The sequence below is a fragment of the Leucopleurus acutus genome, assembly GCF_964270905.1.
Source record: "Leucopleurus acutus genome assembly, chromosome: 20".
NCBI classification, from domain to species: domain Eukaryota; kingdom Metazoa; phylum Chordata; class Mammalia; order Artiodactyla; family Delphinidae; genus Leucopleurus; species Leucopleurus acutus.
The window spans coordinates 43,691,784-43,804,172 of NC_139162.1; the positions used below are offsets into that span (position 1 = coordinate 43,691,784).

At 51.7% G+C, this 112,389-nt stretch overlaps 11 protein-coding genes across 18 annotated transcripts; 8 read left to right on the plus strand and 3 right to left on the minus strand.

Annotated features, from left to right (window-relative positions):
- Window positions 1–2,126: 2,126 nt before the first annotated feature.
- On the plus strand, window positions 2,127–4,454 carry ETV2 (ETS variant transcription factor 2; the record flags this gene model as incomplete). Of its 2 annotated transcripts, XM_082862314.1 has the most annotated exons (6): window positions 2,127–2,196; window positions 2,291–2,404; window positions 2,675–2,734; window positions 2,991–3,449; window positions 3,895–4,007; window positions 4,254–4,454. In XM_082862314.1, 6 exons carry the CDS (start codon window positions 2,127–2,129, stop codon window positions 4,452–4,454), a joined length of 1,017 nt encoding a protein of 338 aa, XP_082718440.1. The 2 variants fall into 2 exon arrangements, with proteins under 2 accessions (XP_082718440.1, XP_082718441.1); XM_082862315.1 differs by lacking the exons at window positions 2,675–2,734; window positions 2,991–3,449 and having other exon boundaries at window positions 2,291–2,368.
- A 1,998-nt stretch (window positions 4,455–6,452) lies between these two features.
- On the plus strand, window positions 6,453–15,122 carry COX6B1 (cytochrome c oxidase subunit 6B1). The gene is made up of 4 exons (XM_082863592.1): window positions 6,453–6,582; window positions 8,350–8,466; window positions 9,640–9,740; window positions 14,379–15,122. The coding sequence occupies exons 2-4, from the start codon at window positions 8,361–8,363 to the stop codon at window positions 14,430–14,432; spliced, it is 261 nt and encodes an 86-aa protein (XP_082719718.1). The 5' UTR covers window positions 6,453–6,582; window positions 8,350–8,360; the 3' UTR covers window positions 14,433–15,122.
- A 13,032-nt stretch (window positions 15,123–28,154) lies between these two features.
- Window positions 28,155–37,228, plus strand: UPK1A (uroplakin 1A; the record flags this gene model as incomplete). The annotated part of the gene is made up of 8 exons (XM_082862445.1): window positions 28,155–28,198; window positions 28,610–28,701; window positions 30,213–30,413; window positions 33,498–33,572; window positions 33,706–33,813; window positions 35,525–35,704; window positions 37,021–37,104; window positions 37,184–37,228. The coding sequence occupies exons 2-8, from the start codon at window positions 28,618–28,620 to the stop codon at window positions 37,226–37,228; spliced, it is 777 nt and encodes a 258-aa protein (XP_082718571.1). The 5' UTR covers window positions 28,155–28,198; window positions 28,610–28,617.
- Window positions 37,229–61,115: 23,887 nt separating this feature from the next.
- On the plus strand, window positions 61,116–63,491 carry ZBTB32 (zinc finger and BTB domain containing 32; the record flags this gene model as incomplete). 3 transcript variants are annotated; one of them, XM_082862832.1, is made up of 5 exons in its annotated part: window positions 61,116–62,213; window positions 62,470–62,543; window positions 62,660–62,728; window positions 62,852–63,016; window positions 63,202–63,491. In XM_082862832.1, the coding sequence occupies 5 exons, from the start codon at window positions 61,327–61,329 to the stop codon at window positions 63,489–63,491; spliced, it is 1,485 nt and encodes a 494-aa protein (XP_082718958.1). The 3 variants fall into 3 exon arrangements, with proteins under 3 accessions (XP_082718958.1, XP_082718959.1, XP_082718960.1); XM_082862833.1 differs by having other exon boundaries at window positions 61,327–62,213; window positions 62,407–62,543; XM_082862834.1 differs by lacking the exon at window positions 62,660–62,728 and having other exon boundaries at window positions 61,327–62,213.
- Window positions 63,492–64,755: 1,264 nt separating this feature from the next.
- Window positions 64,756–85,001, plus strand: KMT2B (lysine methyltransferase 2B; the record flags this gene model as incomplete). The annotated part of the gene is made up of 37 exons (XM_082862926.1): window positions 64,756–65,124; window positions 66,357–66,429; window positions 66,667–68,687; window positions 68,922–69,035; window positions 69,130–69,280; window positions 69,565–69,844; window positions 70,006–70,061; window positions 70,292–70,570; window positions 70,871–70,965; window positions 71,246–71,344; window positions 71,486–71,599; window positions 71,721–71,867; window positions 71,967–72,062; window positions 72,534–72,651; window positions 73,147–73,260; window positions 73,433–73,617; window positions 73,692–73,781; window positions 73,867–73,971; window positions 74,105–74,178; window positions 74,782–74,897; window positions 74,993–75,084; window positions 75,165–75,302; window positions 76,038–76,196; window positions 76,441–76,561; window positions 76,639–76,717; window positions 76,819–76,979; window positions 78,049–78,276; window positions 78,360–79,656; window positions 79,743–79,832; window positions 79,910–80,019; window positions 82,969–83,106; window positions 83,191–83,265; window positions 83,370–83,547; window positions 83,852–83,959; window positions 84,077–84,160; window positions 84,278–84,407; window positions 84,498–85,001. The coding sequence occupies 37 exons, from the start codon at window positions 64,756–64,758 to the stop codon at window positions 84,771–84,773; spliced, it is 8,160 nt and encodes a 2,719-aa protein (XP_082719052.1). The 3' UTR covers window positions 84,774–85,001.
- Window positions 85,002–85,505: 504 nt separating this feature from the next.
- On the minus strand, window positions 85,506–87,774 carry IGFLR1 (IGF like family receptor 1; the record flags this gene model as incomplete). The annotated part of the gene is given in 6 exon segments (XM_082862241.1): window positions 85,506–85,558; window positions 85,561–85,830; window positions 85,915–86,308; window positions 86,609–86,791; window positions 87,276–87,346; window positions 87,349–87,774. Coding segments are annotated over 6 exon segments (1,080 nt in total). The 5' UTR covers window positions 87,458–87,774.
- A 550-nt stretch (window positions 87,775–88,324) lies between these two features.
- U2AF1L4 (U2 small nuclear RNA auxiliary factor 1 like 4) lies at window positions 88,325–90,439 on the minus strand. Of its 3 annotated transcripts, XM_082862244.1 has the most exons (9): window positions 90,356–90,417; window positions 90,124–90,211; window positions 89,935–89,985; window positions 89,662–89,728; window positions 89,529–89,578; window positions 89,356–89,454; window positions 89,049–89,182; window positions 88,843–88,938; window positions 88,325–88,488 (listed from the first exon to the last, which is right to left on the minus strand). In XM_082862244.1, exons 1-9 carry the CDS (start codon window positions 90,397–90,399, stop codon window positions 88,404–88,406), a joined length of 714 nt encoding a protein of 237 aa, XP_082718370.1. In that variant the 5' UTR covers window positions 90,400–90,417; the 3' UTR covers window positions 88,325–88,403. The 3 variants fall into 3 exon arrangements, with proteins under 3 accessions (XP_082718370.1, XP_082718368.1, XP_082718369.1); XM_082862242.1 differs by lacking the exon at window positions 89,935–89,985 and having other exon boundaries at window positions 90,356–90,439; XM_082862243.1 differs by lacking the exons at window positions 88,843–88,938; window positions 89,935–89,985.
- Window positions 90,440–90,620: 181 nt separating this feature from the next.
- PSENEN (presenilin enhancer, gamma-secretase subunit) lies at window positions 90,621–91,940 on the plus strand. Of its 2 annotated transcripts, none has more exons than XM_082862317.1 (4): window positions 90,621–90,695; window positions 90,867–90,984; window positions 91,388–91,492; window positions 91,679–91,940. In XM_082862317.1, the coding sequence occupies exons 2-4, from the start codon at window positions 90,924–90,926 to the stop codon at window positions 91,816–91,818; spliced, it is 306 nt and encodes a 101-aa protein (XP_082718443.1). In that variant the 5' UTR covers window positions 90,621–90,695; window positions 90,867–90,923; the 3' UTR covers window positions 91,819–91,940. The 2 variants fall into 2 exon arrangements, with proteins under 2 accessions (XP_082718443.1, XP_082718442.1); XM_082862316.1 differs by having other exon boundaries at window positions 90,629–90,695; window positions 90,829–90,984.
- A 1,575-nt stretch (window positions 91,941–93,515) lies between these two features.
- Window positions 93,516–98,373, plus strand: LIN37 (lin-37 DREAM MuvB core complex component). 2 transcript variants are annotated; one of them, XM_082862446.1, is made up of 9 exons: window positions 93,516–93,682; window positions 96,210–96,285; window positions 96,447–96,497; window positions 96,816–96,845; window positions 96,927–97,012; window positions 97,095–97,261; window positions 97,863–98,003; window positions 98,092–98,165; window positions 98,252–98,373. In XM_082862446.1, exons 1-9 carry the CDS (start codon window positions 93,649–93,651, stop codon window positions 98,331–98,333), a joined length of 741 nt encoding a protein of 246 aa, XP_082718572.1. In that variant the 5' UTR covers window positions 93,516–93,648; the 3' UTR covers window positions 98,334–98,373. The 2 variants fall into 2 exon arrangements, with proteins under 2 accessions (XP_082718572.1, XP_082718573.1); XM_082862447.1 differs by lacking the exons at window positions 96,447–96,497; window positions 96,816–96,845.
- Window positions 98,374–99,160: 787 nt separating this feature from the next.
- On the minus strand, window positions 99,161–101,005 carry HSPB6 (heat shock protein family B (small) member 6). The gene is made up of 3 exons (XM_082862554.1): window positions 100,780–101,005; window positions 99,671–99,793; window positions 99,161–99,559 (listed from the first exon to the last, which is right to left on the minus strand). The coding sequence occupies exons 1-3, from the start codon at window positions 100,975–100,977 to the stop codon at window positions 99,386–99,388; spliced, it is 495 nt and encodes a 164-aa protein (XP_082718680.1). The 5' UTR covers window positions 100,978–101,005; the 3' UTR covers window positions 99,161–99,385.
- A 2,601-nt stretch (window positions 101,006–103,606) lies between these two features.
- On the plus strand, window positions 103,607–111,846 carry PROSER3 (proline and serine rich 3; the record flags this gene model as incomplete). Its single annotated transcript, XM_082861886.1, has 9 exons — window positions 103,607–103,662; window positions 104,640–104,767; window positions 104,875–104,975; window positions 105,636–105,718; window positions 105,818–105,960; window positions 110,123–110,298; window positions 110,438–111,368; window positions 111,468–111,549; window positions 111,705–111,846. 9 exons carry the CDS (start codon window positions 103,607–103,609, stop codon window positions 111,844–111,846), a joined length of 1,842 nt encoding a protein of 613 aa, XP_082718012.1.
- Between the last annotated feature and the right edge of the window lie 543 nt (window positions 111,847–112,389).

The window sequence follows — 112,389 nt, forward strand, 5'->3', positions numbered from 1 at the left end:
TCCCACAAGCTGTGAGGTGTGGCAAAAAAAAAAAAAAAGTTACTGCAGTCAGGCCTGGTACAACAGAGACCCAGGGCCAGGGACGTCAACCCAGGGCAGAGAGACATGGAGAGACAGATACATACAGACAGGAGAGAGGCCAGCTTCAGGGAGAGGAGGCTCCAGGCCTGGTGGGGCACAGCAGGTGGAGACTCCTTTCAGACCCCTGGGTTAGATGGATGGAGGGACTGGTGATGCCCAAGGGCTCTGTGGTTCAACCAGTGCTGGGTCCAATCCCAGGAGCCCCAGGACCACCCACTGTGTGACCTAGTAAGTTGCTCTTCCTGTTGAGGCCCAGTTTCCCTCGTGTAACAATGAAGGGCAGTGCCCACACCCCCCACTCCTCCCACCTCCAGAATGGCAAGTGGTTAGTGATTGAACTGGGTGAATATTGGAAATGGCCCATATTAAAGAGGTTATTTTTGTTTTTGTTTTTGTTTTTGTGGTACGCGGGCCTCTCACTGTTGTGGCCTCTCCCGTTGCGGAGCACAGGCTCCGGACTTGCAGGCTCAGTGGCCATGGCTCACAGGCCTAGCCGCTCCGCGGCATGCGGGATCTTCCCGGTCCAGGGCACGAACCCGTGTCCCCTGCATCGGCAGGAGGACTCTCAACCACTGCGCCACCAGGGAAGCCCTAAAGAGGTTATTTTTAATGGTAAATATTTACTTATCAATATTGCAGGATGGGTACAAGCACAGGCTCTGAAGCCAAGCTACCAGGGTTTAGGGTTGCCAGATTTAGGAAATAAAAATACAGGGCACCTAGTTAAATTTGAACTTAAGACAAACAACAAATAATTTTTTAGTATAAGTGTGTCCCAAATATTGCACATGTGCATGTACATGTCTCAAGTATACATGGTTTGTTTTTTTGCTGAATCATTGGAAACAAGTTACAGACACAACACTTCACCCCTAAATATCTCAGTGTTCCTTATAGAGATAGCTTTCATATCATAATACCATCATCACATCTAAGAAAATGACTAATTCTATATCTCATATTCAGTTCATATTCAAATTTCCCCATTTGTCCTGAACTGTTATTAGCAGGGAAGGGCATGGATTCTGGAGATGAAGAAAAGTGGAAGGAATTCCTCCTCAATTTCCCCTTTCATAAAATCGGGATAAAACTAGTACCTACCTGGTAAGCGGATTAAACAAAGGCCCAGGGCACAGCCGGTGGCATGTAATGAGCCCCCAATAAATGTTAGCTATTATTATCACTGTTGTTATTGTTCATACTGTTGTTGCTACTGTCCTCGGAAGCAGCCCCAGGACTTCCCCTCAAAGCCCTCAGAAGGGGAGAAGTGGGCCTGGTGGAGGATCCCAGGTCAACCTACCCCCACAGGCCCCCTGTGGATTGTGACGTCTGCCCACCAGGGGTCTGGCCGGAAATCCCCCTTCCTGTTGCAGATAAGCCTGGCGCAGCCCAGCTGACCCCAGGCTCTTCTCCCCCACCACCTCCCGTGTCACAGGATCAAGTCCCCAAGCCCCCCCCCACGCCCCAGTCACCCCGGAAACACCCCTCCTCACCCGGGTCTCGCCCAGCCCGCTGTTTCCCAAGCTCCTGTTCAAGTCCAAGCCACCCCTGCGGCAGGACAGCCAAAGCTACCGTGGAGGCGGATGGCCATCTCTGGGGGCAGAGGGGAGTGGGGCAGGGGTGACACAGCTCGGCCCCGCCTCAGCCCCTGCAACTCGACCCCCGCTGCGACCCCCAGCTCTGACGTCTTGGAAAATTCCCTCCTGCCCAGGCCCCCGGGGGGAGGGGGTGCATGGTATGAAATGGGGCTGAGACCCCCGGCTGAGGGCAGAGGGACGTGCCAGAGGTGAGCTGTGAACTGGGGACTGGAAGTCTGGGTGTCTGGGGGCCTGGATTCCTGAGTCTGGGTGTCTGGGGGCCCTTAACTCCTGGTCTGAGAGAAAAGGACACTGGAGGCCAACAATCCAGGGTCCTGGGGAAGGAGGGAGCAGAGGCGTGGACTCCTCTGTCTGAGTGAAGCAAGGGATGGGGCTCAGACTCCAGGGTCCCTAAGCTCACCCTGGGCCCTTTTTTTTTCTGACCCAGAATATTCACAGCGAGCAGCCATGGATTTGTGGAACTGGGATGAAGCATCAGCACAGGAAGTGCCCCTGGGGAGCAGGCTGTCAGGTCTGGGTAGGCTGCTGGGGCTGAGACAATGTGTGTGGGGAGGGTGCTCAGGTGGGTGCCTCCACTGACCCTGACGGGGCTCTAACCTTCTTGCCTGCAGAAGGAGCTGAACTCGACTTCTATTTCCCTGAACTGGCACTCCAAGGGGACACGCTGACAGCGGAGACAGGTTGGAAAAGTGTCTGTGGGCTGGGACCCCTGAGCGCTGGGGAAGGTGAGACGCTGGCTTCTAAGTCTAAGGGAGGAAGGGGGCGTGCCTGGACTCCTGGGGTTGAGCGGGGAGAGGGGTGTGGGCTTGAACTCCAGAGGTTGAAGGAGGAGGGGCCCAGACAGCCTCCTGAGTCCCAGGTCTGAGAGAGTAGGGGCCGGGGGTAATAACTCTCAGTCCCTGACAAATAAAGACCACTGGGTTGAGTGGCTGAGGGGAGTCTCTAGTCATTGTGCACACCATCCCCTAAACTCTGCTACGTCCTATCCCTCTCAGGGCTCCCACAGCCAGACTGGGGCTCCGCATTACCGTACCCAGAAGCTCCATGGAGGGCGGGTGAGTGTGTGCGGAGAGGTGGGGGGAGGAGGGGACTGGGGTCCTCCAGTGTGACTAGAGGTTTAGACTCCCCGATCTTTGAGGGGGAACGGGGATAGGACGGGGGACGCCTGTGCCCTTAAGGTGGCATGACCGAGATCCTGGAGCGTGGGGCCCCAGGCGCCAGGGCTGCGAGCTTCGACCCCTAGAACCCCCGAGGGGGCCAGGGATCGGGACACCTGGGCTCCTCTCACTTGGGGTCCGTTCGTCCTCACAGAACCCGCCCCTCAGGCTCTTCCGTGGTCGGGAGACTGGACAGACTTGCCGTGTACCGGCTCGGTCCCTTGGAGCCGCGTCTCCCAGGCCCTGGGTCCCGCCCTCTGGGCTGGCTCTGAAGGGGCAGCCGCCCAGAACTGCGCCACCTCCGCGGAAAGTGCCAACTCGTGGTCGGGCGCCCAGGTCGCCGCCAGCTCCACCAGCTGGGACTATTCTGTTGGCCCGGACGGCGCCACCTATTGGGGCAAGAGCCTCGGCGGGGAGCCGCCCGCCGACTCTACCATTTCGTGGGGCGGGCCTGCGGGATCGGACTATACCATCTCCTGGGACTCGGGGCTGCATACGGACTGCACCACCTCTTCGAAGGAGTACCAGACTTCAGATCTCACCACTTCTTCCGAACCGAGCCAGCAGTCGGACCGCGCAACCTTGGCTTGTTACCCCAAAGCTAACCACCGAGGTGAGGTCCGAGACACTTTGTCCCAAGGGAGCGAAGCCGGAGTCTAGTGAGGCGGGGCCTAGGCGCCAAGGGGGCGGGACCGGGAAACTGGCGGGGCTCAAGAGAGGAGGGGGCGGTGGCCCTCCTGTTGGGTCCCCAGGGAGGAGAGGACTAAGACACGGGTAGTCTTCCCGAGAGCAAGAGAGGAGGACCTAGGCTCCTGCATTAGGCAAGAGGAAAGAGATGAGGAGGTGGATCCCTGGGTCTCCAAGATGGGGCAGCCAAACTCCTAAATCTCCAAGATGGGGGCCCCGATGCCTGGGTCCCCAAGGCCAACTCTTAGGTCCCTTAGACGGAGGAATCCGGACTCGGTCCCCGAGGAGGAGGGGATCCGGATTCCTGGGTCATCGAAGCGACATGATCTGGGGCCAGGAAACCTGAGTATTCACTTGCCTCCACCCCGCAGGTCCCATTCAGCTGTGGCAGTTCCTCCTGGAGCTACTCCACGACGGGGCGCGTAGCAGCTGCATCCGCTGGACGGGCAATAGCCGCGAGTTCCAACTCTGCGACCCCAAAGAGGTGGGGCAGCCTCCCAGACCCGCTTAGTCCCGCCTGGGTCTCCCTGTGTTCAGTTTAGCCCCACAGGCACTTCGCCTAGTGGTAGGCCCCGCCCTCAGCCTCGCCCTCAACTCCGCCCCGCTCCGCCGGGCCTAACCCCTACGCTGACAGACCAGAACCCCAACCCCGCCCCACCCATCTATTGTCAAGCCCCTCCCACTCCCCACCTCTCCCGCCCCCTCAGACTAAGCCCGGCCTCCGCCCTAGGTGGCGCGGCTGTGGGGCGAGCGCAAGAGGAAGCCCGGCATGAATTACGAGAAGCTGAGCCGAGGTCTGCGCTACTACTACCGCCGCGACATCGTGCGCAAGAGCGGGGGGCGCAAGTACACGTACCGCTTCGGGGGCCGCGTGCCTGGCCTAGTCTATCCCGACTGCGTGGAGAGCGGACAGGGAGCAACGACTCAATAAAAATACACGGTCAAGCATCGTTGTGCGTGCTGTTTGCATCCTTCCCACTGATACTAACTACGTCTGCTAGGGAGCCTGTGTGCACCAGCACACCCACATCGCCTCCACAGCCCCGTGTGATCCCGAAACACACCGGGGGACCTACCGTGTGCTCACTGTGTCGTGGGACACGCAGAGGAATCAGACAGTCCCCACTGGGCCTGCCTACCGTGTGCCTGCCCTGTACTGGGACTTGCACAAGAATCAGACCCAATCACTAACTTTCGAGTTTATTTACTGTCCCCACCTTGAAGAGAGGACTCAGACTCCAAAAAGCGCTTACTGTGTGACCTCCCAGTGCTAGGAACCATCAAGGAATTAGACCTAGTGCTTATGCCCCAAAACCATCTACTCTGTTTCCCCACTCCAAGCTGGGGGCCATAGAATTCAGACCCCAAGGAGAGCCTACCCTGTTCTAGGAACTACCGAGCCTCTGAAGAGAGCCTACTGAGTGGTCCCCTTATGGGCCATGCTGGGAACTCAGCAGTGACCAAGACAACCCTGGACCTTGCCCATAGGAAGCTCACAGTGCAGTGGGGAGACAGACCCATCACCAGCCAGGGACAGCCCAGAGTGGTCAGGGCTGGGATGGGGAAACTCTAGGGGGTAGAGGGGGACCAAAAAGAGGGATCTGCCCTAGCCTGAGGTGGGGGCAGGGGGGTGGTCAGGGAAAATTTCCTGGAGAAGAGAATAGCTGATTTGAAAAGTCGGGTAGGCAAAGAATGTCCCAGTCAGAGAAATAGAGTAATCGAAGGCCTGGAGGTAGATCTCACAGCACTGTTCAATGAACTAAAATATCAGCATGGCTGGAGAGGGGACCACGGCTCAGTTCACAAAGCTCCAGTTGGAACTGCCTATGTGGGCCATGGTAAGGGGCCTGGACTTTGTCCTGAGGGCACAGGGGAGCCAGGGAGGGGGTTAAGCAGGGAAGGGCTTTGGGAAGATCTCATTGAAGGGGGTGGATGCAGGCATGTAAACAGGCAGTTCCACAAATAATTACAACGCTGATGAACACAGAATGCATAAGAGGCCCCCAACCCAGTTAGGCCTGGACACTGCACCCAGCACAGTATGTGAGAAGCTTTGGAGGCCAGGCTGAGGGGAGGGGCAAAAGCAGGTCTCTTTCACAGCTTCCTCTTCCAGTCCCCGGAAGCCCCCTTTATTCACACAAGAAATTCACTCATTCCACAAATATTTATAGAGTACCTATACTATGTGCCAGAAACTGTTTTAAGTGCTAGAGAAACAGTGGTGAATGAGACAAAACTTGCTCCTTTATGATGCTTCTATTATATATTGAGGGAGACAAAAAAAGATAAACAATAAAAGGAAGGATACAGTATGTCAGAAGATAAGTGCTTTGGGGAAATAAAGTAGGGAAGAAACTAACAAGACAGCAATGTTAAATATTTGGACTGAGAAGGACTCATTGATAAGGTGACATTTTAACAAAGACCTGCAGGACATGATGGAGGGAGCCAACTGCAAGAAGAGCATTCCAGGCCAAGGGGACAGCAAGTGCAAAGGCCCTTACGGGGAAGCCAGCCTGCACGTTTATGGAACTGCTAAGGAGGCCAGTATGCCTGGAACCGCAGCAGTTAAGAGAAGGAGATAAGAGTATAAAAGGGGGCCAAACCGTGTAGGTCATTTGCAAGGATTTTGTCAGGGTAAGCATTCAATAAATAATTCTTGCACGAATAAGAGCATTTCCGCTAGGATATTTTTCCCATGCCCACTCTCCAACCAGCCCCAAGACCCAGACTCCTTTCTCCTGGTAAAGACAGAGAGGTGACCATGCTGCGCCCACAGCTTGCACAGCCATAGCTCCGTGCGGTTCCAAGTGACACGCAAGCTTACGATTGGGCCGGGATTGAGGATGAACAGGCATTCAGCCCAATAGGAAGGTTGGACTTCGCTCGCATGGGCGTGGCCTGAACCGCTCCAGGGACGACGCTCTAGCCGTGCGGAAGGCCGCCCAGTGCGCTGCCTCGTCCCGCTTCCGGCCGGTCTTCGTTCCGCTTCCGGTCCGACGCTGGCGTCATTGCTAAGGGTCACATTGAGCTTCTAGGGGCTTCGGGAGCATCTTTAGGTGAGTGTGGGGGCTTCGGGGGCCCTGGAACCCCAGCCTGGGGAACTGTGGAGCACGACCCTTGCTTCCTGGAGAACGAGATAAGGTTTCCGGCCGGCGGCGGCCGACCTCCAGGAGCCCTGGGGTCCTGTTCAGTTAGTAATCGTAGCTGACGGTTATTTAGTTCTTCGATGCCAGGAACATTCCAAGCGATTTATATTGCTTCATGTAATCCTTCCTCCAGCCCTATGAGATAGGGCCTGCGATTATCCCTTTTTGACTGGCAGGCAACTGAGGATCAGATATTATGCAGTTTAGCCAGCGACCAGGACTGCAGTGCTCTTAGTCACCAGGCCGCAGGCGTCCCTCCCCTCACGACCCCCGACCCCCCAGGCTTGCCTAGGCCGTAGCCTGGCTTCCTGGTGTCTGGCCCCTCCTCTCCCTTGGACGTTGGAGGGGCTGCAGCGTCATCCGCAGTCCACCCTCCCTCCCGAAAGCGGGTGGAGATCGCTTCCAAAACAACTCTTCCGACCGCGTCTGTGTCCCAGCGGCTGGTGTTCACATCACCCCGCTCCCGGAAAGACTCTCCTCCGGTGCCCCAGATCCTTACCGCTACCCTGGGTCGCTTGAATTTATTACTGGTCTGCTTACCTCTGTGTAATCCCACGACTCCTCGAATAATCTGATAGAGGCAGTTTCTCTCGGATTCCCTGATGAAAACAGTGTGTCACCACATAAGAGAGATTACAGCACAGGTTTTTAACCCTGGGTCCACAGAATCTGTAGAATTCAAGGGGTGCTAGTACTTGAATGGGGGGAAATTTACATCTGTATTTCTGCTAGTTTCTAATTAAAATGTAGCATTTCCTTCAGTTAAGAATGGAGGCAATAGCCCTAGTAGTATTGGCATCATCTGTGACTTTGTCAGCAATCAAAATCCTAGGTCATCTTACAGACCATTATGGTTGCAGATTTCACAACATATCATTTTCAGGCATGATTATTTTGAAATTGTGGTAGTTAATAAATCCTCAGCTACAAGTAACTGGTTTTCTTTGTGATCCTATGCAATTTTTAAATGCATTCTTAAGTTTTTATTTATTTATTTTCTTTTTGGCTGTGTCGGGTCTTAGTTGCGGCACACGGGATCTTCGTTGAGGTGCGCAGGCTTCTCTCTAGTTGTGGCGTGCTGGCTTAGTTGCCCCAGGGGCAGGTGGGATCTTAGTTCCCCGACCAGGGATCGAACCCGCGTCCCCTGCATTGGAAGGCGGATTCTTAACCACTGGACCACCAGGGAAGTCCCCTTTAAATGCATTTAAACATATTCTGAGAAAGGGCTTATTAGACCCCTGAGGAGTTCATGGTGTCAGTAGACATTAAGAACCTCTGCAGTGTAGGTTAAGTTAGTGATAGAGTGCAGCTCCACCACATGTGTGCTGAATGACCTTGGGAAGTCGCTTAAACACCCTGTCTCTTGTCTGTGAAGCAGTAATAGTAATAGTTTCTGCCTTTTAGAGTGACTGTAGGAATAAAGCTTCCTTGCTTATAGTAAGCACTCAGTGAATGTCAGCTGCCGTTATGTTGGGACAAATAAAGCTTGATGGACCAAGGAGTTGACTCCCCCAGACACCCTGCTGTGACTTCCACCCTTAATGTGTTCTTGCCCTGCCTTCGCCTCTGTGTGTACTGAGCGGGAGGGGCGTTGGCTTGTGGCTCACCGGGCCTGGGTGGACTGACAGCCCCTTGCCAGCCCCAGAACCCCTGCCAGCACCCATTCTCTGCCTCCAGGAGTCAGCACTATGGCAGAGGACATCAAGACCAAAATCAAGAACTACCAGACTGCTCCTTTTGACAGCCGCTTCCCCAACCAGAACCAGACGAGGAACTGCTGGCAGAACTACCTGGGTGAGCAGGACATGGGGGGGCAGGGGGCGCGGGGCGCAGTGTTGACCTTCCCTTGGTCGCACACCTCAAGTCGCTTGCCTCTTGGCTCCTCGCAGGGGACCTATGCATCCCAAGCCTCTTCTCTTTTATTCTAATCATCTGACCTCACAGGGCCTGTGCCCCTCATCACCACCTGTGCTTAAGATCTGGCCCAGGGTCACAAACTTTGGTTCCCACAGTGATTTTTTTTTCCCCCAAGGTGTGTGTGTGTGTGTATTTATGGAATGTGACATATGTACAGGAAGTACATAAAACATAATGTACAGCTAAATGAATAATTCTAAAGTGCATCCCCCATGTAACTATAATCTGGATAGAAAACTAGATACTGCCAGCCCTCTGGGCTCCCATGCCTACTGCACGCCCTGTCTTGAAAACAACACTCTACTCTCCCCAGAAGAGATGTAACCCCACAGACTTAGGGCAGTCACACTTTGGTTTTATCACCGCTGTGAGGTTTGCCTCTTTGTGATCTTTATAAATACTGTATGTGTTATCTTATGTTTGGATGTCTTCATTCAACAGTTTTGAAGATTCATCCATGCTGTGGCATGTGTTTTGCTCATTTTTATTGCTGTACAGTTTTCCACATTTTATTCATGGACACTTGCATGGTTTCCAGTTTGGGGCTCTTATGAATGGTGCTGCTATAAACATGCTTATAAATGTAATTTGATGTCCATGTGAATGCTTTTCTCTCTAGGGAGTGTGCCCAGGAGTGTAATACTTGGAGTAATTTTTGAATTAACTTCCTACTATTAAAAACCAGATTATCCCCCTCCTGTCTTCCTCTCCAGGATGCCAGCATCTTAGCATCGAGACCACTGTCCCCTTCCCCTGTCCTGGTTCTGGACTTCCATAATCCCCACACACACCTCTCAGGTTGCCTTATCTTTCCTGACCCCAGAATTTTCAAGTAGAACTGTCGTTCTTTAGGGGTTGCAAAATCAGCTTAGCGAGGTGTGTCTAGCCCTTATGAGTACTACACTTGTAAGGGTATGCTTTCTTTGTGAAACTTGGGAGTAGGGGGGATTTGTGTAACTGGTTGTGAAGTAAAAACGATTTCTGTGAATTTTGATCAAAAATGTGTTCCAGCCCTTGGTCTGGGCTGACCCTGATCCCCATTCTTCACAGACTTCCACCGCTGTGAGAAGGCAATGACTGCTAAAGGGGGTGACGTCTCCGTGTGTGAATGGTACCGGCGTGTGTACAAGTCCCTCTGCCCCATATCCTGGGTATGTGCCTCCTCCTGGGGCCCTTGGGGTGCTGGGGTGGGGGTGGGGTCCTAGCAGAGGGGCATGTGATGACTTCATGGGAGCTCATCTGTGAGAGGCAAAGGGAGGACAAGGCATCACACTGGGCATGGATGTGGCCTTTTCTTTTTCCGAGAATCACCTCCCTTTCCTCCTTGCGCCGGTTCTCTCAACCAGCCAGGCTCTCAGCCAAGGCAAGCAGATCTGTCTCACCCAGACACTCTACAAGTAAATGCCCTGTCCCTGTGGAGTTCACCATCTTTTGGAATCCTGTCCTTTTTTCATATGAGCATTTCCAAATATACATAAAAGTAGAATAATTCAGTGACGCCCCAAATATACCCATCACCCAAACTGAATAGTTTCAAGATTTCTCCACATTTCCTCCATTTCCTTTTCTTTTTCCTCTTTCCTTTGCTGAAGTATTTTGAAGCAAATCCCAGACATGTCATTTCACCCCTACCTACTTCCGCATGCATTTCTAAAAAACAGGGATGCAATAAGGCAGTCCTTTTAGGCCTGATCTGACCAGACCTGTTGTTACTATTTAATTTTCTGCCATACCCTCTTTTTTTAAATAAAATATTACTTTATTGCATCAAGTCAAAGACCCCATCGACTACAAGAAACACTGAGAGATGTTCAAATCTTTTTTTTTTAATGCCATAAATGGATGTAACAAGCATGCTATTTTCAGAGATGTTAAAATGAAAAAAATCATGTCTTAAAATCAAAATATGTTATTATTACAAAACTAATAGTGCTCATTTAAAAAAATAAAACAGTACAGTACAGTACAGAGCAGTACAGTAGAATGAAAAGCAGACGTCAACTTTCGCTCCCCAGTCCCCCTCCCCTGAGGTAACTACTGTTAACCGATTCATCTTTCTCTATATACATTTATCATACATAAGCCTGTGGAACTTTCTGTGTATGCATGGGTCATACTATATAGTCTGTTCTGTGACTTGCTTTGACTTATCAGTCTGTCTTGAGCCTTTTTTATGACAATGCGTATAGATCTACCTCATTCATTTTTGTTTTTTTCTTTTCTTTTTTAAAATTTATTGGCTGTGCTGCACAGCATGTGAGATCTTAGTTCCCCAACCAAGGATCGAACCTGTGCTCCCTGCAGTGGAAGCGCAGAGTCTCAACCACTGGACCGCCAGGGAAGTCCTTACCTTACAAATGCTTTATTTAACTGGTTCCCTTTGATGGAGATTGTGTTCTAGTTTGGATGTACATCTTTGGGGCTTGTTTCTTGAGAACAGATTGCCTTAATGCACTCTTCCTCAGCTTGCTTGGTTTGCCTCCCACCTCTGTGGCCACACTCTCAAGTGTCTGAGTACCTTCTCCCCTCCCAGGATTTCTCCTTGTCCCTGAGTGATCTTGGGTGCCATGACATCATGATCCCATAATATCCGCCATCCAGCCTCAGGGCCTGCATTAGGTGAGTGCTGGACAGGGTGCTAGGAAACATGCTTCCAGTCCCGGTGCTGCCCCACACCCCAGCCTTTGGGACCTGGGCCTGCCCTTACCTGGGGAGCGTTAGATTCTGTGGCTCCTCCCCTCGGGTGCCTGCTGTCACTGCCTTCTGAGGGCTGGATGTGAACACACCCTTTATACCCAGCAGCCCTGGCTTCTTTATTCCAGAAATTTGGTGAAGTAAAAATAAGTGTTTTGTTATTGCTATTGTTCGTTTTTGTTTTTTTATAAGCAATATAACCACTTCACAGAGACTTAAGAAATAGAGGAAGGGGCAAAAAATTGTTTCTCATCCTCCTGACCTGGCTGATAATACTGTAACATCTTCCAGGTGTTTCCTGTGTATTTTTAAAAATTAGTCTCTAATCCCAGTATGTGTATTTGGGGAGGAGTGGGGCTGGGAGTCCAGCACTTATCCTATATGAGCATTTAAAACATTTTTTCCAATCATCTTTTCTTTTTCTTTCTTTTTTTTTTTTCCCACATCGCGAGGCTTTCAGGATCTCAGTTCCCTGACCAGGGATTGAACCCGGGCCACAGCAGTGAAAGCTCTGAATCCTAACCCCTAGGCCACCAAGGAACTCCCTTTTATTTTCCCATTTTAAAAAATCTTTAGTTTCTTCATAAAAAATACAGTAAATCTTCAAAGTGAAACTTTTATAATGTAAAAAGTGAAAAACTCCTAATCACCCCCTTCTGAGTCCAAAGTTAACTTCCCTTAGAAATTTGGTATAAATCTTCCACTTCCTTTTCTGTGTGCTAATGTGTGAGTAGGTGTTGGTGTATGTTTATATACTTTTTTCTTTTTAATTTATTTTATTTTATTTATTTATCTTTGGCTGCGTTGGGTCTTCGTTGCTGCACGTGGGCTTTCTCTAGTTGCAGCGAGCAGGGGCAACTTCGTTGTGATGCACGGGCTTCTCATTGCGGTGGTTTCCCTTGTTGCGGAGCATGGGCTCTAGGCACACAGACTCAGTAGTTGTGGCTCACGGGCTCTAGAGCACAGGCTCAGTAGGTGTGGCGCATGGGCTTAGTTGCTCCGCGGCATGTGGGATCTTCCCGGACCAGGGATCAAACCCATGTCCCCTGCATTGGCAGGCGGATTCTTAACCACTGCGCCACCAGGGAAGTCCCTATGTACTTTTAAAATATAGATATGGATCATACTGTAGATACTGTTTATCCTTGGCTTTTTTACTTGCATTGTTTACCTATTTTCATGTCAGTACAACCTGCTCAATTATTGGGTAGCCATTGTCTTTAATAGTTAAAAAATAGTCCCTTCCCCTTTAGCTGGACTCAGTCTTTTTTCACTATCTTAAATGATACTGCAGTGTACAATTCCACTGCCGGAAATGTTTTGCCTTCTATTTGAATGGTTTCCTTGGTTTCCTTTCCATGAAGTGGGATTATTGGACAAAGACTAATTTGCCAGAGGATCAGACCAGCCTGATCCTTAACTTAAAAGGGATGGGGAGTGGAAGATAGTACTAAGTGTTGGTGGTTCTATAGATTGGTCCAATCACTTTTTTTAAAATTTATTTATTATTTATTTTTGGTTGCATTGGGTCTTTGTTGCTGTGCGTGGGCTTTCTCTAGTTGCGGCAAGCGGGGGCTACTCTTCGTTGCAGCACGTGGGCTTCTCATTGTGGTGGCTTCTCTTATTGTGGAGCATGGGCTCTAGGTGCACGGGCTTCAGTAGTTGTGGCATGTGGGCTCAGTAGTTGTGGCTGGCGCACTCCAGAGCGCAGGCTCAGTAGTTGTGGCACACGGGCTTTGCTGCTCCGCAGCATGTGGGATCTTCCTGGACCAGGGCTCGAACCTGTATCCCCTGCATTGGCAGGCAGGTTCTTAACCACTGTGCCACCAGGGAAGCCCAGGTCCAATCACTGTTAAGGTCAATCCTGAGACAGGATCTTTCAAAATGAAAAAAATCATACTCTAGATGTGGCAGTTTCACATCTACACATCCTATAAAAATGTTTGTGTACAAGGACAACCATTGCAGAGTTGTTTGTAATGGAGAACGTTCAGAAACAGGTTATATATGATGGTATATTCATCTTGATCTATGTGACAGAATACAGAAAGAGCTCTAAGACTCATGGAAAAAGCAAGTTGCAGGACAATCTGTATAGTATGGGGGAAAAAGGTCTGTATAGTATGGCCCAATTTAAGTAAAGAGTATTTGTGATGTGTGGTGTATGTGTGTAAATAAAATAGGCACTTGCTATGGGCCGGCTACTTTGTAAGTGCTTTATATCATATAAGGGCAAACATGCTTAAAAAAAAAAAAAAGATAGGTACTATTATCAGTATCCGCATTTTACAAAATTGGAAACTGAGGCCCTGAAAGGTTCAGTAATTTGCATGAGGAAATTACAGCTAGGAAGCGATGGAGCAGGGATTCAGTTTGTCTTCCTTATCCATGCATTTATCCATTGCCTCTAATGTATAGCATGTAAATGTGAATGTGTGTGTATATATATAAATAAATGTGCTCTGGCTGCCTGTAAGAGGGTCCACAAGTTGCAGAGTGTTACTTCGGGAGAGTGTTAACAGTTCGATATGGGCCTGTCCATCGTTTTGTATATGTACGCATACATCTGTGAGCAATAGTAGGATCGCACTCTGTAGCCGGTTTGGACCTTTTTGCACTTGATTGTGCATTTGATCGTTAGAGATGCATTCCTGCTGGAGCATAGATAGCCTCATTTTTATTCACAGCTGCCCAGTATTCCTTCTTTCTTCTGTTCTGACAGACATCATTGAGGGTTGACTGGGGTTCCTGAAGCAGGGCCTGGTCACACTTTTGAAGGTCTTTACACACATCTCCCCACAGACAGCTCTGCAGTGAGTCTGCCTGTTATTATTCCTCCACCACCACCCCACCCCTCGCCCCACCCCTTGTTCTCTCAGTGGGTCAGTTCATGTCAGCTCATTCAGGACAGTGATTCTTGTCCTTCTGGGTCACTACTGGTTCCCCGGCTCCTGGAACAGTTGCCAGTACTGGCACATAGTAGGTCCTGGGGTTACTTGTTGACTGAACAGGTAGGCAAAGTGGGGAAGACAAAGAAGTTCACCCATCTGGTTTCCCTGTGGAGGAAGGGAGTAACACTGGCTGTCTTTCCACAGGTGTCAGCCTGGGACGACCGCCGGGCAGAAGGCACGTTTCCTGGGAAGATCTGAACTGGCTCCGCCCCACCTTCTCTGTCCTCCGTCCTTCTCCCCAGGGTGGTGAAGGGGGACCTGGGTACATAGTGATCCCCACCCTGGGGTCCTGAATCATGGCTTAACTAATAATAAATACTCGTTGGAAGAGTGTAAGGCTGTGTATATGTAAAAGAGCTGGATGATGGGGCCAGAAGCTGGGGCGGAATTAGTACCTTGACCAGTAAGAGAGACTGAATTCAGGGTGGTTTTTTGTTTTCTTTTTTTAAATTTTTCTTTTCATAAACTTTGACCACCTCTTCTTTACCAGACAGTAGAGTGAGTGATTATACAAAATAGCCTCATGTTCCTGTATGTGCTAAAATTTATCTGTATGTTCTCCTTTATTATCTGTATAATTTTTAAAAACATGTTTTGAACCACATGAAAATAGTATAATAAAAACTCCTATGTACTCATCACCTAGCTTCAACAATTATCAACAAGTGAACACCCCTCTCCCTCTAGGTTATTTTATTTTATTTTATTTTTACTTATTTATTTACTTGGCCACGCCACATGGCTTGTGGGATCTTAGTTCCCCAACCAGGGATTGAACCCGAGCCCTTGGCAGTGAAAGTGCTGAGTCCTAACCACTGGACCACCAAGGAATTACCCCTCTAGGTAATTTTAAAGCAAATACTGGAGATCATATTTTATCCAGAAATAAGTAAGTATATGTATCTCTTCAAGATACAGGTTTACTTTTAAACATAATCATATAATTACATCTAAAAGTTAATACGTTCTTAATATCATCTAATAAGCAGTCTTCTGTGCAATGTGTAATTTCTCCGTATTTTCTAGGCCTCCTCTTAATCATGTTGATCATGGTGACAATTGGAAGTCATTTAAGTAGGCCAAGTTAAGAAATGTTCTTTCTTGATGTCCCCAAAGGAATTGCCACACAATAACAGTACAAAATATCATCCACCGCAAACTTGTCAACAGGGAACTCCTGACACAGTGTGACCAGCTAGAGTACCATGTTGTGGCCAATTTGGTGTTTCCTCAAGACCACTCAGATGGTTGTGTAACAAACTTATCTGAAGTATGTTCAAAAGAGCAGAGAGATGATTCTTGTATTGAGGGGAAATGGCCCTAGGGAGGGCTCTTCTGAAATGGCCGCCCATGAGGAGGGGCGCTGTAAAAAGGAGCCTAGGGCATGCTTAGGGGCTTTGAGGGACCGTAGAAGCTTCTGGCATGTGTCAGGAATAGGAAAGAAACATGGTGAAAATTTCAAATGAAACAGGAAGTCCAGTGAAAAGATATAGGACTTCCTTTGACCCCTGTCACCCAGTCCTGCCCAGAGGCTGCCACCATTAGCAGTTACAGAGATAGCCTGTACATCTAGAAGCATTTATCTTGTCTATTTGATTTGATAAGGATTTGATATGGTTCTCCCATTTCCTCTTTGCTCTCCCACTGCTCGTTTGCTCATGCAGTTCCTCCCACACTGACCTCCTCATTGCGACAGGAACCCTGTGAGCCAATGAGAAGGTCAACGCACCGGGCTCGCTCCAGCCTCAAGGCCTGTGCAGCTGGTGCTTGCTCTGTCTGCGAGGCTTAGCCACACAGCTCACTCCCTCCTTCGTTCAGCTCTTCCCCAAATACAACTTAGTGCGCCCTTCCCTGGCCACTCGACCTACCAATTCGACTCCACACACACACTTTGCAGCCCTCACCCCTTTGGTTTCTTAAGTATTTACACTAATATTCCTGTATTTTATTTATTCATCCTTGATAATTGTCCCCCCACCACTAGAATGTAATTTCTGTGAGGACAGGGATTTAAAAAAATATATATATATGTATGTGTGTGTGTGTGTGTGTGTGTATATATATATATATATATATATACACACATATATATTCCCTCTTTTATCATTTTATTATGAAAATTTTCAAGCATACAGAAAAAATGGACAAATAGTACAATAATTGCCCTTATACCCACCACCTAGTTTTAACAGTTGTTACTATTATGTCATATCTACTTTGTATATGTGTACATGTAATTTTTTCCTGAATCATTTAAAAGTGCTTTCCAAACATGCTGACAACTTCACTCATAAGTACTTAAGCATGTATCTTTCAAAAATGCCATGTTTCTTCACTACAGTTGTCACTCCTAAGAAAAACTAACACGAATTGCCTAACATCTCATATTCATATTTCTCAAATCATACCCCAAAATCTTTTTTCTGTTGTTTTTTTTTTAATTTAGTTTATTATTTATTTATTTATTTTTGGCTGTGTTGGGTCTTCGTTGCTGCACGCAGGCTTTCTCTAGTTACAGTGAGCGGGGACTACTCTTCATTGTGGTGCGCAGGCTTCTCATTGCAGTGGCTTCTCTTGTTGCGGAGCATGGGCTCTAGGCGCGTGGGCTTCAGTAGTTGTGGGTCGCGGGCCCTAGAGTGCAGGCTCAGTAGTTGTGGTGCAGGGGCTTAGTCGCTCTGTGACATGTGGGATCTTCCCAGACCAGGGATCAAACCCTTGTCCCCTGCATTGGCAGGTGGATTCTTAACCACTGCGCCACCAGGGAAGTCCTGTTGTTTATTTTTTATACCAGGATCCAATCAAGGTTCACCTTCTGCATTTGATCTCTAGGTCTAGTAGTTTTTCAGTTCTAGAATAGCCCCACCCCCACCCCACCCACTCTTGTAAGAGTGGAATTTTTTAAGAGGCCAGGCCAGCTGTCTTGTAAAATGTTCTCCATTCTGGATCTGTCCGATTGTTTCCTCATGGTGTCATTTAGCTTCTTCCACCCTCTGTAGTTCTTATAAACTGGGAGTTGGCTCTGAAGGCTTGATTAGATGCAGATTAAGTATTTTTTGCAAGAATCCTTCCTGTGTGTATCTTCCTTATTGCTTCCCATCAGGAGGTACCAGATGCCAGGTTGCCCCAGAGGAGGGGCCACTAGCCGTGTCCTCTGGAAATATCTGGCAGATGACCTGTGGGATGATACTATGGGGAATGGTTCCACCACGACAACCTTGCACATCTCCACATGAGCCACATAAGCAGTACTTAGTTGTGGTCTGACCCGAACCACAACAGAACTCCTGGTGATTCCTCCTGAAACAAAAGGAGATAAGCAGTCTTGCAAAGAGCTGCCGTGAGGCATTTTCTCACCCGCCTCCTCTTGCAGAGACTGCTTCAACACCATTTCTCACCCAGCTCCCTTGTTTCAGTTGATTATAGGACTTTCCACCTCACTCCTCCTTAGGGTATAGCTGCAGGCTGTAAAACTACTCTGAAGCTACCCCACTGGACACCTTACCTGCCTTATCACAGATCTTCCAGCAACTCAATAAGCCATGTATGATTATGACCTCTATTTTGTAAGTGAGGAAACTGGGGCTTCTATTCCCCTGCCAGTCCATGTGACTGTGGGTTTCCCTTTAGTGTATCTGTATAGGAGAGGGTTCAGTGCAGAAAACAGAAACCTTTCAAGGCATATTAAGTAGAAAGGGATTTAACAGGAGAAATTTGGTACAATAAATCCATGTGATGATATGAATTTGGATATAGTATACCCTCATCATGTTCAACTCAGCATAACCCCACAAAGAACATACCTCAACATAATAAAGGCCATATATGGCAAGCCCATAGTTAACGTCATACTGAATGATGAAAGGTTGAAAGCTTTTCCTCTAAGATCAGAAACAAGACAAGGGTGCTCACTCTCACCACTCCTATTAACATAGTACTGAAAGTCCCAGCCAAAGCAATTATGCAAGAAAAAGAAATAAAAGTCATTCAAATCAGAAAGGAAGAAGTAAAATTGTCTCCGTTTGAACGTGATATGATCTTGTATGTAGAAAATCCTAAAGACTCCACCAAAAAAGTGTTAGAACTGATAAACAAATTCAGTAAAGTTGCTAACTTCAAATCACGTATACTATCCTTGTACACCCCCATTTTATATTTTTGATGTCACAGTTAACATCTCTATATTGTGTGTCCATTAACAAATTATTTTAGCTATTGTTAATTTTGATACTTTTGTCCTTTAATCTTCATATTAGAGTTAAGTGATTAACACACCACTATATTAGAGTATTTGAATTTGACTATATACTTACCTTTACCATTGTGTTTTATATTTTCATCTTTTTATGTTGCTAGTTAGCATCCTTTCATTTCAGCTTGTAGAACTCCTTTCAGCATTTCTTGTAAGGAAGTTCTAGTGATGACAAATTCCCTCACCTTTTGTTTGTTTGAAAAGTCTTTATCTCTCCTTCATTTCTAAAGGACAACTTTTCCAGGTAAGTATTCTTGGTTGGCAGTTTTCTCTTTCAGCACTTTGAATATATTATCTTACTCTCCCCTGACCTGTAAGGTTTCTGCTGAGAAATCCACTGATAGCCTTATGAGAGTTTCTTTGTAGGTAAGGATATTTTTTCTTGCTGCTTTTAACATCCTGCCTTTGTTTTTCATTTTAGACAGTTTTATTGTGTCTGGGAGACGTTGTGTGTGTGTGTTTTAGTTGAAATTTTTGGGGAGGGACGTCCCTGGTGGCGCAGTGATTAAGAATCTGCCTGCCAATGCAGGGGACACAGGTTCGATCCCTGGTCCTGGAAAATCCCACGTGCCGCGGAGCAACCAAGCCCGTGCACCACAACTACTGAAGCCCGCGTGCCTAGAGCCCGTGCTCTGCAACAAGAGAAGCCACCGCAATGAGAAGCCCGCGCACTGCAACGAAGAGTAGCCCCCACTCGCCGCAACTAGAGAAAGCCGAGCACAGCAACGAAGACCCAACGCAGCCAAAAAGATTAAAAAAATAAACTGTACTGGAATAAAGTATTTTTTAAAAATTGGGGGGAAGCTTATGAGATTAATGAATTTGAATGTCCAAATTGCTCTTCAGATTTGCGAAGTTCTCAGGCATTTTTTCTTTTAAAAAGCTTTCTCCCCCTTTCTCTGTCCCTTCTCCTTCTGGGACTCCAGGAATGCATAATTTATTTCTCTTAATGGTATCCGATAGTTCACACAGGCTTTCTTCACTCATTTTCATTCATTTTTCTTCGTTCTGTCTGGAAATTTCAATTGAACTTTCTTCTACTTCACAGATTCTTTCTTCTACTTGATCAAAGCTATGTTGATGCTTTCTACTCCATTTTTCAGTTTATTCATTGTAGTCTTCAGCTCCAGAACTGTTTGGTTCTCTTTTATAATTTCTGTGTCTCTGTTAAACTTCTCATTTTCTGTATTGTTTTCTTGATTTCATTGAATTGTCTTTTCTTGTAGCTCAAGAAAAGCTTCCCTAAAACAATTATTTAAAATTCCACATCAGGAACACCACAGATCTCCATTTCACTGGGGTTGGTTACTGGAAAATTATTGTGTTCCTTTGGTGGTGTCATGTTTCCTTGATTTTTCATGTTCCTTGAAGTCTTGCATTGCTTCCTTTGCTTTTGAAGAATTGGTCACCTCCTTCAGTCTTACTGACTGGCTTCAGATGAGCAATACCTTCCATCAGCCCTGGTAGGGATTCTGAGGCTTTCTCAGGACTTTTCTATGGATACCCCTGCTCCATCATTTCTTGTTCCCGCTTGAGGGGGAATTCTTAAGACTGTATGCCTTCTATCAACGCTGCAAAGCCAGACTGAAAGCTGACAACCTCCTGTTTGCTTTCCCTAGGACTGTGCTGAATGCCCAAGTTCATGTGCTTTCTCCTAATCCCCCAGAGATGGCTGACTTTCTGCATGCGCTCAGTAGCCATCTGCAGAGGCTCACTCTCACAGCCCTCAAGAGTGTGCACAGGGAGCTGGTCGTGAGGTGGGAATGTGTGTGGATGAGGCACGCAGAGCACTGGAGGTGCTGTGGGCCAGCTGTGGGGGAACCACAGGCGAGGCACCCCCAGTGGCTCATGCGCAGTCTTCCTACTGTCTGTGATGTGGTTACTAGGATCCGAGTCCCTTTGATGCTTTCTGAGAGCCCTGGCTGCTCTTCTCCCTGCCACTCCCTGCTCCACCACCCGCCCCCAGTTATGCAAAACTCAGTATTCCTCTTCAGAGCATCGAACCTTGGATTTTTTATTTCCCCCAGCAGTGTGCTGGATACCCAGACTTCTCATCTGTGAGTGATTTTCAAAATCACTTTTGGGGGACGATGGTAGAAAAACTCCTATTTCACCATTTTGATAACATCACTCACTCTCTCAACTTTTACAAAGGTACAAAAATATGCAGGAAAAATCAGTCATTTCCCCACCTTCTCCTCTAGCCACAACGAGGTGACTGCCATCACTGGAAGCTTATGAGATTAAGATAGTTTATGCATTTGCAAACAGATCCTCCCTCCTATCTGCCTACCCAACATAGTAGCCTCCTGTTCCTGGTGTTCTGAACCTTGCTTTTCTCCATTAATAATAGTGTCTGGAAATCATTCCTTGTCAATCTGATATTCTTGAACTTTTTCAAATTGTACAAGTAATGCATGAATATGTTTTCTTCATTTTTCTTTTTCTTTTCTTTCTTTTTTTTTGACCACACCATGTGGCTTGTGAGATCTTAGTTCCCCGACCAGGGATTAAACCCAGACCCTTGGCAGTGAAAGCGAGGAGTCCTAACCACTGGACTGCCAGGGAATTCCCTGAATACGTTTTCTTGGCTTAAAAAAAAGGAAAATATTCCAGCAGAATCAGTATCACCCAGAGAGGCCATATGGTGTAGTGTAGTGGTTAAGGGGGTAGGCACTAGAGCTAGGCTGTCTCAGTTCAAATGCAGGCTCTACCACTTACTAGCTCTGAGGCCTTGGGCAAATTACTTGACCTCTCTGTGTCACGGTTTCCTCATCTGTAAAATGAAGTTAATGACACTTTCCTCGTTGGGCTGTTGTGCAGATTAAATGGGATGCTGTGTGTAAAGTGCCGAGAACAGTGCCTGATACTATATGTGAAGTGCTTAGAGCAGTGCCCTGTGTGTTGAAAATGCTCTCTAGATATGATTTGCTCCTGGTACATTGGTCTCCTTTCTGGGCTGTGGACACATCAAGGAATTTTTCCTTCTCACTGTCTTTGTGTGTGTGTGTGTGTGTGTGTGTGTGTGTGTAGGACACTTAACATGAGATCTACTCTCTTAACAGTTGGTTTTTTTTTTAGCTGCGCCACACGGCTTACGGGATCTTAGTGCCCCAACCAGGGATTGAACCCAGGACCTCCGCAGTGAAAGCGTTGAGTCCTAACCACTGGACCACCAGGGAATTACCTTAACAGATTATTTATTTATTTTTTTAAAATAAATTTATTTTATTTATTTATTTTGGCTGCATTAGGTCTTTGTTGCTGCGCATGGGCTTCCTCTAGTTTTGGTGAGCGGGGGCTACTCTTCGTTGCAGTGTGCGGGCTTCTCATTGCGGTGGCTTCTCTTGTTGGGGAGCATGAGCTCTAGGCACACGAGCTTCAGTAGTTGTGGCACGCAGGCTCAGTAGTTGTGGCTCACAGGCTCTAGAGCGCAAGCTCAGTCACTGTGGCTCACGGGCTTAGTTGCTCCACAGCATGTGGGATCTTTCTGGACCAGGACTTGAACCCATGTCCCTTGCATTGGCAGGCGGATTCTTAACTACTGTGCCACCAGGGAAGCCCCCCCTTAACAGATTTTTAAGTGTACAGTATAGTATGGTTAACTGTAAGCACAATGTTGTACAGCAGACCTTTAGAATTTATTGATCTTACATAAGTGAAATTTTATACCCATTGATTAGTAATTCCCCCATTTTCCTCCCCTCCCAGCCCCTGGCAACCACCATTCTACTTTCTGCTTTAATGAGTTTGACTATTTTTGTCACCTCTTATAAGTGGAATTATGCACTATTTGTTCTTCTGTGGCTGGCTTATTTCACTTAGCACCATGTCCTACAGGTTCATCCATGTTGTCGTCTATTGCAGGATTTCCTACTTCTCGAAGGCTGAACAATATTCCCTTGTATGTATATGTCACGCTCCCTCTGTCAGGAATGTTCTTTCCTGCCTTTTGTTTAACTGCCAGCCTCAGTCTCCTCCTCCAACGTCCCTTCCTCCAGGAAGCCTTCCTGTACGCCCTGGGCTGGCTCAGGCACTTCCTCTGGGCTCACACATTCCCCTTTGTTTTCCCCATGGTGGCCCTGACCCTTATGCCTGTGCTTCCTCCCTCAATGCCTTGGTCACTTCAGCATCCCCCTGACCATGCTGAGTTGTCACTCTCTGGTGAGTGTCTGTCCCCCCCATTCTTCCGTGAGCTTGTGATGACAGGGACAGAGCCAGCCTGATCGCCACTGTGTTCCCAGCATCGCACCCCACAGGGCTGGGCATGAGAAAATTCAGTATGTGCATCAGACCCTTAATGCTTAGTTCAGGCCTGATCACATACTTGGTGCTCAGTAAATCTGAGAAAGAAATAAGGCCTTTTGACTGTCCCACCCTAGTGCTTTCCTCCTTGCTTCACCACTTCACACCACGTCCTAGTCTCCCCGACTTCTCTCTCTCCCTCTCCCTCTCCCTCCCTTCCTCTCTTCTCCTCCAGCCACACATCACACTGGCCCCACCCAGCTCTGAAGCGTCCCTTTCTTGGGCGTGATGCCCACCTCTCACACCCCTACCCGTGAATTTCAGGCCCTCCCTTGTTCAGCTGACCCAAAGGAGCACCTGGGATTTCAGCCTTTCTCTATTACCTTGGCACCCAAACTTCAGGTTTCAGAGCGTTGCCAAGTCTGCACACCTCTGGGCTGCCACTGACGGCACTTTTCTATATCCTCTCTGATAAAATGAATTCATTTGGAAAGGAAACAACCTATGACATATTCTTGCAAAAAACTGGATGAAGTAGAGCCACATATGTGATGGATAAATCTAAAAAGCATAGTGTTGCGGTGGAAAAACTCAATTGCATGTACCGTAGGATACAATTTACGTAAAGTTTACCAAAAAATCTAAAACTATTCTATACATTGTCAATGACTATATGCATATATATTAAAAATATGAACGCGTGCATAGGAGTAGAAACCCAAAATGCTAACAGACATACGAAAAGATGCTCAAAACCATCAGTAATAAAACAAGAGAGAATTGAAATAACAGCAGGTGCCACTTTACACTGAATTACTCTTGTCAAAAACTAGAAAGCTGAGTAATATCAAGGGTGGGTGTTGAGGAAAGGATACAAGAACCCCCGTGAACTGTTGGTTGGAGTGTGGAACGGGACGGCCTTTGTGGAAAGCAAACTGCCACATACATATCCAGGACCCAGCAATTCTGCTCCCTAAGAAAGAGACACACAAGTCTCTACCGGGCCAAGCATGAGGGGGTTCATTGCAGCATTATTACCAGTGGGAGTAGTGTGGTGAGGGAGTTGGAAGTAGCCTGACTGCCCTCTCTGGGGAGGAGACAGTAAACTGTGGAGGATGCACACCAGAAGGGCCCCAAGCAACTCTCAGACGCCATGGACTCAGTGTGCCCGGAGTCACATGGACGGACCTTAATAAAACTGTGGTGCTCAGCAAGAAAAGTAAGAATAGGATGAGCTATTTAACACAATCATGGGTATGTCAATTAGAAAAGACATGAGCAGGAAATACTGGGATCCCTTTTGCAAGAACCCACTCAACCAAAAAAGATATATATGAGAATATTAGAATGTTTGCCAGTGGGGGGAGGGGCACCGAAAGAGACTAGGATATGGAGATATGAGGAAATACATTAAATTTAAATCAAGAGGGCTTCCCTGGTGGCGCAGTGGTTGAGAATCCGCCTGCCAGTGCAGGGGACACAGGTTCCAGCCCTGCTCCAGGTAGACTCCACATGCCGCGGAGCAACTAAGCCCGCGAGCCACAACTACTGAAGCCCGCGCACCTGGAGCCCGTGCTCCGCAACAAGAGAAGCCACCGCAATGAGAAACCTGCGCACCGCAACAAAGAGTAGCCCCCGCTCGCCGCAACTAGAGAAAAGCCCGCGTGCAGCAACAAAGACCCAATGCAGCCAAAAATAAAATTAATTAATTTTAAAAAAAAACATTCACTTAAAAATTTAAATCAAGAAGTATCTTGTGGGGGATAATGAACTATAAACTGAGGGTGTGGGATTAACGCAATCCAGGACACCTGTGATCTGAAAAGGAAGACAAGGGAAGGGTGTGGAGGAGGATGAGTCCCAGATTTATTTATCTATCTATCTATCTATCTATCTATCTATTTTTGGCTGTGTTGGGTCTTCATTGCTGTGCGCGTGCTTTCTCTAGTTGCGGCGAGCTGGGGCTACTCTTCATTGCACTGCGCGGCCTTCTCGTTGCGGTGGCTTCTCTTGTTGCGGAGCACAGGCTCTAGGCGCGCAGGCTTCAGTAGTTGTGGCACACGGGCTCAGCAGTTGTGGCTCACGGGCTCTAGGGCACAGGCTCAGTAGTTGTGGCACACAGGCTTAGTTGCTCCGTGGCATGTGGGATCTTCCCAGACCAGGGGATCAAACCGATGTCCCCTGCATTGGCAGGAGGATTCTTAACCACCTCTCCACCAGGGAAGTCCGAGTCCCAAATTTAGTAGTGAAGTTGTCTCTGGGGCGGGATCAGGTGGCTTCAAATGCCGTCTGCAATGTATGCACCTTAAGAAAACGATCTGCTGTGAATACAGAAAATACTTAGATTTGACAAAGCTGGGATGTAAGGATGTAGGTGTAGGTTACATTATCCCTACGTTTTCTTGTATAGTTGAAATTTTTTTTTTTTTTTTTTTTTTTTGCGGTACGCGGGCCTCTCACTGTTGTGGCCTCTCCCATTGCAGAGCACAGGCTCCGGATGCGCAGGCTCAGCGGCCATGGCTCACGGGCCCAGCCACTCCGCAGCATGTGGGATCTTCCCGGACCGGGGCACGAACCTGTGTCCCCTGCATTGGCAGGCGGACTCTCAACCACTGTGCCACCAGGGAAGGCCAGTTGAAATATTTTATAATTAAGAAGTTTGAGAAAACTTTCCTTTCACCACTGCCCATGGAAAACAAAACATCTTAAGAATAAATACAATGAAAATATGTTACTATTAAATTCTAGTGAGACACTGAGGCCTGTTGAAACCTGCTCTAAGCAAGAAAGGGGAGATGTTTAGGACACAGTAGCATGAAATTACTGAGCCTTTCTCCATGGCACCTTCAACTGGTTAGAAATGGCTCATCTTCTCGTCATATGAATTTTGTATCATTTCATGCCATTTCATCTCATGTCCATGGAATGCCTAAAATTATCTCATGTGCCCTCTTTCGAAAACACCACTTTTAACACATTGAATATGTTTCTTTTGAAAGGATCTACCCTCTTTAGAATAAGGCATTGGAATAAAAAAAAATACAGAAAAGTGCACTTATCGTGAGTGTACCGCTTGATGAATTTTCACAATCTGAATACCCCTGTGTAACCAGCGTCCAAATCAAGAAAGAGAAGCCCCCTTCCTGTCCCCCCGCCTAGTCACATGTTCCCAAGGGTAACCACTCCCTGACTTTTATCATTCTAGATTGGTTTTGCCTGTTCTAGAACTTCCTATCTAGAGTCATACAGTGGTAGTCTTTTGAGTGGCTTTTTTTTCATTTAGCGTAATGCTTTTGAGATTCATCCCAGTGGTTGCGTGTATCCATAGTTCGTTCCCTTTTGTTGCTGAATAGTATCCATTATATGCAGGTACCATCATGGACTTATCCATCCTCCTGTTAAGGGACACTTGGGTGGTTTCCAGTGTGGGGCTGCTATGAATACACTCACAGCCTTTGGTAGACGGAAGTAGGGGAATTTCCAGGGACAAATGGCCGGATCATAGCATAGGCATATGTCATCTTTAGGAGATCTTGGCGTTGTGATTTTTATCATCAACCTTCTGAGCATCTGAGTAATTAGCACTTCAAATTTTATTGTTTTGAAGACTAGCTTATATAAAAGTAAGAAAGAATAGTGAAAATTCAAGTTTGACATCAAAACACACTGGGTTCTTGTTTCAGAACAAAATGAATCCCTTTTACAACAGGTGACATATGCCTCCATTGATGAAAATGTTTTGCTTTTATCAGACATTTTATATAACTTCCAATTGCTTATAGTTATCAACTATTTGAAAATAAAAATATTTCATATTATTAGCATGGTCCTATTATTTTGCAAGTTACTTTAGCTAAAACTTATAAAATGTATTTGACAGGTTATATACATTATTAGAAAAACTATTTTAAATGTATAGTGGATTGACTAAAAATCAAATTATCCATTTTAATCGGAAAACATCTCATGAGTCTTATTACCAAGCCAGTATCTTGACGATTGAATTTTAAGTTCCATTTGTTTGCCCATTTCTCACTGGGGAAAGCCAAAGCACAGAGAGAAAACCAAGCAAATGCCCTAGCTCTCCGGGTTGAAAAGTTCTGGGGAAGGCCGGACCCAAGTCACCCTTTTCGCCTGCAGGATCAGCCTTTTGCCACTAGGGGGCTGCTCCGGAGCACTGCTGGTGAGGCGCGGCTGCCCACTGCACACCAGGCCCGAAGACACCCTTTGCAGATATCCCCGCCCTCAGTTCCCACCGCCGCCCAGGAAAGTGGTCTGATGGTACCCATTCTGAAGATGGGCAAATGCACACGCCAGGTCGCGCGGCACAGAGTAGGTGGAACTGGGATTTGAACCGAGGTCTCTTCGATCCTGCAAACTGAAGACATTTCCACCCACGGCTCCACCTCGCTGTGACCCTGCTTTGTCCGCGCGTGTGTGGTGATGGTGGGGGGGCCTCCCACCAAGCCCATTCAGGGTGCCCCTCCCTTTTGCTTGCACACTCCTCTCCCCGCTTGCTCGTTGAACACTCATCTCAAAATCCCGTCACACACGCATCTCCTTCCATCCATCCCGTCAGCGCAGAGACCGAGCACCAGCATCCCGATCATCCCTCCCACTTGCCTCGTCTCCTCCCACCTCTCTGCCTCATCCAGCTGCCCTTGCCTGCCTGGGTCCCTGCCTAGACCTCCCCTTGGGCTCCCAGCCTTGGAGAGGTGGAGCCACCCGCAGAGGATGCAATTCTGGGATTGCGGACACGCGTGTGGGTTTTTTGTTTGTTGGGTATTTTTTTAATTATTCATTTATTTATTTATTTATCTGTGGCTGTTTTGTTCCCGGGCTTCCTTTCTTCTAGTTCTGGGGTGGGGGGGGGCTACTCTTCCTTGCGGTGCGCCGGCTTCTCATGGCGGTGGTTTCTCTTGTTGCGGAGCATGAGCTCTAGGCGCATGGGCTTCAGTAGTTGTGGCTCGCAGGCTCAGTAGTTGTGGCACACGGGCTTAGTTGCTCCACGGCATGTGGGATCTTCCTGGACCAGGGCTCGAACTCGTGTGCCCTGCCTTGGCAGGTGGATTCACTGGGCCACCAGGAAAGTCCCCTCACGTGTGGGTTTGACTTGGATCTCTCCCTCCTCCCAGGAAGGCCCTAGTCCTGAGGAGAGACATCAGGTGGTGCACTCGCCCTCTCCGCCCCGCCCCCCTCCACCACCATGACAGACTGGGAACCAGAGGCCCCTGCAGTTCACCTTGCTCACGTGGCCAGATATTAGCAAAATCTGGAATTTCAGGTCTGTAAATCACTTGAGGGAGGGGTCTCATAAAACTATTCTCCCACACTGATCTGCCAGCTTGACCTCTTGTCCTCTCCTCCAGACACCCTCCCCCCTTCCAGGAAACTGGCCCAAGGAGGGGCCTGGGCATATATAGGGAGGCACTGTGGGAGGGCCTGGCCAGAGAGGCTTCAGGTGTAGAAGGTGAGGACGGGGCTCTGGGGGTCTGAATGGGCAGGGGGAGCTGGGGAGGTCTGAGGCTAGGGGTGGGGGGCAGCCCTGAGCTCTGGCCAGTGACTGCCCCACCCAAGGCTTCATTTCTTCTTTTTTATTTGGCCAAGCCACTCAGCTTGTGGGATCTTGGTTCCCCATCCAGGGATTGAACCCATGTCCCCTGCAGTGGGAGCGTGGACTCCTAACCACTGGACCAACCAGGGAACTCCCTCCTCCTCTGTAAAATGGCCCACTGCTGGGGTTGTGGGAAGCTGGGCGCACTTGGTACTGGCTTGGGCCCATCAGAGAGCTGGCAGCAGCCCCTGGCAGCTGGGGTGTGGAATGGGGCAGTGGGTCCTCTCCCGGCCCCTGCCTGGCCTCATCCCGGCTCGTGTGTCCCAGGCAAGACTATGGCTTCTGCAGCAGCAGCAACAGCAGAGAAGGGGTCTCCAGTTGTGGTGGGTCTGCTGGTCGTGGGAAACATCATTATTCTGGTGAGACATTCCCTGGGGCTGGGAGCCCAGTGGGCGGGTGAAGAGGAGGGGGGCGGTCCTGAGCCTGGGAGTGGGACAGCTGAGGGCTCAGGACTCACCTAATGGCCAGTGTTGCCTGGCTCTCAAGTCAGAAAAGCCCCGATTCGAGTCCCAGCTCTGCCTCTCCCCAGCTGTGTGACCTTGAGTAAGCGACTTGACTTCTCTGTGCCTGTTTCCCCATTTATAAATTATGTCCACACTGTGGGCATTGTTGTGTGGATTAATCCATGTATGGCCCTCAGCTCAAAAAAGGTGCTTGACCAGTGCCAGCTATCATCATTAACATGATTATGGACGTAAGGTGCCCGACTGGTGCACAGGAGTCCAATAGTAATGTATAATAACAATGTCTTTTAATTACATGATACCTGTACATGGCTCTGGAGCCAGACAGCCTGGGTTCAAATCCCAGCTCTGTCACTTTCTATTGTGGGACTTGGGGCCAGTGATGTAACCTCTCTGGGCCTCAGTGTTCTCATCTGTAAGATGGAGATAAAATAGGAATGCTGAGAGGATAAAATGAGTTATTGGATTTGTGCTTAGGCCAGAATTTGGCACACGTGGTTGCTCTCTGTGTTGGCCATAACAGCAGTAGTGCAGGAGAGCTGGTAACAACGATGATTATCATAAAGAAAGCCGTTTCCAGGACCAATGCACACAGTAAATACTCTATGAGAGTTAGTTTGATTGTTGGCAAGGTATCCACTGAGCCGTCTTCCTCTCTCCTTGTTCCCCATCCCAACAGGTAACCAGATTTTTATTTTCTCCAATATTTCTTTAAGCAAATACAAGCAAATAGGAACCTATATACCTATTTTCTCCCCTTTCTTGCCCCAAACGTAGCTCATTCCACACCCTGCTCCGTGCCTCCCATTTCCTCCTGTGCACATTCTCTGTCCACATGAGTCCTCAGACAGCCTCCCTGTCCTTTTCCACAACCGCCCAGCCCTCCATTGTGTGGCATCCTGGCTCCTTTACCCACGGTGCTGCAGGGAATAACCTTGTGGGTGTGTGATTTTCCTGCCTGGGCAGGTGTATCTGGAGGATTGACTCCTGCAAGTGGAATTGCTGGATCAAAGCGTTGATGCTTTTGTAATAGTTCTGGCCACGGCCAGGCTCCCCTCATCAGGGAATAGCAACACTCTTCAGGGGAGGCGGGCTAACCTAGCATCTCCTCGGTACCAGTCATGAGCGCCAGGCTTTGCATGTAGCGTCTCTTTGTATCCTTGAAGCCACTGGCAGCTGGGGTGCGGGTGGGGGCGGAGATCTGGCTGGGTCCTCCCTTCCCTCATGGCCTCCTGCCCACCTTCATCCCTGCTCATGGAAGGTGACATCTCTGCCACTCTTACTATGTGCCCACTTTACCAAGAGGGCAGTAGAGGCTCAGAATGGGGAAGGCCCTTCTCACGGAGACTCATGGAACCGGGGCTGCTGCCCCTGTGCAGGCCTTGCTAACCGGCTGCCCTGTCCAGCTGTCAGGCCTGGCCCTGTTTGCTGAAACGGTATGGGTGACCGCCGACCAGTACCGCGTGTACCCACTGATGGGCGTCTCGGGCAAGGATGACGTCTTCGCTGGTGCCTGGATCGCCATCTTCTGCGGCTTCTCCTTCTTCGTGGTGGCCAGCTTTGGTGTGGGCGCAGTGCTTTCCCGCCACCGGTCCATGATGCTCACGGTGAGGCCCCAGGAGGAAGGGATGGGGACGGCTGGGCACAAAAGTCATCCTCACAGAGTCGTAATAACAACCACACCGCAGCCACTAGTGTGTGTTCCGCATGGTGCCACGCTTGGGCCTCGTGGCAATCAGGTCAGTTAATCTGCCCATAACCTAACAACCTAGGCTCAGCTGTTACCCCCATTTTGCAAAGAAAACTGGGGCACAGGGGAGGCAGGGAAGGCAGCTCTGCCTGGGAGGATGGCTCTTAAGTAACAGGACTGGGATTTGAACCTCAGCTGGTTGGTCTCCAGGGTCCGTGCTCGGGAGCTCTGTTGATGACAATGACAATAATAATAGCACAGCAACCATTTAATGAGCGCTCACTGCATTCTACGTGCTTTACATAGATTAGTTCATTTGCTCCTCACAACCCACCGTGAGGTACCATCATCACCTTCATCATCATCATCATCTTCATGGCCCATTTGACAGAGTTGAAACTGAGGCTCAGAGAAGGGAATCCACTTATCCAGGGTGGCACAGCAAGTGAGTGACAGAGCCAGGATTTAAACCTGAGCACTTCAGTGCTTGAGCCTAGGCTCCTAATCTCTGCCCACAGCAATAACCCACACTCCCCAAGTACCTCTCACGTTCTGACACTAGGCTAAGCAGTTTAGAAAATGAGCTCCTTCAATCCTCCCAGAATCCGTCTGAAGTTAGTGCTTCTCTGCCCATTTACCAGATGGGGAAACTGAGGTTCAAAGAGGCCCACAGCCCAGATGATAGGGAGACCAGGGATTCCAATCCTGGCCCCACTGACACAGAGCCAACGCTGGGTTTTCCCCAGCTGAGGGCTTTTTGGATTCCTGGGAGCAGCTACTTATCCAATCCACAAATGTTTATACAGCAAGAACCATGTGCCAAACCCTGCGCTGGGCGCTAGGCTATTTTGTGAGCAAACCATAAAAGCCCTTGCTGTGGGGGAGGATACTCTCATGGGGGAGACAGTGACCAGGCAAGGGAGAGCTGGAGCTGGGGATGGGAAAGGGAAGATCTTGCAGGCAGAGAAAGTGAAGACCCGGGGCGGGGGCTGGTGGGGGGGGTGCGGGGGATTGGTAAGGGAGTGAGCCGCATGAGTATCTGCAGAAAGAGCATTCCAGGTGGAGGGAACAGCAAGAGCAAAGGCTCTGAAGCCAGAGGGGACAGGAGTTCAGTGTGGCTGGAGCCAAGTGGGGGTGAGTGAGTGAGTGAGAGGAACTGAGGACGGACAGGGGAGGAGAACAGCAGCGGGGCGGGGTGGGGGGGGGAGGTTTGCTGGCCTTGAGGGGAGAGAGGGGAGAGAGCGGAGGTGGGCCTATCAGGTGGACCTGCAGGCCTTGGTAAAGGCTTTGGCTTCTCTATGAGTAACGTGGAGCCATGGAAAGGCTCTTTTCCTTTCCTTTTCTTCTTCTTTTTTTCTTTCTTTCCTGCATCTGGTTCTCTGGCAGAACAATTTAACCAAAGTCCTAAAAGTTCACCCAACTAGTAAAAGAAAAAAGGTCTGTGTCTGTCTCTCCTATTAGTTTGTCACTAACTAAGACACAGATTTTTTTTTAATTGTTATGGGAAATTTCAAACAGACTAGAGTGAATGGCACGATGCACCCTGTGTACCTATCACCTGGTTTCCACAATATCACCCGCACATCGTCCCCTCTACCCCTACCCTCTGCCTGCCCACATTTTTCTTTCCTGGGGTATTTTGAAGCACATTCCAGACACCAAGTCACTTCCCTGTGAATACCTGCGTGCACATTTCTCTGAGTGATAAGGACATGGTTTTAAAGCAGCCAGGCATGCGTGGCCACATCATCTCGTCTGGGCAGTGGAGCTGGCACACCCACACCCCACGCCCTGTTGCTTTAAGGGGGAGGGGAGGGGACAGCTGAGGATCAGAAAAATAATTTTCCTCAAACACCAGTTAAAGAGCTTTTTCAGGTTTGGGGTTTTTTGTTTTGTTTTGCTTTCCCCAATCACCGTACTGCGGGCACATGGTGCAAAATTCACCCCAGTCCCTTCCTATCTATCTTCCAATACCCAATCTGTGTTCAGATGTCCCTGGTTGTCTCAGGAATGTCTTTATTTTTTTCTTTTCTACAGTAGGCATTCATTTTACTGCATCCACGCCAACAGTTAACAGTTAAGGGAATACCTTACATATTTTTGTTGATTGCATTGTCCTGTAACATTTTATTTTTAAAAATTTCGAATATACAGAAAAGGTAAAGACTTGCACGGTGAACACCTGTATATCCCCCACGTAGATGTTTCCATTCACATTGTCCTATACTTTTTTTTTTTAACATCTTTATTGGAGTATAACTGCTTTACAATGTTGTGTTCGTTTCTGCTTTATAACAAAGTGAATCAGCTATACGTATACATATATCCCCATATCTCCTCCCTCTTGCGTCTCCCTCCCACCCTCCCTATCCCACCCCTCTAGGTGGTCACAAAGCAACAGCTGATCTCCCTGGGCTATGCGGCTGCTTCCCACTAGCTATCTATTTTACATTTGGTAGTATTTATAAGTCCATGCCACTCTCTCACTTTGTCCCAGCTTACCCTTACCCCTCCCCGTGTCCTCAAGTCCATTCTCTAGTAGGTCTGCATCTTTATTCCCATCTTGCCCCTAGGTTCTTCATGACCTTTTTTTTTTTTTTTAGATTCCATATATATGCGTTAGCATACGGTATTTGTTTTTCTCTTTCTGACTTACTTCACTCTGTATGACAGTCTCTAGGTCCATCCACCTCACTACAAATAACTCAGTTTCGTTCCTTTTTATGGCTGAGTAATATTCCATTGTATATATGTGCCACATCTTCCTTATCCATGTCCTATACTTTTTAAAAAATTGTGTTTCTGGGAATTCCCTGGCGGTCCAGTGGTGAGGACTCGGTGCTTTTGCCACCAGGACCAGGTTCCATCCCTGGTCGGGGCATGGCCAAAAAAAAAAAAAAAAATTGCATTCCCATCAGGGATCCATCCCTTGAGGGGTGTGACTTCACAGGCTTTGCCCTGCCAGGGCTGTCCCTGTGACCCTCCCTCCGTCTCTGCGCAGTACCTGGTGCTCATGCTCACCGTCTACATCTTTGAGTGCGCCTCCTGCATCACGTCCTACACCCACCGAGACTACGTGAGTCGGGGGGAGGACAGGGGAGGGGCATGACTTCCAGGGGGAGTTTGGTGAGGGTCTTGGGCCGGCAGTGGAGGTCGATCTCTCTCCCCACCCAGCCCCGCTGGACCCTGTTCTTCCCGGCCCACTGCAGATGGTGTCCAGCCCATCCCTGATCACCAAGCAGATGCTGACCTTCTACAGTGCAGACTCAGACCAGGGCCGGGAACTCACCCGCCTCTGGGATCGCATCATGATTGAGGTGGGCGAGGGTAGGCAGGATGGGTGGGGAGGGCTGGAAGAGCTGAGACTCTGACCAGGTCTCCCATTATGGCCCCCACTAGGGCTCCCATTATGCCCACCGGTAGATGATATCCACTCCTGTGGTTCTTATGAGGGAGAGGCTCTGGTCCTTGCCATTTTCGGGATGAAAACAGGCCCAAAAGAGGGAAAATCACTTGCCCAGGGTCATATGGTTGGTAAGGGGCAGAGCTGGGATCCAAACCTAGATCCAGAGCCCCTGCTCTTAACCATTGCACATGCTGCCTTTTCTTTTTTTTTTTTTTTTTTGGCTGCGTTGGGTCTTCACTGCTGTGCGTGGGCTTTCTCTAGTTGCAGCGAACAGGGGTTACTCTTGGTTGAGGTGCGCGGGCTTCTCATTGCGGTGGCTTCTCTTGTTGAGGACCATGGGCTCTAGGCACGCGAACTTCAGTAGTTCCGGCACGCAGGCTCAGTAGTTGTGGCGCACGGGCTTAGTTGCTCCGCGGCATGTGGGATCTTCCCAGACCAGGGCTCAAACCCATGTCCCCTGCATTGGCAGGAGGATTCTTAACCACTGGGCCACCAGGGAAGTCCACACCTGCTGTCTTAGTAGTAACAATAGTAATAATAATAACAGATGGTGGTCCAGTGGTTACGACTCCATGCTTCCACCACAGGGGACACGGGTTTGATCCCTAGCTGGGAAACTAAGATCTGCATATCGGCGAGGGAGCTGCCAAAAAAAAAGAAGAAGAAGAAGAAGAAGAATTGTTCAATTAAAAAAATAACAACAGGGCTTCCCTGGTGGCGCAGTGGTTGAGAATCCGCCTGCCGATGCAGGGGACACGGGTTCATGCCCCGGTCCGGGAGGATCCCACATGCCGCGGAGCGGCTGGGCCCGTGAGCCATGGCCGCTGAGCCTGCGCATCCGGAGCCTGTGCTCCGCAACGGGAGAGGCCACAGCAGTGGGAGGCCCGCGTACCGCAAAACAAACAAAAAAACATTAAAGAGCACTATCTTTTGTTTAGCGCCATTCAAAGCACTTTCAAGCTTATTTAAGCCTTACAACCAGTCCATAAAGAAGATCAGCTCTTTAGAGGTGAGGAAACCAAGGCAGGAAGCTGAGGGTTTGCACGAGGTCACGCAGCTGGTAGGTCACAGAACCAAAAGGACTCAAACCCAGGCTGCCAACTTCCAGAAGCCACATTCTTAATTAAACTCAACAAGATACGGCAGCACAAGAGGAGAATATTGAGGACCCAAGGGAAATTGAGGTTCCCGTTTGGTTCGTCATGCAGCTAGCCTGGACTGAGACCCAGGTTTGAAGGAGCCTATGTTTTCATCATTTGAGAGTCACAAATTAAACACCCATGGGGGTCAGGAGAAGCTAGAAATCTGCCTTTTGGTGTCATTTACCTCAGGTTTTGTTGACAGCTAATTAAAAAAATTTTTTTTTCCAATGAATTTTTTTTTCAAAACTATTTAAAATAAATCACGAGTGTGGGTTTGAGCCAAATCCCCCATCAGCCTCGGGGTGCTGGGACCAGTATCTTCTGCTCCTTTGCCCACACACAGACACTGCTGCCCCTCTTCGAGGAGGCCCAGGATGTGGGGAAGTGCAGGCCAACCTTATCCTTCCTCGCTGTGTGACCTCAGGGGAGCGGCTGTCCTCTCTGAGCCAGAGTCCTCCTGACCCCTGCCTCTCTCTCCAGCAAGAGTGCTGTGGCACGTCAGGTCCCATGGATTGGGTGAACTTCACATCAGCCTTCCGGGCCACCACCCCAGAGGTGGTGTTCCCCTGGCCCCCGCTGTGCTGTCGACGGACTGGCAACTTCATCCCCCTCAGTGAAGAAGGCTGCCGCCTGGGCCACTTGGACTACCTGTTCACCAAGGTGTGTCTCCTCCCCCCTGCTGTGTCTGTCGGTCTCTCTGGCCCTCTCTGGTTCTTCTTTTTCCCTCCCTGTCTGTCTGTCTGCTCCTCCCTCCCATCTGGCTTTCTCCTTCTCTCCCCTCCCTCTGACTCTCTCAACTCTCCATCTGTCCCTCCCTCCCTCTGCAAGTCAGCAGGATGAACCCCGTTTCCGGTTTGATCTGATCCAGACCTGGCGGCGCCCGAAACTTTTCTCGGGTTGTCTGGGGATAAAAGCAACAATAACAGTATCAGCAGCACAACACCAATAACAACCAACATTTATTGAGCTGATACTTTGTACCAGGCCTCCTTGTAGGTGCTTTCAGTTTTTACCTTATTTAATTCTCACCACAGCCTTATGAGGTAAAGATTATAATTACCTCACTTTACAGATGATGAGCCTCACTAGTGACGGATGGAGTTGGGATGTGATTTCAGGCAGTCAGGCCCCAACCAGGTGCTTTAACTCCTGCAAAGGGAGTGCAGAGGCAGAGAGAGAAACCAGAGGAGGAGAACCGGTCCCCTTCGCTGCCTGGGGGCGCTTCACCGTCATGCCTTAGATCAGGTGTCACGGAGAGGGGAGCCTGTATGCAAACCATCACCGCCACCAGGGTCGGACAGCCCTTCCTTGAACCCTGGCTCTCTGCAGAGCGCTTACATGCATCATCTCACAGCATCACCACGACTGCTTTCGGAGGGCAGTGCTGTCAAAGATCGCCATTTCACAGATAGCAAAACTGAGACTCAGAGGGTCAGAATCCTAGCTAGGCCCCATAGCCAACAAGCGGCAGAGCCGGCCCCCAGCTCCATCCCGCCTGACTCCAGGGCACACACCCGGAACCTTTGTTCTTGGCTGCTTCCAAGTTGGGCCAAGCAGGGGTCTACATGAAGGCGACAGGTGTGGGGCTCTGGGCCCACTCAGCCTTACCTCCAGATGAGGAGGTGTCAGAACTGGACTGATCCTAAAGGCGTATTTCAAACCCTTGGAACTTGGGGGCAGCATGGAAAGCCAGCCCAAAACAAAATCACCCTCAGACTGTCATAGGCACCATCGGGGCAGCACCTGCTTGTGCAGGGCCTGGGTTAACATCACATCCCTGGCTCCCTGAAACCGCCCTGGGAGGGAGACACTGCCGTGATCCCCAGGGTGAGAAACCCACTTCCTCATGGTCCCACAGGTAAGAAAACCAAGGCTCGAGGCAGGAAGTGACTTTCCCAAGGGCACCCAGTGACTCTTGCTTTCAGCAGCCAGCCTCCCCAGGCATTTTTTCAGACCCCCATGTTCCCCCTGCCCAGGGCTGCTTCGAACACATTGGCCACGCCATCGACAGCTACACGTGGGGCATCTCATGGTTTGGGTTCGCCATCCTGATGTGGACGGTGAGAAGCGGGAGCCTGTGGGCTGGGTGGGATGCGGCTGTGAGGCTGGGGCGCCCCTCACCTGCCTCCTCCCCTCCAGCTTCCTGTGATGCTGATGGCCATGCGTTTCTACAGCACGTTGTGAGGAAGAGAAGGGAAGCCCACGTGCACACTCAGCTCCCCTGCCCCTGCTCCCTCCAGCTGCGACGCCGCCCCACCTCTCCCTTCCCTACCTCCTCCACCCTTCCCTCCCTCCACTTCAAAGTTTTTTTTTTGTTTTTTTTTTTTTGCGGTACTCGGGCCTCTCACTGTTGTGGCCTCTCCCGTTGCGGAGCACAGGCTCCGGAGGCGCGCAGGCTCAGCGGCCATGGCTCACGGGCCCAGCCACTCCGCGGCATGTGGGATCTTCCCGGACCGGGGCATGAACCCGTGTCCCCTGCATCGGCAGGCGGACTCTCAACCGCTGCGCCACCAGGCCCCTCCAAAGATGTTTTACCAGGTTTCTGAGCCCTGCTGGGAGTTGGGGTGCCCTGAAACCCCTGGACATGTGTGCACGGACCCTTAGACCTTAACCCCATCTCACTTGGCTGATTCCTGGCCCATCTTTCAGTGTCAACTTGAAGTCCTGTCCTGGAGGGGGGGACCCTTCCCTGATCTTACCACCCCACTCGCGGATGCCTCTCTAGTAGCTCCCTGAGCTCCTTCTTCATGCTGGATGTCGTCACCATCACTGAATAGTTTGTGATTGTCTATTTAAGCTCTGGTAGACTGGGACTGCCATGAGGGGAGGGACAAGTTCTGTTATGGTTACTTTAATATCCCCAGTATTGCCCGGCACAGGGCTGAGCATGGATATTCAATAAATACTGCTTGAATGAGTTAATTTGTTTTCTTCGGAGGCCGAGGCGAATGAACCAGAACTCTTCCAATGGAAGTGGCAGAAACCCAGCTGGCACTGACTGAAACACAAAATAGAAAGTATTGGCTCACGTAACTGAGTCAGTAAGGCTAGCTTCAGGCATGTCTGGATCCAGGGGTTCAGTCTAGGTCTCCAGGAAACCTGCTTCATTCTCAGGCAGGATTTCTCTGGCGACACCAGACTTACATCTTTATAGCTAGGCCACAGAGCAGCGAGAAAGGGCCTCTTTCCCAATAACCTTTGCCAAGGTCAGGGATTAAATCTCACTGACTTGGTGTAGGTTCTAGACCCACTCTTTGGTTGGGGAAGGTCAGGCTCTGTGGATTAACATTCCTGCTAAGGATGCATCCAGGGGTGGTGTTAGGAAAGGGCGTTGTTTACCAAAGGAAAATCAGAGTGCAGGGATGCTGGGCCAGTACAGGTGACAGACATCCTCCTACTAGGGACTAAAGCTTCCAGAAGGTTCTCTAAGGGGTGCCTGAGAGCAAACAGTTTAAGAATCTCATCACTGCTGTTTTGTCCTCTCTGAAGCAGGCTCATGCTCTGGCCACTTTACAGCAATTAGGCCCTGTGAGGAGTTTGTCTTCCTTCCCCATCAAATGAGGTTTCTCAGGGTCCTCGTTTACTGGTCTGCAGATGGTCTGCAAATGCTGAATTCAGATGTCAGCTTTTGAAAATATACTTTAAAAAAAATCTGGGGCTTCCCTGGTGGCGCAATGGTTGAGAGTCCGCCTGCCGATGCAGGGGACACGGGTTCGTGCCCCGGTCCGGGAAGATCCCACATGCCGCGGAGTGGCTGGGCCCGTGAGCCATGGCCGCTGAGCCTGCGCGTCCGGAGCCTGTGCTCCGCAACGGGAGAGGCCACAGCAGTGAGAGGCCCGCGTACCGCAAAAAAAAAAAAAAAAATCTGTATTGGTCAAATCTATTAGGGTGAAAAATTGGAAACAACCTAACCTCCATCAGCAGGGGGTGGGATGTACAACTCATGTTATATCCTTGGACTGGAATTCTCTGTGGCTGTTAAAGAGAAGATAGATCTATGTGAACTGATATAAAAAGATATCATAATGGTATAAAGAATTAGAAAGTTCATTACAGTAACCTAAATGAACCTCAGTAGGGGACTGCTTAAATTAGCTGTGCTATGTCTATTCTCTAGAATACCACACACAGCAGTAAAAAATAATGTTTTAACATGACAAAAATCTCCAAGAAATGCAAGTAGAAACACTTACAAACCACATACGGTACTTTTATCCCTGTAGTTACATATGAAGGGTAGGTCTTGTCTTTTAAAATAAATGGGTCAAGGTTTTTAAAATAATTTTTAGAAGAATTAGGGAAAATACTTTTAAAAATCAAAAATCATTGATAACTCTTCCACTTAAAAGATTATAAAAATTTACAAATGGAAGTGTCCCATGTTCCGCTCCCCAGGAAACTCCCCCCCAAATCTGTAGATAACTGCTATTAATACATGATAAATGTCCTTTTTGGCTTTTCAAAAGTTTATATCGACATATCTATATATACTTATATGAGCACACACATGCACACACACTTAATAGAATAATGCTTCAAATATTGCTTTGCAACTTGTTTCCTCCACTTAACTGTATATTTTGGGCATCTTTCCATGTCAGTATATATGAATTCACCTCTTTTTATTTTTTTTTGACTGTTGCAGTGTATTCCAGAGTATAGCTGTGTCATCGATCATCATGCTCTGTTGTAAGTAGATAAGGCAAGGAGCAGAATAAGCATAAGTGATTTCATTTTTATAAAAATTCTATATACATATATATATGGTACGGGATAGAGGGCCCAGAGGAGGAATTTTCACACCATATATATCTTTATAATGTTTGAAAAAGATGTTCGTAAAGATAATCTATTACTTTTCAAAAACAAAAACTAGTAAAGGGGTTTCTAAGATACTAAACAATGTACAGCTTTGCTTTTCAAGCCAGAATTTTTTTAAATGCCGTGTAGTTGTTACACATACCATATTTTAACACACAAGAGTCCCTCCAGGTTAACTGGCCTAACAGGCTTTTCTGCAGGCCCTGGAATGAAACTTCTCCCCCATCCCTGAGCACATATTTGACCACGTTGTAAACATGTCAAGGAAAGGGGGGATTTCATTCCAATCTGCTTTTAAATTCAGGTGTGCCCTCAGGAGCAAGTTCACAGTGACCCAGCCCGTGACTTAGATTCTCTGAGAAAGGCAGAGAGGCAGTACTGGGTTCTCACCACACCTCCACCACACTCTGAGCCTCCATGTGCCCCTCTATAAAATGGGGTTCTAGCAGTCCCTACCGCATAGCTTAGGGTCCAATACATTCTAAGAGCTCCGGAACCCATAGACCTCTTTACTATGAATCAAGAATTTTCTAAATTCCGTGCCATCAGAACCAAATGCAGAAATAAACTGCCGGTAAGGCTGCTACTGTGTCTGGTAAGCCCCAGTTTCAAAGGTTTGGGGCTCCACCGTCTCGATGTACCGTAGCCAGCTCATCGAAGTGACTCACATATCTGTGCTTTCAAAAGTCAAATCATACCTGAAAATGCTTGGTGCTTTCGCTGAGATGTTCAACCCATGGGCTCAGCATATGTTAGCGTTAATATAACGCTTTTTGCCTGAGGGTCCTTCAAGAACGTTTGTGGAGTTAGTGGAGATTGATATGCCTAAAATCAAATCTTTCCTTAAACGTCACACTGCAAAAGAATATTTAATGTCGTGGGAGAATACCTTTTTTCACTGTTAAGTGAAAAAAGAAGATTACAAAAAGGCATGCCAAGTATGATTGCTTTTCTGATAAAAATTCAAGTATGTTTGTGTTTGTGTTAAAGTTGTAAAACACAGTCTCCCAAAGGTTAGCCCTGGTTATCAAGGAAGAAGAGACACTTGAGGGGGATTTTTATTTCATTCCTTGGGCATTTTGGTATTTTCCAAATATTCTATGATGACTCTTGCTTTTGCCCTCCAATAAAAATAAATATTAAGAGAGCTCCTTTCTACTTACTAGACGGGATGCTGCCTAATGCATGACTTGTTGAATAAAACCAATTAGATCTTCAGATTTACTCAGCTGATTTTTCTTAACACTCCTACTCAGAGCTAGTTCTGATCATACAACCACAGCCTCCTGAAGACAGATACTCCTCTCTAGCCATCAATCTCACATTGGCTATTGCAATTTAACAATGGAGCTCAAACTTGCCTGGTGGAATGGGATGTGATCCAATTTCCAATAGACAGTTCCTGAAGCAGAAGAAGTGGGTGTCCCTCTGTAGGCCTTTCTGTTTCAAGTAAGATCCACAGAAGTGACTGGCAAAGGAAACTTAAAGGCAGCTCACCACTGAGCAACTTCAGAGAGACCAGAGCTGGGAAAACCAGACACCTGCCCCGTCCCATCTCCAGCGCCCACTGCAGACGACTACAAACAAGCTGCTCTTGATTTTTCACTTCTGGTAGTAACTGTATAAATAAAAGAGATGAATACTAGAGAGATGGATGGATGAACGGGTAATGATTGATAATCTTTTTAAAGAAGAAAAAAAATAAATATTAATAAAAACTTCACTGTAGGACATGAGATGTGTACTGAGAAAAGAATTACCTTGCTAAACATTTTCAGACTTTACCTGAGCTGTTAAAACAGGTCAGGCCTTGCTTGTCAGATGCTGGGGTCTTGGAGTCAAGCTGGCCTCTGGGCAGCAGGTACGGGGCCTCCGCCTCTGTCCCACATCTGCCACTCCCTTCTCTGGCTTCATCTGGCCACATATTTGCTCAGCTGGAATGGCAGCGGTGCGGCCTGGCCAAGGCAGGCCTCGGCTGGCAGGACGGGTTTGTCTGCCCTGGCCTTTTCACCCAGAGGCCCACTCCTGTGGGTGAGAGAGGAGCAAAGAGATGAGCGCCAGGTGAGTGAGGCTCCCAGGACCACCCAAGAGAGAGGCAGCCATTCGATGGCTGTTCCTACTGCACCTCTAAAGGACCATGTCTGTCCAGAGCTGGATCCGGCCTCTAACCCTCCGTGGCTCCCCAGTGCCCTCAGCACAAAGTCCAGCTGCTCAGCCTGGCACTGAGGGGCCCTGTGGCCTGTCTCCTTGCTACTTCCCCAAGCCTATCTCTCCCTCCTGTCCCCCCTTTTATTTTTTTTAATTTTGGCCGTGCCGCACAGCTTGCGGGATCTTAGTTCCCCGAGCAGGGATCAAACCTGTGCCCCCTGCAGTGGAAGTGCAGAGTCCTAGCTGCTGGACCACCAGGGAATTCCACCCTCCTGTCCCATTGAACCAACCTCTCTTTCACCACTGGAGATCATAGAATGGAAAGAATAAACTCATGTATATTATAGCAATCAAGCAGGCACACACCTCTGACTACATACACTGTTGCTTACACTCCTTCCATGAGAGCAAGTTGACTTCTTCACTGAAATGTAAAACCCACACCCCTTTGACCCAACCGATTCCACCTCTGGGAATCTATCCTGCATATACACTCCCGAGAGTGTGCAAAGACCCATGTACAAGGGTAACAGAAAAGCAATAACTGAGAAACAGCCTGAATCACATCAGAAGAGAACTAGTTATACAATTCATTTTCTCACACCATAGAATACTCTGCAGCTAAGTTTCAAGGGAGCTACATTTATATTTGCTGATATGAAATCATCTCCAAGATAGATTGTTCACTGAGAAAAATGCAACGTGCAAAACTGAATGTATGCGAGAGTGAAGTAAGTCAGAAAGAGAAAAACAAATATCATATATTAACACATATACGTGGAACCTAGAAACATGGTACAGCTGAACCAGTTTGCAGGGCAGAAATAGAGACACAGATGTAGAGAACAAACGTATGGACACCAAGGGGGAAAGTGGCCGGGGGGATGGTGGGATGAATTGGGAGATTGGGATTGACATAGATACACTAATATGTATAGATATTATATAATTATAATTATGTAATTATAATATGTAATAGATAACTAATTGACGTATATACACTAATATGTATAGATATTATGTAATTATAATTATGTAATTATAATATGTAATAGATAACTAATAAGAACCTGCTGTATTAAAAAATAAATAAAATTTAAAAATTAAACAAAGAAAAAACTGAATGTATGCTAAATGCAATGTGATATCCTATGTTGGATCCTGAAAAGACAAGACATTAGTGGAAAAACTAGTGCAATCCAAATAATGTCTGGAGTTTAGTTAATAGTCCTGTACTAGTGTGAATTTCTTGGTTTCGAAAAACATATTATGGCTATGCCTCTGAATTCCATGTATCATTTAGCACAAGGTTAGGTCTTGTGAGTAGAGGGCGCTGGAGGGACACGGCAGAAGTTAGGGGTTCTTTCCAGATTCCGGTTCTTCCTTGTTGTTCCAACGGAGCTGTGACCAGCAGGTGGCTGGGGTTCTTCTCCACACTTTCCTAAGCCACCTTCATTAACCCAGCTAGGGACGCACCCCTTAACCCAAGTAAGAAACCTATTGAAAACAGGAAATAGAATCCTGATTTCTCACTGTCTTTTCAGATGGTCTTCAAATGGAAATAGAAAGATGAAAAACAGAGAAAATGGTCTTTTTGAAGAACCACTTCTAGGGCTGCTGGAAAAAATGATCAAAAGATCCTGGCATTTGATCCCTGGCACTAAAATTCATCTCATAAAAATGTATTCAGAAAATTGAGGGAACAGGTCTAGGAACTGAAGGGATTTTTCAGGTTTCAAGATGTATACCCAGAGCCAAAGCAAATATATTTGTTGCCTAGAAACCGCTCTAGCCCAGGGTATACTGGTTAATTTTGTTAACATGCCAAAACACAGTGACTTAAAATAATGATTAATTTTTAGCTGCTGATTCTGTGGGACCATTTGGGCTGAGCTCAGTCAGCCAGGCAGCTCTTCAGTTTTTCTCACCTGGGCGTACGCATGCAGCTGCAGTCAGCTATGGGGTGGCTGGGGGCTTGTTGGTCTAGGGTAGCCTCCCTCACATGTGTGGCTGGCTGGAAGTTGGTGTAGGTAGCTGGGGTGAGGGCTCTGACTGGGCCATGTGTCTAAAGAAGGCCAGCGCAAGCACATTCACATGGTGGTGCTTGCAGGGTTCCCAACAGCAGCAAGAAAAGACAAGTCCCAAGGTGCGTAAGCAATTTTCAATGTTCTGCTTTTGCCACATGTGCTATTATCGTATTGGGTGAAGCAAGTCAGTGGTTAAGGCCAGACTGAGTATGGGAGGTGTGCAGAAGGGAGGAGAATTATGGAGGCTATTTTAACAATCTAACCAGGATGATGAAAAGGTGCCAGCAGTCCCCAGCAGAAGTATCAAATGCCTTTATTTGAGAGTATCCCACAGTTGTGATCTCCTCAAACAGCTTACAGTTCCCAGAAGGAAGCTAGATAGGAAATAGTTAATGCCAACAGTAGCCTGGACCTTGAGCTGTTCCTCCAGTAATCAAAGAGTTGTCCTGTGAATAAGTGCTTTTTCCAAATTTCAGATATCACAGAAGTTTGAGACAATGTTTTGACTTAATTCATGTTTCAAAACCCAAGCAGGAGATCTATTAAAGACATCAAGTTTCCCTTAGATAGCTCTCAGGTGGCCACCTCAGATGCCATGGGCACTGGAATGGAAATAAATAAAATATAAAAGGTAAAAAGCTGTGAATTCCCTGGCAGTCCAGTGGTTAGGACTCCACACTCTCACTGGCAAGGGCCTGGGTTCAATCCCTGGTTGGGGGACTAAGATCCCACAAGCCATGCAGTGTGGCCAAAAAAAAAAAAAAAAAAAAAAAAGGTAAAAAGCCAAGAAAGTGGTCTTTCTGGAGTTCCACTTAGGTACTGTTGGACACATAATTAAAATAAGGTCCCTAGGCACTTCCCTGTGGCACAGTGGTTGAGAATCCGCCTGTCAATGCAGGGGACACGGGTTCGATCCCTGGTCCAGGAAGATCCCACATGCCGTGGAACAACTAAGCCAGTGCGCCACAACTACTGATCCTGTGCTCTAGAGCCCACGAGCCACAATTACAGAGCCCACATGCCACCACTACTGAAGCCCGCGCATCTAGAGCCTGCGCTCAGCAACAAGAGAAGCCACCGCAATGAGAAGCCGGCACACCGCGGTGAAGAGTAGCCCCTGCTCGCCGCAACTAGAGAGAAGCCCACACACAGCAATGAAGACCCAACGTAGCCATAAATAAATAAAATTTAAAAAGCAAAAAAGAAGAAGAAGGTCCCTAGTAGTCAAGTACCTCTTGTTGTATCTAAGATCAAATTGCCAAGGATGTCTCATCTCACCACTCCTTTTCAACATCATACTGGAAGTCCTAGCTAATGGAATAAGACAAGAAAAAGAAATAAAATGTACACAGATTGAGAAGGAAGAAATAAAACTGTCTTTGTTTGCAGATGACATAATTGTCTATGTAAAAAATCTAAAAGAATTGACAAAAAACCTCCTGGAACTAATAAGCAATTATAGCAAAGTTGCAGGATACAAAGTTAATATACGGAAGATCAACTTGCTAGTGCAAGCATTACATCTATTGATCACATCCCTGCCTGATGGCAACTGAGATACCACCAGGACTTACAGAGGATTGGTCTAGAAGTAACAGGTGCGATCACTGACATTTTTTGGAGATTTGCAATCATGAGCACAAGTGCTGTTCCTTATTAGACTTTCCTGACCTTCCTCAAGAAAGAGATTATCAATCAAATCAAAATAGATGAGTTTATTGTACATTTCCATGCCAAAGTACCAAATCTTTTATTCAGCAAAGGCAAATTTTCTGATCAGGGAGGAATGAGGTTAACAGACACCGTGAGCCACATCATATGCTTTTTACTTAATGATCAAGATATTTCATGGGTAAAAGCCCTATTTTGATCGTAGATACTTGTATTTCGAATGTTTACCATACTAATCCTCAAGCCGAGTATGTGCTAAAACCCCAGTCAATTTTAATCTTCTAAAAACATTCTCTTAAAATGCAGGCACGTCTCAGAGATATTGCAGGTTCAGTTCCAGACCACCACAATAAAATGAATATTGCAATAAAGCATGTCACCAGAATTTTTTGGTTTCCCAGTGTATATAAAAGTTATATTTACACTATACTGTCCTCTATTAAGCATACAATAGCATTATGTATAAAAATACAATATATATATCTTAATTTAAAAATACATTATTGCTAAAAAACGCTAACCATCACTTGAGCCTTCCGCGAGTTGTAATCTTTTTGCTGATGGGAGGGTGTTGCCTTGATGTTGACGGCTGCTGACTGATCAAAGTGGTAGTTGCTGAAGGTTGGAGTGACTGCGGCAATTTATTAAAATAAGACAATGAAATTTGCTGCATCAGTTGACTCTTCCTTTCACGAAGAATTTCTCTGTAGCAGGCAATGCTGTTTAATAGCATTTTACCTACAGTAAAACTTTCAAAATTGGAGCCAATCCTCTCAAACCTTGCTGCTGCTTTATCAACTAAGTTTATGTAATATTCTAAATCTTGGTCATTTCAACTATCTTCAGAGCATCTTCACCAGGAGCAGATTCCATCTCAAGAAACACTTTATTTGCTCATCCATAAGAAGCAACTCCTCATCCGTGAAAAGGTTATCATGACGTTGCTGCAGTTCAGTCACATTTTCAGGCTGCACTTCTAATTCTAGATCTCTTGCTATTTCCACCACATCTGCAGTTACTTCCTCCAATGAAGTCTTGAAACCCTCACAGTCATCCATAAGCGTTGGAATCAACTTCTTCCAAACTCCTGTTAATGTTGATATTTTGACCTCGTCCCATGAATCACAATGTTCTTAATGGCATCTAGAACAGCAAATCCTTTCCAGAGGGTTTTCAGTTTACTTTGCCCAGAGCTATCAGAAGAATCACTATCTATGGAAGCATAGCCTTACAGAATGTAGTTCTTAAATAAGAAGACTTGAAAATTGAAATGTTACTTGGTCCATGGGCTGCAGAATGGATGTTGTGTTAACAGTCATAAAAACAACATTAATCTCACTGTACATCTCCATCAGAGCTCTTGGATGACCAGGTGCATTGTCAAAGAGCAGTAATATTTTGAAGAGAATGGTTTTTTTTTTGAAAGAGTAGGTCTCAACAGTGGGCTTAAAATATTCAGCAAACCATGTAAACAGATGTGCTGTCATCCAGCACATCGGTTTACAGCATCCATTTATAGAGCACAGGCTGAGTAGACTTAACAAAATTGTTAAGGGACCTCGTATTTTCAGAATGGTGAATGAGCACTGACTTCAACTTAAAGTCACCAGCTGCATTTGCTCCTAACAAGAGAGTCAGCCTGTCCTCTGAAGCTTTGAAGCCGGACATTGACTTCTCCTCTCTAGCTATGAAAGTCCTAGGTGGCATCTTCTTCTAACAGAAGGCTGTTTCATTTGCATTGAAAATCTCTTGTTTAGTGTAGCCACCTTCATGAATGACCTTAGCTGGATCTTCTGGATAACTTGCTGCAGCTTTTCCATCAGCACTTGCTGCTTCACCTCACACTTTTATGTTATAGAGAGGGCTTCACAAACTTCACAAACCGATCTCTGCTAGCTTTAAACTTTTTTTGCTGCAGCTTCCTCACCTCTCTCAGCCTTCACGGAATTGAAGAGAGTTAGGGATTTGCTCTGGACTAGGCTTTGGCTGAAGGGAATGTTGTGGCCGGTTTGATCTTCTGTCCAGACCACTAAAACTTTCTCCATATCAACAATAAGGCTGTTTCACTTTCTCATCATTCATGTGTTCACTGGAGTAGCCCTTTTAATTTCCTTCAAGAACTTTTCCTTTGCAGTGACAGCATGGCTATTTGGCACAAGAGGCCTAGTCTTTCTCACTAAGCTTCATGATTTCCAGCTTTTGATTTAAAATGACAGACATGTAATTCTTTCTTTATTTTGGCCACGCAGCATGGCCTGTGGGATCTTAGTTCCCCCGCCAGGGATTGAACCTGGGCCCTCGGCAGTGAGAGTGCAGAATCCTAACCACTGGACCACCAGGGATTTCCCATGTGATTTTTTTCACTTGAACATTTAGAGGCCATTGTAGGGTTATTAATTGGCCTAATTTCAATATTGTTGTGTTTCAAGAAATAGGGAGGCCCTAGGAAAGGGAGAGAGAAGGGGGAATGGCTGATTAGTGGAGAAATTACACCAGTAATCCCACAACATTTATTGATTAAGTTTGCTATCTTATACGGGTGCGGTTTTTGGTGCCCCAAAACAATTACAATAGTAACATCAAATATCACTGATCACAAATCACCATAAAATATAACAATGAAAAAGTTTGAAATATTGCAAGAATTACCAAAATATGCCACAGAAATATGAAGTGAACAAATGCTGTTGGAAAGATGGCACTGATAGACTTGCTCAACGTAGGGTTGCCACAAACCTTTGATTTGTAAAAAATGCAGTATCTGCGAAGCACAATAAAGCAAAGCACAATAAAACAAGGTATTCCTGTACTGTTAATGCTACTGATTGGTGCTAAAAATTTTTTTTTAAGCATTTCACAAAATGTGTCATTTAAAAAGCGTGCATTATCACTAGATAAAACCAACTATGTGTGTACCTTTCCTCCCTAATAAAGTGTGTTTCTATATTTCCCCCTCTCAAGAGATTTTTGTCCCAATTGCTTTCATTGTCAAGTAGAATGTGTTCAAGGAGAAAAATATTTAAAAGAAAAAGACTGAGGGAGTACTGATGAAATAAGAAAGGCAGAATGTTGATAGCTCTTGCATCTGGGTGATAATTATTGTACATAGAGGTCCATCAAACCAGTCTCTGTTAAAAAAAAAAAAAAAGACACTTCCTTCTGTGATTCTGCATGGTTCTTAGGAGAATGCCAGCACTCCTGGCAAGGCCAGGCCTTGCCAACTACACCAGGTCTCCCTCTCCCCTGCTTCCCCTGTACCTCCTTGCTCTGCTCTGAGACATTGGATTCTGGGCCATGTTTCCTCTCACCCCAGAGCTCTGGAACCTACTTTCCTACTGCCTGGAAGCCTCTCCTCGCTCCCTAGTCTGGTTAGCGAGTACTCATTTTTCAGACCTGAGTACAAGCATCACTTCCTCCAGGAAGTCTTTCTTGAAAACACTGGCCAGATGAGAGTTTTACTTTCTTAATCTATCTTGTGGTTTTCCTTCGGAGCATTTAGCACAATTTTAATTTTACTTGTAATTAATAACAATAGCCAACATTTAATGAGCACGTACTCAGTGCCAGGGGCTGTCCTAAGGACTTCAAGGGTATCTGCTCATTTGATTCTCTCAAGGCACAAAAAGTGGAAGAAACTTGCTGAACGTCACATGGTCGGTAAATGACAGAGGCAGGACCCAAACCGTCAGTGTGATTCCAGAGCTGACATCTTAACCACTCTGCTCTGCTCTCTCCACATGTTGTTAATAATATGCAGCTCCCCTACCAGGCTGTTTAATCCCTCAGTGGTAGATATTTAGTGTTATAGACTGAATTGTCAATAAGTCCAAATTCCCCAGATTCATGTGTTGAAGACTTACCCTCAATGTAACTGTATTTGAAAACAGGGCCTTTAAGGAGGGAATTAAGTTAAATGAGGTCCTAAGAGCATGAAGCTAATCCAATAGGACTGATAAATAAGTTTGTATTGTTTAAGGACTGATGTCCTTCTGTCTTAGTCTGTTTGGGCTGCTGTAACAGAATACCAAAGACTGGGTAGATTATAAATAACAGAAATTTATTGCTCACAGTTCTGGAAGCTGGGAAGTCCGAGATCAAGGCACTGGCAGGTTTGGTATCTGGTGAGGGCCCGCTTTCTGGTTTAGAGATGGCTGTCTTCTCACTGTAAAATCACATGGGGCGAGGAAGCTCTCTCTGAAGCCTTTTAGAAGGGCACTAATCCCATTCCTAAGTGCTCCACCCTTAAGACCTAATTACCTCCCAAAGGCCCTATCTCCAAATATCCTCACATTGAGGATGAGGTTTCAACCTACGAATCTGGTGTAGTTGGGGGTGTGGGAGGGGGCGGCACAAACATTCAGTTTACGGTACCTTATCAGAAAAGGAAGAGACACCAGTAGTGTGCATGCACAGGAGAAAGGCCATATGAGGACACAGTGAGAAGGCAGCTACCTGCAAGCCAAGGAAAAAGGTCTCAGGAGAAATGAACCCAGCTGGCACCTTGATTTTGAACTTCCAGCCTCCAGAACTGTGAGAAATAAGTTTGGATCGTTGAAGCCACCCAGCCTTTGGTATTTTGTTACAGAAGCCCTAGCAGACTAATACATTCGGTCTCTTCTTGTTTGCCATTATACGTTTTGGACTAAGCACCATGCCTAGCACATAGTAGGTCCTCCAAAAATATACACTTAGGGGTCACCACCTTCTCTGAAAAGTCTTCCCTCACCCTTCTCCCTCCCCCAGCCCTGGCTTAAGTGCCCCTTCTGGGCTTTAGTTGCTACACTTACCACTTGGTTTTGGAAGGATATGTTTTAAGGTCTAATTCCTTTCTATAAGGTTAAATCTTTTAATCTAAAGATTTTGAAGGGGCTAAGTCTTCCCTGGGCTTGGCACAGATGGCATATGCTCTCAGAGTTTAATAAATATTTGAGTGAATGTAAGTCTTCTGACCCCTACACATGAGCCCCGGTTCAAGACGACCTGAGTTCTAAGCAACATCTCTAAATCCCTGTGCTTGGACACTGAGCCTCAAAAGTAATCATGGCGGACTTCCCTAGTGGTGCAGTGGTTAAGAATCCACCTGCCAGAGCAGGGGACACGGGTTCGAGCCCTGGCCTGGGAAGATCCCACATGCAGTGGAGCAACTAAGCCCGTGCGCCACAACTACTGAGCCTGCACTCTAGAGCCCGCGAGCCACAACTATGAGCCCTTGTGCCACAACTACTGAAGCTCACACGCCTAGAGCCCATGCTCCACAACAAGAGAAGCTACCGCAATGAGAAGCCCGAGCACCACAACAAAGAGTAGCCCCCGCTTCGCCACAACTAGAGAAAGCCCGCGCGCAGCAACGAAGACCCAATGTAGCCAAATAGAAATTAATTAATTAATTAAGTATTTAAAAAAAGTAATCATGGCTTTGGGTTTCTTCAGAAATCAAAGCTTGGGTAAAGTCCATTATGCTCTGAAAAGTACAGCGTCGTTTTAATGCCTGTTATGAGCACATGTGCAGTTGGGCTGAGCTCCTGAGTCTTAGTCATCTGCCTGGTTCCAGCTGGACTTCTTGCTGTACCTCAGACATACTAAGTTCACTCCTGTCTCAAGGCCTTTGCTCTTGCTACCTCTTCTGGGAACACACTTCCCCCAGACTTTCCCAGTGCAAATATCCAGCCTTAATTTTCAGTACCTACAGCAGAGTCAAGGCAAGTGATGTTGATTGCAAGGAAACAACTCAGTTTCAGAACACTGGAGAAGAGAAGAGATGCCACTGTTCTATTAGTTCATTTAAAATCCTCTTAACAGGGGCTTCCCTGGTGGCGCAGTGGTTGGGAGTCCGCCTGCCGATGTAGGGGACACGGGTTCGTGCCCCGGTCTGGGAAGATCCCACATGCCGCGGAGCAGCTGGGCCCGTGAGCCATGGCCGCTGAGCCTGCACATCCGGAGCCTGTGCTCCACAAAGGGAGAGGCCACAGCAGTGGGAGGCCCGCGTACCGCAAAAAAAAAAAATAATAATAAATAAAATAAAATCCTCTTGACAGTCCTGAGAGGTATTTATTATCATTATCCCCACATTACAGATGAGGAAATTGAGGCCAAGAGAGGTTAAGTAACCGGCCAAAGGTCTCACAACTAGCAAGAAGCAAGGCCAGGACATGAATCCAGGCAGACTGGATCCAGTGTCCAGCTTCTTAACCACAAGGCTTCTCAACATATATTAAAGTGTAGTTAACATAGGGCCTGGCATGGGGTAGTTGTTCCATAAGCCATAGTTATTTCTCTACTCCTCTCAGACAGCTTACTCTTCAAATCTTACAGTCCAACCTCCAGAATGAAACCAACAACCATTCTGACTCCATCCTACCAGAACCCAGGGTCCCTCACTCCATCTTCTCATGCTTGTACACACTGGGTAGTAGCTGGAATTGAGGGCTCTCGAAGTTCTAATCCAGGCTCCACCATTCACTAGCTCTGTAAACATAGAAATGTTACATCCCGCCCTGGGTCTCAGTTTCCTCACCTGTAAATTGGGGACAATAACAACCCCTATATCCTAGAATTATTATAAGGATTCAGTGAGATGATACATGCAGAATGTTTTCCACCTAGCCTGGCTCATAAAAAGTGTACAAAAAATTGTAGCAATTATGATTAAGGCTTCTCAATGAGAAGCTCCCGAAGGCTCTGAGGCTGTGAAAAACTCTCCCAACCACCTTTAGGGCCAAAATTGGGACCAGATGACCTCATTGCTTGCAGACAAGGCTGGCTGGGTATGAGGACTTCTCACCTGACCCAACAACACAGGATCTACCAGACACATACTTCCTGGAGGTAATGTGGTTCAGGGAGTGATCTCTTGGGTCTGATAGACCTGGGTCTGAATTCCAGCTTGGATTTCTCCTCAGCGCCTCAGTTTCTTCGTTTGTCAAATGGGAAGGGAGCAGTGTGAGGAGTGATTAAGAATGTGGGGTGTGGATTCAGCATATTAGGTATGATTCATTCTACTCCTTGCTCAGCCATGGACCAGCTATGTGAGCTGAGTGTCTTCACCTCCATGAGCCTCTGTTGTCTGTTCTAATGAGTGTTGTCATCATTCCTCTTCCTAGAGTGGCTACGAGGATTCCCCAGGACCATGTGTGCCCACACTCTGGACACTGTAGCTGTTAGGATGACAGGCGTTGTATATCAGTGGTTAGGAGCTTAGGCTCTGGAGTCAAACTGCAACAGGCCCAATTCAAATTCCAGCTCTGACAATTACTCCTGGTGAGATCTTAGGGAAATCAGGTTCTTCTGTCAGCCTCAATATACTCATCTGTGAAGTGAGAAAAATAACAGTAAACATCTGATACAGCTTATGAGGATTCAGTCAGAGGATGCATGTAAAACACTTAAAACTGGCCTGGTTCGGTGTCAGTGGCCAAAAAGTGGCAAAGATATTATGATGCTAATTTTTAAAATATCTTTTTCTAGAATGCAAATGCATTTGCCCCAGAGTTGGAGGAGTTGAAAATATATGCTGAGTGCTGAGCCTTCAGGATGGGATTCAAGTCTAAAAGAAGAAAAACAAACAAGCAAAAAAACTCATTTATATGATGAAGTAAACCAAGGTCATGTGACCACATCAGACCCCATTCCACATCTATATAAGATCAATCCTACTTAATTGTAGTGTAGCTCGGATGTTGGACTCTCACCAGAACAATGTCGGAGTCCCAGCAATGCCCATACTCACTGTGGAACCTGAGACAAGTGACTTCACCTCTGACCCTCAGCGTTTAACCCGGCTAGTAATGGACTCCCTCACAGAGCTATTTAGAAGGATTCAGTGAGATGATGCACAAAGCGTAGTACATGGAAAGGGCTGTTGTTACTACTACAGCGCCCGTCTTTCCCCTGCTATTTGAAGGGTTATCTCCCTCGTGCCAGGCGCTCGCCTTAGGTGGTCTCGGTTCCCACTGTCCTAAGCTCCTCTAGTCGAGTCACGCCCTCCTCAGCGGGGCCCCTTCCAGCTCCTCCCCCCACCCCACTCTCCATCCCCATTTCCCCACTAGCCGTGGGGAAGGAGACGCCAGACAACAGTCGCCAGAACCCCGAAGCTGAACAGAAGCAAAGGGACAGAATTCTAACCGCCGCCCGAAACCATTGGGCTGGGCTCCCTCCTCCAGGTCCCCTGATCAATCAAAGGCGAAGAAGCAAGCCTCGGGACCAATCAGAAGTGGAAGCGGTGGAGCAATGCCCGCCTCCTTAAAGCGCCCTCGCGCCTGATTGGATGTGTCCAGGCTAAGCCACTTAGGAGTGGGGCCAGCTGATCGACGGTGCAGTGGCAGCGGGGCCGGGGGAAGAAGGGAGGCAGTCGGCCAGCCACAGATTGGTACGGTGTGTCAGCACCAAAGCCCTGCCTAGTCAGAAAGCCCGCTGGCCGGGTTCTAACCCCGGGCCAGTTAATGGTGGGGCAGCGTAATGGGTCATTCTCTTTACGGTGTGGTGGGGGCTGGTACATGAAGTACGCAGTTAATCCTGACTCAGCAGACAGCTGGGGCGTCATCGTGTATTTGAAGCGCGAGCATCTAGGCCAATGAGGGGGGTCAAGGCACTGCCCTCTCTTGTGTCTTCTCTGTCCCCGCATACTTCCGGGTGAGGCAGGGTGCGTTCTGCAGCCAATTAATGGTGGTGCAAGGCAAGAGGCGGGAAAGGGGAGCTGCCCACTGGCACTCAAAGCCTGATGGCCTCCTATCCAATCCCAGTCACTTCTCCACCGATTGTAAGGGGTTGAGAGAAAGGTGAAAGGGTTTGCAACGAGGACTACACAGGATGGAAAGATAGAAACAAGAAAGCAGTGGTATCCCTGAGCACTTTCAGAGGGAGCCTCCAAAGCTATGCAGGTGAAGGAGGTTCAGGCCCCAGTCTCTTCATAAAGAGGGGGGGACAGAGCAATCTGCGCAGCCAGAAAGCATTGAGGACCGGCTGGTGGATGAGCTCTCAGCCTTAGAGGCCTGAAGCCTAAGTCCGCGGACCAATCAGATTTAAGGCCCTGTCCCTCCACAGCGCCAGCCAGGTAGGCGCGAGCTCGGCTCCGCAGCCAATCAGCGGAGGTCGCGAGGCAGAGTTGGGGACCCGGGGGCCGGGAGGGGGAGGGGCAGGGGGTGGTGCGGAGTGGAGCTGTCCTAGGTGCCTCCCAGGCTGTTGTGATCCCTCAGCCGGCGGGAGCCAGGAAAGAGGGTGTGGCCAGCACTGCGGCCAATCAGCGTCTGCCTCGGGATCCAGGGCGACCAGCGAGCTGTGCACGCGGCCCGGCCTCGAGCTCCGAGCCTCGCGCCGCTCCACTTTCTAACGGCTACTCGGGCTTGTGCCGCCCGGAGTGTATGTGAGGCGGAGTGAGGAGAGGAACAGGGCCTGAGTCGGTGAGTGCCATGGATTTTCTTTCTTTTCTTCGGGCTTGGGCCTGGCCCAGGCAAAGCTGAGGTATGGGGGCTTGAGTGGTCGCCCTGAGGATGAGGATCGGGAAGTGGGGGTGAGGGCGTTAGGCTTTGGGGACTCCCTCTGCCCTGGAGAGGCTGGAAGTGGGGCCTCCTGGGCACCGTTGGGCCCGGCTGGGCAGAGACCAGGCCGGCATGTCCCCGGGCCCTGAGACAGCCTGATTTGGAAGTGTGTTGTGGGGCAGGTGGAGGCCTTGGAGCTCTGTGTGGGGTCATTGGCCATGAGGTATGGCCTCTGACCTATGAGAGGTTGTCCGGGGTCTCTGGACTGAGACTGGATCTGGTGACTGGAGAGGTCTGTGACTCTCCAGAGGTTCTTGGGAGTCTTTGACCAAGAAATGAAACTAGTGAGAACTTGAGAGGTTTTCTGGAGTCTTTGGATCCAGCCTGGGCTGAGAGTGAGTGTTGATGAAGTCGAAAGCCCAATGGGAAGTTGTCAAGAGTCATTGCATCCTGGCTGTGATGGGAACATGTGGCTGCAAGACTTTTGGGGGACTCTAGCTTCTGGGTTGGGGTGCTTGTGTAAGATTTTCCAGGACTGGGTCCAGGCTGGACAACGTGGCCAGGAGATTAGGGCCGTGGTCTTCTGGAGGTTCCGGGGTGGGGAGGGTGTCTCTGAATCCCAGCAGGTTGTTTGCCCTCCATGAAGTATTATTGTTTTGCGGTGGCTCTAGATAGAACCAGGATTGAGTCGTGTCTTGGGCCTTTTAGTCCCTGTTCCCATTCTTCCGCAACCTGTTTCTGGTCATTCCCAGAAGACATCAGGTTCTAAGCATGGGGCAGCTGCTTGGAGAAGATGGACGTTGTACTGGAGCATAGGAGGTGTGTGAGATATCCTGCTCTTTAGGAAATCACCCAGGTTGTCTTTACTGAAGATCTTTTTATACTCATGAGGCAGGATGTTGATATCTAATTTCATTCCGCTGTTCAAGCTCTACCTGGTACTAAAGCTTTCAGGGTACTTTCATGTACACCCAGAGTTCTTAAACCAAGGGTGGAGGTGCATGGGGGGAGTCTATGAGTGGATTACAGGGTCTATGAGCTCCTGGAAATAATGCAAAAAACTGTATGTGTGTTGGCGGGGGGGCGGTAAAAGCAGCCACAAGGATGGGGAGTGAAGCCTGTGCAAGGGTGAGTTTCAGAGCAGTCTGTGACTCTCTTGTCATTCATATGCAAAATGGTATGAGAATCTACAATTTTCTGATGTAAAGAGTTGATTCCACGACTTACAACTTTAAAAAGCATAGTGACCCCCTGAGAGGTTAAGAACCACTACAATAAAGCAGGCTCCCATATTATTTATGGGGCTTAGGCAAGACTAGAAATGGAGATTTCCCCTCTTATCCCCACATCTGGTGTTGGCGCATACTTCAAGGTGTCTCACATACTAGCCTGCATGTCCAAGTTCCGTCTACGTGCCCCTCCCACCCAATCGGCCACACAGTTACATCAATCACATAGCCCACTCGGAAGAGTATAGACCTGGGTCTGAGGCCAATGTAAACCCAGGAAGTGGGCTATTTGGGCCAGGAGGTCCAGGGTTCCGAGTTCCCAGAGCATGGTCTAGAATTGGGGGGCACAGGTTCCAGGGGGGTACTTCCTAGATACCCTTGGACTCCTCAGCCCATGGGGAGGGACACAACTAGAGGTCAGAGTGGGGCCCTCTGTCTGGATTTGAGGCAATATGGATATTCAATACTGGTCTTGAAAATAGTCCCTATGAGGAAGTTGAGGGTCTCAGAAGAGTTAACCCCGTTAGTGCTGAAGAAAAAGGCAGTCCACTGTGAGGATGCAGTGGAACCTAAGTTGTTTTTACTTCTCATCTGGTTGTTTTGCCATTTAATCCACAAAAGGTGTGCTGTGATAGGGTCTCTGTGACCTAGATTCAGCTCACCTGCCTATTATTATATCCAGATCTTGGGCTATGTAGAACATAGATTTAAGGGAAGAAAGAAACTCATTCATTCTGTGGTGTCTCTCCTCTGGTATGTGTTGGATGTACTTAACTAAAAAGATTTATGTAAGGTTTGGATAATTGGTTTTAATCTATATAAAATGATGCAGGGAGTTTAACCACCTTAATTTGCCGAAAGTGATGTGTTCCTGGGAAGAGTGGAAAGTTCATAGAACTTTTCTGAATTGAATCTTATTTAACCTGGCTTTTGGAGGTACTCAATACCTCAATACGTGAGACCACGGGAGAATATTTTCATAAAACAAATAATCATCCCTCTAATTGGCATATTCTGATGGTTTAGTTTTAATTATAATATTTGAAGAGACTCTATACTTGTATTGCTGTGTTGACATTTTTACAGCAAGCTGGGTTGTGCCTGAAGGTCAAGTCTATCAGTAAGAATAAAAGATATCAGATTTCAAACTTTATTTAGTAATATGAATATTAGAAAGGACTGAGAGGCAAAAATCATACCTCCTTTTCCCACATTCTTTTCTTCCAATTATATCCTACCTAACCTCTCCCACCTACGGTACCCTCTCCCAGGATGCAGGCTTGTGTCCTCATGACCTGTGGTTTCCTGGCTCCACCCCAGAGAGACAACTGCAGGAGATCCCTACTGAGTCAGCCTGGGAAGTGGAAGGTGGGCAAGGTTTCTGAGGCTGGGGAGGAGAGTCCTTTCAAGAGGAGAAACACAAGACTTCCCTGGTGGTCCAGTGGTTAGGACTCCGGGCTTCCAATGCAGGGGGCACGGGTTCGATCCCTGGTCAGGGAAGTTTTGCATGCCATGCAGCCAAAAAGAGAGAGAGAGAGAGAGAGAGAGAGAAAGAGTCAGCAGTGTCCCTACCTTTCCAAGTCAAAGTGCTATTTGCTTCTGCTTCTGCTATCACTGCTCAGTGCAAGGTGGTTTGGACTGTGCAGTCAAGAATGTCAAGAATGTAGGAAGGAAGAAGGGCTGCGGTGTAGAGGGCCCTAGAGATACCTCTAAGGAGGCAGTCTCTAAAGGGATATCCTTAGAAGGGGGTAGACACCAAGTGGGAGGAAAGATGGGGTTTCCCAATCTTGGGGGCTTTTGTTCACTGAATGGAGAGTCCCCTTGCCCCTTGCCCTCACTTTTAGGTTTCCTGAGAGCCCGTTGGCACTCCCTGTCAACTGCATAAGAGGATGCTGCCCTTTGAGCACAGCCTCCAACTCTTTTGAACATCAGTGGGCAACCACCGGTAGGGGAGCCGAGTCATGGGCACATGATGTAGGCCTGGGAGGTGAGGGGACTCTACTCCACTGGGTGATGATGTAATCTTCCAGACCCCTATACCTACACTTGGGGTTTCTCCTTCATGGCTTTCCTCACTTATCCCATATCCTCAGGGAGTGTGTATTTCTGTATTGGTGGAAGGATGTTTCCCTCTGTATACCTACATGTCAGGGATTGGTGCATTTCTGTGTCCAAATCAAGCGTCTTTTATATGGGTATCTAATGAGTCCCTGGGTGTGGTGGTGTGAGGAGTTAGAAAGCTCAGAAATGGAAAATATTTAACGACCAGAGTAGCAAATGAATACAGCTTGCCCATTTGCATTTTCCCTTTCACTCTGACTCATCTTCCCCTCTCCCCACACTATTATTGCCCCTCCACTAGCCCCACCCATTGGCACACCCTGTCTGATCTAGGAGGGATTAACATCCGTTTGCACCCAAGCTAGAATGAGAGATAGAGGGAAGGCATATTAGGTCTGGAGAGAGAGTAGAAGGATGGTCTGAACATTCGGGGGTCCTGGAGCCAAAAGGTGAAACAGGAGTTTTAGAGACATAATATTTGAGTCTAGGAGGGGACCAGAATCTAAGAGAGAAGCCGAGGGGGAACCAGACTGTGTCTTGTCACCAGAGCAGCCCACCAGTGCCTGACTCGTTAACCTTCCAGTTATTTATTAGGCACATATCATAAGCGATTTAGCAGCACTTGTTCTGTGAATGAAAATTCTATCACAGGACGAGGAATAATGAAATAGTAAGAAACAGAGAAAGAAATTTGAGTCTCTCAGAGCTCATCTTTTCCCCAGGTTAAGGAGTGCTAAAGTGTGAAAAGAGGGGAAATCTCTGAGGAACTTCACCCCCTGGGCAGGAAGTCAAAGAAACCTCGGAGTCCTGATTTCAGAGAAATGTCATTTGTCATCAACCCAAGAAAAGGAGTTTTTCTCTTCGAAGACCACCACAGGCCCTTCCTGGGGTTGCCCCCATCAGAGCCTGATGGGAGGATCTGAGTCACTCACACACCCAGTCCCCAGTGATGTCCCAGATGACAGGGGTCATTCCCACAGAGCAGTTGAGGCTTCCTAGTACCAAGTCAGAGAGAGGGAGGAGGAGGCATGCTTTTGGCCCTCCTTCACTCTCTCCTTAGAATGCAGATGTTTCAGTCCTTTTTACTTCTGAGGTAGTAGAAAGAGCTTCCAGCTGCTAGAGATCTACTGACACCTCTAAGAAACAGAACTAATAGTATTTGAATGATGCTATGTACCGAGAAACCACTTTCACATACATCATGTCATTTCATCTTCACCCCACCTCCAAATGAGGTAAGCAGAGGTTATCCCTATTTCATGGATGAGTTAACTGAGGCTCAGAGAGGTGACTTGCCCAAGGTGACTCAACTAGTAAATGGCAGAGATGAGACTCAAACGCAGGTCTGATTATCCCAAAGTTCTTATTGCTTTAGATACACTTCTTTGACTAGGGGTTCACAAATGAAATGAGACAGGAGGTTAGGAGGCAGAATGCCAGGGCTCTGGAGGGGAGAGTGGTCTCTCCTGGAGGAGTGAAGCACAGCCAGGGGTATAAAACCACACCCCTTGGAGGACTGTGGCAGACTGATACTTGGGACACCCAATGGATGACTGTGAGGTCAGGGGCGGGGCTAGCTCCAGGGTGGGGGTGCCCAGGAGCCCCAACAGCAGTTCAGAGCATGCGGTGTCCAGGAGGAAGCTACAACCGGTGAGTGGCTGCTTCTCCCCAGCTGAGACTTTCCTCCCACTACACCCCTCTTTCTGTCCACTTCCTGCCAGCCTGTAGCCCTCTCCGTGAAGTGTCCAACTAGTAATCCCCCCTCCTATGGGGTCCGTACTCATGGAGAGCCCACACCTAGGAATATGCCTGCTGGGCACTGCAACACTTAGGTGCGTCTCTTTATATCTGGGTTCCCAGTTTTCTTAAAAGCCAATGTGGTGGTTTTGATGTGTGATAAATTTCTGCCTTGTTCGGTTCTGTCCTTCTGTTCTTCACTTTTGGCTTATGAAAAACAAAATTGAACCGTCTCCTTATCCTAATCTTGAGAGGAAATAGCCTCTCCCTCTATAGTTCCCATTTCCCTTTCTCTGGCTTCCTCAAGGGTCAAAGCCTTCTCCAAAGTCTCTCCATCTTCAGATGAGGAGCCTTCTCTCCTGTGGCTTCTGACCTGCTCTCTTATCTCACTGCATGGGAGCCTTTGGTCTCTTCCAGTTCCTTCTCTGAGGATGGGTTCTAGAAGTTTCGTCCTCAGGGAGATGATTGATTGATGCCTTAGAGCCTGCCCTCCTGCAGTTACGACCCCTGTCTTGCTGCCCTTTCTTCCTCTCGGGACCCTCAGCTCCACATGATGGGCTTGCAGGGGGAGGACACACTAGCTTTCTAACCTCACCCATGAAGCTGTGTCTTGCTCCATCCCTAACTTCCAGGGCTGCCTGGGTTTTGTGGTGATCTTCTTGTCTGGAATGAGGAGAGCCTGACCTACTCCGAGGTCTTTCCCTGCAGAGGAGCTTGGAGAAGCAGAAGTATCAGTGTTTGCTATCCTTTAAGTCAGACATTGCCAACTGGCAGGACCCATCTATACTAGCCTTAAATCCACTACTTGAGATAGTTCTTAGCTGTCTGGTCCTTGCTCTTTAAGTCCTGAATTTGGTCTAATTTCCATTCTCCCACCACCCCACCTCCACCCCTGGCCCCTGCTATGATTCTAGATAAGCTCAGGTCCTCTCTCGGGTCAGGTTATCTGTTCCATTCAGGACAGAGAGCTCTGATTCAGAACCAGCAATTCACTCTTTCTCCCCTCACCTCCACAGGCTTGAGAATATGCTGTTCCTGCCTCCCCTTTTCACCATGGACCCCACAGTGTGGCCCTTCTCTCAGAACCTCTGAGATTGGTACCCAGGCAAGGCACAATGCCCACGTCCCCAACAAGACTGCCTAGTCCCTATGGTTCTGATCGGCTGGTACGGCTAGCAGCCAGGCTCCGGCCAGCACTATGTGATACCCTGATCACAGTGGGGAGCCAGGAGTTCCCTGCCCACAGCCTGGTGCTGGCAGGTGTGAGCCAGCAACTGGGTCGCAGGGGTCGCTGGGCTCTGGTGAAAGGCATCAGCCCTTCCACCTTTGCCCAACTTCTGCACTTTGTTTATGGGGAGAGCCTAGAGCTGCAACCTGGGGAACTGGGGCCCCTTGAGGAGGCAGCCAGAGAGTTAGGGGTGCAGTCCCTGGAAGAGGCATGCATGAGGGCTCGAAGAGATACGGCCAGAGAAGAGCTGGGTCCAGGGCTGAAGGAACAACAGGAGGAGCCAGAGAAACCCACAAGGGATTCTATGAGAGGAGTGCGGGGCTTTGGAGAGAAGCAGAGACCACAGAAGTTTGTTAGAGCTGGTGGGAAAGAACAGGAGACGTTGCACAGGCACAGGCCACCAAGAGAGAGCCCTGAGATGGCAGAGGCAACTCTGGAGGAGCAAGGGGAGCAGATGAGACCAGAGGAGAAACTCAACCAATCCCCTGTTGGCCGCGGAGGAGTAGATGGGAAGCAAGAAGTGATCATGTGGGTGAGGGACAGTCCAGGGGGCTCTGAGGAAAGTCTGCGGGAGTTCCCTGGCCCCCTTCCCCCACCAGGTTCCCTCCAAACCGGCATCACCCCTAGGCCCTGGTGGGCTGAGGCCCCTTGGTTGGGGGAGGGCCAGCCTGCCCTGTGGAGCATCCTGCTGTTGCCGCCCAGATATGGCACTCCCTTCTCCCATAGCACCCCCATGACTGCAGCCCAGCAGGAGGTCTGGCCTCGGGACCAGAGGTGAGTTGAAGGGCCTATGGAAGACCTCCGGCTGGGAGGGAGTGGCTTAGGAGAGGCAGCAGTGAAGGGTGGAAGGGCACCACATCTCTTATCTCTACTATACATTTCCTGAGCTGGGGAAAGGACAAGAAGCTCCCACCACAGGGAAACCCAAAGCCCAGCCCCTGAGGACTCATGACACCTCCCTCTCCAGAAAGGAATTGGCCAGGATCCCAGGTGTAGCCGAAGCTGTAACTCTTCCCCATCCCACTCCCAGGATCCCACTGTCCCTGAGCCTCCACAAAGGCCTCTGGAGCCAGAACCAGTTGGCCTACTGCAGCCCCACCCCAGGTAAGCCCCTCATTGCCCTGCATGCACCCTGTAACATGTTCTCTCAGCTGGGGCTGAGGCTGGGGCTCCAGGAGTCCAGCCTGAGCAGAGCCCCTACTTCACTCTGCTCCCTTCAGGTTCCCTCCCCCAGGGCCCCACACAGCTCAGCCCTGGGGAGATGGAAGAGTCTGATCAGAGGCACACAGGTGAGTAGGGTGAGGGCACTTTTGCCTCAGCCCCACTGTAGCCCCTGATGTCTTGCCTGAGTGTTCCAGTGATCCGGCTCTGGGGTTCCCAGCCCTGCCCTCCTTTGCCTTTTGTCGCCACAGGTGAACTTGCAACCTGTGTGGGTCATGTGGGCACAGCAAGCCACCCATCTCACCAACACCCTCCCCCACCCCCTCCTGCTCGGTCTCGGCCCTATTCTTGTTCTGTCTGTGGAAAGAGGTTTTCACTCAAACATCAGATGGAGACGCACTACCGTGTCCACACAGGTATGGGCACCCTGCCCTGTGTGAATTGTCTACCTCCTTCCAAACTCCAGTGGGCCCGCTCCTAAGTCCCTCTCTGAGTGTCTGGCTCCCCCACAACGACCTTGCCCAATTGCCCCAATCTACCCCAGGCCAGCCTTCGCTCCTTTCCTCTTTCCTTCATGGGTCTTCCCCTCCACCTGCCCTAGGAGAGAAGCCCTTCTCCTGTAGCCTCTGTCCCCAGCGCTCCCGGGACTTCTCAGCCATGACCAAGCACCTGCGGACGCATGGGGCCGCACCCTACCGCTGCCCTCTGTGCCAGGCCGGCTGCCCCAGCCTGGCTTCCATGCAGACGCACATGCGCGGCCACTCGCCCAGCCAGCTCCCGCCGGGATGGACCATTCGCTCCACCTTCCTCTACTCCTCCTCCTCCTCCTCCTCCTCGAGGCCATCTCGGGCCTCGACCTCTCCCTGTAGGCCCCCTTCCTCAACCACCTGACAGGGTGTCAGTAGCTTCTTTGGCTTCAGCCAAGCGTACAGAATGAAAGATGGGCCGGCGGGCCTGCTAGGCTTCTGACCTCGCACCGCGGCTACGGCCGCCTAGCAAACTCTGCTCCAAGAAGCGTCGCAGCAAGGGCGCCAAAAGCCCTCTCCCAGATGACCGCGGGCCACAGAAACCTGGGCCAGAGAGCCCGTGTGGGGTGAGGGCAGTGAAGTGTGCACGAGTGAAGGCTAACTGTGCGGGGACTGGCGGTTCATCACCAAAATAAAGAGTTTCCTGTGCCCTCCTCTCGGGACCAGAAAGCCGAGTCCGGACTTCAGCCTGCGGGCGGGGGACAGCCTTGCCCCTAGTCCTGTAGCGGCCCCTGGTGGTTCATCGCGGCGGCCACCTCCTCCGTCTCCCGGGGCTCCCTCTCCTCCCCCAGAGGCAGAGGGCCGCGAGGACTCGGCGTCCAGGCCGACTTAGCAGCAAGCCCTGTGTGGGGAGGCTGTCAGAACCCAAGTTACCGTCCCTTCCACAGCAAGCAACTGCGCGCGGAGTCTGAGTCTGGGCCTCCAGCCGGGGGCTCGAGAGGAACGCGTGCTCCGCCCTGCTTTCGGCCACCCTCCTCCTTTCCTAGCACAAGAGCCGAAAGGCCGCAGGCTCTCCAGCATCCTCCCTCCAGGCTGTACGAAACGGCTGCCGGGTTTAGCTGAACTGAGACTAATCTTTTGCCGCCGCCCCTTACCCAGCCCACGCCTCCTGCAGTACCGAACTTCATTTTCCAGTGTCTCTGGTGTTCCCAGGGTCCGAGGCCCACCGCACTCTGGGAGTGGTAGTTCACACGGGCCGCTGGCCTCGACAAGAACAATGGGAGGAGTCTGGGTCAAGAACCACATCTCCCGGTGGCCCCGGAGATCGCTTTCTGGGTCGGGTCAGGACCCCATGGTCCCAGCTCTCGCGGCCCTAGCTCGCCAGGAAGGAGCGAGGCGCTCGAACTACATTTCCCAGAGGGCCCTGCGCCTCATCCTCTCCCGCCGCGACGCGGGAGTCTATGCTCTTCAGATGCGGTCTAAGGGTGACGGCCGGCAGGTCTCGGACTCCCGCTCCCGTGGTGCCCCGCGCGCGGCCGGCCCAGCCCCCGGCTCCCGGCGACCCCGCGGCGGCGCTGGTGGTTGTCGTGAGCCGCCGCCGCCCCGCCCCTCCTCTGCTCCCCTCCCCCCCGGCCCTGCTTACGGGCCGCCCCTCCCCCCGCCTCCCCGGCCCCTCTCACGGTGCCAAGATGGCGGCAGCGGCGGGCGGCGGCAGTTGCCCCGGGCCTGGCTCCGCGCGGGGCCGCTTCCCGGGCCGGCCGCGGGGCTCTGGCGGGGGCGGGGGCCGCGGCGGACGGGGCAGCGGGGCCGAAAGAGTGCGGGTAGCTCTGCGGCGCGGCGGCGGCGCGGCGGGGCCGGGCGGAGCCGAGCCCGGGGAGGACACGGCCCTGCTCCGTTTGCTGGGGCTCCGCCGGGGCCTGCGCCGGCTCCGCCGCCTGTGGGCCGGCCCGCGCATTCAGCGGGGTCGGGGCCGGGGCCGGGGCCGGGGCTGGGGCTGGGGCCCGAGCCGGGACTGCCTGCTGGAGGAGGAGAGCAGTGACGGGGAGTCCGACGATGAGGTGAGGCAGTCGGAGGCGTCCCCATCGCCGGGCGGGGCGGAGGTGGGGGGCTTCCAGGGGTCTGGGTGGCCCCGAGGAGTGGCGTGGGGAAGCGTGGTCCTCAAGGCCTCCTGAGGAGGGAAAGGGCCCTGGAAATAGGCATGGGAGGAGGTAGGCTGCACGGGAGCTGTCGGAGGAAGAGGCCTCTGAAAGTGGATAGAGAAGCCCGGGCTGCAGCTGGGCACTTGGGCCCGAGGCAGGTCCTGCTGAAGTGTCTTGGGCTGATCCTTCTTGGTAGTTGGCAAATCCAGGGCAGGAGAGGTTTGGGCTAGGAGGCTGTGGGGACTGCACGCCCAACCGGTGGTTGACAGCAGCAGCGTGGCTCGAGTGGACCCAGGCTAGGGCTCTCTGGGCTCTTACCTGCAGGCTGCCCCGCCCGGCCGCATAACCTCCGGCACATCCCTGATTTCACCAGCGCCCCAATTCTTTTTCTGACTTAAAGTGGAGAGAGGGTAAAATGGTGGAGGTCTTCCTCTTGGGGGCACAGGTTGAAGAGAAATGGAATGCAGGATGAGACTGGGCGCTCTAGCAGGTCTGAGTTCAATTCAGGATTTATCACCAGTCTCTCAGAAAAGGCAGGAAAGTGTGCGTTTTATTACTTAGGACAGTTTGTAGCCACCTCAGGACTCAGGGCAGATTATAATATGATAAACCGCTTGATACACACACACACACACACACACACACACACACACACACACACACACACACACACACACACACACACACACACACACACACCCTGCTTGGGTGCGCACACACACACACACACACACACACACCCTGCTTGGGTGCCCCAATTCCCATTTTCACTGAGGAAGAAACTACAGCCCGAGAGGGTATAAGCAGAGGTTCCACTTTTTTCTCAGTTGGAGAATGAGGGAATCTGAGGGTAGTGCCTACTGCCTGATCTGAGGCGACCCTCTTCTGTTCCCTTTGAACCAGTGAACCACTGATGGCTGTGCTGGTGTGGTCTGGAACGGGGTGCAGGTTCAAAATACCCTCTGCCTCCGTCCCTAGGAGGAGACCGTCTTTTCTTTTCCTCTTGCTTTCCAGTCTTTTTAGTTCTTTTGTAAATAGGGATACGTTAAGGGGGAAGCTGGGGATATTCCTCGGAACCTGAGTCTCACATGAAACGAGGGCTTTGGCACTGACTGCTGTTTCTCCCCTCCACCCCTGGTCCCCTAAATCAGGAGTTTCAGGGTTTTCATTCAGATGAAGATGTGGCCCCCAGTTCCCTGCGCTCTGCGCTCCGATCCCAGCGAGGTGAGTGATGGGGAAACTCTACCTCTATAGCTTTACAAGAATGTTATTCTTGCTTTTCGTGTCAGCTCTTCCCTGTTCAACTAGAGTCTTCATCAGTTACCAAGTGTGTTCTGTGTTCAAAGCTCAAGCTAGGCTGGGCTGTCGGGGAAACAGACAAGACTTAGTCCCTGCCCTCCTGGAGTCCCTCAGTCTGCAGGGCTACCTTGACCCATCTCCCCACACCTATTCTCCTTTTAGGTCGAGCCCCCCGAGGTCGGGGCCGCAAGCATAAGACGACCCCCCTTCCGCCTCCTCGCCTAGCAGATGTGGCTCCTACCCCCCCAAAGACTCCTGCCCGGAAACGGGGTGAGGAGGGCACAGAACGGATGGTGCAGGCACTGACTGAACTTCTCCGGCGGGCCCAGGCACCCCCAGCCCCCCGGAGCCGGGCATGTGAGTCCTCCACCCCCCGTCGGTCTCGGGGGCGGCCCCCAGGACGGTCAGCAGGCCCCTGCAGGAAGAAGCAACAAGCAGTAGTGGTGGCAGAAGCAGCTGTGACAATCCCCAAACCTGAGCCCCCACCTCCTGTTGTTCCAGTAAAACACCGAACTGGCAGCTGGAAGTGCAAGGAGGGGCCCGGCCCAGGACCTGGGACCCCCAAGCGTGGAGGACAGTCTGGGCGAGGAGGCCGTGGAGGCAGGGGCCGAGGCCGAGGCGGGCTCCCCCTCGTGATCAAGTTTGTTTCAAAGGCCAAAAAAGTGAAGATGGGACAATTGTCCTTGGGACTTGAATCAGGTCAGGGTCAAGATCAACATGAAGAAAGCTGGCAGGATGCCACTCAAGGAAGAGTTGGGTCTGGACAGGGAGAGGGCCCCTGCTGGAGGAAGGAGCAGAAGCTGGAGGAGGACGGAGAGGAGGAGAAAGAAGCGAAAGACAAGGAGGAGGAGGAAGAGAAGGAAGAGCGAGCTGTAGCCGAGGAAGAGATGGTGCCGGCTGAGGAAAAGGAAGAGGCGAAGCTGCCGTCACCACCCCTGACTCCTCCAGCCCCTCCACCTCCTCCTTCCCTCCCACCCCGCTCAACATCTCCTCCATCCCCACTTTGCCCTCCACCACCCCCAGTGTCTCCTCCGCCCCCACCATCCCCTCCACCGCCTCCTGCCCCAGAGGAGCAGGCAGAATCCCCTCCTCCTGTGGTCCCAGCCACATGCTCCAGGAAGCGGGGCCGGCCTCCCCTGACTCCCAGCCAGCGGGCAGAGCGGGAAGCTGCTCGGGCAGGGCCAGAGGGCACCTCTCCTCCCACTCCAGTCCCCACCACCACCACAGGAGGCCCTCTGGAAGACAGCCCCACTGTGGCCCCCAAAAGTACCACCTTTCTGAAGAACATCCGGCAGTTTATCATGCCCGTGGTGAGTGCCCGCTCTTCCCGTGTCATCAAGACGCCCCGGCGATTTATGGATGAAGACCCGCCCAAACCCTCAAAGGTGGAGGTCTCACCTACTCTACGGCCTCCTGTTGCCACCTCCCCACTCGCACCACAGGAACCAGCGCCAGCCCCGTCTCCACCGCGTGCCCCAACTCCTCCACCTACCCCAGCCCCACTCCCTGAGAAGAGACGGTCCATCCTAAGGGAACCCACATTTCGCTGGACCTCACTGACCCGGGAACTGCCCCCTCCTCCCCCTGCTCCTCCACCGGCCCCACCCCCGCTTCCTGCACCCGTCACTCCGTCCCGGAGGCCCCTGCTCCTTCGGGCCCCTCAGTTTACCCCAAGCGAAGCCCACCTGAAGATCTACGAATCGGTGCTTACTACTCCTCCTCTTGGGGCCCCTGAAGCCCCTGAGCCAGAGCCGCCTCCCGCCGATGACTCTCCAGCTGAGCCTGAGCCGCGGGCAGTGGGCCGCACGAACCACCTCAGCTTGCCTCGATTTGCCCCTGTGGTCGCCACTCCTGTTAAGGCCGAGGTGCCGCCTCCTGGGGCTCCAGCTCCAAGCAGTGGGCAGCAGCCTCAGGCTCAGCTGCAGCAGCCCGTACAGGCCTTGCACACCCAGCTGCTGCCTCCAGCGCTACCACCACAGCAGTCACAACTACAGCCGCAGTTACAGCTGCAGCCGCCGCCACCGCAGCAGCCGCCACCACTGGAAAAGGCCCGGACTGCAGGCCTGGGTTCCTTACCGCTGTCTGGTGTGGAGGAGAAAATGTTCAGCCTCCTCAAGAGAGCCAAGGTGCAGCTAATCAAGATCGACCAGCAGCAGCAGCAGAAGGTGGCATCTTTGATGCCGGTGAGCGTGGTACTTGGGCCATGCCCCTGCACCCAGCCTCAATTCTCTGCAACCCCTGAACCTCGTTCCCTCCCTAGACACCCTCCAGCATTGCAGGGAACCTTCAGAGCCAGTCCTTCCCCTGTCCCCCAGCTTCCTGTGTTCCTTCCCTGGCCCCATCCCTCCCCAGTGCTAGTCTCCTGGCCCCATTTTTTCTCGCTCTCTAGCCTCTGACCCTGTTTATTCCCCCACCAGTCAAGCCCTGGAGGGCAGATGGAGGAAGTCGTGGGGGCTGTCAAGCAGATCCCAGACAGAGGTTCTGTCAGGTCTGAAGATGAATCGATGGAAACTAAGAGAGAGAGACCGTCGGTATGGAGTGGGAAGAAGGCCCTCTGAAGAAGGCTGGTTGCGGGGCCACAAGGGGCAGTGCTCCACATATGTTCCTGCTTTCTCCTCCCCCCAGGGCCCCGAGTCCCCTGTGCAAGGCCCCCGCATCAAACATGTCTGCCGTCACGCTGCTGTGGCCCTTGGTCAGGCCCGGGCCATGGTACCCGAAGATGTCCCCCGCCTCAGTGCTCTCCCTCTCCGGGATCGGCAGGACCTCGCCACGGAGGGTAGGGGCGGGCATGTTGGGAAATTTGACAGCTGTGTCAAGTTTGGGGGCAAGTGAAGGCATCAGGAACCTGGGAGAATGGCAGCTGAGTCGGGTGCTTGGGGCCAGGTGGCAAGTGGGTTGGAGTGCTAGGTCTTAGAGCAGATTTGGGAGCACCTGGAATGGGAGCACTGTGGGAAAGTGGGGACCAGAAGGCCAGTTGTATGGAATCTAGGGGAGGTTAGGGAAATGAGGTAGAACTCCTGGTGGCTTTGTGGCTCCATCCCGGCCTCTCCACTGCACTAGATACGTCGTCAGCATCTGAGACTGAGAGTGTCCCATCTCGGTCCCGGCGGGGAAAGGTGGAGCCAACAGGGCCTGGGGGAGACTCAGAGCCTGCGGGGTCTGGAGGGACCCTGGCACATGCACCCCGGCGCTCACTGCCCTCCCATCATGGCAAGAAGATGCGGATGGCACGGTGTGGACACTGTCGGGGCTGCCTGCGTGTGCAGGACTGTGGGTCCTGTGTCAACTGCCTGGACAAGCCCAAGTTTGGGGGCCCCAACACCAAGAAGCAGTGCTGTGTGTGAGTAGCTGGGGTGCAGCCTCCATTCCCACCCGTGGTGGTCAGTTACCCAGGCCTCCTGCCCCAGCAGAGCAGTGGGATTGGCATCCTTGTGGAGAGCTTCCTCTCTTCCCCCAGACCACCAGTCCCCTACCCTGGTGACGTGCTGCTCCCCTCCCCAGATACCGGAAGTGTGACAAGATAGAGGCTCGCAAGATGGAACGGCTGGCCAAAAAAGGTAACGAGGTTTGAGGAGCATTTCTTTACACAATCTTACTGAGATTCGTGGTACGGAGGAAACCATGTCTTCTTTGCTCTCCTCCCCATACCTTTGCAGTCCACCACCTTTCTTTTCTTTTCCATCGTGTGCTTGTTCGCTTCTGCCCCACTTTTTTCTGGCTTTTCTCCATCCCAGTGTCCCATGTCCCTGGCTGAGCTCAGATCCTACTAAGTCCCCTGTTCCCACAGGCCGGACGATAGTGAAGACGCTGTTGCCCTGGGATTCCGATGAATCTCCTGAGGCCTCCCCTGGTCCTCCAGGCCCACGCCGGGGGGCGGGAGCTGGGGGGCCCCGGGAGGAGGTGGTGGCCCCCCCGGGGCCCGAGGAGCAGGACTCCCTCCTACTGCAGCGCAAGTCAGCCCGGCGCTGCGTCAAACAGCGACCCTCCTATGATATCTTCGAGGACTCGGATGACTCAGAGCCCGGGGGTCCCCCTGCTCCTCGGCGTCGGACCCCCCGAGAGAATGGTGCGAATTGTTTGTTGCTTCCTCTGTCAGTCAGTCCTGTGTCTTTTGTGTGGAAGCGTCAGGACTCCCAGACCCAGGGCTTTGTCAGTCTCAGTGTAGAGAAGGGGGGTGGTTTTAGTGGACAGGGAGGACGGGTGCAGGAGGTTTTCAGTAGCCTGCTGAACAAGGCCCAAGTCATCCTAGTGGACCTTGTCTAGTTAAAGAAGGCCCTGGGGATCCAGGTAACAATTGGGGGTTGTAGAGGAGGGGGAATGGGGCAGAGAGGAGGGGGAAACCTCACCGCTCATGTGTCCTGCCTAGAGCTGCCAGTACCAGAACCAGAGGAGCAGAGTCGGCCCCGCAAACCCACCCTGCAGCCTGTGTTGCAGCTCAAGGCCCGAAGGCGCCTGGACAAGGTCAGCATAACCCCACACCAAGAACCCCGAGTCCTGTGGAAGGCATGGCTCCATCCCAAGGAGCTTCCTGGCAAGTCAGGGTAACAGGCTCACCTGAGTGCCGTGGTGTGTCCACGCCAGAGGACAGGTCCTGAGGGGGTGAAGCAGGCCTATCCTTCTGGAAGGCCAAGTAGGATCTGGGCAAAAGGCAGGGTTGGGAAGGCTGGAGGAGAGGGCGGTGAGGAGAAAAGTTGGTAAAGGGTGGGGCTGGCAGCACTCTGAGCACCACCATCTTCCCTAGGACGCTTTGGCCCCTGGCCCTTTTGTCTCTTTTCCCAATGGCTGGACTGGAAAACAAAAGTCCCCTGATGGCGTGCACCGGGTTCGTGTGGATTTTAAGGTACGGCATGGAGCAGGGGAGGGTGGTGGGGACTACGGTGGGAAGAAACTTGTTAATCATGAGTGAGAAACCAGGGCTTTAAGGTTGGGTCTGGCTTGTGTTCCTGGCTGCTCTCTGACCCCTTGTCTTCTCCTCCCTCAGGAGGATTGTGATCTGGAGAACGTGTGGCTGATGGGCGGCCTGAGCGTACTCACCTCCGTGCCAGGGGGACCACCGATGGTGTGCTTGCTGTGTGCCAGCAAAGGCCTGCATGAGGTTGGACCCCTGCCTTCTTTCACAGCCCCCCAAGTCTGGTTTCTTGGGCCCTCTCCACAGGGTCACGTTCCCTGGCCTTCTGGCCTCACACTCTGCCTGTCGTTCCGTCTCCCCACCCCAGCTGGTGTTCTGCCAAGTCTGCTGTGACCCTTTCCACCCATTCTGCCTGGAGGAGGCCGAGCGGCCCCTGCCCCAACATCATGACGCTTGGTGCTGCCGCCGCTGCAAGTTCTGCCATGTCTGCGGGCGCAAAGGCCGGGGATCCAAGGTTCGGGCACGAGGGCCATGGCAGTGGAGGCATGAAAGAGAAGGGGTATCCCTGTGCCAGTAGGTTCTGCCATTGCTGTCTTTCTTCAACATCCAACAGCACCTCCTGGAGTGCGAGCGCTGCCGCCATGCTTACCACCCAGCCTGCCTGGGGCCCAGCTACCCAACCCGGGCCACACGCAAACGGCGCCACTGGGTGAGAGATGAGGCCCCCACCCCTTACTTTGGAGTTCTGATTAATGCCACACACCACCCCCAGATATGCTCTAGGCGAGGGTTCTCAGGAGGCGGGGAAGGGTGGAGGTCCTTCTGAGAGTTTGATAAACATCACACGTCCTTTTCAAGAATTTCACGTAGACAAGATTTATGTGGAGAATTTGTATGTAATGGTTTTATGGGCTCATGCATTCCACGGCCCCCAGCTCACAGCCCCCTCCTGCTCTAGCCTAATCTCTTCCGTCTCACTCTACCGATCTCCCCACTTCATTTCTCTCCTGCCCTGCTTCTTTCCTTCTCCCTTCCTCCTCCTCTTCGCCTCTCCTGCACACTTTTTCTCCTCTTACCCATCCTTCCTCATCTGTCTCCTGCCTCCTCTTTGCCCATCCCCGCTTCGCACTGCTCCAGCCCGGTGTCTGGCTTTCCCCCTAATGTCGCCCTGCCCTCCCAGATCTGCTCAGCCTGCGTGCGCTGTAAGAGCTGTGGGGCGACTCCAGGCAAGAACTGGGACGTCGAGTGGTCGGGAGATTACAGCCTCTGCCCCAGGTGCACCCAGCTCTATGAGAAAGGTGGGGACCTGGCAGGGGACCGGGGCCCCGGGGGCCACCGGGGAGTGGGCCAGGTTCCTAGACAAGCAGTTGGAACAGATACTCTTCTCTAGTGGCTTTCTACTCTCTTCTAACTATGGAGCCTTTCCTTCCACTCAGAGTACTCTCCCACTGAGGGCAATGGGAGTGGAGGGCGTGGAGCCCACCCTTGTGGTGGTCCCTGAGATGCCTCCTGGAACCTCAAGTCTCCACTGAGCTCTTTGAAGACCTGGGCTTCCTCATTTACTCAGGCAGCATGTTTAGCAAAGCTCTTTACTTTGTGAGGCCTTGGGGCTGCAGAGTTAGAAAAACAGCCTATCCTCAGCCAGCTTTTGGGGAATGGTAGGGACCCAAGTGGGGCATGATAGAGGCAGCTCCTGCAGCAGTCAAGGGATGGCTGGCCTCTGGACAGGGGCTCTGAGGGGCAGCCAGTGGCACCAGCCCCTCTGACTTGTCTCTTCTTCCCTCTCGCTCCAGGAAACTACTGCCCGATCTGCACACGCTGCTATGAAGACAACGACTACGAGAGCAAGATGATGCAGTGCGCCCAGTGTGACCACTGGGTGCACGCGAAGTGTGAGGGGCTCTCAGGTGAGTGGGTGGATTACCTGGGGGGTGGCCTCAGTCCTTAGGGGATCCCTGTTCTACCCTTCACCACAGGCCCTCAGGGGACAGGGCTGAATGTTCTTGGTGATCTGGGGGCTGCTGAAAGCCCTCACATCTCCCTAAACCATTTTTTCCTTTCCTGCCCTGGCTGTTCTAGATGAAGACTATGAGATCCTTTCGGGGCTGCCAGACTCGGTGCTGTACACCTGTGGGCCATGTGCTGGGGCCACGCACCCCCGCTGGCGAGAGGCCCTGAGTGGGGCCCTGCAGGGGGGCCTGCGCCAGGTGCTCCAGGGCCTGCTGAGCTCCAAGGTGGCAGGCCCACTGCTGCTGTGCACCCAGGTCTGGGGGCCCAGGTGGCAGGACGGGGTGGGCCTAGGCCCAGCACGAGCCCTGCTGACTTCCCCTCTTTGCAGTGTGGGCAGGATGGAAAGCAACTGCACCCAGGGCCCTGTGATCTGCACGCTGTGAGCCAGCGCTTTGAGGATGGCCACTACAAGTCCGTGGTGAGTGGGACACTGAGAGCAACAGGTGGGTGCCAGGAGGAGAGGATTGGGGTCGAGGCTCGAGTCCTGACAAACCCCCTTACAGCACAGCTTCATGGAGGATGTGGTGGGCATCCTGATGAGGCACTCGGAAGAAGGAGAGACGCCGGAGCGCCGGGCTGGAGGCCAGACGAAGGGGCTCCTACTGAAGGTGAGCTCTTTGGGGGGTGCCTGGAGGGTAGCTAGTATGGTAGTGGGGAGGAGAGAGTGGGTCCTTTAGACCCTGCCCCGGCCAGCTCTCCTGAGGAAGCCAGTTCTTCTCATCCTGTTAACCTGCTCCCCAGCTGCTAGAGTCTGCGTTCGGCTGGTTCGACGCCCACGACCCCAAGTACTGGCGACGGAGTACCCGGCTGCCCAAGTGAGCGAGGCTGGGTAGCAGGAGGGGAACCAGGGAGTGAGGGCAAAGGCAAGGGCACCTAGGAATCCAGGGGCAAGCTGGACTGAGAATAGACGAGGAACAGGGTTAGGGTCTGGAGGGTGGTGGAACCAGCATGAGAGTCCCCAGTGGTTCTAGACGAGCAGAGACTCAGATTGTGTAGTTAACTCGTACTTCGGTTCTACTTTATGCAAGGCAGTGTTGGGGACAGCAGTGGGCGAGCCATGTTTGGGAGGTTGGGCAGGCACTGATGACCCAGACAGTCAGGGCACTGATGGGGAGACCCAGGGGCTGTGGGAGCCCAGAGGAGGCGCCTGCCTAGGAGCCTAGGGCCTGAGGCTTTCCGGAGAGATGACATCCAAGCTGAGAAGTGCAGGAAAAGTATTCCAGGCATGAGGGACAGTGTTTCGTGGGCCAAAGGTGGCATGAGAGGGCCTGGCTTGTTTGGGAGACTGAGAGAAATTCCACGTAGAGAGAGGACAGAGGGTGTCATGGCATGTTCAGGCTGATACTGTGGGTGGGCCCCAGTGCATCCCCCACCCCCTGTTAAGAGACGTGTCAGAGGCTGACCCTGCCTGTCCACAGCGGAGTCCTCCCCAATGCCGTGTTGCCCCCTTCCCTGGACCATGTCTACGCTCAGTGGAGGCAGCAGGAACCAGAGACCCCAGAATCAGGGCAGCCTCCAGGGGATCCCTCAACAGGTACTGGGAAATTGGGGCTGGAAGCCAGATCCCCTGGTTGGTGGGCCAGGCTCCAGGTCCTCATTCTTGGACCTTCCTTCCCACACCCCTTCCAGCTTTCCAAGGCAAGGATTCAGCTGCTTTCTCACACCTGGAGGACCCCCGTCAGTGTGCGCTGTGCCTCAAATATGGGGATGCAGACTCTAAGGTGAGGGCTACTGCATGAAGCCCAGGCTGTGGGGTCTGGTCTCTGGGTCCTCCCCTCCTGCCACCCTCCTCTGTCCCCAGGAGGCAGGGCGGCTTCTGTACATCGGGCAGAATGAGTGGACACACGTCAACTGTGCCATCTGGTCAGCCGAAGTGTTCGAAGAAAATGACGGCTCCCTCAAGAACGTGCACGCTGCTGTGGCTCGAGGGAGGCAGATGGTGAGGGCACGGGCCTGGAGAGGTGGGCAGTCCTCGGGGCTCTCCTCCACTCGGAGACAGCTCTTGTTTAGTCTCTGCCACAGCTTGTCCTTCCACTGCTGGTCCTAGTACCTTTCTTGGTTGTCCCAGCACTGTGGTGCTGCAGTGACAGCAGCTCTTTTCCTGTTTGTGCTCTCTGGCCATAATATGGGCCTGAAGCCTGGGAGACTAAAAGTTAGTCTGTTGAATCTTGTTGATTAAACCTGTGCTGGATGCTTTCCATACAGTGTGGCATTTAGCTCTTATTACATCCCTATGAGGTGAGATGTAGCCTGAGTTAGAATCCCCCTTACCAGTTTCGAACCTGAGTCAGTTACTGTAGAACGTCTCCAGCTCACCCTCAGAAAGATGATAGAGAGACGTACTACGGAGGGCAGATGTGAAGATTAAATGAAATAATACAGGTTCCATGCTAGAACAGCATGAGGAAGATGGTAAGGTAAATGCCACTCTCAGCCTTAGCTCTTGTTATTCTTCTTCCTATTGCAATTCTGTATCAAACAGTCTGAAACAGTTTTGATGTGTACCTGGCCCTGGATGCAGCTAGGGGAGAGGTAATGTTTGGTGAGTGCCTTTGCTTGGTGAGGTGCTGGGCTAGGCAGGGGCCCAAGCAGAGTCTCAAGGACAACGATGCTGAGTGTCAGACTCTGGCTCGGGTCACTGGCTTCCCCCTTTAGCAGCCCCTTCCCCCCACAGCGCTGTGAGCTCTGCCTGAAGCCTGGAGCCACGGTGGGCTGCTGCCTTTCCTCCTGCCTCAGCAACTTCCACTTCATGTGTGCCCGGGCCAGCTACTGCATCTTCCAGGATGACAAGAAAGTTTTCTGCCAGAAACACACAGACCTGCTGGATGGCAAGGTGGGCCCGCACCCTGGGGGAGACAGCTCCCCACTGCACTCTCTTCCTCTTCCACTCAGGGAACTCCGTAGCCCCTCAGGCCTGGCCCCAGCTGCCTCTCAGTGTCTCTTCCTTGTTCCCTTACCCTCTGCCCCCAGTCCTTTAGTCAAGCCCCTGACTGACCAGTCTCTGCCTCCAGAGCCTTCCCTCACATCCCCCTCACCTGCCACCAATCCAGCAACCCCATTTGCCACCCCCCTCCCAGGAGATCGTGACCCCTGACGGTTTTGATGTTCTCCGCCGAGTCTATGTGGACTTTGAGGGTATCAACTTCAAGCGAAAGTTCTTGACGGGGCTTGAACCTGATGCCATCAATGTGCTCATTGGTAAGCAGCTTGCTCTCTACCCTGATCTTCCTGACCCTGCCTGGGCCCACCCTCCTGATCTCTCCTCTGCACCATAGGCTCCATCCGAATCGACTCCTTGGGCACTCTCTCTGACCTCTCAGACTGCGAGGGACGGCTCTTCCCCATTGGCTACCAGTGAGCAGCCCAAGGGACATTGGTGGGGCTGGAGGTCTCCAGGACTGGATCTTGTTTCCTAAGTTGTCCTGACCCTCTTGTCCCACACGCCCACCCGTCAGGTGCTCCCGTCTGTACTGGAGCACAGTAGATGCTCGGCGGCGCTGCTGGTATCGGTGTCGAATTCTGGAGTATCGGCCATGGGGGCCGAGGGAAGAGCCGGTTCACCTGGAGGCGGCAGAGGAGAACCAGACCATTGTGCACAGCCCCGCCCCTTCCTCAGGTACAGCCTTGGAACTCCTTCATTTTCTTCCCTGAGTGCTGCCCTCCCCAAACAGTTACCCACCAACCCTATTCTCCTTGTGCCCTAAGGAAACCCCAGGATGCTTGCCATTGTGCCACTTGCTGTAATGGCGGTAGTTTGAGATGACTTAATGGCTGCGCAGAGTGTGCGGGGGCTGTGCTCAGCGTCTCCCAGGAGAGAGTGCCATGCTACCTGCTTGTGCACAAATGCAGGGAGCATTTATGGCCACCTGACTTGGCGCTGCATGCTCATGTGATGCTCCCCGCAGCCCTTAGAGAAAGGTGTAAGCTCCTCTGTACAGCTCAAAGAGGGCAGTAGCTCTCCACAGTGACCTAGTGGTAGAGCCAGGATTCAAACCTAAATCTGCTCATTTCCCAAACTGGCACCTTCCCATCTGTGCTAGCATTGAGGGATGTAGCTGAGCGCTGGATGGCACAAAGCAAAGAACGGGCTTGGAGATAGGTAGAGGGAGAGGTCCTCGTGGGCCGAATGGGAGGAGGAGGAGATTTGGATTACGCTTGTGGGTGAGGTGTTTGTTCTGGGTTGGAGCATGACACAGGGTAGAGAGGGGAGGAGGGTACAGCCATCCTGGCTGGAAACAAGGAAGTGTTGGGAGGAGGCAGCAGAGATCAGCTTGCACAGATTGGGTGGAGCCAGGTAATGGGGAGCCGCAAGCACCAGGACGGAGTGGATGCATTTGATGTGGCAGGGATGTGCAGAGCAGGTAGGACTGGCCGTGCTGGAGAGAGGGCAGTGCCCTGTGTGGGGCCTGAATCAGAGAGCAGTAGGCAGCCAGGAAGTGGGGAGATGGCAAAGGATGGGTGAGGAGGGGTCACAAAGGAACTCGGACCCAGGTGTGTATGGAGGTTTTGCAGAAGCCACAGAGGGGTTTGGGACCTGGGTGATGACTGGGAACCCATGCACCTTGTCCCCAGCTCAGGTGCCAGGCAGAGAAGGTGCGGTTGGTTCAGAAGAACAAAGGGTATGTGAGGGGAGGCTTTCACAAAGAGCCCCTGCCACCCATGATGCCATTCTTTTGCCTCTTCAGAGCCCCCAGATCATGTGGACCCCCCACCAGATACAGGTGCCCTTATCCCTAGAGCTCCTGAGCACCACTCACCCGTTGAGAACCAAGACCCCCCACTTCGGCCGGATCCAAGCAGCGCCCCACCTCCAGCCCCCCGCTCCTTCTCGGGGGCTCGAATCAAAGTGCCCAACTACTCACCATCCCGGAGGCCCTTGGGGGGTGTCTCCTTTGGACCCCTGCCCTCCCCTGGTGAGTACCTGGGAGTGTCTGGGAGAGGGGTGGGGCAGGGTGAGGCAGGAGCTCCTGGCTGACCCTGACCCTTCTCCCTACAGGAAGCCCATCTTCTCTGACCCACCACATCCCTACGGTGGGAGACCCGGACTTCCCAGCTCCCCCAAGACGCTCCCGTCGTCCCAGCCCCCTGGCTTCCAGGCTGCCACCATCACGGCGAGCCTCTCCCCCTCTCAGAACCTCTCCTCAGCTCAGGGTGCCCCCTCCTACCTCAGTCGTTAGAGCCCTCACACCTACCTCAGGGGAGCTGGCTCCCCCTGGCCGGGCCCCATCTCCTCCACCACCCCCTGAAGACCTGGGCCCAGACTTTGAGGACATGGAGGTGGTGTCAGGACTGAGTGCTGCTGACCTGGACTTTGCGGCCAGCCTGCTGGGGACTGAGCCCTTCCAGGAAGAGATTGTGGCTGCAGGGGCGGTGGGGAGCAGCCACGGGGGCCCAGGGGACAGCTCGGAGGAGGAGGCCAGCCCCACCCCCCACTACGTCCACTTCCCTGTGACTGTGGTGTCTGGCCCTGCCCTGGCCCCTGGAGCCCTCCCTGGAGCCCCCCGCATTGAACAGCTGGACGGAGTGGATGATGGTACCGACAGTGAGGCCGAGGCAGTCCAGCAGCCTCGGGGCCAGGGGACTCCACCTTCAGGGCCAGGAGCAGGCCGGGCTGGGGTCATCGGGGCTGCAGGGGACAGGGCTCGACCTCCCGAGGACTTGCCGTCAGAAATTGTGGATTTCGTGTTGAAGAACTTAGGGGGGCCTGGGGAGGGGGGTGCTGGGCCTAGAGAGGAGCCACTCCCCCCAGCACCTCCCTTGGCCAATGGCAGCCAGCCCCCTCAGGGCCTGCCCCCTAGCCCAGCTGACCCCACCCGGACGTTTGCCTGGCTCCCTGGGGCCCCAGGGGTCCGGGTATTGAGCCTGGGCCCTGCCCCCGAGCCCCCCAAACCTGCCACATCCAAGATCATCCTGGTCAACAAGCTGGGGCAGGTGTTCGTAAAGATGGCAGGGGAGGGTGAACCTGTCTCACCCCCAGTGAAGCAACCACCTCTGCCCCCTCCCATCCCCCCCACGGCCCCTGCTTCCTGGACTCTGCCCCCAGGACCCCTGCTGGGTGTGTTGCCAGTAGTAGGGGTGGTCCGCCCTGCCCCTCCCCCACCCCCACCTCCACTGACGCTGGTGTTGAGCAGTGGGCCCCCCAGCCCACCCCGCCAGGCCATCCGTGTCAAAAGGGTGTCCACCTTCTCTGGCCGTTCCCCACCAGCACCTCCCCCAAGCAAAACTCCCCGGCTGGAGGAAGATGGAGAGTCCTCGGAGGACCCCCAGCAGGGTCCAGGGCTTTGTGGCAGCGGGTGAGTGAGCGTGCCCAGGCTGCGGAGTGGGAGAAGGGTGGGCAGGAGAAGGCAGCTCAGCCTTCTCACCGTCCACTCCGCACCAGGTTTAGCCGAGTGAGGATGAAAACGCCCACTGTGCGTGGAGTTCTCGACCTGGATGAACCTGGGGAGCCCACCTGGGGGGAAAGCCCGAGGTGAGTGGCCAGCCTCCTTTCCCTGGAGGCTCTGGAACCTCTGCCGCTTCCTCCTTCTGACAGGTCTCTCCTCACAGGCCCCTCCAGGACCGGTCCCCTCTGCTGCCACTTCCAGAAGGTGGTCCTCCCCGGGCCCCCGATGGTCCCTCTGACCTGCTGCTTGAGTCCCAGTGGCACCACTACTCAGGTAGGGGCCAGCCTTTTCCTCTCACTGCGTCCTTCCTGGCGCTTGTCTCAGCTGAGTAACTCACAGATACAGAACTGGTCCACTTAAAAAAAACACACACAACGCACTGGGTGTTGCACATTGCACACCTACCTGGGTACGAGCCTGGGCTGGATGTTAGAGTTACAGAGACACCCTTGGGAGCTTATGGCCTGTGTCAGAAACAAACACATGCCTGTTCAGTGTGCCCAAGAGCCCAAGGAAGGGCTTCAGGAGCTAGTGCACCAGGGTCAGAGGTTAGGTACCTAGTAAAGCCAGAGATGAAGTTCTGGGGATCATCCACAGAGGATGGAGCCCACCTAGGACCCAGAGGAAAGACAAGAACAGTGGGAAGGAGATCAGAGGAGGGTGGTGTCCCAGAGGCTTAGGGAAGGGAGTGGTCAGCAGTCCCAACTGCCACAGAGAACACCAGGCATGTGGGGTCTAGGGTTGGTGTAGTGTCTGGACAGATGGCACAGGGTAGGGAGGATGTTGTGTCAGAGTCCAGAACCGAAGACAGTGTTTGCCGAGGAAGCCAGAACAGCAGCCGGGCACCTTGCCAAAAAGCTCAGTTAAGAGTCTGGGGTGGGGGTTGGGGGTTGGGGGGAGCAGCTCAGAGGGGTTTGGTGTGAGGGCTGTGACAGCAAAAGCAAGGATGAGGGTGAAGGGGACTCGTGGATGGAAAAGGAGGTGGGAGGAGACATAGTGGTCAGGTTTGCATAAGAGACCCCTGAGGTGGAGGGAAGGACATGAGGAAGGTGTACAGGCATACCTCGTTTTATTGCCCTTTGCTTTGTCACGTTTTTTACAAATGGAAGGTTTTTGGAAACCCTGCATGGAGCAAGTCTATCAGCGTCATGTTTCCAGCAGTATTTGCTCACTTTGTGTCTCTGTGTCACACTTTGGTAATTTTCTTAATACTTCAAACTGTTTCATTATTTGTTACGGCGATCTGTGATCAGTGATCTTTGCTGTTACTCTCGCAAAAAGATTACAACTCCCTGAAGGCTCACGATGTTTAGCATTTTTTTAGCAGTAAAGTATTTTTTAATTAAGGTATGTACATTGTTTTTTTAGACATAATGCTGTTGCACATTTACTAGACTATAGTATAGTATAAACATAACTTGTATATGCACTGGGAAACTAAAAGATTTGTGCGACTCACTTTATTGCAATATTCGCTCTGTTGCCGTGGTCTGGAATTGAACCTGCAGTGTCTCCGAGTTATGCCTGTACTTGCAGAGATACGAGACATCAGTATGCAGGATGGGGGCACGTGGAGCAGTTCTGGCTGATGGACTCAGTGAAGCTGGAAGGGCAGTGCTCTGTTGGTCATGGAGGGCAGTGGGAGAGGGAGTAGGCTACAGCCAAGTAAGCTGATAATTGAGCAGACTGAGGCTCGGAATTCCTTGTGGCCCCAAGTCCTGTCCTGATGTGTGGATTTTCTCATTATGTAGAGCTAAGCTGCTGAGTATGGAAATGGAATGAAGTAGACTGAGACTGTTTTACTGAAAGGCTACTTACAGGGGTCGGAGATGGCATGAGGATATGGCAGTGACCATGACAGACAGGTCCCTGCCCATAGGGACCAGACCACATTTTGCTAGAGGAAACAGATGCATAATTAACAAGCGCATTGTAGCTTAGGATGAGCACCATGAGAAAGAAGAAAGTGAGGGTGTGCCCAGGCGAGGCCTCTGTGGTTGTGCTCAGGGAACAGAATGGAAGTGAGGATGGGGAAAGGTGGCAGAAGTCAGAGGTGGACCCTAGGGCATTGCGAGGCCCAAGGATGATGTGGGACACACAGCAAGAGTTAGGTTTAGAGTCTTGCTTAGGGCTGGAAGGGCATATAGGCAGGTTGGCCCAGAGCAGTTCTGTGGGGAGAAAGTGTGGCCATGTGACTCCTGCCCCTCCTAAAGTATGCTCCACTCAAACGTATGCCCCCCACCCCACTCAACCCAGGTACAATGGTCAGGCCTCAGTCCACATCCTGCTTGAGCCAGTAGCAGCATTTGGTGTGCTGATCCCTCCCTCCTTGAAGCATTTCCTTTCCTGGCTTCCAGCACCCCAGCCCTCTCCTCACCTCTGGCTGTGCCTCCTCACTGCCCCAGCCTGTCAGCTTTGGTGTGTCCCAGGCTCTGGCCTTGACTTCTCTAATCTCCACTCACTCCCGAGTGCTCTTGTCTAACTTCCTGACTCTAAACCCCATCTCTAATTCTGATAGCCCCCAAATCACTAGCCAGGCTCTTATATCCTGCTGCCTGTTCGCCATCTCCACAAGCAAGATGAAAGGGGAGGTTTTCTAAGAGGAATCTCAGGCTCAACATGTTCCAAACTGAGTTCTTGACCTTGACCCCAAACTCGTTTCTCCCTCACCTTCACCATCTCACTCAGTGACCATTTTATCCTTCCAGTTGTTCAGGATCCACACCTCAAGAATTGTCCTTGACCCCCCTTTTCTCTCACATCCACCTCACCTGTGTCAGCTAGTCCTATCTGTTCTAGCTTTAAAATTCTTAGCCCCTGAGAAATCCATCATAGTGTACGTATACTTGATTCTGTGAGTATGGGCCTTTATAATAATATATTGGTAATCTTTACAGCAACGTGGTACACATAAGAAAAATACATGTGCAAAATATAGTAGTTCTCCAGTATTTTAAATTTTGTGTGAGATGCAGAAAAATGAGGAATAGATTGGCATTTACGGTAGACTGAGTTTGAGTGAGCCGTAAGCATGTCCTGCAGTAAAGAGACTGTAGGCCCTTTAGAAAAACTAATGTCCATTCTATAGGGTTCACTGGGCAAATATTGCAGGAGGAAGGCCCTCAGACCCAGCAACTGTGCTTATACGCGGGCAGGAAGGAAGGGCAGAGGGGAACCGGGAGGGGTGATCCTCACCAACTCTGATCTGCTCCTTGGGACCAGGTGAGGCTTCAAGCTCTGAGGAAGAGCCTCCATCCCCAGAGGACAAAGAGAACCAGGCCCCTAAACGGGCTGGCCCACACCTGCGTTTCGAGATCAGCAGTGAGGATGGGTTCAGCGTGGAGGCCGAGAGCTTGGAGGGTGAGTTTGGGAGTAGCTTTGACAGGGAGGGAAGGTGTCCCGTAGAACACCATCCTGACAGCTCTGGCCCTGCCCTCTCCCCAGGGGCATGGAGAATTCTGATTGAGAAGGTGCAAGAGGCCCGAGGGCATGCCCGGCTCAGACATCTCTCCTTTAGTGGTAACTGAGGGGTTTCACAGGGTTGCTGGGGGCCGGGATGACTCCCTGTTGGCAGGATGGGCCTCCGACGTGACTTACGTGTCCTCACTTTTGACTCTCCCCAGGAATGAGTGGGGCAAGGCTCCTGGGCATCCACCACGATGCTGTCATCTTCCTGGCAGAGCAACTGCCCGGAGCTCAGCGCTGCCAGCACTATAAATTCCGCTACCACCAGCAGGGAGAGGGCCAGGAGGAGCCACCCCTGAATCCCCATGGGGCAGCCCGCGCTGAGGTCTATCTCCGGTGAGAGGTCTGGGGTGTGATACCTGAGTCGGGGTAGCCCTGTAGGAGTTCTCAAGGGTGGGAATTAAGTCTTTACAGATTAGAAACTGAGGTCTGAGGAGAAGATACTAGGCCACTCCAGAAGTTATTCCTAGAGTTCACATCAGAAGAATGAACCTCATCTGTTCCCCGTTTGTTGTGTCTTCAGTAGTAGCAGTATTGCTCCTACCCTACCAGCAGCAGGCCCAGGCCAAAGAATATATGGGTAGCATCTTCTTGAAAGAATGGCTATGAACCTCCTTCCTTTCCTCCCTCCCACCTGCAGGAAGTGCACCTTTGACATGTTCAACTTCCTGGCCTCCCAGCACCGGGTGCTCCCTGAGGGAGCCACCTGTGACGAGGAAGAGGATGAGGTGCAGCTCAGGTCAACCAGGTATGGAGGGCAGGCCAGGGTACTGGGGATGGTCTGGAAAGGTCCAAAAGAGGGTGATCGGGGCAAGAGAGGTCATTCCTGGGTACCAACCTGTGTGGCGCTGCCGTCCCCCACCAGACGCGCCACCAGTCTGGAGCTGCCTATGGCCATGCGCTTTCGCCACCTCAAGAAGACATCCAAAGAGGCTGTGGGTGTCTACAGGTCAGTGGGGTTGGGGGGGGATGCCCCTTGGGTGGATGGACAGGTGCCCTAGTGTGGGACTACCTTGGTTCTGTCCCCCTGCCCCCTGACCTCCCCCTTGCCCATGCAACCCTGCAGATCTGCCATCCACGGGCGGGGCCTGTTCTGTAAACGCAACATCGATGCTGGCGAGATGGTCATTGAGTACTCTGGTATTGTCATTCGCTCTGTGCTGACTGACAAGCGGGAGAAGTTCTATGATGGGAAGGTAGGCTCTGCCAGGCCATGGGAATGAGACGGGTGAAACAGTGTGGTCCACGGGAACAGAGCCCCTGACTGCCCCACCCTATCCCTGTAGGGCATTGGGTGCTACATGTTCCGCATGGATGACTTTGATGTGGTGGATGCCACCATGCATGGCAATGCCGCCCGCTTCATCAACCACTCGTGTGAGCCCAATTGCTTCTCTCGAGTCATCCACGTGGAGGGCCAGAAGCACATCGTCATCTTTGCCCTGCGCCGCATCCTGCGTGGTGAGGAGCTCACCTATGACTACAAGTTTCCCATTGAGGATGCCAGCAACAAGCTGCCCTGCAACTGTGGCGCCAAGCGCTGCCGTCGGTTCCTTAACTGAAGCTGTGGCTGCCTGCCACGCCCCCCGCTGCCATCTTGCCCCTCGTCCCTCCCAGAGCATCTCACCCCACCCTCGTGTTCAGGGTGGATGTGGGCATGCAGGTGGCAAGGGCCCTGCCTCCACCCCTCCAGCCCACCCAGCAATCGCCCCCTTCTTTCCCTGGGGGCCCAGGATGTAGATATTGTACAAAAGTTTCTAAATCCCTTCTTTTCTATGCACTTTTTTATTTAAGAGGGTGGGATCCCAGGTGGGAACCCCCCACAATAAAGTCTGTCAATGTTTGGAATGGTGGTCTTCCATTTGTATGGTGCTGGGGGCAGGTAGGAGCTTCTGTTCCTCTGCGCCCCACACTCATCCTGAGCCAGGGGAGGCGAGAGGGCATCGCTCAGAATTAGAAGTAAACTGTGGGGGTCTGTTAAGGCTCAGAGCATAAATGTAACACCTATTCCAAGTTAGAACTCAGATGGGTCCCTATAGATGAACCCTCCCAAGGGTAGCAGGGCCATTTCTCAGAGGGGACCCTGGTTGCCCAGAGGTAACCCACATCTGGTCTTGTGTGTGTGGTGGGATTGGCCCATTCCCTGAATGGGGAGGGGAGTGAGAGGATGTCTGCTGGGTTTTGGCCCAATTAAGACTATTTTAAGAGGACCCGTGATGAGGCCCAGAGACAGCAGGCACTTACTTCAACGGAAACTTTATTTTTATTGGGTACTAGGCTGGGCAGGCCCCAGCTCAGCCAAGCTTGGACAGCACCTGCAGTGCATCTGCCCGCCCTCTCTGGGCAGGTGTGCGCCAATCTGGCCCAGAGAGGCAGAGGGCTCCCTTGCCACCACCATCTCCATCAGGGCCCACCGAGGCCAGCGACTGGGCTGCAGGGAGTAGGCGGAAGTGGACCAGGCAGCAGGCAGTCCATATTTTGCAGCCAGGTGTCGAGTGCTGCCACAGGCTCTCCCCCAACCTGGCCCAGGCTCAGGATCCAGCAGCACGATCAGCTCCTCCAGCACTTCCAGCTCATCCAGGAGGCGAGACAGCGGCTGTGATTCCAGACTTGGCAGCTCTGGGAGACAAAGGGAGGGGTGAAGGGGAGGAAGCGCAAGCTTCCAGCCCACCTCCCCCCCTCCTTGGTGTATCCTCAACTAACCCCTGCCTAGGAGTGGAGGCAGAGGGACCTCCTTCCCTGAGTCCCCTGCCTCTGAAGCCTCCAGGGAGCCTGGAGGGGACAAGTGCAAGGAGAATAGGGTGTGGGTGTTGAGGTCGTTGCAAACCAAGCCAGGATAGGGGTGTTGGACAGCTTTCCCCTGGTGGTGGCGACGGCGGTGCCTTTGCAGGGCGAGCAGGAGAATTTCTGCTGAGGTCATGAGCAGAACCAGCACCAGGGACAGGTCAAAACTCCAACTCGGCCAGGCCTGCTGAGGGACTTTGTGCTCAGATGTCCACAGGAGACTGGAAATCGCCGGTAAGCTGGGCTCCTGGGAACTAAGGACGCTCAGCTTTCCACGTGTCAGGGGGCAGGGCTCCTTGTTAGGGACCGGCTTCTGGAAATAAAGTGGGAAGCAATGCCCTACTCCTGCCTCCTCAGCACAAAACTTCCCATCCTTAAATCCCTCAATGGGACCACATCTCCGCCTGATCCTGCCCTCCCACCCCCCCACCCCGACTCCTTTAACCCCTGATACCATCAATACTGTGCCCCCATCCCTGTCCTCTTCAGTTAGGTTACACCCTCCCTTCCCTTGATACAGACGCCACCCATCCGACCCCAAGCCACGCTCCCCGCCCCCGCCCCACTCTGGCGGGCTGCACCTTGCCCAGGCTCTCCGGAGCCCAACCAGCACCTGTCTGCCGCGCCTCCGGGTCCCGCCGCGGCTCCCCAAGGAAGTGGGGGCCGTTGCTCCGCCGCCACAAGGGCTACATAGCTCCTCGCTGTTGGGGTTGCACTGCCCAGGAGGACACTCTTTGAAGGGGTGCGTTACGTGATTGCCCGCATCATCGGGCCCGCAGTTTTCCGAAAATTCAGTCTGGTGGGACACAGCGTCTCACGTGCAACCGCCAAACCTGCCTCCTCTGCGCTAGCTACGTGCTTTCCCCTTTGTCCTATCCCAGCAGTCCCCGCCCCTTGCACTGTACTCACCCAACCTATCAGCGGACGTGCCCATCTCTCTATCCCCCCCCCTCACCGCCCCCCCGCACACTAGCCCTGCCAGTCTCCCAACCTTCTCTACATAGGCCCCGCCCCTTTCATTCCCCCGCCCGCCTCTTCCTCGCCTCTCGGTTCCCGCCTGTCTAACCGGCCACACCCCTTAACCATGACCGTCTTAACTCACACTGTCCCTTTCTTCGCAGGCTCAGCCCCCCATCCCCACTTTGTCTACGTACGGCCCACCGCCCCCACCCCGAAGCAAGCCTCACGGGCCATACCCCACAGACCTCGCCCCTTCCCCCTTCCCTATCACCCCTTAACTCCGCCTGAACATATGCAAACGCCCAGTCCCGGCTCCTTACCCGAGCAGGGGGCGGCCCGAAGCGCTGCAAGCAGCTGCCACAGCACAGGTCCTCAGGGTTCCGGTACTCCGGCTGCAGTGCTGAGAGGCCTTCCTCGGCGCCGCCTGGGCCAGGAGCAGCACGGCAGTCAGGAGGAGGCATAGGGGCCCCATCCTGGCGGAGCCTGCCTTCTGGGGGGCCATGACCACAGGACTTCCTGCCACAGCACCTCTGCCGCACTTGCCAGGAAACCGGGGCAGAAGAAGGAAGCAGTGGATGTGGGGGCATAGGATCCCCAGTCCCCTTTGGAAGCCAGGAATCTACTCTCCAGCCCCAGACCAGCTCCTGGCCCGTTATCAGAGCAGCCACAAGGCCTCAAGATGGCTACAGCGAGGACTCTGGAGCCGGACTGCGTGGATTTATATCCCATCTCTGCCATCTTCTTGCCCTCTCTTTTCCCATCTGTAAAATGGTATAATAGTACCTGTCTTAGAAGGTTATTGTGGAGAAGTAAAACCATTACTGGAAGTAAAGCATTTAGAACACCTGGCACCTGGCACAGTGTAAGCTTAAGTATTAGGTACTACCTATTCCCATCTCAGGGCAGTGGGCATGGAGGACCCAGCCATCACCCACTGGAGACTCCCACCCAACTCCCAGCAATCTTACCTTAGCTCCTAACCCCAATCTCCTCCAGACTGGGAATCCTCTGACCTGCCACAACCAAGCATCTCCCCCTTGAGAATCCTCTGATGGACGTGCTGAAGTTTCAGCACAAAGGCAGCCCCACCCAACCAGTCCCACTTGGGGGTTTCTAGGACCCTGGGCATGCTGCTTTCCCACCTGTTGTTGGAAGTTTCTTGGCTGAGGTTGTGGCCAGAGCCCAGCCCTACTTCCCCTTTTCATCAGCAGATGTGGGGGTGGAAGGAAACCAGCCCACAGCCAGGCTCAAGCTAACAACGAAGCTCTAAACCCTCAATATAGAACTTTATTAGGGGCGGGGCGATAGAAGGTCCCTGTGTTGAAGGTATTACATCATGGAGACCCGGAGCATGGAAAAGATGGCACTAGGGAGTTAAGGGGGCTTTGAGGAGGGGTCCTGGCCAGGAACATATATGCCTGCCAGGGGTGGAGGGCAAGGTCAGCATCTCAGAAATGGCCATGCCGGTGGTCTGGGGACCGTCGTCGATTTCTTTCTCGGGGACGGTGGACGGTATGGGACCTTGGGGGTGACCTGGGGACAGGAGAGAGGAGGATCAGAGCCATGGGGATGGTGTGCAGATCCCCCAGTTCTGCCTCTGCTCTGGGATAAGGCATGGCACTTGATGAAGTAAGTAGAGTTCCTGGGGGTGGCCTCAGGATAGGTGCACAGGGGCTGACCTCAGGATTAGAGATCCAGGATGGACTTGGGTTTGGGGTTCAGGCTGGTTTGGGGGTTGGGACTTAGGTGCTCGTCTTCAGATGGGGCTCAGGGCTAGTTTTAGGGCACAAAAGGCTTGAGACACTTATTGGGGCACAGGATCAGATTCATTTCAGGATACAGGGGCCTTGGGATACGAGAAGTCTTGGCAGGCTGGTCCTGAGGTACCTGCGCCTGGGTCCCCGCCCATAGAGCTGCCGCCGGAGGTTGCGGGAGATAGGTCGCAGGTGCATGAAGTTGCAGAAACCACCCCGGGTACATTCCCTGGGTAAAGCATGGATGGACGGATGAGGCCATTGTCACTGACAGCCCCCTCAACTCATACACAGAAGTCTGGGACTCCAAGTGCCCATCCCACCCCTGCACTACCATACCCCATCTCATACTGCCGACAGCACGACTCCCGGAAGTCAGTGACGGGAGACAGCTCGGCATGCACAGCCTGCCCGTTGAACCAGCGGTTATTGAGTTCAGCGACTGCCCGCTCTGCATCCTCCTCGCGCCGAAACTGAGGGAAAGTCGGTCAGGGTCAGCAATCAAACTCAGAAATCAGGGGATTAGCTAGCAGCTCAGGGTCTGGACTGGATTTAGTGAAGGACCTCAAGCTGTGAGGCTTCAGCGGTGGCCGTTAGGCATTGAAATGCCTCCACCTCTAGGCTCTAATGGGGAGACAGCAGGCACCTTGACATAAACATTGCCCACGAGGTGATCCCCCAGGTTGTCGCACACATTCATCTCTTCAATCTCCCCGTACTTCTCCTGCAGTTCCGTGAACACTTCCTGTGGAAGACCACGAGGAACTCAGCTGCGCTGCTGGCCCACAGGAAACTGAACCCACCCCTGCCAACCCTCACCTCGAAGAAGTTATCATAGTGTTCTTGCACCTCCACGTCGCTCACGTGACCTGGTGGAGGGGGCCAAGGTGGAATCAGGGCGTGGCCTGCTGGGAGCTGTCCGCCCTGCCCCCAAGACAGGTCCCTCACTCACAGTGCGATCCGTCTGCGGTTTGGGCGGTGTTCTGTGGATTCCGGTACAGGTTGAGCAGCACTATGGTCTGAACAGAATTTAAAGGGGGCGGGGCCTGAGCTCAGAAGGCGGGACTATATGCAGAGGGATTGGGTATGAAGGTTGGGGGTGAGACCTTGCACCAGAGAAAAAGCATAAGCATCTTGAGTGCAACAGCAACGCCTGTCCCTCAGAAAACCAGAAGAGGGGATACCTAGCAGTGAGGGACAGCCCAGGGGTGTGGTCTTTACGTACGGGGGCGTGGCCAAGTTCCTGGGAGAAGGGCCTGAAGGTTGGGAGAGGAACCTGCAGAGCTCCGACAAGAAAAACGCCGGGCGGTAGGGTGGGCCCTAGAAATCCGGAAAAGGCGGGACCTCGTGATGGTGGACAACAGAAAGGGAATGGACAGGAAGTTAACCCCCCAGGCTCCGTGCCGGGTCTCACCTGGCTGAAAGTCGGTTTGTTGTGAAGCCGGGAGCACCGGTCCCCGTGCCGGCAGGCCCCGATCTTAAAGTAAAAAGAGCAGTTAACCCTGGAAGAGGTGCAGAGACAGAGGTGAACCGAGGGCCGGGGAGCCGGACACCCCAGAAACACCGCCCCACGCCGCCCAGCCACCAGGGAACCAAGTGCCTCGTCCTCGGGCTCCCGAGGGGCCACTCCCTGCGCCCGTTCTCACTTGTCCTTCTCAGTCCCGAATATCGAAGCTAAATATTCGGCCATTTTTACCCGAACCCTCCAACTATGTCTGCTATTACGTCACTTCCGTTGCTTAAGGGCATTGGGAAATGTAGTTCTTCGCGGCCTCCGGACACTCAGAAACTCCCTAGTGCGCTTGCGTGACGGAGGCTCTCACCCTCCCCGCGGACTCACCCACTGGAGTTTCCTGAAAGCGCATGCGTGCAGCGTTGCCTGACCAAAAAGACTACAAGGTCCAGAGACGCTTGCGGCATCTCGCGCAAAAGTCCGTAGTTGAAAGTGGCAAAGGGGTCCAAACAGGAGGAAGTAAGACTCCACTGGTGAGTTAGGGGTCGTCTCCGTACCCCAATAAACATAAAGAGCGTCTCAACCCAGTCAGCTTGCTGGTGGGGGCGGGGGTACCCTTCTTTCAGAAAACCCACCCTTCAATTTCTCTCCCTTTTGTCGTAATAGGGGCGTGGTTGCTTGTGATCCTTGCATCTGTCACTTAGGGTCAGGGCTTGGGTCTTGCCCTGAAGACCCTCGGAAGACCCGGCCCCAGCGCAACTATGAACTTGGAGCGGGTGTCCAACGAGGAGAAGTTGAACCTGTGCCGGAAGTACTACCTGGGTAAGGGCTGATATCTTAGGGTCCCCGGAGAAGAGAGGGGACGGGACTAGAGCGCCTGGGGGCCTGGATTCTTGGGTCTAGAGGATGAAGTGGCTGGGGACGCCGACTCTTGGGTCCCAAGAGAGGAAGGGCCTGGGTCCTGAGGAAGGAGGAGACTGGGGCCTCAATTTCTGGGTCCCAAGAGAGGAGGGGAGTTGGGGGCCTGGTCTCCTGGTCCTGCCGAAAAGATGGTTGAGGACTCAGATTCCTGGATCCCGGGGAGGAGTCAGGATTCTTGAATCCCTGATAGCAGAGATCTCCATTTGAATTTGGGTATGGGAGAGGACCTTCCAAATTGGTCAGCTACGTGGGTGTTGGGAGGATCCTCATTGCCTTAAGTCCCAGTTTATTTTCTTCTCTTTAGGTGGGTTTGCTTTCCTGCCTTTTCTCTGGTTGGTCAACATCTTCTGGTTCTTCCGAGAGGCCTTCCTTGTCCCGGCATACACAGAACAGAGCCAAATCAAAGGCTGTGAGTCCAGGGCACAGATGAAGGGAGGCCATCGGGTGTGGGGAGGGGGTCTCTGGGAGCCTTGGTGGGAAGGGACAATGGAGGTTCCAGAATTCTGGGACTCTGTGGAAGAGAAGAGAGGGCCGGTCTCGGGGAGACCAGAGAGCAGGTGGTGGCCAACCTTTCCCCTCCTGTTCCCTCTTACAGATGTCTGGCGCTCAGCTGTGGGCTTCCTCTTCTGGGTGATTGTACTCACCACTTGGATCACTATCTTCCAGATCTACCGGCCACGTTGGGGCGCCCTTGGGGACTACCTCTCCTTCACCATACCCCTGGGTACCCCCTGACAACTTCTGCACAGGCCTGAGGACCAGGATGGGCTCCTCTTCTCCAAGCCCACTCTCAAGCCCCTAAGACTTGTTCCTATCTCCTGTGTTCTCTGCTGACATCCCCTAATAAAGGACCCTAATTCTCAATATTGACTTCCTGGGATCTTTTGGAGGTTGAAACTTAAAATGATTATTAATATTCAGAAACATTTATTGATTGCTTACTTTGTGCTAGGCTTAGTGCTTCATACATGATGCGCATTAGTTCACTGTATACTACTCATAACCCTTCAAAAATAGGAACTTTCTTGCTTGGGAACCCTATTGTACAGATCTGGAACCAAGGAAGGAATAATACTTCCATTACTAGGGACTGTCATCCTGTACAGGTAGTATGTGAATTTGAAAACATTACTTCGCCCTCATTATTCTTATCGGAAGTGTGGATCACAATGCTACCCCCTAGAATTTATCTATGCCAAGGCACATGTGGTAAATGGAAGTTCCTCATTTTCTGAAGGAGATTGTCTGCAGCAATAGACATGTATTCAAGAGATTTATTAGAGGAGGTTTCCTTGATCCTCCTATTTAAAATTTCAGTCCCCACCTTGGCACCCCCTGTGGAGCCCTACATCAAGGACACCCTACATCAAGGACACAGGACAAAAACTCTGGAATTAACCGAGCCCCCATAGCAACTGTTGCCATGGCCTCTCCTAATCTAAACCGGACAGCCCCCCACCCCGACTCCATATTAGGTAAAATATTCACCATGTAGTAACCTTGTAGCTTCCTGACCAATCACCTAATGCCATCCTGCTCGCAGGATTTTTCTTTGTCTTGAGGCTATAAAAGTTGGCTGCCAGCCCACACAGGGGGTTGACTTTCCCTGGCTACCAGGAAGTTGGCCCGCTGTTCTTGCAGCGACCCTTCTCTTTAATAAATTCTATCTTCCTTACATTCTGCCTTGTGCCTGGAAATTCTTTTCCAACCCGCGCTCGGGCCACCACACTCCCTATGTCTCTTTCAGGCTATATCCTTTCTCCTCTTACATTTCATTTAAAATATTCTACTTGTTTATTGTTCGTCTTCCATCCTCTAAAATATAAGCTCATTAGGGCAAGGATTTTTGTCCATTTTGTTCACTGCGGTGTCCCCAGTACCTAGAGTACCTGGCTCAGGTACTTAATATTTGCTAAGTGAATGAGGCTGCACGTTAAAAGAGTTTAACAGGTAGCTGGCACCTAGTGAGTGCTTAGTTAAGAGGGAACCCAGCCTAGCCCCAGAATTGTTTTCCTCTTAGGGACCAAGAGAGACTCCCACGGTTAAATAACTCCTGTTAAATAGCCAAATTTGTGTTACTCAAATCTTCTAATACTATAAGTGCCAAGCAGCCTCGCGACGCTCTGATCCTTGGTCTCCCACCGTGCCTCGCGCGGCGCAGGCGCCCTTACTTCGGCTGAGTCTCGGGAGCTAGAACTACACCTCCCAGGAAGCGCCCTGGGATATTGTTGGTTTGTTTCCGGAAACCTGGACCACCCCCACCCCAGAAAGGTGGGACTTAGAGCTGGGAACCGACAGCGGCAGCTGTGAATTGGCCAGGGTACGAGATTGACGGTTGCATTGACTAATGGAAACAAGGGACTGCCGAAGGGCCCGCCCACAGAAGGTGAACTGGAGGAGGTGGCGGCTTCCGCGGCCGTCGCGGCCGGACACTGCTCAGGGCGGAGGACTGCCCACACACGAAGCTTACCTTTGACTTCTCCCCGTCTGCCTCTGGCCTTGACTTGTGACCGTAGGCTCTTTTGGGCTTCTCTGACCCAGCTAGCCAGACCCCAGACCCCAACCATGTTCCCGGTGAAGGTGAAAGTGGAGAAATCAGGTGAGGACCCCGAGGTCGGGGGCCTGTAGGGGAGCACCGGACTGATCAGGGTGTGGGAGTCCCTATAGACAGCATTATCGCGATAAGGCGGACTACGCGACTTCTCCCCGCAGCCCATCTGACTATCGCTGTCAGGCATCGAGCGATTCCTGCCACCTTGATACCCTCCCGGTGTGTGTTCAGGATAGCTTTGAGGTTGAATGGTGGTGACTCAGGCAGTGGTGTGGTGCGGTAAGACATGGGGATCCCGAGCCGTGTGACTCAAAGAAGGACTTTTTTCTCCGTTTCCCCATTTCTCGCAGTGGTCATGAGTCCAGCATTTGCTGAGCACCTGAAGTACGGGAAAGCTTTTAATCCTCGTAGTCACTGTATCCCAATAATCCTAGGACGTGGGAAATGTGGTAGATGGGGAAACTGAATCTGAGAGAGAGGAAGTCATTTTGGGTTGGGGCCAAGCTTGATGGGAACCCAGGACTGGCACGTTAAGGGTGGTGGGAGAGGCATGGAATCCAGACAACAAAATAATACTAAAATGACGTGAGATGTTAAATGCTATAAGTGGTAATAAAACGAAACAGGAGAAGGTAGGGAGATCAGGAGTGAGGCCAGGTGAGGGAGAGAGCGATGAGGATAAGTGAGGGAACAGCAAATCTGACAAAGGAAATAGCTTTGAAACAGCGGAGAGGTGAAAGCCTTGTCCGGAGTGTTCAAGGGCCAGCACGGAGGCCAGTGTGGCTGGAGCAGAGCGAGTGATGTAGAAAGTGTGAGGAGATGAGAGCAAAGGGTGGGGGTGGGGGTGCAGGTCTTTGGCTTTTGCTGTGAGGGAAATGGGGAGCCAAGGGAGGGTTTTGAACCAAGGAGGGAGTTTTACAAGACGGCCCCCCAGATGCCAAAAAATGCCCCAAAAATCGTGGGTGGAAAAGTGAAGGGGGCCTGACCATAACAAAATAATGGTGAGGAAGGAGTAGGCAGGGTCATGGAGGCCTGTGAACACCAGGCTGGAACACTCAGACTCTGCCCCAGGGGGGCACTGCAGAGTCGTGGAGGGTTCTAAGCAGGGAAGGATCAGGGTCAGGTTTGGGTTTAGGAAGATTCCCCTGGCCACCTTGTGGAGGGTTCATTAGAAGGGGAGACTGAGGCTGGGAGCCCAGGGGGAGGGAGGGAAAGGACCCGGGTGGGCAGACTAGGGAGGGGGGAGGGGGGAGAGACACTCAGGGGACCAAGTGGACAGGCCATGGGGTGGGCAGGGGAGGGAGAGAAGTGACCTTGTTGAGGCCCAGGGAGGGATGGGGTGACAGTGTGGATAAACCTGAGAAGGGGGTCCAGGAAAAGGGATAAGTTTAGAGAGACACTGAGACCAGTGTGGGACCCAGTAGGTGGCAGGAGCCTGGGGGATATCAAGGGGAAAGTGTCCAGGGTCAGGAGAGAATCAAGGACTAGGGAAAGAGAGGTGGGCATGATCCATACCTTGGCTCCTAACCAAGGCTCTTTGCTAGAATCTCAGCTGCCCCCAGCCCTGCATCCCCACCCTGTCTCTCCTCTGAGTCATGTCTCCTGGTCTCTTCAGGAAGTCTCAGGGCTGGCAAAGCATGTCCCCAAGTGTCCTTCCAGGCTCTGAGTGCTGGGTCAGAGCTCCTACTAGTTGGAAGAGAAGAGTGAACACCCCACAAGAGTAAGAGGAGAATATTTATAACATCATCACCTACTTACGTTCCGTGATGAAGAGAGGCAAACACACAGGCTGACAGGGCCAGGCAGGGGCTGTGGCATGCAGGAAGGTGGGCCCAGATCTCATTTCCTGGGGGAAAAAAAGCCAAAAATGGGTATTTGAGATGAAATCTCCCAATTATTAAATGTAGTCATCTTATTCAGATTTAACTCAGATTTAAAATAACACAACTACCTCAGCCAAACAGAGCACATCTGGCGGCTGGATTCTGCACCCAGTTTGAGTCCGTGCCTTATAACTTCAGCTGTGGAGCCAGATGACCTGGGTGCAAATCCTCAGCCTTGCGATTTCCTAGCTGTGTGACTTTGGGCAAGTAGCCTAACATCTCTGTGCCTCAGTTTCATCATTTTTAAAATGGGGATAAACATCATATTTACCTGCCAGGGTTATTGTGAAAACTCAGTGGGTTAATATGTGTGATGTGCTTGGAACAGTGCTTTGCACATAATAAGCACTCTGTATATGGTACTTGTTATTATTGCATCCTGCTAAGAGATTCATATACAACACAGGTTTGTTTAAACCTCAAAACAGTCCTAGCAGGTAGATATCATTTGGAGACCCATGAGGAAACAGGCTCAGTGAGGTAAGGTGATTCACCTTAGGTCACACATGAGCATGTGGGTCAGCCCTGGAAGCCAGAGCTCTTGCTCATCATTTCAGTAGTCTCTGTCCACTGTACCCTCCCAGCATGCCTGGGCCTGACCGAAGGATTGGATACACATGCCCTTCCCCGGCCCAGTGGCTGCCCACCTGCCGTGGGCCTGGGAAGTGACTCCTCGGTACCCTCTTCCCCAGAGTTGGAGATGGCAAAGGCCCGGAACCAACTGGATGCTGTTCTGCAGTGTCTGCTGGAGAAGAGTCACATGGACAGGTTGGGACCTGGCCCAGCATGGGGTCATAGGGAGTCGGGGGCCCTGGGTGGGACCCCAGAGGCTGGCTTAGGGAGGAAGGGGCCCAATGGATGAGGCCACTGGGTGCCTTCCCACCCTGGGCCCTTGGAACCCTGAGCCTACAGTTCTCCTCTGCTACCAGGGAGCGTCTGGATGAGGAAGCTGGGAAGACCCCCTCAGACACCCACAACAAGTAAGTTTTATTGATGGGATCTGTGTTTGAGGGTTTGTGGTAGATAACTTCTTTCCTCATCCAAGCCCTGACCACCCTGCCCCATGCTTTCTCCACCACACTCCTAACCACTCTCCGTGTACAAAGGCCCTGGGGCAGCAGAAGCTTAGGTCCGCTGATGATGCCACCTCGGGCCCCGGTGTGGGGGGAACACAAGGCCTAAGGAGTTGGTGGCGTCTATATGAGCTTGATCACAGTACCCCAAGAGTGCCCTTTGGGGGGTTTTGAGCAGGCATTTGTTCAAGGGTAAGCCTGCTGACGCCTTGTCTCTCCCCACAGGGATTGCTCCATCACGGCCAGCGGCAAACGGTAAGGTGGCAGGGGCCCCAGCCAGCTGATGAGAGGTCCTCAGTCCCCACCCCGGTCCTGAAATTCTCCCTCCCCACACAGGCCATCTGCCCGATTCCCCCATCAGCGGAGGAAGAAGAGGAGGGAGATGGATGAGGGGCTGGCCGAGGGAGGGCCACAGCGATCCAGTGAGTAGTCGGTGGCCTTGGAGGGCAGGCAGTGATGGTCTACGTGACGATATTCATACCCCTCCCACTCTCACCACCCTAGACTCGTACGTGATCAAGCTGTTTGACCGGAGCGTGGACTTGGCTCAGTTCAGTGAGAACACACCGCTGTACCCGATCTGCCGAGCCTGGATGCGCAACAGCCCCACAGTGCGCGAGCGTGAACGCTCACCCAGTTCACCGCTGCCCCCACTGCCTGAGGATGAGGAGGTGGGATGGGTGGTGGGCCCCCGCCCAGCAGCCAGGGAGGGCAGTGGGTAGACACTTGCAAGGTACCTTCCCCCCAAGCTAATGGGATAGACAAGCATAGGTCTCTGTGTCTCTCGGGTAACTCCTGGATCCGGTGAGGTACACAGATAGGAACCCTTAGGCCAGGGGAACGGTTGGAGTGCCCCAGAGCAGACAGACGTGGCTATCCGGTCTGGGAGGGAGAGGGGACAGGGTTCCTCTGGGCAAATAGATGTGACCTCCAAGATCAGGGGTTCCCAAGAGCTGGGGGACGGGGCAGGGGTTCTTAGTGCAAACAGGTGTAGCCACCTGGCCTAGGGGAGCAGATGGGGATCCCTTGGGCTGGGAATGGAAGTCTCCATAGATGGAGGTCTGTGTGCTGGGCAGGAGTAATTGAGGAGATCCCTGGGTTGGATAGGAGAAAACAGGGATCATTGGAGCAGACAGACATGACTCCTAACTACAGGTCCCTGGTGAGACCCTCATGTCTTTTGTCACTGGGAAAGGAAGGAGGTGTGAAATGTGTGCCCCTGGCCCTCTTCTCTGACTCTCTTGGGCTTGGTGTGGGGTCCTGTATCCTCAGGGTTCAGAGGTCACCAACAGCAAGAGTCGTGATGTGTATAAGCTGCCTCCACCCACAGCTCCCGGACCACCCGGAGATGCCTGTAGATCCCGAATTCCATCCCCACTGCAGCCTGAGACCCAGGGTACCCCTGATGATGAGGTGGGTGTGCAAGGCCGGCCTGGGGCAATGGGGCAGGAGTTGTGGGGCTCGGGCGTGGCCACCCAGCCTGGCCTCTCTGTCCACGCAGCCCTCTGAGCCTGAGCCCTCACCCTCCACACTCATCTACCGAAACATGCAGCGCTGGAAACGCATCCGCCAGAGGTGAGCATCCCCCAAATGCTTGTTCCCTGTGGCCTGTGCTCCAACTGCTGAGTCCTCCCTCTGCCTTCCCCCCACCCCAACTGCAGGTGGAAGGAGGCATCCCATCGGAACCAGCTTCGTTACTCAGAAAGCATGAAGATCCTACGGGAGATGTACGAGCGACAGTGATGTTCCCCTCTCCCCACCCCCACCCCAATAAACATTCCCCTCCTCCACACTGGCCTCCGCTTTCTCCAGCCCATCCTTCCCGGATCAGACATAAAGCAGTTGGCACAGTTCTAGCACATTTATTGGGGGAGTGAGGAGACGGGGCATCAGGGAATTTGAGGCGAGAGAAAGATTGTGGGGAATCAAAGAAAGTGGCTGCTTGGTTGGGTCTTGGAGAATAAGGGGAGGGGTGTGGAAGGTGGATATGTGGTTGGAGACTTGGGGGTCAAGACAGTGACTGGGGGGTTCTGGTTAGAGCTGGGCGTAGGGGCCTAGGACATCCGTGCAGAGTCTGAGGAGCTGGGGTGGGTGTCTGTACAGTGTGAGGTTGAGGGTCCTGGTTGGCCTAGAATAGGTGTACAAGGGTGGGGGTCAGAAAAGGGGTTCAAGAGTCTGGGGGTGGCTGGCTGAGGTTTCAAGTTAGAAGATGGGTTGGGGGGAGAGAGTAAGGAGAAGTGGAGTATCTGGTTGGAATGAGGGGAAGGACCCAGAGTCTTGGGGACCAGGCCAGGAAGGTCCAGGGTGGGAGGTCTGTGCAGAGTCTGGGACATTTGAGGGGAAGCGGGGGCTTATGCTTGACTAGCCTAGGCCTAGGATGGGGGCAGGTCTGTCTACACCATAATCTTGGGTTGGGGGGGGGACTGAAACGGGGTGTGGAGATGTTTTCCTAGAGAAGTCAGAAGGAAATAGGGAGTTTGGAGTGGGGTTCTATGCCAAGCGGGGTCAGTGGGGATGGGAGACTGTAGGCTGAGGGACTGTGCTTGTAGGGTCTGGAAGCCAGAGAGGTGTTGGGAGGTTTGAAAACAGGAGAGTGTGTGAGAGGGGGAGTGTCAGCGGAAAGGTCTAGGTTATCAAGGCTGAGTCTAGGTTGGAAGGTTCAAGGCAGATCCCAGATTGGGTGGGCGGGTAGTCTTGGCGCGCTCGGGGTATCTGGCTAGGCGGAGTCAGGTCGGCTTTAAAAGTGCGGTGGAGGGGCCTCAGGCGGCTCCCAGGGTTCAAGCGTGCCCTGGCTTCTACTTGGCGGCAGCCGCCGGCGGCGACGGCAGTGGAGCCTGGGCCGGAGCAGGTGCGGCCTGGATGGAAAGGACGCCCTCAGGGGACAGCGCGGACGTCACGGCCGCAGGGTCCACGCCAGGCGGCAAGCGGTAGCGGCGGTGAAACTCGCGCGCGATGTATCCGTGCTCATCCTGGAGGGAAAGAGGCTTGAGGGACTCGGCCCATTCCCTGTGGATGCCCCGCCCCTCCGGTCTGCGGATCCCGCGTACTTGTTCTGGCCCCGCCCCCGCCAGCGGGCTCACCGGGCGCTCCTCGTGGCGCGCGTGCACCTCCACGTGGTCGCCAACCACCTTGACGGCGATTTCCTCCGGTGAGAAGTGCTTCACATCCAGCAGCACCGAGAAATGCCCGGGGTCGGTCGATACCTGCGCACAGCCCGATAGTCATTGGGCGGGGCGAGGCTCCGGGGACCCAGAAAGGCCCCTCCCCTTGGTTCTCCGTTGGTTCCGGTGCTGCAGCTGTTCCTGGCCTCTGGAACTGGGGCGTCCCCTTTCCTACACGTAGCCACCGAGGACCTCTTCGCCCAGAATAACTGGGATCATCCCTCCCCTTGTGGCCACTGGGATTCCCCTCTCATCCAGAGTGATGAGGCCCCCTTACCCTGCAAGGTCAGGGACCTCCGTCCTCACGGGGTAAGGCCTGCCCTCTCCCCCAGTGTCAGCAACGCCGTAGTCAGCGTGTCCTTCTGAACACTGCTCAGCCCCCTTCCCCTCAGAGCCCCAGGGGCGCTTACTGCGCCACCCCCGCCAGAAATCGTCGAGATGCCTCCTCCCACAGTCTCCCCTTTCTACCCTCCCACTCGAGTCACGGGATTGCTTGAGCCCTCAGTAGTTACCAGTACTCCTCCCCCACTTCTGAGTGGCCAGACCCCCCTTCCTCAAGTCACAGGACCCTCCCTCCCCTCTACCTCTCCAGGAGACATACAGTCACCACAGTCTCCAAACTCTCTTCCTCAGGAATAACAAAATATTCCCTCCCCTCGGGAGGCACTGGGAACCCCACGCCCTTCAGAATGACTGGGCTCCCCCTTTTTCCCAGATTCCCTGGGTCCCCAGCCTCCTTCAGAATCACCAAGACTTCCCTCAGAGTGACCGCCCCCACCCAATTACTGACCCAGCCCTTACACGCCCTCTCGAAGCTGAGACCCTCCTCAGACTGACGGGGACCTCCTACCCCTTTCAGTAACCTGAACTCCGAGAATCCATACTCAGGGAAGTCCGGAAGCCCCTCTGAGGGGCCGGACTCTCTGGCCCGCTCAAAGTCAAGGGACATTCCTTCACCCCCCTCAGGGTGACCGGGGACCCCAGCCTTGGAAGTAGACGGGTTACCGCCCCTCCCCCAGGCCTGGCACCTGGGCGGTAGGCAGCGCCACGCTGGGTGCGCGCAAGTAGTAGGGGGCCAGCGCGGCGGGGCAGAGCGCAGCCAGCTCGGCCTCCAGCAGCCCCTCGCCGAAGCGCTGGTCGAAGAGGCGCCCGGGTGCCGAAAGCCCGGGCAACGGGGCCGAGGCGCGGCGCAACCAAGACGGCTGCACAGGCACCGGGATCTCCATCGTGCTCCGCCGCCGCCCTAGGCTCCGCAGTGCCCCAGCGGGTGCCGCCGCTGCTTTATAGTACGCTCTGTGTCCGCCCCTCGGCGGGCCGCCCGGGGACGTTGGGACTGCGGCCAGAGCCGGCCATTAATAGAGCCTTATTTAGACAGCCCAACAATGACTTGGCCATTTATTAAGCGCCTGCTGAATGCCAGGGAGGTATCATTCCCCAATTTTCCGAAAGGAAAACTAAAGCTGAGGAGGCGGAGCCTTGCCAGAGTGGGGTGCAAGCGTGGCGTTTGGGATCCACGGCCTGAGAAACCCACCAAAGAATTCCCAGTCCCTTTAATCCACCCCCGCCCCAAAGGCGCTCTGAGGATGACGCAGATGGCGGTCTTAGGAGCAGATTCCTGGGTACAGGGAATGCGGTAGCTGGGCCAGGCTGTCAGGAGGACACAGAACAGACCCTATTCCCATCTCAGCAGGGCCCTGGTCCCAGCCTAAGCCGGGCCTAATTCTGTGCGTCTGACTCAGCCTCGGGTGCACAGGACAGCGGGGTCTGCCAGGTGAGCAGCGGCCAGGGGGCGCGGGCAAGAACAGTCCAGGCTGGCCCCCCTGGGGCAGCGCGCCGGGGCCCAAAATAGCTCATTTTGATCCAGCCACCTCGGCCAGGAGCCCAGGCCTGGCATCTGGCGCAACCAGCTGCTCCTGGAGCAAGACGGAAGTGCTTAGATGACGGGGTGGGACTGGTAGGCTGCTGGACTGATGGAGGGACGGCGGTTAGAGAGGGCATAGACGCCCTTATTGCCCCTGCAACGGGAAAAGCCGTAGTTAGACTGAAATCTGGATGAGATTTACGCAGCAAGAGGGGGAGTGGCCAGAATACACGAGTACAGGAAAGCAAGAGTGCATTGGAACCCCTCCTAACCGCGAGCCCAGTCTCAGCTCCTTTCCATTGGTCCACGGACTTGCCAATTACTGCAGCTCGCTACGGTTCTCCAATTAAACATGCTCTCTCATTCACGTTACAGCCAACCAATTGTGAGACACCTCCCTTTGGCCACCGTCCAATTACTTTTATTTTCCTATCTTTCGTCGCCTTGGAGGCCGCTCTCTTCCCGCGCCTGCAGTCCCAGAGAGGGGCGGGGCTGATAGGGCATTGCTAAGCGACAAAGATGCGCTCCGAGTGAGTCCGGTGACCGAGCAGAGCAGGCGGAATCGGCGAGGTAGCTGCGGGATGGACCGCAGGTGAGACCGATCCCTCTTCCGGGGATCACAAGGGGCCTGGGGAGGATCAAGGGTGAGAGCAACGCAGCCTAGGATCAGGTTTTCTAGGGTGCGGAGTCTCTCGTTCTCAACGGCACTGGAACTACAACTCCCAAGATGCTCCACAGCCTTAAGCGGCTCCCGCCTTGGACTTCACCGTCTCGGGGGTTCCATAGCGTCTTACGTTCCGCTAAGTGGCCCCGAGGGCTTTTTTTTTTTTTTTCCCTCTAACCTCGCAATTCTCAGGGGCATCTTGGGAATTAAGATTCTTAATTTTGAATTTGTCCCCAGACTCCCATGGGTGTTATTTTTGACCTTTCTTGCTTAGGCGGAGCCCAGTGACTATAGGGACTGTAATCCATCTACCCCTTTCTCCTCAGAGAGTGTCCCAAGGACTTATGGGAAATGTACAGTGATAAGGTTTAGCCCTTAACGTGAGCTCCACTTCAGAATCACCTGGGACACTGCGAAGAAGATGTATGTAGATGCCCAGCCCCCTTCCTGATATTCTGATTCTTTTGGTCTGCGGTGAGGATCACGCATCTGTAGTTTTAAAAGATTCCTCCTAGACTGGATCCACGGTTAAGAACCACCAATCAACAGTTCCTGGGTTCTTCTCTTTTGAGACTGCTCCAAGGGCTGGTGGGAATCGTGCGTCCAGTATCTTTATCTTGAGTGTGCAGTGGTGCTTCAAGGGAATTATAGTCCATCTCTTCCAGGAATCCATGGGAATCGTAGGGTGGTTGTGCCCTCTTACCGTTCTCCCATCCACCCCACCCACATACAGCCTCCCAGCAGGGCTGCAGTGACCTTGCTTTGCCTGCCAACCCCCCTCTCCCCTTGCAGCTTGCCAGTTTTCTCCACCCAAGACAGTACTTTGGGGGACGGCCCCCTGGGTCGAAGCCACTTTCTGACCTGGCACCCCAAGATGAGGACACCCAACAGAGAGTGCTGTGTTCCAGCCCAGTAGCAAGGGAGTGACAACTAGAGGGAAGGAAGACATGATGAGAGATGGGGGTGAGAGATCAAAAGACAGTCCCTCCTATTTTCCCTATGGCCCTACCCTTATCCTGTCCTCTACCACCTAAATCCCTCATCACAGCCCCAATCACTTTGAGTTGTTGCAATCGTGGGATGTTTCCTCCCCTCCGGACCGAGACTTCGTATGTGTCTTCGTTACCCTACAGGGATAACCCCTCAGCCTCACTTTTTCTTCTCTTCGCTTCCCCTATCTTAGACCCTGAGCTCATCCAGGTCCCAGAGATCCAGGCTCCCAGAGGCTCCCAGGGCTCTGGCCACAGGTCCCAAATCCCCTGAGCTGTTTGAGGAGTCCTGGCCATCCAGCTCAGGGACCTCTTCCCCACCCAGCACCACTGAGGGACAGATGGGAGCCTCTCCACCACTCACCGTGACTGACAGCGGGGACTCTGTGGTGGCCAAGTAAGTAGCAGTAGCCCTGGGGGAAAAGAAGGGTTTGGATCAGTGGGAGGGGGCAGACATCCCATAATATCACAGCCAGATCTGCACTTTTAGGACCACACTTCAGGCATGTTAGCAAGCGATCTGGAGCGAGGTTCAAATCCAAGCTTTGTCACCAACTCTGTATATGATCCTGACCTCAGTTTCCTCATCTGTAAATTGGAGATATTAATAGCGTGTATGCTCTAGGGCTGTTTTAAATTTTCAATGAGTTACTGTCCGTGCAGCATCTATAACAATGCCTGTCACATAGTGAGCACTTGGATTTGTAGGATCCAAGTTCAGCTGCTATAACATAGAGTCCCAAATTAATTGTGGCTTAAACAAGAGAGTACTTATTTCTTCCTCACCTAATAGTCCAGACAGAAACAACCAGGCCCGATATGGCAGCCCCTAATTGAGGTCTCAGAGACACAGTTTCCTTCTGTCTTGTCGCTCTCACTTCCCTAGGCTGTTACCCTTTCCTTCATGGCCCATAATGGCTCCCAGCCACATCCACTTTCCAGAATCACATCTCCTCATACCTGTTGGTCAAGAACAGAGTTACATGGCCATAAAGCTACAAGGGCACCTGGTAAATGTATTTATAGAAGAGTGGCTATGTGCCCCGGATTATATCATCTTATATAGTACTGCATTACTGGGGGACTTCCCTGGCGGTCCAGTGGTTAAGACTCCGCACTCCCAATGCAGGGGCCACAGGTTCAATCCCTGGTTGGGGAACTAAGATCCCACATGCCGCACACTGTGGCAAACAAAACAAAACAAAACAAAACAAAATTGCATTACTCTATAAGAAAGGAGAACTGATGTTGAGGGACAACTCCCAAGTGCTGCTATGGAGTTAGGTAAACATTGGCTATTGTGATTATTATTGTTATTATTAAATATTAGGCTCTCCTCATCCCACCCACCTTGCAATTCTCTGATGCTCACAGGTACATAAACCGGTTCCGACAGGCTCAGCCCACAAGCCGAGAGGAACGCGAGTCTGCAGGCCCAACCCCAGCTGACTTTTGGTGGCTGTGGCCTGAATCACCACACCCCAGCAGTCAGCTGGCAGCAGGTACCTGCTTCAGTCTCATCTACTCCTGGCCTATAACCTCTCCTGGGCGATACCCCCAGCAGCCACTCCTCCTGGCCCCCCCTAAATCAACTGGAGCTTCTCAACAGGAGCCAATGAACCAGAAGGAAGACCCAACACAGCAGTCCCGACTCGTGCCAAGGTGGCCAGCGCATCACAGACTATGGCCCCCCTTCAGGAAATAAAGCAGGTGACATCCCTATCCACTCCTTCCCCTACATGCCTGAACTGGCAGTACCCGCCCTGGGATAGAATTAGAGTCAACCCCCAATTCAAGGAAGTGTAAACAAAAAAGGAAGGTCTTGCTGGCTAATGCAATCAAGAAATCCAAAGGTAGCTGCTTTCAGGCACAGCTGAATCCAGGTGTTTGCACCATATTGGGAGGAACTTGACTCTCATGGCTCTCTGTTCCTCTTTGTTTGGCTCAACCTCAGGTAGGCTTTCCCCTCAAAATAGCTAAGATGGCCCCGTTAACTCTAGGCTTCTAATGTACTTGATCACTCCAGTGGAAAGAGAAGGCTTTTCCAATGGCTCCATCCTAAACCCCAGGGCTTACTCTCATTCGCTCATCTTTGAGCCAATCACTGTGAACCAGAGGACAGAACATTATGACTAGCCAGGCCTGATCAGGAAGGCAGGGTCGACCCTTCTATAACAATGACTGCACTGAGGGATACGGATCCACAGAGGAAAACCTGGTCTCTCTTTCCTGAGGAGGAAGAGCAGATTCTAAGCCAGCATGTGAGGGCACCAGGTGGAATGTAGACCTGCATCCAGGCCCTCTGTCCCGAGCCCCTTTCCCAGTAGCCTTTGGGATGGGGACTGGCCTCTGACCCCTGTCACCTCACAGAGCCTCAACACGTGGAACTCATCCCTGCTGGACTTGGAGACACTGAGCCTGCAAAGCAGAGCTGCCAGGCTGCTCAAACGCAGGTGCCTCCTCCACCCCATCACCCTCCCCACTCCTACCCCTCCAGGCTCGGGCCACTGCCTCTGAGACCCCCGTTGCCTCACTTATGCCTCTCCCTACAGCAAGGCCTCCATCTCCTCCTCCTCCTCCCTCAGCCCCAGCGATGCCGGCATCTCCTCATTCCCCGTCAGCTCTGATGGCCTCTCTCCCTTCTCCATGACCTTCACTCATGACTCCAGCAAGGGCTCTGACCCCAAGGCACGAGGTAGGTTCTGGGAGGCAAGGATGAGGGCAGTCTGGGTGCAAATCCCAGCCTTTCGACTTACCAGCTCTGTGACCTTGGACCTCTCTGGGCCTTGTTTCCCCAGCTGTAAAACAGGGGAAATAATTGTACTCCTCTGCTATGGGTGTTGTGAGGATTAAATGAGTTGGTGAATACATGGAAAACCTAGCACGGCTCTGTTAACAGTAGCTATCAGGAGTATGCATGTTCTCTCTCTGCATCCTGTCTGCAGTTCTGAACACGAAGCCCCAAAATCAGAAGGCTTTTTGCAAATTTGGCACCACAGCTGATTTGCCAGCAAAATTTGATGTAAACAATATGAAGAATATTCATATATCTATCTTATTTTATTGAGGTATAATTGATTTACAATATTATATTAGTTTCAGGTGCACAACATAGTAATTCAAAATTTTTACAGATTATACTCCATTTAAAGTTATTATAAAATATTGGCTATATTCCCTGTGCTCCACAATATTTCTTTGTAGCTTTTTATTTTATACATAGTAGTTTGTACCTCTTAGCCCCTGTCCCTATCCTGCCCCTCCTCTGCTTCCCTCTCCCCACTGGTAACCACTAGTTTGTTCCCTATATCTGTGAGTCAGTTTCTGTTTTGTTCTATTCATTCGTTTATTTTATTTTTTCAATTCTACATATAAGTGATAACATATGGTATTCACCTTTCACTGTCTGACTTATTTAACTAAGCATAATACCTTCCAGGTCCATCCATGTTGTTGCAAATGGTAGAATTTCATTCTTTTTAACGGATGAGTAGGATTCCATTGTATATATACACCACATCTTCTTTATCCATTTGTCTGTTGATGGACACTTACTTAGGTTGCTTCCATATGTTGGCTATTGTAAATAATGCTGCTATGAACATTGGGGTGCATGTATCTTTTTGAATTACTGTTTTCATTTTCTTCAGATATAGACCCAGGAGTAGAATTGCTGGATCATATGATAGTTCTATTTTTAGTTTTTTGAGGAACCGTCGTATTGTTTTCCACAGTGGCTGCACCAGTTTACATTCCCATAAACAGTGTACAGGGCTTCCCTTTTCTCCACATCTTCACCAACATTTGTTATTTGTGGTCTTTTCGATAGCCATTCTGACAGGTATGAGGTGATATCTCATTGTGATTTTGATTTCGATTTCTCTGATAAGTAGCATTGTTGAGCATCTTTGAATGTGCCTGTTGGCCTTCTGTATGACTTTGGAAAAATGTCTATTCTGGTCTTCTGCCCATCTTTTAATCAGGTTGTTTGTTTTTTGATGTTGAGTTGTATAAGCTGTTAATATATTTTGGTCATTAATCCCTTATCAGTCATACTGTTTGCAAATATTTTCTCCCATTCAGTAGGTTGTCTTTTTGTTTTGTTGATGGTTTCCTTTGCTGTACAAAAGCTTTTAAGTTTAATTAGGTCCCATTCATTTATTTTTGCTTTTGTTTCCTTTGCGTTAGGAAACAGATCTACAAAAATATTGCTATGATTTGTGTCAAAGAGTGTTCTATGCCTGTGTTTTCTTGTAGGAGTTTTATGGCTTCAGGTCTTACATTTAGGTCTTTAATCCATTTTGAGTTTCTTTTTGTATGAAGTGGGAGAATATATTCTAATCTCATTCTTTTACATGTAGCTGTCCAGTTTTCCCAGCACCACTTATTGAAGAAACTGTCTTTTCCCCATTGTATATTTTTGCTTCCTTTGTTGTAGATTAATTGACCATAAGTGTGTGGGTTTATTTCTGGGCTCTCTGTTCTATTCCATTGATCTGCTTGTCTGTTTTTGTGCCAGTACTGTTCCGTTTTGATTACTGTGGCTTTGTAGTATAGTCTGAAGCCAGGGAGTAAATATTCATTCTTCTTTCTATGGATATATAACATTGAACCATATGAAATTTTTGTCTGTAAGTGAAAAATGGTTGAATAATGGCAATTTCATATTGTTCAACTAAATACCAATGTGTTTGAGTCTGGTGTACTGACCCAGACCCCTGTCAACACTGTACATACCATGTAACTTTGCTAAAACATGCAAACTGTTGAACTTGCAAATTTCTGCCCCCAAGATTTCTGAGATTGGATTAAGGACCTGGGTTACTGTTACGGTCATCGTTGTTACCGTTACTCTGTGCCCAGGTCCTGGGATGCAGTGGTGCACAGGACAGATGCTTTCCATGTTTCACAGGACTCGCGTGAGTGGGGACAGGCAAGCAGAGAGGACAGAGTGGTGTTTGTGCATGTTGTGTGATCCTGCCCAAGCACTCCCCTGATTCTTTGCTCCTTCTCTTCTTATTCACTTCTCCTCCTTGAGCCTCAATTTCCTCATCTGTAAAATGGGGATAAAACTACTACCTACTTCATGAGTCGTTTTGCAGATTAAATGTATTCATTATTTCACATAACAAACATTGAATATCTGTTGTGTATGAAGCCTGTGAGCAGGATTGGGGATTCCTTAGTGAACCAACCATACATGGTCCCACCTTCATGGTCCTCACAGGATAGTGAGTGTGGGGTAGAGAATAGCTACATAACTCCACAAACAAATGTGAAATATAAGCAGAAATGAGGGCCATGCAGGAGAGAATTGCGATGCTGGGATGTCAGAGAAGGCCTTCCTGGAAGAGGTGCTATCTAAGGGGAGACCTGAATGATGCAGGTGGGGACAATAGCCCTCTAGACTGTACAAAGGACCTGAGGTCGGAGGGAACACGATGCAGACAATGAACTAGGAAAGGCAAGAGCCAGGAGTAAGAGTAGTGTGGGATAAGGTGGAAGAGATTGGCAGGGGTTGGATTCTATGGGCTATGTAGGCATGTGAGGCGTTTGGTCATAATCTACCGGGGAGCCACGGGAGAGTTCTGAGCAAGGAGGGCACGGGATCTTTATCGCTCCCTATGGCTGCTATCAACATGTAGTGAGAGACAGACTCTGGTAGTTTGGGTTGGGCCAGAGCCTGAGGAGCAGAGTAGAGGGGAGTGGCCAGGTCTGGAAGTAGAATCACAGTATATAGAAGGGAGAGAAGAAGAGGTTCCACATGATGCACCCCCCTGCTTCTTGGTGCAGCATTGGTAGGTGGGGCTTCCGAGAGATAATGGTAGCCATGCTAATCGTAACTGATAAAATGATGCTCTGGGTGATAGGGAATGGTGTCTCTTTGCCCCACAGGACGGAGGACCGCCAGTGGCCCTGCCTTTAGTCACTGCTGTATTCCCAGCACAGGGCTGGGCACTGGGATGGAACACGATAAACAGTTCATTTTGCATTTATGCCACAAATACTGACACTAGGTCCTGTTCTTGACACTGAGGATATGATAATGGCCAGATAGACAAAAATTGCTGCCCTTGTGTAGCTGGCATTGTGGAGGGAGAGGTGAACAATAAGTAAGCAGAGAAGTATGATATTTAGTAGTTAGAAGGTAATAAGTGCTAAGGAGAAAAATGGAACAGGAAAGAGGATGGAGAGTGGTAGGGCCGGGGTTGTTGCAGTTTTGAATAGGGTAGCCAGGGAAGGCTTCACTAAGAAGGTGGTACCTGGGAAAATATTGGAAAGACTTGGAGTGAACCCTGTGGTTACATGAACGAAGAGCCTTCCAGGCAGAGGAAACCACAAATGCAAAGACTTTTGCTTTTTACCAGGAGAGAGGTGCAGCCCGGGGAAGATTCTAACCCAGGAGCACCCTGATCTGACTCAGGTGTTCACAGGCTCCCTCTGGCTTCGGGTGGGGACAGTTTGGGAGGATAGGAAGAAGGGAAACCAGGGAGGAAGTTGCTCTGAGGTTGGCAGGTGAGGGAAGTAAAGTGGGGAGAAGTGGGCAGATTCTGGAGGATCCGCCTTGGTCACTGCTATAACCACCACGTCCAGAACAGTGCCTGGCAAATAGTAAGAGCTCAATAAATATTTGTTGATGAATGAAGAATTGAATGATGACAGGTTGAGAAGCCCATGAGGGCTCTCTTCTCTGATTCTGCCCCTTTCCCCACTTCCCAATCTGCAGGGGAGTTGGGACATTATCTGGAGAGCCTGTCTGAATAACCTTCTGGTACAGTCGAAGGGTGTGTGCTAGGCTGTCCTTGCTCATCCCCCCAGGCCCTGCCTTACCCCTCTTCCCTCTACTTACTCCACAGCAACCCCAGCACCTGCCCCCATCCCTACTCCAACCCCAGTCTCCTCCCGGGCACCCCTGCGGCAAGAGGATGACATTCTGTACCAGTGGCGGCAGCGGCGGAAGCTTGAACAGGCTCGAGGAAGCCAGGGTGATGGAACCTGGGTGCTGCCCCAGACCCCTGCCCTCACCCCTACGGTGAGATGGGGGAGGGAGGAGACTGAGGGGGCTGGAGCAGGGATCCTAAGGGAAGTTGGAGGAAGGGGGAGGCTGAGGGGATCTCAGGACCCTCTACCCTTTCTCTCCCTCTCAGGTCCCTATCCCCATCTGTCTACAGACCTCTCCTGCCCCTGCGGAGACCCTTGGTTCCCTGGGAACCCAGCCTAACTGCATCCCACTTTGGGGCAGTGTGGCTCCACCTGGTCCCCGGGAAGCCTTCCACTTGGAGAGGCCTCCTATTCCCCCAGGGTTCTCTCCACATATCTTTTGGGGCCACAGCCCCCATGGATTCTTCTGGGCCCCGCAGCCCGGTTCCTGGGTATCTCTTGGGGCCATCCCTCCCACGGCCGCGGCCTCCACCCCAGCGCCCCCAGCCTCCACTCCTGCGCCGTCTGCCTCCACTCCCGCGCCCCCTGCCGCCCCCCAGGGCCCGCCCACCCCTGCACCATGCAGCCCAGCCGAGCTCGAGAGGCAGAGCTCCAAGCCTCGAAGAAGCAGAGCCCGGCGCCGGGAGACTGCTGGGCGAATCACGGAAGCGGACGAGGGTCCTGGCGCGCAGCTCAGAGGCGCGCTGGGCCAAGTAGTGGCGGCTCGGCTGTTTCCGGACAGCCTGGAGGACACGCCCCCTCGCCAAGAGGGCCAGCCTCCACCCGAGGCTGACTCTCAGAAAGTCAAGGCCACACGCCCTCAAACCGAGACTCGGTCCTCTCGTTCAGAGGTCACGGCCCCTCCATCTGAATCACGGTGTCCCCAGACAGAGACCCCGCAGGATTGGTCTAAGGCCGAGTCTCGGAACGCCAAGGCCATGCTCCCCCTAGTGGGATCGGTGCCTAGGAAGGACAAAGACACTTTCTTGGCTGACGTCGGGTGTAAGCCGCCCAAGGTCCGGCCTCATCCAGCTGAGGAGGCGGCCACTTGTGTTGAGGCCCCGCCCCGTCCGTTCAAGGAGGGGGCTCTTGAAGTTGTGGTCACGCCCTCATCCGCTGATGGCCACGCCCCCTCAGAGGACGTCCTCTCCCAGGCTGCTAGACTTCTGCAGGCTGCGGAAGGTGAGCAGATGCGCACAGATGCTCGTGGCTGCCCGGATCTGGATGGCAGTCCAGCACGCTACGAGTCCGGCCCCCTGAATCTCGCTCTTTTTCCCCCAGACTCCGACGGCAGCGAGTTCCAGGACGACCCTATACTGCAGGTGCTAAGGGTTCAAAGGGCGGAGCTGCGGCGGCAGAAAAGGTGACCATGCCAGGATTTAAGACACCCGGCCCCTGAATCCTCTGAGACTCCCGTTTGGTACTCACTTCTCCTGAGCCCCTTTCCCAGAACATACACAGCCCCAGACCCCAATCCTGAGCAAAACTTCAGCCTCTACTCCCCTGTCCTTTTTCCAGGAAAGTAGATGCCCAGATATCCTGCCTGCTGGGCCACACTGAAGACCCAGGGTCTTGGTCTCCTCCAGCCAGGTCGCCTTCCGGGTCCCCAAGGATGCGGCTGAGGAGGGAAGGAGACTCTCTTCAGGCCAGACGACTTTGAATTGTACAGATTCTATTTTTCCTAATACATTTTTTTTTTCAGGTTACTGGTTGTCTCTGAGAAAGAAGTTGTTTTGGAAAGTCCAAGGGTCATGCTAATTTAGGGAAATAGCTCCCATGCCCCGCCTCCCCCCCCACACACCCTAGCTCTGCCCTGCCCCACCTCACCCTAGTTTCTGACCACTGAAGCAAAGTGTCTTCTGGTTTCATCCTCTATGAGGGCAGGAGAGGGGTTCCGGGCAAGACTGGGACTCACCTTATCTGACCTTCAACTCAGGAGTGGATCCTCTTGTCTCAGATGAGACCAAAGGAACTGTCCTCTGGGTATGAAGCTTGTAGAGTCATCAGAGTGTTGGACAGTGGTCAGGCCTCAGTCCACATCCTGCTTGACCCAGCAGCAGCATTTGGTGCTCTGATCCCCACCCCCTCCTTGAAGCACTTCTTTTCCTGGCTTCCAGAGCCCCAGCCCTCTCCTCACCTCTCTGGTTGTGCCTCCTCATTGTGCCTCACACCTGTCACTTTAGTGTGTCCCAGGGCCCTGGCC

Coding starts and splice junctions, on each gene's coding strand:
- COX6B1 (XM_082863592.1), top strand. CDS start 8,361: ATGGCAGAGGACATCAAGACCAAAATCAAGAACTACCAGACTGCTCCT. Junction 8,467..9,639: donor CTGCTGGCAGAACTACCTGG/GTGAGCAGGACA, acceptor CATTCTTCACAG/ACTTCCACCGCTGTGAGAAG. Junction 9,741..14,378: donor CCCTCTGCCCCATATCCTGG/GTATGTGCCTCC, acceptor GTCTTTCCACAG/GTGTCAGCCTGGGACGACCG.
- U2AF1L4 (XM_082862244.1), bottom strand. CDS start 90,399: ATGGCCGAATATTTAGCTTCGATATTCGGGACTGAGAAGGACAA. Junction 89,986..90,123: donor ACAAACCGACTTTCAGCCAG/GTGAGACCCGGC, acceptor GGAGCTCTGCAG/GTTCCTCTCCCAACCTTCAG. Junction 89,455..89,528: donor ACTATGATAACTTCTTCGAG/GTGAGGGTTGGC, acceptor GGTCTTCCACAG/GAAGTGTTCACGGAACTGCA.
- PSENEN (XM_082862317.1), top strand. CDS start 90,924: ATGAACTTGGAGCGGGTGTCCAACGAGGAGAAGTTGAACCTGTGCCGG. Junction 90,985..91,387: donor GTGCCGGAAGTACTACCTGG/GTAAGGGCTGAT, acceptor TCTTCTCTTTAG/GTGGGTTTGCTTTCCTGCCT. Junction 91,493..91,678: donor ACAGAGCCAAATCAAAGGCT/GTGAGTCCAGGG, acceptor TCCCTCTTACAG/ATGTCTGGCGCTCAGCTGTG.
- LIN37 (XM_082862446.1), top strand. CDS start 93,649: ATGTTCCCGGTGAAGGTGAAAGTGGAGAAATCAG. Junction 97,262..97,862: donor CACTGCCTGAGGATGAGGAG/GTGGGATGGGTG, acceptor CTGTATCCTCAG/GGTTCAGAGGTCACCAACAG. Junction 98,166..98,251: donor TGGAAACGCATCCGCCAGAG/GTGAGCATCCCC, acceptor CCCCAACTGCAG/GTGGAAGGAGGCATCCCATC.
- HSPB6 (XM_082862554.1), bottom strand. CDS start 100,977: ATGGAGATCCCGGTGCCTGTGCAGCCGTCTTGGTTGCGCCGCGCCTCG. Junction 99,794..100,779: donor TGGCGCTGCCTACCGCCCAG/GTGCCAGGCCTG, acceptor GGCTGTGCGCAG/GTATCGACCGACCCCGGGCA. Junction 99,560..99,670: donor CGCGCCACGAGGAGCGCCCG/GTGAGCCCGCTG, acceptor CTTTCCCTCCAG/GATGAGCACGGATACATCGC.